This window comes from Podarcis vaucheri (assembly GCF_965113315.1).
Source record: "Podarcis vaucheri genome assembly, chromosome: 4".
Taxonomy (NCBI): domain Eukaryota; kingdom Metazoa; phylum Chordata; class Lepidosauria; order Squamata; family Lacertidae; genus Podarcis; species Podarcis vaucheri.
This window is the reverse complement of record NC_138762.1, coordinates 59,723,132-59,845,917: the sequence shown is the minus strand read 5'-3', so window position 1 is coordinate 59,845,917 and position 122,786 is coordinate 59,723,132. Positions and strand designations below refer to the sequence as shown.

The following is a 122,786-nucleotide window of genomic DNA, read 5'->3' as shown; positions in this document are numbered from 1 at the left end:
AGGAGTAAACATGCATGCTACTTTTAGAGCCAAAATTGAGTTTGAGGTTAAGACTATGATTATTCTCAAAAGTCATAAACCCATTCATTGGTTGATGAAGGGATTACAGGCATTCAGTTTTCTCAAGCCAAAGGAACCTGCTTGTGATTTTGCTATGCTTTATTCTGATCTTCCAGATGTTGTTGGACTACAACTCCCATCTCCTTAACTACTGGCCATTCTCACTAGGGCTGATGGAGCCTCATTTGTTTATTTTTAACAAATCCCATCTAATTTTCCAAGAACATACAAGTCAGCTATCAAATCAATAACAAATGCTATAAAACAGGCAGCAAACCCCAAATTAAGCCTAATTATATAATCAAAATATTAACATTAAAAACAAACTTAATAATTCTAAAGGAACCAGCAAATGGTGCAAAATTGCCCTAGCAAATAAATTAATTAGCCAGCTGAAGGCCTTTAAAAGAGCCACATCTCCACCAACAGTCTAAAGCAGGCATGGCCAAACTTGGCCGTCCAGCTGTTTTGGGACTACAACTCCCACCATCCCTAGCTAACAGGACCTGTGGTCAGGGATGATGGGACTTGTAGTCCCAAAACAGCTGGACGGCCAAGTTTGGCCATGCCTGGTCTAAAGCAGGCATCCTCAACCTCGGCCCTCCGGATGTTTTTCAGACTACAATTCCCAGCATCCCTGACCACTGGTCCTGCTAGCTAGGGATCATGGGAGTTGTAGGCCAAAAAACATATGGAGGCCTGAGGTTGAGGAAGTCTGGTCTAAAGCAACATAATGGTAGCGTCCAACACACCTTGCTTGACAAGGCATTCTATAAGGTGGGTGCTATGGTCTTTAGCTGTAGTTATAAGAGAATACGAGAAAATGGTTATTAACAGGTAAAAACTTAATGTTATAATATTTTAAAATTGAAGATTAAGATGATTGAAGAGGGGAGGGATTTGCTGAATTAAAAATTTGAATTGGAATACAGAAAAGGGAGGCGTGAGGAGGTCCGGGAAATAAGCAAATGAAAATATGTGATGGAAAGACTGAATTGTTTTTAACTATTTTTATTTTGTATTTTTTCTCCCCCCCCCCCCTTTTTATATTTGGTAACTTTTTTGAAAATCTCAATAAATACCTCTATAAGGTGGGTGCTACAATACAGAAAACCCTAACTTTGTTACATACTAGTGTCACCTCACAGGGGCAAGGGAACTGGAACAGAAATTTGGATGATGATTGGCTCAGGTGGGGAGAAACATTTGAAAGAAGGCAGTCCTTAAGGTACCCAGGTTCCTTAAACTGAATAGAGCCTGGAACTAATTGGCAACCAGTGCAGTTTGCATAAATCTGGTTGTAATGGAGCCAAATTTACTGGCACCCCACAGCATTCTGACTGCAATATTCTGCACTAGTTGAATTTTCAATATACCTTTCAAGGGAAACTCCAACCATTTCCAGAGGATCACAGGTTCCCCATCCCTGATGTCAGACTTGCTTTCAGCAGTTGGCCAGATCAGATGCTGGCTGAGGGCCCGAGGGGCTTGGGAAGGGCCCTCAATGGCCTGTCCTCGCCATGCACAGTCCACCCCTTCCTGCCAGATGCCTTTCAGCATCAGACAGTGATGACTCTTTTAAACGGGTACCAAGCTCAGCTCCCAGCCCATATTATAAAAGGACAGATAATGCACTTGTTTTCCAACTCCCTTTATCTCTGCCTCATACCCTATAACTTCTTCTATATTGCTCCATATACCTGGACCACTCCTTCACACATCAAACCATCATCTTGAATAACGCCTTTCTTTATGCATTCACCATCTTCCATTGCCAAGTGACTCTCATTTTTCAAGCCCTTCACCCTATCTCCATCTTCTCCATCTGGGCAAGTACCTCTTGTTATGATCCCATCTCACATTAAATCAATAGTAATCCATTACAGTGGTTGTGATCTTCATCTATCTTTCTAGAAGAGCTGGGGTGTCAGCAAAAGTTCCTTCCCACTCCTGCTGTGAGTGGGCAACCCCTTCAGTTAATGTTCTGTGTCTCTCCACAGAATCCTGGCTCATTTGTCATATGAACAACAAAAAAAAAATGGCTCTGGGTATGAAGATAGAATAAAGAAAGGCAAGATTTCAAGCACATATGATGGAAGAAGGTAAAGCACAGGCAGTTTGCTTGTGGGGCCATGTGTGCCTTTGGCAACTTATACTTTCCCTGCCTTCCCTGACTCAGCCCAGAAGGACAGGGAACGAGGAGCAGAAAGCTTGCAGTTGGAAAGATGGAGCTACCATGGAGAGGGAACAGGGCAGGGATGTCTATGTTGTCCTGAAAGGGACAATTGATTCCATCACCTACAAGTAGTCAGCAAAGTCTGTGCAGCCATAGAGAGCAGCTTCCTAGAAAGAAAGTCACCATTGTAACAATGGCTCGGTTCATCTTTAGCATGCTCTTAAACAACAAGCTTGTGAGATTTGCATTGATCTTGCTGAAGGCATTTGTAAAAGCAAGGTAAACGTGAGACGTTAGATTGTGGTGGTCAATAACAAGGAGCTCGTAGAGGTGCTGTGAACCTTTGAAGAGCAACCCCAACAGGACCACTGAGTTTCATCATGGAATGCTTGCAAAGTGAATGTCTAATGGTGGCAAAATCAGTGTTTCCTGGGTGATTCTATTCTTTTGACTTCAAAGGTAGTAGTAGTAGGTAGATGGCAGCAAGCTTTCCTTTTAGGGTTTATCTCTGTATTTGCAATCAGGATAGCGGTAGGCAAAACGAGGATCACAAGTCTGCAGAGGTTGCAAAATCTCTTCCAGCACTTGAGCTGCCCTGATGACTTCTTGGTCAGTTAGAAAGCTGTCTGCACATCTGCTCAGAGCTCTGTCAATCTTCTCCTGGACAGGAGGCAGAAATTTTTCCTTTAAGAGTTTAGGCAAAAGTTCCTCACAAACCATGATGAGGCTTTGTGTATCCTTGATGGAATTACAGGAGGGAAGCTCAGACTGGCAGTCTGTAACCAGGCAGCTGAATATGTCCTTATGTTCCTCTTGTCCGTCCATCAACTGCTTGCCTAACAGAAAGTAATGAGAAGCTTTGATTATAAACATAAATGAACAAATTCCAGAAGGAGGACCATGTTAGTCTGCATTGCAGCAAAAACAACAAAAGTATTTCAGGGCATCTTAAAGACTAACATTTATTATGGCATAAGCCTCTGATGAAGTGGGCTGTACTTCACGAAGGTTTATGCAGTAATAATTTGTTAATCTTTCAAGTGCCACAATTTTATGTGAGCAAATATTATCTTTATACACCTCAGCATGTTTAAATTTAGATTAGATGGTCAATTGAATTACAAATGGATCAACTTGTCTTGACTGTTCCACAGGGAAAAGGTATGAGCTAGTAGAAGAACAGAAGTTTTATCCTGCCAGGTCCTTGGCACGGTGTGAGACCTCCATCTCTTCCCATCTCCTAAGAACAGGCATAGGCAAACTTGGCCCTCCAGATGTTTTAGGACTACAACTCCCATCATCCTTAGCTAACAAGACCAGTGGTCAGGGATGATGGGAGTTGTAGTCCCAAAACGTCTGGAGGACCAAGTTTGCCTATGCCTGTCTAAGAACAAGGATCTTCCATGATGATGATGATGATGAAGAAGAATTATTTACCCTGCCCATATTACATATTATGTCTGAGAGAATAGTTGTGTCCCAGTCCTCTCCCTAACATGCTATCTTTCCATGTACAGAGACATACTGAGCATTCAGTCATGTGACTCTCCTTGAACTCTGCAATGAGACGGTCCTCTGAAGGACTGTACTGTACATAACGTTTCTCAATTTGGGCTTTGATCTTACATTTTGAAATTAGATCTAAGCTTTGTAGGACTGGGTTTCAGGTAAAAGCTATAAAATGTACAGGAAATGCAAGCATCATCAGTCAAATGGTCTCCCTTTTGTGAAAGCTGCTCAAGGCTGCCTCAGCTGTTTCTAAGAACTTGTGGATGGGGGATCTGTCCTAAGGGGAGCCATCAAGCTGCCCGGCAAACAACAGAGCAGGCATTAACCACAAACCTCTTTTTCTCTCCATATTTCTCCAGAGAAGTTGGGCATACTTTTAATAGATTAAAGTGAATAGCCGGTCCCAGGATCACTTGATGGGCGGGGCAGGTTGCCCATTTTTAAAATGCTGGAACCTGGAGTATCTCTCCTTTAGTTTCCATATTACCCTTGGTAAACTCATGTGCTTTGATTGCTTACTGCCCATATTTATGCTGCTTGTTCTCTCTGATTACCTGTGCTTGTCAGGTGCCCAGGATTGGACCATGTAGAACATTTTCCCCAGTTGCTTTGACTATAGGTTTTTTGTTTTACCATCCATCCTGGCACTTTCCTCAGTTTTTTTCTTCTAGCTGAAAGCTAGCTATTTCTCTTCCTTTTTCCCAAACTTATACGTCTAGTTGTCTTGCTTTGCTTTGGAGCTCTCTGGCTTTGCTTCAGGTGGGTACATGTAGAGTGTGCATGTGCTCATTTTGGTAATCTGACAATTTTCTGCTATGATATGAATGTTCATGTATGTGTGTTTGAGTTATGCTGAATGTGCTAATTTCCAGTTGCCCAGAATCTTATTGGTATACAGATTGTCACCTTTCATTCCTTTTAATTTACTGATCTACCATCAAAAAGCTTGAAGCTAAATATCTATTCCCTCCCGCTCCTGCCTCATCATATCCTCTTGTGACAGATGCTTATTCAAAGATGAAGCTGAGTACCTTCCTGCTTGTCAATGACTCCCAGTGTGCTGGCATCCCGGATAAACAGATGTCCATTGTTGAAAACGCCAAATGTGCCAGCATCGACATGGGTAAAGTAGAATAAATAGTTCAGGTCATTGTTCCTCATGGAATTGATGATAGCAAGGAGCTGAAGAGCTAGGTCTGCTGCCACATCAGAAGATGAGCCATAGAATTCCTTCAAAGGTCTGGTGCTGGTAGTGACTATCAGCCGGCCGCAGGACCCCAAGTATTTTGGAAATGGCCACCCTTCTGCTCCAGGGAAAATCTGTCCAATAGACAAAATGTGTTAGTGCAAATGTGGGACTATTTATGTGATGATGTGAAGGTAAGAATACGCCCCACCTTTTTAAAAGCCCCTTCAATCTTGGCTTAACTTGTGCATTGTTTGGCCCTCCTCACCAGAAGTTCCACCACACCTTTTGAAGAAGTGAGCACTGAAGGATTGCAATGTTTTGTCATATTTTGTTTACTCGAATTCATAACTTCCGAGCAGGTATTTTATGAAGTGTCAAAGCAAACACACTGCAAGAGCATTCACAGCAATTAGGGCTGTCCACAAACAAACCACCCTGTGTCCCTGCTCCAAGGCACCCATATCAGGGCAATATGCTATCCTGGGGGCCACCCATCCCTGATTTGTCCCCGAAACTAAGTCTCCCCATCACCATTTTGTTTAACCCTTAAGACCCTTTTAAACTGTTAGGGCCACAGCACAGCATAAGATTGGATCAGGCATAGGCAAACTTGGCCTTCCAGATGTTTTGGAACTACAACTCCCATCACCCCTGGTCCTGTTAGCTAGGGATGATGGGAGCTGTAGTCCCAAAACATCTGGAAGGCTGAATTTGCCTATGCCTGGATTGGATAGTACAGTTTAACAGCTGTTAAGGAGGAGGATCCAGTCCTATGCAGGATCTATGCCTCAGCTCTACAGCTGTTGATCCTGTAAGTCATCAAGGAGGAAGGAGAGCCACTGCTTGGGCCTACTTTCTTTTGGGAAGGTGCATCCACTGGTCAGTTAAGTTGGCCTATTTCACCTGCTGCCCAGCTCTCCTTTCTGCCTTATGCCCTCCCTCCTTATAGCCACCAGTCACTCTGGGCCAATCCAACCTGACCAGTGGCTATGTGTGCCCAACTCATCTGAGACCCTCCATATATGCCTGATTTGGCTGGGCCCTCAGCCAACCTAGTGCATAGCTCCAATAGCAGTATCCGTCCCACTGCAACAGCAGCATTCATGCAAAAACTGCCAGCCACTTCCAAAATGGTAAAATTTCTTCTCTTGAGGTAGCCAGAATAAAAACCTCCCCTTTCTAGGTCTCCTCTCTTTACTCAGAACAGGCAAACCAATGTCACAGACTCCTCCCAGATATCAAAATGGCTAAGGTGATCAGCCATAAATCAGTGTTCACTGGTAATGGTCAGTAAAAGGAAGATTTTATAAGAAATAAATAGTTGTTCCAATTACCCTGTTAATGAATGCTGATTGATCGCCTCACCCTTTTTGATGGACAGCCACTACCCACCGAAGACTGTGCAACAGGGTTGTCCCTTCTGATACCATGGTTTTGTGTTGACAAAGGTATTCTCAGACACCAACTTAGTGAAGGTACAATGTAAAGTAAAACATAAAGATAAAACATGTATTGTTAAGTTTTGCAATATTCATAAAGGGGGAAAGAAGAAGGAACTATATTAACAGGACTCCCTTCTCCCATATGAACTTGCCGACCTGCTGAAATAAAAAGTTAAGACCAATTTAAGCACACCTTCAACAATCTGGGCTGAAGTTAATGCAAGGGTCAGCTTTAAACTGTTTAATGGCTACTCCAAGGCTTTAGATATACACCCTAAGGAATCATATGAGTCAATAATATGCCCCATTGTATTTAATGGAGTTTTATTATAGGTTAATGCTTGTTTCTACATTTGTAGACATCAAGGAAGAAAAATGTGAATAATCATGATGTGCTTCTTTTGTGAAAACAACAGAGATACACAGCTAGGTGGAAAAGAACCACCACCTCTAGAGTTGTTGCGGCTATGTGCTTTAGCTTGGCAGTAGTGTCCATCTTTTGCATGTGCAAGGCCCCCAGATTCAGTCCTTGACATGACACCCCTACACATGGAGACTCATATCTGCAAAATTCTTCCACTTGGCATCCCAAAGACCTTCATATCATATCAGTCTAGGGTCCATAGTTTTGTGGGATATGAACCATTGGTTTCGTTCACTAGAAGTTGGTCAAATATGCCCATGATTTCCAAAAGTAAAGACTTAATAAAATGGAACATGTTGCCCTCTTAGATTCTTCCAAATATAAAATTGCCAAGTTATGCACCTAATGTTGACTATCAAGATGTTGCATGTAATATATCACTAAGGCCCCACTAAGGCCTCACTAAGGCATCTTAGCAGGATTTCTGATTGCTTAAAAAACACCCTCTCAGCTTAAAATACAGCCCTCTGGTTTTGTATGATGTAGGCTCAAGTTTGATGGACAACACCACTTTGGGACTTCTCTTTTTAGTCTGTGCTGACTTTTTAATTTCTCTTTCTGAATGGCTAGAATGTGCACGTTGGAAACCAGCTGTGTGAATTGGCCTGTGAATTGGCTGGTGTGCATTTTTGTCACTCGGTTCATGTTGCATACTTCAGGGAGTTTAATAATGGCTAATTCAAAGGGTTTGGCTTGCTGTGCCTATATTCAATATGTTGTGTGTATGCACTGAGAGGGTGTGGGTCTGTATGGCTGTTGCTTGAATTGGCCTTCATGATTCTCTTCAGTTCACCAGAACCTGTGTGGTTAAGTACCACACAATTTTGCTCAACAAAATAATACTCCCACCCACTGCCATTTTTCATTTGAGCGCAGCTTCTCAGAGAGGGAGTCACAGTATAGTGTGCATTGATTCCAATTTTACGAGGTTGTTCTTGATCTCTGTCAAGGCAAGTGTCCAGTCCACTTGGCTTGTAAATTTAGGCTCTTGCAGTTCTCTGTGCAGCAGAGTGGCTATGAAACCTACTGATCCCTATTTTCGAACCAAGTTTACTGTAGCTCCAGCTGGTCAAAATGACTTGAACTTAGGTCATGGGGTGGTAATTTACCCCACAGGAAGACAGATGGAGTCGTACCTGTAACATGATGGGATGTGCATTAACTGAGAGTGTGTAGAGGAGGCGCAATTTATCCCGGTCGGTGAAATGGTCCATGTAGACACTACCAGCATCTGCCACTTCAGCATATCGCCGCACTATTCGGTCCAGCAGCCGTTGTGAAGGGCAGCGAAGCATCGGTGTACTCAGACCCTAAAAAGAAGAGAAGGGGAAAGGGTCAGTCTTTTCTCTGCATACTGATTGAATGGGCCTGTGTTTTGTATGTCCCTTTGTATGGTTAGGACCTGACCCTACAAATTACCACTGCTGTATATAATTAAACAGAGCATCTGAAGAAGCAGGTACACATTAAATTCAGTGACCCTGCTTAATTATTTTTTAATTAAAATCATAGCTGAAAAGTGATGTACAAAAGAACCCATATGCACAGGCATGTTTATATAATAGAAATATGAATAAATTGCTTATGATATTTATAATGGATCCATATGAAAATCACATCCCACTGCGCAGTGAAAACTCCCAACAATAGTAGATTTATTTTGAAATAACTAGAGGATATTATTTAGCCATGGGAATTGGGGGCAGATTGGGTACTTGCAGGGGCAGCACACCCCATTTTGCCTCCTGAGGCAAAATGAGAAGGTGCTGTCCTACTGCCACAGCGTCCCTCACTTGGGAAACGGAAAGCAAAAATAGCCTAATAGCTGCAAAGAAGCACTGCCATCGGTTTCATATGTGTTGACATTCGAACGCACAGGTGTCAAAATGCCTCCTGTATCACTTGGATCTGGGGTGCTCCTGACTGGGCAACCCTAGTTCAAAATGTGTCAGCCAAGATACTGTCTGAGACCTACTGCAAAGCTCAAATTAAACCAGCACTAAAAGAACAGCACTAGTTGCCCGTTAGTTTCCAGACAGAATTCAAGGCAGTCGTTCTTAGCTTTAGAATCCTGAATGAACTGGGATCAGGAAATGTCAGGAAAGTGGCATCTGGCATATTCTGAGAACATGAAAATCCCGTAAGGCTTTTGTTGGTGCTACCTGCTGTTTGATACTCTCTTTTGACAAAGACTTGCCAGACTCACGGCCTGTGGTTGTTTCAGTGGCGTAGCGTGGGTTGTCAGCACCCGGGGCAAGGTAAGTAATTTGCGCCCCCTAACCCGTGGATTTGCGCCCCCTAACCCTAACCCCCAGATGTTGCGCCCGGTGCGGCCGGGCCCCCCCTGCACCCCCCACACTATGCCACTGGGTTGTTTAGATGGCTGGTGCAAATGTTTGTTTCAGAGAACCTTTTTATACTGTCACTGATGGCGATTCAGTGTGTATAGATTTGTAATGTTTTTTTGTTTAGATCTGTCATTCCTAAAATTTGATGGCAACACTTAAATATATTTTCATGGTTTTGCAGTTGCTTTTACAACTTGTAGCCTGAGCCAATTAACTGTTTGCTTAGTTGCTAGGGCAGCCCTGGCTTCCTGATCCCCTGGTCTCTGGAATGCACTAGCCGTGGCAAATAGGACTGTTATTGCTGTGGCACTGCCCACCTGGGGACACTCCTAACTATTTAGCTGGAAACTAAGGCCTGGCACCAGAGCTGAGTGCCAAAGGGCAGCATAAGACAGCTGCCCTTTGGTGTAGCTATTTGGAATGACTCAAAGGGATCTACAGGTTAAAGGGGGAGGTTTTCCTATTTGTTAACATTGAAGTTGATGTTGCTTTTTATAACATTTATTGGCCTAGGCCTCCTTCTCATTTTTAGAGAGAATTTTGCTGTGTATGAATGTATTATTGATTTTCCCCTTTTTCTTCTGCAACTGAGCATTAGATGATCGGGTTTTCTTTTCAGTAATTAGCAGCTTAAATCAAATGTCAAAGTTTGTGTAACCAAAACAATTGGCCAGTTGACTGAATAGTTGATATATATTGATTCACTGTAGCAGAACAATAAACTTAATTGATTGAATTTATTGATTTGTTTTGACTTGGTACACACACCTGCTTTATAGTGGAGGGGTGTGTGAAGAAAGGTAGCTACACTTTTCAGTTCAGATCAAATGGCAATTCACTCCCACAGCAGATCTAATTCTAAAAACACTTCTATCATAATATTGCGGGTGGGGGGCTATTTTAAAAGAAAATTTAAATGGTAGCCATTGTCCATCTGCAACACAACTCCTCCCCCCCATTAATATTAGGAAAAAAGACTTAAGATAGTAGGATTGAATTCAATATTAGTCATACTCCAAGTAGGCTCCCTACAATTAATGGACAGGACTAACTTGAGTCCATTGGATATAACTCAAAATGCTAAAAAAGAAAAGCATCCCTCCAAACAAAGAGTCAAAAGAAAAAACTCACATTTTTGATAATTCCAGGCATTAAACACACACGTTTATTTGGAACTGAAATGCAAGTAACATAACCTGGAACTTACTCCTGTATAGGCTGCTGTGTTCCATTCAGAGCTGCATATAAGCACAAAGTTAAATCGAGGTTGTCTCTGGGGCAGGGAAGGCTTTTCAGCAAAGGAGCATTTGTAGTTTGCAATAAAGATTTTCATTGTGACAGACGAAATAATCATTGTGGCAGGCCACTCAATTGATAGCTGGGTCAGACAGGGCAGGCGGTGTAAAGTGAAAAACATTATTTCATGGTCTGTCATTTTGATTCAAGTATGTTAAGGCTTGTCATAATTCTTTGCACTATAAAAGAAAATTACTTGAGCCCAATAACTTCTGTCAAGTCTCCTCTGTATCCAAAACTACATACGGGAAGACACAGCCGTCAAGGGAGTACAACTGCCTTGATGCAGCAGTGGGAGTAAGTGTACTTTAGAGATGCTTTTCTTTGAAATGTGCTATTTGCAGTTGCTTAGCCTGTCAATGAAAGAGGATTACTGGGTTAGGCAAGGGTATCAATGCCTATTTTCTGCTGTGGGTTAAAAAAAACAAAAAACCAACCCATGGGAACAGCCATTCACAGTGCAATCCTAAGAGTACTCCAGACCTTTGAATCAGAATCACAGATTCTGTAGAGTTGGGAGAGATCCAAGGGGTTGTCTCGTCCAGCCCCCTGCAATGCAGGAATTGTTGTTTGAATGGCAGTAGATATCCTTTTTATTTAGAATGAAAGAAAAGGGAAAGAAACACAGTATTCCTAAATGGAGTAACACTGTGTTTGGATTCTCTGATGCAGTTTCCTGGTGCATTCTGGAATACTCTCTCTAGGGAGGTGCACCTGGAGCCATCATTATATATCTTCAGGTGCTGGGCAAAAACCTTCCTTTTTAACCAGGCCTTTGACTCGTAACAATCTATGACCTTTTAGACTGGGTCGTATGTATTAACACCCCCCCCCGGGGTTTTAGTGTACTGGGGGGGGGGTAAGGACTCAGCTAGATTGGTAAAGAAAAAGTGTCATACAGTCAAACCTCGGTTCCCAAATGCTCCCGTTTTGGAACGTTTCAGCTCCTGAATGCCACAAACCCGGAAGTAAGTGTTCTGGTTTTCGAACGTTTTCTGGAAGCCAAACGTCCGATGCGGCTTCCGCTGGAGTGCAGGAAGCTCCTGCAACCAATTGGTTGTCGAACATTTTGGAAGCTGAACAGGCTTCCGGAATGGATTATGTTCAACAACCAAGGTTTGACTGTATATGCATTATAATACTGTGACACCAGGTGGTGGTGTGGAGTTCCGCTTTTGCCAATGTGATTTGTCATACAAAGTTTAAAATGTGTTTAACTGAAACGGTTATTTGATGTGTCCAGATGCAGCCTATGTCTAGTTACCACCTAGCCAGGACTTGTGGCAATGAAGAGACAGGCAGTAGAAGTCACTGCCCAGCCAAATACTCCATGGTTGGCACCCAGCCCAAGTCTTGAGAGACTTCATGAAGTTCCCACAGAACTTCGTCAAGCCTGAAGTAAACAGTATTTCTCGCAGCTTGTATTGAATTTGAATACTTATTCCCACCTGTATCCTTATTGGATTTGAAATTGTTTTTACAAATTATTATTTTTCTTTTGTTTTAATATATGGATTTTTTTTAAAAAAAGGTTTTTACACACACACACACACACACACACACGCATGCACACACAAACACACACACTGTAATTGGTTTTTTTATTGTTGATAGGTTTCTTGTTTTTTGTTTACTGTGAAATTGCTTCAGCATATTTCATGGGAAATGATCCATAAATGGAATTGAATCAATCAAACAAACAAACAAATAATCCCTCTGAGATTACCTGCACTGAGCCTCTGGAACAGAATGGGTTATAAATATAAATAAACATTGGAATAATTTTATTTGGAAGACTGAACTTCAAAATGTGCAATTCCTTTCCCCAGAACATTGACTACACAGCAGTATATTTTGCCAATATTTCGCAAAGGTCTGCTAATATATCCAGTGTTTCAGTACTCATGGTAGTCAAGTAAAATGGTAGCCAAAGCCAGGAAAGAAAAATGAGTGTTGGTAAAAAAAACTGGTCTTCTTCCAACTGGGTATGTAGCATTATTTAGCTGAAATCTAGTGCATATAAATAACTGGGGCAAGTGGAGAAAAAGCTATTGTGCCCACTAAAATGTTATACCAAAATAAAAAAAACCCAAACTTTATCTAGTGTGTGGCTGTCCCCAGTTCTGACTGATTTTTCCGTCTGGCACCATGAGTTTGACTTCCCAGCAAATGTCGAGCCTACTTAGAAGTTCGGCAGACGCCTTCAGCACAGAGAGGAAACTTTAGCCTGTGAGAGAAATTGGCTCAACTCCAACGCTCTAGGGAGTGCTCAAATGGAAAGTACAGTATGCATAAAAGATTTTGCACTCTGGGAGATATTTGTGTGGCACAAGGCAGCCAGCAGAGATTGGGTTTCATCCAAACTGAACAAGGGGAGAGAAGGGAGTAGAGAGAGGGGAGGCACCTCGCTGTGGGAAACTTCTGTCAGAAGCTACTCGGAGCAATGTGAAGCTTGCCCTAGCGTAGAAGGAGGCGGCGAATATATGCCATGCCAGTTTTTGTACTTAAACATTCCTACATTTTCTGAATAAAAAGTTGGCTGTGATCCTCGCGTTAAAGCAATGGAACTTTACTGTTGTGAACCTACATGCTCATAATAGGAAATATTGCTTGCTTGCTAGAGGGGATTCCCCATACTTCTTGCACAGCTGCAGTTCTGTTTTGCCAACAAAGCTCTGGTGACATGTTTCATGCTGCCATCTTGTGGAGTAAGGGAGAGGACCTGTGGGGGCTGGAAATCGAACCGTTTTAAATCTTGGAGTAGCACAGGGGATTTTGAGGGGAAAGGGAAATGTGAGATTCTCGATTAAAGCACTTCTCTGCTCAAGTAGGCAGGTCCTTTTCTTCACAGTGATGCTCTCCTTGATTTACAAGCTGGAAAGATAGAGCTGGCAGTGCAAGCCTACGTTTGCCTGCTCAGAAGTTAGCTCTACTGAGTTGCAGAGGACTACTTCCAGGTAAATGTGTAAAGTGTCAAAGCCTCAGTGTCCATGCTTTTGTTTTGTTCTTCATCTATCTTGTCTTATTTTAATTTGTTGTAGGTGATGAGGCCTCCCTTGTGGGAAATTTGGTTATATTGATATCTCTGTTAGAGCCACTTATCTTTCATTTTAAAAGTTATTTGGCTTGTACATTATATCAGTTGTCTACTTTTCTGATAATAGTAGCACAAATATGGGCTTGCTTATACTTAAGCGTCTTTATGTGGGTCAGACACAGAAGGAGAAAGGGTCAATAAATGACTAAGCTGGCTCAAAAAGTAAAAATAATTTAAAACCCTCTCAGTGGATGTGACATGTATTCGCTGGGTGTCTGGCATACCTCCCTGAGAAGTTTCTCCATACTGCTGCCTATGTCTAGAATGCCCTCCCTCCTGACATCTGGAAGGTAACAGCTGTGTGTGATTCCAGATTTTCTTGGAAATGCACCTGTTTGCTCAAGCTTTCCCTACTACTACTACTACTACTACTTATATACCACCCTATACTCAGAGGTCTCAGGGCAGTTCACAGAACAAAACCAAAATATAAAACCAAAATATATACTAATAAAAATAAAAACAACAACACAATACCCCCCCAAAAAGCCACATTTTAAAAGGGCATAGGATGTCAATCAGATAAACCAAAGGCCTGGTTAAAAAAGGACATTTTTGCCTTGCGCCTAAAGGTGTATAATGAAGGTGCCAGGCAAACTTCCTGGGGGAGGGCATTCCACAGATGAGGAGCCAGCCACTGCCACCCTCTGGACCTCGAGGAGAAGGCACATAAAGAAGGGCCTCAGAAGATTCTGCATTTAATTTTGGTTTTAATCTTTGTAAATCCTTTTCAGTTTGCTTTGTCAATGATAAGTAGTATGCAAATATTATTATTATATTATTAAAATGTCATTTGGAATTTCCCTTGAAAAATTGCTCAGATATTAGAAAGTGAGCTATTTTTTTCTGATCTGGCAAGAGATATTTCTTTTAAATCATGAGAATGTTTGATGGGTGAGGGAGGTTGTAACTTTTCAAAGTCTCATATCAATTTTGTGAGTGGTAAGGTAGGAAGCCATGCCAGTGCCTTTCTTTAACACCTTTGTTTGTACTCTGAGCATCTCCATCACATGATAGAAAACCAGCCTCTGTTTCTTTGAATCTGCCATTGGGCACGCAGGTGGGTGCTGTGGAGCTTGCTCTGTCCTAAGGACTGGAATGTTATTCCTGCCCAAGAACATGCCTAACTGTAGCAGCTCTGCGGGATGAAGAAGGAAAGAACAAAATGGGCCAGCATTTGTGTGACGGAATCAAGTAAGAGACACAAAGTCTCTAAAGAGCCCATCCTATAACCCCCTTTTGGCAAAACATCTCAGTTATTTAAATAGACATTTCCTGCTTTTGAGAATTAGGTGAACCAAAAGCTGTAACACCAGCACCATTTATCTGCTGACCCAATGTGAGAAGGCTCTCTGGTGCAACTAGTGGTCAGCATCTTTCTTTCTCTACAATTCAACAACAACAACAACAAAAACCAGCATCCTGTGTTTGAGGGCAAGATGGCCACTGCTGTATATACACTATATATTTAAAGCATTCACAGTACATTTCCCCCAACAAAGAGTTCTAGGGATCCAATGCCCGATTGCCCAGTGCTGTTGCTTCCATTTTCCTTCCTTCCTTCTTTTTCTCTTCAATGCTGCTGGTATGCTTTGCTGCTGTTTTGTTGTTTGCCTCCCCCCAATTCTTGGCCTTTTGCTCCTGTTCCTTGGAGACAGCAACTGCCCAGCAACTGTCCCCAAACAGCAGGAACTACGGCCAGAAGATGAGATTTATCTCTTCACTCAACCTACGTGACTCAGAAGGAATTCAGTAAAAAGGCCAACAGGCTTCCTCTCGCATGACATGCATCACTATAGTTGGGTGAGAGAGATGAAAGATACTTCAGAGTGCTGGGCTGGTGCCTGCCTCTGGGCATGAGGCCACCAGAGAGTGTCTGATACTCTAGGAGGATAGCAAGTTTCTTCTGTAGGGTAGCTGTGTCTGCAAGAATCTGGGGGGGGGGGGAGAGGACGACCCAACACTGCCCTACCTTGACACGACGCACCCACAGACATTGGCATCAGCTGAGCAGCAGGTGATGCTTTGGTTGCCCTTTAAGAAACTCACTGGCACCAACACCTAGCAGGGATGGGTCTAAAGAGTAAAGATCAGGTTGCTACTTTTGCTGAAGCTTCTTATGCAATAGGCGTTTTCTCCCAGATTGGAAGAGACCAGTCACCAGCTTGTTCCAACATGCCTGGTCCAAATTCATAACCCTGTCACCCCACATTAGCTTATGCAGTTTAGGAGGTAAGCACTGAACAATGGCTAGCCTTCAAAGATGGAAGTTGGTGGGAACGTTAAGAGGAAGTAACAAAAACAAAAGCAAATCCATGGCATATTGCAGTCCATGGGAACTTATGTCATAATAAATTTGTTCATCTCTAAGGGACTGCCAAACTCTTGCTTGATTTTCCATACCATACAGATTCAAGAGGCTAAGGTGAATAATTATTTTCTGACGTGTTTGCAGTTTGCGTGCAGATAACATGTTCGGACAGTGTGTGTGCGTGAAGAGAATCTTTTCTTGATTTGGTTACTGATCAGGTACAGAGGTGTGGCAAGATTTTCTTCACTTCTTTGCACAATATTATGGATGGCTTTTACTGAGTGGTGGCATGCACCCCATCCATATGTTAACTTTAGTTTCAGGTGTGGCTGTGGTGTGCATATGGCTTCCTTCTGTATCCAAGTAGTGAAGAAAACTAGTAGAAACTGAGCCAGATCCAGCAAATTACAAGTGATTTCTTTGTGATGTGTGGTGTGTGTGTGTTGGGGTGGGGTGTATATGAGAGAACCAGATCCCATAAAAATAAAACACTTTACTCCTGTTAAACACTCTGTTGTGTAAATTCCATATCTCAGGGCCCTGTATACCAACCTGGACCAGGTTAGGGGTGAGACGTTTTGTTTTTAGCCATTTCTGGAATCTCTCTGTTTTCCACAAGACTCGCTCGATGCTGCAGCTTTTTGTGTGGGTAAGAAAAGTGCAAATCCTCTTGTCTGCTTGGTCGTGCTGGTATTTTGTGGTTAATCTGGAGAGATCCACTGGCCGCCAACTTATGGTGTCATCTGAGTAGTTCCCAGAGTAGTAGGAGAGGTAGTTGGGAGGGAGTTTTAAACTGGAAGAAAGCCAGCTGTCAAACCTGCCATCAAATCAAGACATGCAATGTTGTTAATCTACCTTAGCACAGCTAAGCACCAGCAGACCGCAGTGCCTGCCAAATTCTCACATTTCCAGGTAGGATTCCAAAACAAATCTATAAGGTGGCTAAGTAGTATCCACTCTTTATTAGGGCACAAAGCCTTTATCAAGCAGGCTCTATTCTTTGAAAATGGATAAAGCTATCACTTATTCCCCCTCCACTCCAATTCCACACAATAATATCCAGGAGTGAAGTTAAATTGGAAAGCAGCCACAGAAGGGGTGCTTATAAAACAAACCGAAGAAATAACTATAACATCTAAATGTCTGTTGTTGTAATAATAATATATTTACATACCCCTTGATATGAAAAACTCCTAGTTTACATAAAGCACAATAAGATTCTTTTTTTTAAAAAAATCTATATACTGCATATAACCAAAATGCATCGGTAAAAGCAGAGACATCATCAATAAAACATTCAGTTATATATCAACAACAAAACAGAGCAGTGTGGTGAATCTTATAGGCCAGGGAGGAACCTGCTTAAATTGATGGGTCTTCCAGAGGTGTTTAAAGCTTGCTACATGGCGCTGTGAGTTAAACCACAGAACCTAGGGCTTGCCGATCAGAAGGTCGGCAGTTTGAATCCCCATGATGGGTGAGCTCCCGTTGTTCGGTCCCTGCTCCTGCCAACCTAGCAGTTTGAAAGCACGAAGTGCAAGTAGATAAATAGGTACCGCTCCGGCAGGAAGGTAAACGGCGTTTCTGGCATTACTCTGGTTCTCCAGAAGCGGCTTAGTCATGCTGGTCACATGACCCGGAAGCTGTCTGCGAACAAACGGCGGCTCCCTCGGCCAGTAAAGCGAGATGAGCGCCGCAACCCCAGAGTCATCCGCGACTGGACTTAACGGTCAGGGTTCCCTTTACCTTTACTATTTCTGCCTCAAAAACAATACTAGGAGGGCTGTTTCTGAGCGTAGATGGAAGACTAACCATTGGCCTTGACTGGGGCCAGTGGTCAAGATAAAGGCATTCAGTCAGTAACACTTCCTAATACAAATCTGACAATGATGATAATAATTGGGCACAAGAAACAGACACTAAGTTCCTTTGTGCAATTGAAAAGGGAGAACCGCCTATGTCTTCATAGAATCATAAATCATAGAATTGTAGAGTTGGAAGAGGGACCCCAAGGGTCATAGAATCATAGAATCATAGAATCATAGAGTTGGAAGAGACCACAAGGGCCATCGAGTCCAACCCCCTGCCAAGCAGGAATCTCAGCTAAAGCATCCATGACAGATGGCCACCCAACCTCTGCTTAAATACTTCCAAAGAAGGAGAGTCCACAACCTCCTGAGGGAGACTGCAAAATACCTAGACAACTGGAAACAGTCAAATGCTCAGCTAATATTTGTGACATTCACTCAGATGTAGTTCACAACAACACACTTTTTGGCCTTATACACATGTTATTTCTGAGGCTTTCCTCTCTCATTTGCTATTGTTTATGAGAGGGAGCCTTCTCCTTTTTTTCTACTTTTCCTGAGGAAGTAAATGGAGCCAATTCAGGGTTCTCTTGTTTCATTATGCCCCTCAATCAGTTGTGTGCATGTACACAAACACTTTCTTCTCTCTCCTACAAGAATATAAGAATTATTCTTTGTTATTACAATTTATCCCATTTTTATCGCACCCTGCCTCCCAAAGGAGCCCGGGGCAGCAGATGCATAGATAAAACATTCAAATAATGTTGACTCCTCATGAACTTCTTCTTTATTTAGTCTAATGGCAGGCATTCAAGAAAATTTCCCAATTGTTCCAATTTTCCATGTGAATGTAGAAAAAATATCCTTATCTAACCCCATCATGAATTTAATGTTAATCATTGAGAGCTGAAGACAGTCTGGCAAGATTGTTTGGGTTACAGCTGGGTTAGAATGCAAGCTCATGCAGATCCATCAACAAAACAAAACTGGATTCCATGCTTTAAAACTTGCCTCCCTCCCCCTTGCATAAATTTAATTTTTAGAATGCACATGCATATCTTCCTTTGGATCTTGAGAAACTGGATCTTGAGAGATGTATACAGTTTAGGCACAGAATCCCTTGCTTTAAAAACAATTCTAGCAGAATCCCTTCGGAGTGTGTGGTTTGAGCATGAGTATCTTAAAATTGATTTCATTTCTCCTTTACAAAACTGACTGAAATCTAAACCTTTATCTCCTCTGAGTTTAGGAGTATGTTGAATTGGCAAGTTAGATTTGTGGATGATCACAGAGACAGTGTAATCCTCTGCATGTTTGCTCAGAAGTAAGTCCCATTGGAGCCTACTCGTGGAACACAGGGAATCATTGTGGTGTAGGAGGTAGACGACTTACCTTCAACTATGAAGACCTGTATTCACATCCCAAATTAGCTATGTAACTGACTGAGTGCCCTTGGGCTAGTCACTATCGCTCAGCCTAGAATACCCCACATGCAAGATGACAGGATAAAATGGGGAGGAACCATTTATGCCACCTTCAGCACCTTACATGGCCTGACTTGCAAGGAATCTACCACAGCCTTAAACAGAAATAATGACTGCTCCCCACATCAAATGAGGGGCGTTTTTTGCATGGTCGCACGTAGCACCCCCCCCCCGATCCTACGTGGCTCCATAAAATACAACCTGGCTTTGCCCCCTCCTACGCTGGATACCTGGAGGTTCCTGCCTAACCTCAGTTAACCAATCCCAGTGGTGGTGGGGGCGTTTCCAGGAGAGTTGGCCAGGTAGGGTGGGACCACCCTGCCCACACAATAGAGGGTGGAACTTACCTGGGAGTCCTCAGTCGGCTCCAGAGCTTCTCCCACCCTGCCCTCTCTCAGTTATGCCTTCTTTTGCAGGTTAACCTCTTCTCCACAGGTATGCGGACGCTGCTACCTCATTGGTTGCTGTTAAAGGACCCAGAAGGAATTTCCCTGCATTGACAGGTTTTGCCTTCCCCGTAGCAAAACGTCACAACTTTGGCGGTTTCAGGCCTTGGGCGGAATCCTTTAGTCTATCTTCCCTAAATGGGGGGGGGGGGATGAAGCGGCGACCCATGCCACCCCTGTGGCAGCGATCCCAGGGCTCCTCGTTAAAGGGGTTGCATGAAATTAGAATGCAGAACTCCCACAATTTTCTGGATTAATGGGGTTGCCACTTGATCCCCCCCCCCCCGGAGCCAAATAATCCAGAAATGAGTGCTAGACTTCCACTAGCTTTTCAGCAGTGGCTTTTTCATATCATGTGAAAGATCACATAAAATGTGGAAGTTAACAGGTAGCTTCATGAAAGCAAAATAAAGTGCTGTCTGAATGCAACCTGTTAAATGAGGAGTAATTCTTAGATATTCAGCACTGACTCTGCTCCTTTCACTTTGACAGCAACCTGACATGGAGAATTTTTGAAAAGTGATGCTTTGCCTAACTTGGTGTGGAGTTACAAAGATGGGAAGAGCTTTGCCTGCTACATTTGTGCACCTCAGGAACAAGCGCAGGAGGGAGCAAAAACAATCTGGGCAGCAGTCTTAATGTCAGTTTTGAGAATTCAAAGTTGTGTTTCATTTCAGGACCCAGGAAATCTGAGAGGCATTTTTACTTTATTTTAATATCTGATTGTTGCTCATGCAAGGGAGACAGAGGAGACATTTGCAATGCCAATGGACATTATGGTTAATACAGGATTCACATTTTCATGTCTAAACCTAATGAAGCAATAGCGTCTTTAAGCATATGTAAAAATGCCTATAGGTATATATTGGGAGGCGGGGGCGGACTTTTAAGTGGCCCTTAAATAAGAGTCAATGTGGTCTACAGCAACAGCAGGCACTGTAACTCTCCAATAGTTAGACTTAAGCCCTAAAGGCACACCTTCCATTGTCTCCTCAGACAGATAAATGCCAACAGGGACAGGTCCAAGGGGCTAATTTGGTATTGAGAGAGTGGTGCTGAGGTGAAGTCCCCTGTTCTGCCATGAAACAAGATGCAGCCTCCTTCTTGGCCTAAGTTCTCCAACTATGAAATGGGAATTTCCAAGGCAAGCCTAACAGAGTTCCTTTGAGGACAAACTTTATGAAGGTTTTGAAGTGGTTTGTATGCAAGTGATTCATAATTGCCATTGTTCATTGCAATCAATTAAAACTGCTGCATCCTATCATTAACACTCAGTACCAACAAGAACATAAATTAACCCAAACGGATGTCTTCATCCGGAAACCTGCAGGGCAAAGGTAAAAATCTCTGGGAACATGACTCTATCTGCATTTAACCAGTTCACCAATGACCTGACATGCTTTGTAAATGCTTATCATGGGTGTTGCCAGAATAGCAGCTCACTCTTACATCAAGTTATTTAATCTCAGGCTTTAAAAGCAATATTACCACATAGACCAGAACTCATTACTCAACAGGGTGGGGAGCTAGTAATTCCATTTTGCTAATGAGAGTTAATCCAGACAAAGATAAGAAAAGAGGAGTAGCGTGAAGTTGCATGATAGCAGAACAGGTATGAATTACCACTTCTTAGAATGAATGATACGTTTCATTCAGAATGGTTTTGATATACTCAGAATCAGCAGAATCTACTACAGCCTGAAGTGAAATAAATAAAGCATACCTATGGTCCACCCATGATGGATTTCTCCTTTGGGGGGGGGGATTCAGCATCTCCCTTCCCCACCCCTGCACCTGTCACGGTAGCTGTTTGCTATTAAACCCTTCCATCCAGTGAAGAAGCTGTAGCAAAGGGCTAATCAGAATGAGCAAATTAAGACCATGAGCTGCAAAAAACTGCATAACAGGGACCATCAATGTGGCACCCTTCAGATGTTGCAGACTACAACTCCCAGCATCCCTAGCCATTGAGCATGCTGGCTGTGTTGAAGGGAGTTAGAATCCAGCATACCATGGGCACACTCATTTTATGTGGAGTACAGTGGTGCCTCGCAAGACAAAATTAATTCGTTCCGCGAGTTTTTTCGTCTAGCGAATTTTTCGTCTTGCGAAGCACGGTGTCGGAAAAGTTTTGGAAAAGCTTCAAAAATCATCAAAAACCTCAAAAAAGGCTACCACACAGCGTTCTATGAGTTGCTCCTCAAAGTCAAGTCGCAACTGTATTAACAGTGTTAAGAAAAAGGAAACACGTTTTTGACGTTTTTGTCTTGCGAAGCAAGCCCATAGGGAAATTCGTCTTGCGAAGCAGCTCAAAAACCGCAAAACCCTTTCGTCTAGCGAGTTTTTTGTCTTGCAAGGCATTCGTCTTGCGGGGCACCACTGTACTGGCTACACTTATTAGGTTGACTGGCAGTGCAAGCAGGCAAGTTGTCTTTCAGGAAAGCTTATTTATCATTAGGAGAGCATTAATAAATCCCTGCTAAGTTGTTTCTGAGGTAATTCAGTGTGAATGATGACTATTTTAAAAACTACTGGTCTGCACTTTAATTAACAGGGTCCCATAAGTATCCTCTTAGTGACAAATAATATATCAGCTCTCCAGTTTCTCCTCTTCATCCAAATACTCCCTTGGGTCTGCCTAACTGCTAGTCAACGCTGCCAGGAAAGGTGCCCACCTTCCTCAGCCATAAAGAGAAACAGGATGGGGTGGGGTGGGTGATGTGGCGATGGAGAGATTTAGGTTAGCTTGTGCCCAAGACACTGATTCTGTTGTTGTTCTTCTTCTTCTTCTTTTGAATCTGCTCTTCTGTATATTTTCCTTTATGTGGAGCACTTACTCTCCAGACATTATACATATTATGCAGAGCCAAACCATAATATAGAAAACTTTGCCCTTTAAGGTTTGTTTGCCCACCTCCTTGGCAACTGTCCACCAGCTGGTGAAAACCTTTCAGGAGATAACGTTGTATATGATGAACGTTGTTTGTGGTTTATGTCTGCTGGGTCTGCTTTCATTCATAGATAGATATTGTTTTGTATTGTGTTTTATTATGGGGATGATGTATTTTAGTTGTTGTAAGCTACTCTGCAAAAGCACTAGAAGGGGTGGGTTATGTGTCACTAAATCAACAAATAAGTCCAGTTTGTCTCCAAATTCACACCAGACCAAGAGTGGACGAAGACCTAGCCTTGACTCCTGAGTGGTTCTTAATGAACTCTTTACTTTCTCTCCCATGTATATATTAGCAAAAATATGCAGGCTGTAGATATTCTGTACATTGCCAGGGTTCTTGCAATCTATAGGTCTGTCCTCTAGAGTCATGACCCACCTGTCATAATGATAGGCATTTTAGTGGTTTAAATATAAATGTAAAACGCGAAATGAGTCTTTTATAGCAACTCCACCAATGCTTTTTATTACTTTAGTGAAGTATATTTTATATAGAAGCAGATACCCAAAAATGTAATTTGACTCTGTTTGGTGTAATAGTAATAATATAGCTAGTGGTGCATTAAAACTATAATTTATTAATATAGCAATTTTTTCACCACCATGCTGCCAATTCCTTAAAAGCACCTTTCCGTATATAAATCATATTAGAAGAGAGTGAACTCATCCCTTTTAAAACTCTTTACCTGCTGTCATCTACCTTAATAACTTTTATCTTGGCTATCTCTGCTTTGTGAATCTGAAATAGATCTAATGATTATGATAATGGTTTGTGTAGATGTTTTACTCTCACTAGAAGAATATTTATGTTTGACAATTGTCCTGACATGCTTAACAAAATCCTGGCAAGATGAAAATGCTTGAGCCTCGTTCATGCTTCAGTCAATTTTGATAATGTAAAGAAAAATAAATCCTTCGGCACAGCCCACCTAAAGTAGAGCTCTTATTATGAGCTGGGTTTGACATTTTGAAGGGCTATGCAGCCTGAACCCTGCTTACTCCTCCTCCTCCTGCTGTATATTCTGAGGTGAGGCCCTGTTTTGCATGCCACCACCATCAGAGGGTCAGCAGTTGGCTGAAAGAACCCAAGCCTTCTCTGCAGCTGGTGTCCTCCTGACTTTTAGAAGGTTAGAAACTATTTATTCAGGAAAGGCATTTGCATCTGGTAGGTAAATATACAAGGACACAGGTGGCGCTGTGGTCTAAACCACAGAGCCTAGGGCTTGCCGATCGGAAGGTCGGTGGTTCGAATCCCTGTGATGGGGTGAGCTCCTGTTGCTTGGTTCCTGCTCCTGCCCACCTAGTAGTTTGAAAGCACATCAAAGTGCAAGTAGATAAATAGGCGGGAAGGTGCACTGCTCTGGTTTTGCCAGAAGCAGCTTAGTCATGCTGTCCACATGACCCGGAAAAACTGTCTGCGGACAAACGTTGGCTCCCTCGGCCAGTAAAGCGAGATGAGCACCGCAACCCCAGAGTCGTCCACGACGGACTTAACGGTCAGGGGTCCCTTTACCTTTAGGCAAATATAATGAATTTATTTAGCAGCTCTGGTGCTACTTGGGGTTTCTGGTGATGGTATACTGGAATTCTAATATTTTGGCCTATATTGTGTTTTTTTTAAAAAAACAAAACAAAACCCAAGACCAGAATGAAGCTGTGAGCTCCTCTAGAGCCTATGTGGAGCTAACAAGAATAAAAATGAATTTAACGTTGCTACAACCGGTCACATGAATTCTATTTTTAACACCTTTCCTGGTGTGAATGAAGTGCAGCAGATTCACTCTACACAGCAAAGATGTATTTATGCACATTCTAGGTGGTGGTTGCACTCATATTTTAAAATGTAGCAGTTAAAATTTATTCCTTGCTTACTTCTTTACCTGACATTTGGCACCTGAGATGTGTTTGTTAGGATCTTATTCTCTCGATTGCAATCTGTTTTAACTGTATTTAAAACAGCATTTGTTTTCAATAATTTATATGTAATTGTTGTAACCCACCCTGGGACGTCGTGGTGAAGGGAGGGGGTAAGAAATATATTATTATTATTATTATTATTATTATTATTATTATTATTATTATTATTTCAGAAGCAACTTTTAAAGAGCTGCCTATAAGCAAAGAGCTCCTGAAAATGGTATTGGTGCAAAATGATTCTGAGACAGGCTAGTCATTTGACAACTTACAACTTAACAGTGGAGATTTCAAGGGGTCAAAAAATGTACTGTGCTATATTAGATGTACTATGCTATATTAGAAGTAAAAAAACTTGTTTTGATGAATTGGAAGAGCTGCAAAAAGATTCCATTGAGCACATGGATTGATAATATGGACAGATTAACTACATATGAACGAACTGCATGTTGACGCAAAATAAGAATGGATAAATATGAAGAAATCTGGAACGAATATTTAAGAGATAAGGCGGATAGTGGTGGGAGGTAGAGGGAGGAGAGAGAGGTGGGAAGATACTGTATAAAAACGTGTAGTCATAGGTATATCAGTGTATCCAAATCAGAATTGTCAAATTGTGTTATTACTGTTATCATGGTTTTTGTTGTATGTGTCTTTTGCAGTTGATGTTTGTATTGAAAAATTGATTAAATAAATTTTAAAAAAAGAGAGAATGCATGCATTGAGTTCAGTGAGATTTACTTCCAAGTAAGTGGGCATAGGATTGCACTACAAATTACGCAGGGTGACGATGTGGGGATTTACTATGATGGCTGTAAAGGTAATATTCACTACTGACAAGTACACATACAGCAGATATGAACTAGTGACAAATTACATGCTTCAGCTCATCCTCCCAGTGCCCACCACCCCAAGCAGTTGGCAATATTAATAGAGCTAGACTTCCACTTCCCTTCGTCCCCACCCCAAACATGGTACGGAGAGTCTGACCTTATTTCTTCTTTAAAGAACTTCTTGCAAATGGATGTTCCAATGCAGGCATTGCATTTATCAAGTCCCAAAAAAGTTCGGCCAAAACTGTAGCTGAGTTTGACCCGGGGACCTGCAGATGGGGAAACGGTTGCTGCTAAGAAAGTGCTGCAGTTCAGACTCAAGCACAGAAGAGGCAACAGCTTGACCACACATTTAGAGCAAAGGCGATGCAGCCAAGGCCTCATTGCTAGCATCTGCCACTCCTAACTAGCTTCTGATGGTCTCCGATTTCGACTGAACAACATTTTATTCAAGTGGAGAGTTTTGGCCCAAGAGACTTTGAGCTCTCTTATCTTGCCAGCTGGTTGGTGGCTTCAGAGGATCGGTGGGAAGGAGCATGGACTGGGGTGGGCACAAGGAAATACATGAGGATGCAGATAACTTTTGTTGCTATAGTTACCTTTCCTCTGCTAGGAGCAGCTGTTGACCCACCCATCGCCAAACACAGAATGCAATGAAAGCTTTGCTCATCATAGTGTTGATGGGGGACAAACGAAGGATATCCTGTTGAAGGAGCACAAAGTATTCATCGTGAAATCCAACAGGAACTGCTTCTGATAACATGATAACAGACAACAATTATGCTTAGGGCATGTGTAGAATGAAAAATTAATCTTTAGCACTATTTATATTAAAATGCAGACCATCAGATTGCTAAGTTGTTTGTAAGTCCATTTCATTCATATTTGTTTCTCTAATAACTGAATTTATGTCTTTTTTGCCAATGGTAAACACTTTCCTTTAAAACACTGGTGTGGCTTGGTCAGTCATGTACCTTCCAGTTGCTGGCCCACATGCTTTCCAATTTTATTGCTAAAAATATTGTCATTCCTTCTCTTCCTTCTTTCCAAAGCTGAGTATAAGTTCTAGAAAAACTTTGGGAACAAATTATGTAGTTTCCTACCAAATACATGGGAAGGCATAAAAAGTAAGGAGGTATATTTAAGAAGAGCTGTACAACTAAAGTATATAGGCCATGTTCAGCACCTAAGGTCTATGTTAAAGAAATATACTTTAAAAAGAGAGAGATTGAAGTTCATTGTGTCTTTTATTGTATCTGTTATGGGGAAATAACCACGCAGAGTCAGTTCACTGGAGCTCTCCTTGGGGTGATAGGGAAAATGCATGGGCCACCAGCTTGCTGCTGCCACCATGCATTTGCTTCAGGGAGTCAAGTACATTATGCTCCTTTCATATTTGTTTAGACTTTATTGCTTGCACAGTCAGCCTAGATAGGGACCCAGTCAATTTGCATGGATTACAGTCAGTTGTGGCTTTGGGATGCTGATGGGAGAAACTTTACAGCTTTTATAACAGTCATCTCAAATCTGACGTAATAGCTGGTGACTGTCAGCTCCCTGGCTTAAAATGTTGTTGTGAGTCGAGACCCCGCTTTGTGATGAAATAAGACACATGGACACAAGTATTTTAGGTTAATGGGCTAAAAAAGGCCACAACTTTATTGGTTACAGAATGTGAGTGGTATTGGCTTAGGCACTGGATCTGAACAGACGATACTTGACTCCTGCCCGCCCTGCAGGGAGTCACACAAGGGTTAACAACCTGTAGGGGGAACTTGTTGATGTGAATCAACTGGAAACTTTCCCCTAGAGTCACCGGAGGGTCGTGCCATGGCCCTAGCCACCACCAGGGCATCGGACAGGAACCACAATCGTCGGATTCCTTTAACCCTTCAAGGGGAGGGGTAGGTGATGGCCACAACCTCCCCTCCAACACACATTTGCAATGCCTAACTGCCAAACCTTACAAAGTTGTGACAATTTGCTACGAGGTAGGCGAAAAACCAAGTGGCTGGAGCCAATCTGCCAAGTGGAAAAAAATCCTACCAGGCCCCTTGGACAACCAAGGTGACCAACCGAGGTCCATAGCAAGGTTCACCATAAAATTAAGATTAAAATGCTGCTGTCCAAATATATTATGTTTCTCTGCTCCACTTTCTTGTTGTCTTAGATGTTGTCCATCACGTTGATTTTATTACAAAGAAAGGTTAAACATGCAACATTGTCAAATATATTTCAGTGACTGACAGCAACTCCACCTACTAGTCTAACAGAAACAACAGCTCCACACATAGTTATTAAATCCCTGAGGCTGCAACCCTAAGGCCACTTACACAAGGAGTAAGTCCCAATGAAATCTGTGAGGCTTCTATGTAGACATATATTAAATAGTGCACTGGAGTGGGGTAGTTCTATTGGGGAGGGAGGGCAACTCACACTTTCCATTGCAAGCAGCAGCAAAAGATGACATTGAGAGACACATCCCATAAGTGAAGATAGGCATGAGTTTCTGCCCAGATTGCAAAAAGCAGGTTTCTGTTGCATGTGAATTCTGTCCTGTCAGCATCAAGGATGGCATGCCATTGCATGTAAATTTCTGGTCTCTACGATCTTTAGAGGCTCATTTACCATGCCACACTGAGGTGCAGCGTGATATAGGGTCTTTTTGGTGGTTGCACCTCCCCAGAAAGAAGTCCTCCCTAAAAGGCTTGTCTGGACCTTTCTTTTATGTTTTTCTTGGCGCCTTTCAATCTTATTAGACCTTTTAGCTGCTACTACTACTATTTATTATTATTATTATTATTATTATTATTATTATTATTATTATTAATTCTGCAAAATGTTGTGTTACCTCTATATCTAGATCTGAAGCTGCTTTTATATTTTTTAATGATTTTTATTTTACTTTCTGTGTTTGTTGTCTTTGATTGTTAGCCACCCGGAGGACTTTGTTTAAGGGCAGGATATAAATATTTTAAATAAATATGTGCCGTCAAAGCAGCTAACAAATAGGACCCTGCAAACAAACAAGAGCAAAAGGAAGCAAAATAGCAGAGGGTCATATTTCTAGGAACACAAAGCATTTTTGTTTTTTAAAAATGCAAGGTACATGATTCCAGAGGAAAAGATGCTTCCTCGGTGTTTTTCTTGGCACTATAGGCTCAGCTGTGGGCCAGCAGTTGTTCAAAAGATTTCCACATGCTTACAGTTTTTCCTCCATGGCTTAACTATGGGCATATAACACTGGCAGACTGAGGTGTTCTTTAGGTATTTAGCTGCTTTTCCATGGGTTCCTCTCACAGCACTAATTAATATTTTATTGTGTTGTTGTTGTTGCTGCTGCTTTAAAAGACTCTGAACAAATAGCACTACAACCTGGAAAGGGAAGGAATTCATTGAAAATGAAGGCCATTACAAAAAGGTGGTGGCAAGTTAAAAAATAAAAGTGGAAGGGAAAGAAAAGGTAAGAGAGGTAGGTGCAATGGAAACCAGAAATAATAATAATAAAAAATTAGTGGTATTTAAGGCCACAGCTCACAACAAGACATAAAGCTATTTAAAATCCAGTAACAGTTTTAAAAAGAATAAAACAGCATTAAAACAGTTGCAAGGAGTAAAAACAGCTTGAAGCAGCATTATTTTGATTTTTGGGCTTGGTAGGGGAAGCTTCTTATTGCTTGATGCTGCAATCCTGTGCATGCTTCTTTCCGAATACATGCCACTTCATACAGTGGGACTTGGCTTCTGAGTAAGCATTCGTAATGTTGCACCATTATTATTTTTTTATAGGTTGTGTAAATAATCACCTGTGATGATGAAGCTTATATAAACATTTCTTCATACTTGGCCTTGATAAGTTTCTGATTTCACACTATGATTGTATGCTATTCTCGCCTCTGTTTGTTTGTTTGTTTGCAGTTAAAAGGTTTCTATGCAAGCAAAGCTTATGAAGCAATGTTCTGCATACTGCATTTTCACTGGAAAATTAAAAATCACACGAAAACACAGTGGACCCTTCATTTCCACAGGCTCTCATACACAGCATCTTCAGGGCCTTGCTATTTCACAGGACTAGAAAAGTGGAAGGAAGAAACAGCTACTTCTAAAATGTTGTCTGTATGAACCTTTACCTTCTCTCCTCTCTCTCCACCCCATTTTGCATCAGTTTCCATGGAAATGGAAGTTGAACAAGCCACCAGCAGCACAATCCATGTCATCTGCTGGTTCCAGTTTGTTCTTCAGTTTCCACGGAAATAGAGGCCAAATGCGAAAAAACAAGACACATCTAAAACTTTTTGGTTCAGCTTTATGAACTTGTTTTTCTTTGGCTTCTGCTAGGGCAGCATTAGTAGGTAGGAACTTAGCAAGCAAAGGCTGTGGATTTCAAGTGTCGATTGTCTGCTGGAAACTCCAGCAAGCATGTTGGGATAGTGTCATTATTGGCACTGTGCAAAGGGACTTGCAACACAATGTGGCACTGTATTCTCCCACATAAAACTGGGGGGGGGGGGGCTCCTGTTCAGGATTCCAGCCTTCCTCTCGCCCACCCGGTGTTATTTTCTCCCTTTCCCAACCTTCACTCTACATCGGGTGTGGAACCATTTTCAGATCCAGGACCACTTTGTCTACATGCCAATCTTCAGGGGTCCACATGCCAGGAATGGGCAGCACCAGAGGCCAAAGCAGGCAGAGCAACGAATGTGAATTTTGCCTTTGCACAGTTGGCTTTCCCCACTACATATTCACATAGCTCCCTCTTTCCAGACAAGCAGTAAGCGTCATCAGAGTTCAAGGATATATTCCAGTCGGGCAAAAACACTCAAGGAAGGTGAAAAACAGAGCCAGTGACTTGTGCAGAAGGCGGTGGGGCTGGGAAGTGTTGCAGCTTGGGGTGAGTACTGAGGACAGTATGGAATTTGTTTATTTATATTATCAAACTTATATTCCCCCCCTTCCTCCCAAAGGAGCCCACGGTGGCAAATGACAAGTGATGAAACAATGGAAATGTATTTAAAGCACTCAGAATGGTCTGGAGAGCTGCATTCAGCTCTGCTCTACATTCTGTGCTTGTTGAGTACAGTGGTACCTCAGTTACACACGCTTCAGGTTACAGACTCCACTAACCCAGAAATATTACCTCAGGTTAAGAACTTTACCTCAGGATGAGAACAGAAATCACACGGTGGCGATGCGGCGGCAGCGGGAGGCCCCATAAGCTAAAGTGGTACCTCAGGTTAAGAACGGACCTCCAGAACGAATTAAGTTCTTAACCTGAGGTACCACTATATGCTCATTCCACATTCAGCTGCTTTGGGGAGGAGGGTTGCCCTTTTAGATTTTGGTGGTTTGTTGTTGTTATTTTTAAAAAGAGGGGTGGCTTTTTAAAGACTTTGTGGTACCCATAAGCATACTGATACTCCCCTCTTGTTTCTCAGTGGCTCCATTTTGGCTACAGTTTTGTTAGCACTCAACTCCTGGGTTTAACTATTAAAGGTGACTGGAATACACACACACAGCAGTTAAATCTCTCTCTTTTTATAGAGAGTTAAAGTTGCTCTAGTCTTCTTTCGCTTCCAAGCTGAATGCCTCATTGAGCACCCAGGCTTTGCTGTAGTGATCCTTATTGAGGTTGACAGAGGTTGGGCCTTGTTAGGTATGCTGTTCATTCATTAGTGAACTGAAAAGAGCAGTTTTTTTAAAAAGTTTTTTTTTAAAATGGGGGGAGGGGCTAGAGCCCATAATTTGTATGCAGAAGACCCCAGGTTCAAACCTCCCCCCCCCCCAGCATCTCCAGGCAGGGCTAGAAAAGACCCCTGAGGTGCAGCCAGTCAATATAGGCAATTCTGAGCTAGGGTAAATTGGCAATTTGACTCCATATAAGGCAAGCTGTCTATGCCTTCAGGTGGACTAGTAACCCTAATTACTGGTCTTGGCATTTATGTCCATCTCTACCCGGAAGCCCCATGGAGTAAGTGTATGTCTGCAGCCTTAGTTTGTCTCCAGCAACATTTAATAATACGGAATAATAATAATAATAATAATAATAATAATAATAATAATAATAATAATAATACGTGACTCTGCCTTATTCTGAATTAGACCATAGCCCTTCTCACTTGTTCAGTCACATCCAGCCACACCAACACAATGTGCTCATCTTGCTTTACTGGCTGAGGGAGCCAGTGTTTGTCGGCAGACAGTTTTTCCAGGTCATGTGGCCAGCATGACTAAGCCGCTTATGGCGAAACCAGAGCAGAGCATGGAAACGCTGTTTACCTTCCCACCAGAGCGGTACCTATTTATCTACTTGCACTTTGATGTGCTTTCGAACTGCTAGGTTGGCAGGAGCAGGGACCATGCAATGGGAGTTCACCCCATCGCGGGGATTCGAACCACTGACTCTCCGATCGGCAAGCCCTAGGCTCAGTGGTTTAGATCACAGCGCCACTACTTTGATTGTAGTAATTATTTCAAAATTTCTGTCAGATTTTGAGGCAAAAGTGGACAGAGCAATGGATGTGGCTCTTACCTTTGTCCAGTAGGCTACATTTGAGTCAAAAGGTTTCTTCACACACCAGGCCTGTGCACCAGGGTAAATTCAAACAAATAAGAAGGTCTCTGTCCCCGCACCAGCTGGCATTGCCTTCCAGGGTCCAGAGCGTGTACCTGACTGTACACACACACTCCACATGGTCCTGGAACACACTGCTCACTATTATTCATCTAGGAAGTAAAATGACTTTTTACAATTCAAGGACACATTCCAACTTGGCAAGAGCACCTGAGCAAGTGTTAAACAGACGTGACCTGAGGTGGGCATGGCCTAGGGAGAGGCACAAGGGCCAGAGAGAGAGAGATGCCTAGAAGGGCACACAGGAACACCAGGCTGGCAGTCCCAACATGAGCATTTTATAGCAATATAGTGGGTGCTGCAGAATTCCATAGAGTGGGAAATTGGGGAACGGGAAGATTTTGCTGCTCATGCTCAGTAAAGTTTTTTTTTCCCCTGAGGCATTTGGATGCCAAGATGGTGGAGGAGGAATCTCCCCCCTCCTCCTTCTGAGGTAGTTATATTGCTGAAATTCAGCAGCAGCTATTTATTTGGGATAATTAGGCCCCTAACAGCTCGGCTCAGCTTGGTAAACAAAGCAAAGGGTGGGTTCAAAGAAGCTTTTATCTTATATGCTTTTTTGGTGTGCTCTGTTCTATCTTTGTTTTACAGAGTTCAACTGGAAACCTAGCAGGTTTGGATTTGAATTTTTCACTTCTCTGTAAAGGGAACTTTAATGTAAAATCTCCCATGATTTGGAGCAGGATTTGAAAGGTGGTTGCTATGGTGTGTCTTTTCTACTCTCTAGTTCTCTTTCCTATAGTTGTGGGGTGAAATCCAGTATTAACCATGCTCAGAGTCGACCCACTGATATAAATTCATTGATTTCACTGGGTCTGCCCTGACTATGACTAACCTCAGATATCACCCTTCGATTAGGGAAGTTGTGAGCCAAGTGCTACATTGTTATACATTGGTTTGAAAATACAAAATATCCTGTTAAAATGTTGTGTATGTCTATATACATTTGTTGAAGGAAGTCCCCGAAGTTCCCTTAGTTGTATCACAATAGCAGTGCATTATACCCTCTTGACTGTGTACACAGATCTGTGGTTAGTGGAAGGGCTTGCCTTGTTGCAGGGGTGGTGCCTTTGAGCACTATGATTCCCTGACTGTACTTGGCAGAATTGTCTATATTTTAAAGGCCCCGTCTCGGACAAGCGCTTGGAGGGGCATTTTGTGGCCAGTTCCTAAGTGGGAAGCTGCCTCTTGCAAGATCTAGCAGAGGCAAGCCGAGCTGTGTCAAAGGAGAGAAGGCAGCAAGCTCCCGTCCTGGAAGTGGAGAGCTGCTGAACTCTCGCTTTGGCTGGCTTCTCTGCCAGCTCCAGAAGGAGAAGGCAGAAAGCAGGGGGAGTTACCTAGCAACCAACTCTGATGCTTTCCAACTATTTACAGGGGAGACCGAGGGCTGTGACCTACAAAGTAAATTTCCCATCAATGGGATTGCATGTGAAACATGCGGAAGGCAAGCTGGGCGCCAAACTGGCCAGGGGTGATCCTAATTGCTTCTGCATGGTGAGTTTTTAGCTATAATTGAAGTATTCCTGCTTTAAATTGGAATCCTAACTTTTCTGATGGAGTCACTAGGATAGCTGTATGATGTCTTATTTTTTTTGTTAGACATGAGGCTTAATCTCTGCTGGAGCAGTAGTGTAAAGAGAGAGAGAGAGAGAGAGAGAGAGAGAGATATTTTGAGGAAGTGATTAAATGCAAAAAAAAAAAAAAAATAGACCAAGTGGTCAACCTCTTTGCAAAGTATGTTAGTAATTAAAACACCCGTTAAACCCTTCTCCCTCCATTGTGCAACATGTCAGAATAGTAAGAGCTTGTGGCGGTTCTTTCTGGTTCTTCTAATTTACAGAAGACACTGACTGCATTCAGATGAAATGTGAAACCAAGGGTGAGGTTTTGGGCAGCCTATGGCTTGTGAAAATAATAGTCATAAACTTTGGTTTCCAGCTTGGCTGCTTTCCACTAACGAGCTGGGGTGAATTTAAAATGGAAGCCTTCCAAACTCCTAATGGTTCAGGGAAAGGCTGGGCTCATTTTTGTAACACTAAACTATGGTTTCAATACATTTCTGATAAGTATTCAATGGATGTACTGGCCAAATATTTCTGCAAGCAAACCATAGTACCATGACTCAATGGATTATGAGAACAATGAGGGATGTTAATGTTTTGAGGCAAGGTATAGTCCCTGTGGATAAATTGCAAACCCACACTTAAATAATGTTTGCAAAAAACACCAGTGTCAATGCTTTGCTTCTTCAATCAAATCATTTGAAGTTCTTGCTATTACTGTTGTTTCTGGATTCATTATACTCTATGTTTATGTTATGCCTTTGTGGCATCAGTAACAGAAGCCCAAAATCACACTGTGAAGGTAACAAAAGCAAACATTAAAGGTGTTACAAGCAGGGAAAATATTATTACTTTCCATTAACTAACCTTTAAAACTTTGACTAATCCAAGAACCCTTTGGGGGTCCAAGGCATTGCCCCTTTTCTCTGAATGCAAAGGAAGTCAGTGTGGGAAAGTGACTGGACAAGAACTGTGGTGTCCTGAATTCAAATCCCTGCTCCTCACTCAACCATAAAACTTTATGGGTGAAAATGTGTCAGCCACACACAATGCCATGCCTTCTATTTACTTTTTGCCTCAGTGGCATCACACTGGAGAGGTGGGTAGATATTTTGTGACAGAAAGGTAGCAATGAATAAACATGAGTTTCAGTCATAAGTGGGCCAAACTCATCCACACAATAAAGACAGTGATTGTGTGATGTGGTTTAGCGGAGAGGGGAGCTGTAAATTCTGTGGCTTTTCTCCATTATGGATGAGTGCATAGTCCTGCTCACAACTTTTGTAGTCCGGCACTACTTTGAACAAGGAGGAAATAACTCTGCTGGAAGATGAGTAAACAGATAATAGCTTTATAACTAGTTCTGTTAAAACTTTGAACATCAGCTTCATTTTGCAGCTCTGAGATTCTTGTGCATTTTCTGTGTTGTGATTCATCTGGTGGATGCTTTCAGATCAGCCATGTCAGACCACTTTAAATATAGTTGCTATTGTAAATAAGACCAGTCTTTCAACCCCCACCTCACAATTGTTTTAGTTCCCTCTTTCAGATCTGCCTCTTTTACCTTCACTTTTCCGACTATGTTGGCTCTATCCAAGCTGTTAGAAATATTGCTGCTTTTTAACAAGATACATTGCTTCTGTTTTGAGTGAATTATTATTATTATTATTATTATTATTATTATTATTATTATTATTATTATTGCAGGAAGATGTTATGCTTATTATTTAACATTTATTGGAAAATACAATAAGGAGTACAGTAAGTAATCTCTTGGATTACAATGTTGAAATGTTGGTGGACTGAAAAAATGTGAATTTTATTATCATAAATCAATATTAATAAGGAAATGAACTTTTGTGTTCCTGCTTTAAAAGAAAGCCAATGAAACAGTAACTGGCATTTTAACACCACCTAAGGAGTATACAGGGACGCGGGTGGCGCTGTGGGTAAAAGCCTCAGCGCCTAGGGCTTGCCGATCGAAAGGTCGGCGGTTTGAATCCCCGCGGCGGGGTGCACTCCCGTTGCTCAGTCCCAGCGCCTGCCAACCTAGCAGTTCGAAAGCACCTCCGGGTGCAAGTAGATAAATAGGGACTGCTTACCAGCGGGAAGATAAACGGCGTTCCGTGTACTGCGTTGGCTCACCAGATGCAGCTTGTCACCCTGGCCACGTGACCCGGAAGTGTCTCCGGACAGCGCTGGCCCCCGGCCTCTAGAGTGAGATGGGCGCACAACCCTAGAGTCTGTCAAGACTGGCCCGTACGGGCAGGGGTACCTTTACCTTTACCTTTACCTTTTTAAGGAGTATTCACGGTCTTCCTAGTAAACCCCTTGAAATTAAGAAAAATAGTTATTCAGTTTCACCAAGATCCACAAGCAAATCCTTACATGCAGCAGCTAAGCGGCAATTGTTATTCATAGCCAAGGCCTGCAAAGCAGTAAGCTGTCAGAAAGAGGGAAGGCATACAGGCTTGTGCAAGGCTTTGGGCCAGAAGGAAGCGAGGCCCCAGAGTCCAGCAGCAATCATGGCACAGGGCTGGGGGCTGCATTTCAAAGTGATTACACAATACCAAAAAAATAAAAACCCCATACAAGGTTACTGTATATGTTTAAATAGCTGCCTATACAAAAAAAGTAAAAACAATTACTGTATATTAAAACAGTGTATCTGAATGTATATCTGACCTTGGTGAAAATGAAGAGAAGCAATTTCTTGTGAGGCTAACATAAAATCTAAACTTCCCCTGAAATGTAACCTTCTTCTCACGGGGTATCATAACCCTTCCAGGACAATTTCCCAGATCTCTGTCAAATATTTTACACATTTTTTTTCTGAAAGTTTTGATGTGCCAATCAACATTGTATCCCAACATGTTCCACAGAATTTTATTTATTTATTTACTGTAAGCCAACCAAGGCAGTTGTCTGTAGCCTCCAACCACAAGGTAACCCCACTGTTGCCCTGCTCCTGGAAACTACAGTACTTGGAAATCTGCAAAAGCAGTGATGCTGGTGAAAGTAGCCTTCCCCAGGGAGCCTGGGCTGCCTTTCCCCTTGCTTAAAGGTAAGTAGCTACATGTAGTAAGCACTGACTTGTTAATAAGTGGTTGTGTCCCCCCCCCCCATTTTTTGCACTCCAGCAGTTCAAGAACAGCCTTTCTGTATACCTGTTTCCAAATACAGGTTCTTGTTTTTATTTATTAAATCAGTGGCTTATGTGGCTGTGCATGTTCACAGCCTCCAAAAGCAAATTATTGTTTTCGCATTAAGTGTTTGCCTTTTTTTAAAAAAATTACTGCTAAGTAGATAACATGTTCTCTGATGTTGGTTGATTGATGCTACTATACAAGCCTTTTGGGAAACAGCTGTTGCTAATAAGAAGCATTATAACAAAATAATTGGGTTTCTTTCTTGAAGAAACATTTTGTACAAATGCTAATGATGTTGTTTATTTTCCTTCATAAACATTTTCAGAGACTGTTCTTTTATCTGCTACAGCAAATTATAATAGTGATGGTTTAAATAGAGAAAGACAAATTGTTCTTAGGTTTACAGCAGGAAAATTCTCCTTTGATATATATTTGGCTGTGTGTTCCCTTCTGCAGTTGGGAATACTCTACTCTGCTTTTTTTAAAAAAATAAAGAAATCCTTAGCCCACAAAGACTTCTTTTTTATATTACTATTGGCTCTATTAATGTGTTTGTACTGCATTGTCCTTGTGCAGTGATGCTTTGCCCTGAACAGGGTGTGCATCAGGGAAAAGTGGGGTGGGGATGTAGCGAGAGCCCCCCAGGATACAAGTGTCAGTCAAGGGCAGGGATAATGTGGTGGTACAAGAGAGGTGGGGAAAACAGTGGCCATTGAGACAGGATGATGCTGCTTGCACAAGAGATGGAGCCTTAGGCAAATAAGAAAGAGACAGCATGTATCAGGGATGTGGGGGGAGGGATTGTCTCTTGACCCACTGATAGGCAAGGTGTGGGAAGAACAAGGGAGACTGTGTCCCTTGGCGCGTACCAGTCAAATCACCGTCTGCAGGGCTTTAGTGAAGCTGTAATAAGGGAAGCATTTACACAAATGTCTCTTAATGAGTCAGATTTCAGTTTTTTGAAAATCCAAGAGCAGGTAAATATATGCTTTCGTGTGCATGCACATTTCTTGTATCTGAAGAAGTGTGCATGCACACGAAAGCTTATACCCAGAACAAACTTAGTTGGTCTCTAAGGTGCTACTGGACAATTTTTATTTTTTCCCTAACTGCGTCAGACCAACACAGCTACCTACCTGAATCAGGTAAAGATAGATTCCCTGGCTTGGATCCTAAGATACAATAGGGGAGTTTACAGATGGAAAGTTTTCCCTTCGCTTCCCTGCAGCCTTCTGCACATACACCCTCCAGGCAGTTGGACAGATTCAGGGGAGGCATGAGGCCTGCCATCTTGTCAGGGAACAACCTGTTATTCCTTTTTTTAAAAAAAGAACTCTGCCAGTAAGGGGGGTGGGAACCCTCCCCACCTGCTACAGATTCATCATAGGCCATGTTCCTGGCCAGCCCTTCTCAAGATTTTGTACTGACTTGCCTCACACCAACATACAGTGGTACCTCGGGTTACATACACTTCAGGTTACATACGCTTCAGGTTACAGACTCCACTAACCCAGAAATAGTACCTCGGGTTAAGAACTTTGCTTCAGGATGAGAACAGAAATCGTGCAGCGGCAGCGCAGGGCAGCAGGAGGCCCCATTAGCTAAAGTGGTACCTCAGGTTAAGAACAGTTTCAGGTTAAGAACAGACCTCTGGAATGAATTAAGTTCTTAACCCGAGATACCACTGTACAAACCTGAGGTGTAGATCCTATGTAGGGCTATACTAGAGCTGAGACTGGGTCCAGATAGTCATTTGGTGGCTAGGCCTTACTGCATGAATATTTATTTGTGTGCTGGTTCCCAGTAGTCAGCCTCAACCAGTGCTGACTCCATGTATTGCCAGGGTTGGGTTTTTTTTGGGGGGGGGAATACATGGAGTGCTTCTTGTTACCATTGCAGTTGTTCGTTAGACCCAAGAAAGAGTGAACAAAAAGGTTGAAACGGTAGAAGAAAAGCGCACAAGGCTGTTGTGACTGAGCAATCTGCCTGGGCCTGGTAGGTGCTTGACCATGCTGATTGTTGATGCCCTGCTGACCCTTAATCAGCAAAATGTCCATTAACATCTCTTGTGACTCTCTTTACTCCGCTATTTGTTTATTAGGATATTATATTTCCACCAGGTGTTTGGAATATATTTGAGTTGCTCTTATCCAAATGGCATCCTTCTCTCTCTCTCCCCACCCCCACTCCAATCCAAGCACTTGGGGTGGTGATTACACGAGGGCATCTTGTGCACTACAAATGTAGAAAATAAGGTGGGGTCCTTGATTCACATTACAGTGCTTCCAAACACCCAGCAAGAATGTTCAAAGAAATAATGTTTCTTGCTATTCGGAAGTGAAGTGAGTTAAACCTGTGCATTTGTTTGTTTATTCTTAATTCGCCATTTAAGGAGCTGGCAAACATTCCTCCAGCCTTACAAAGACTGCCAGTCATTGCTCATTCATTCAGCATATTGCACCTCAAGATGGCACTCTTGAACTACTCAGCTTTTGAGGGATATACTGATTAAGAATTACTCACAGCAGGAAACTTTCAGAAAACAGGATATCTTAGGGAGGTCCAACTTAAGCAGGAACAACTGCCGCAATGTTCAAACAGAACAACCACATCAGACGCTGACAGCACGACTTACTGATATTTATATACCGAGGATTATACTTCTTCCAAACGCTAGCTGAAACTATTCATTACAATTGAAATTACTGTTGTTATAAGCTAAAGGCAGTTTTAACTAACCACTGCAAAAAGGGAAATGCTTTCATCTTGCTTCTGAACTCTGTAGCCCCAAATTTTAATGATATAATTCTTTATATGATGTGAAAGTCGCCTACAATATGTCTTTATTATTATTTTCTTTCAGAATTTTGTTGCATTTTTAATAAATAAATAAATAAATCTGGATTAGAATTACAGATCTAGTTGTGACCAGGTTGCTGAACTGCATATATAGAACTGAGGAGAACAGTTGGAATGGCATGAGAATACCTTCTTATTTCTTCCAAATTTTATCCTTCATTCTTTCCCTTCATTGCAGTGTCCAGGGAAGTGCTATTCTGACTTCCTGGAAGAGGGAAGCAGGGCTTCTGAATTCAAAGTGTGATTTTCCCATCCTCTCAATATTCCGTTTGCTTGGGCCAGCATTTGGACTGAGGGGACAATATATAGTAGGGATCACCACATTTTTGGTCCAGTGGACATATTTGGAATTTTGGGAAAGTGCCATGGACACCAGTCACAAATTAATGGCAGTGGGGCATGACACAGCACAAAATGGCTGCCATGGGTGCATGGCATAACACAACATGGCTGTCAGAAAGGAGAAATGGAACACAAAATTGTGGGTGCCATGTAGGATAACCTCTGATATATGGTATCATCTGGTCTCATTTGGTAGAAGCTCCATGAGAAACTTCTCAGTGTATTTAATGTAGAGTCAGAATTATGCACCTTGATTACAACTTTCCATGCATTTTGGCGTATGTGATTTTGTAAGCACCTTAACAATTGCCTTAAACCAGAGGCACGTGCACATACATGCGCACGCACACGCACACACACTGAAAATATATTATTGAAAACCAATCTATCATACCTATAGCAAGAAATAGAATGCCTTCCTTAGTAGTCGGTTTATAAATTAATCAACAATAATACCTATACATTGATATAAACTGATTGCTTCTACAATTCCTCCAGGTGTCATTGGACTCCAGCTCCCATCATCCCTGGACCCTGACCATTGGCCATGCTGCCTGGAGCTGATGGGAGTTGTAGTGCCAACAACTTCTGGAGGACCTCAGGTTCACTATCGTGCTCTGTAAAATGCAAAAATGTGCTAGCATTAGTATTAAGGAGGCAGCAGTATGCATTGCCACTTGACCTGATTTCCAGATGAAAAGATATGCAGCGGGTGGGTTGTGTCCAATTTTCTAATGATTTGTAAAACTTTTATGAACTTTAGCTGATGAGTAAGCTTTTCAGCCCTAGCAGGGTCCCATAAGTTTCCACACCACAGATTTAAACGTGGATCCTTCAAAGTCTTCCATTGCTTTGCTACATAAATCCATGCTACAGTCACTGTGAATGTCAGCAGTTCATTAGATTTTGTGGCCTCATTAGGGGAAACAATATCCATTTTAGCTTTCACAAGGGCCACCTTCAACCTTGTTGCTAAAATGAAACCTTATCTTGACTCAGCTTCACATGTACCCACAGCTTTAAGGATTTCGTGCTGTTTTATGCAGGGACTAATGTTGCGTTGTTTTATAGAAAGGCTAATGGTAGTAGCAATTGTGGTTTCCCTGGGCAGCATTAAAATGCCCTGTTAATGACTGCTTGTTGCTGCTTTTCACTGACAGCTGTAAACAAACATACCAAGGACAGAAGTATTAAAAAGGCTGAAAGGAAAGGAAACGAAGTGCAAAGACCTTGGCATTTGCAGACCTTGTTTTGCACATGCAGGTAAAGTGCTCCAATTCAGTGCCTGAATATTAGAACGTATCTTAGCTCTGATGGCAATTATTGGACAGAAGAATCAGTTTCCTGCTTCAAAATGTGAATATTTTAATGGATTTCAATTTAGCAATTTGAAGACTGAATACATCCCAAGAAAAATAAAGGGTTGCAAATCATAAACATTTCATTTCACTCATCTCCTTTCCAACAAAATACTAGAAATGTTTGAACTTCTCTACATATATCTCTATCTTTTTTTTGTCCAGATGAAACCACCAAAGAAAACTTCAGCCACAATCTCATTAAAGTCAGAATAACTATTGAGGAACCATTTCCAAAACCATGAATGTGCCTGAAACTAGGCCCAGAAACCACAAGACTATAGAAAATAAATGTTGTTCTTCATTTGGTGAGTTTGCAGCACATCCTTTAATCTGTTTCCTGCCTTTAATTACGGAGATAAGTATTTCTTAAGCTCAGGTTGAGATATTTGAAAAAGCAAAAGATTTGAAAAGATTTCAGTGAAAATAACAATACTGATAGTAGGCTCACAGCTTTTTACTGATGTGGAAATCATGGTTATTGCTTGATTACTGAATGTGTAAATAATATATTATGTGATCTGCAACCATGGGACCTTCATTCTCATCACATATTTTTCTTTACTTGAGAGGAAACAAGCTAGAAAAAGATGAAATGACAATGGGATTGGCTATCAGCTATCATGTGGTGGCTATACTTAAACTGTGACCTCATAACAGCACAAAGAAAATTGGTAGCATGGCAGGGTCACAAGGGTGAAACAAGAGGAGGAAAGACCTTTATTCCAGAAATGAAAAGTGAAGTTGTGCAGTAGTTCTATAACAGATCTGCTTAAGAGCATTAATTAATGAGTCAGAAGGCTACCTATTGCATTATGCAATAGGTTTTTCAGCTGACTGGCATTAAACCAGTTCCAGTAAAGATCATTTTTGCTCCTTCGAAACTTTCTCATGAAAGAAAATCATTTGAAACCTTTGATTACTGGGATGCTGTTTGCTTATCAAAGAAAGAACAAGAGGGACGTTGCCTTTTTATCTTTAATGGGAAACCTCAGAAAAATGAGGGTGGGCAGTAGGGAACAAAGGGGTAGGAGAGAAAGTTTAATATCCAACACATTTTGGACATCTCATACTGTATATATAAATGTGATGTATGCAGAGCTTTTAGGATTTCTATACATGATTTTGTATAGTAGTAGTAGTAATAATAATAAATACTATACTATACTATACTATACTATACTATACTATACTATACTATACTATACTATACTATACTATACTATACTATACTATACTTTGTCCCAACTGTTTCATTGCCCTTAATTCACTGGTATACCAAGGTACAAATGGCGGAAACTCTCAGGGCAACCCTGTCAAGCCCCACACCGGGGCAAGAGCTTGAACAGGGCTACCTGCTCTATCTTCCAGGGCATTCAGGAATCCATTGGATTCCTTTAGTCTCTGGGAACATACCATCTTCTCTCCACCACCCCCTACAAGGGGAAGACTGGAGCCGTAAGTCCAAACTTCACCAGGAAGTGATCTGACTATGACAACAAGGTAACACCCACGCAGCCCTTCCTCTACCTGGAGCAAAAACTGAATCAAGGGTGTGGTCTGCCCTTATGTGTCAATTTGCCAGCTTAGTCAGAGAACCTGCTCAGCAGCAGGGTAGGTGATTGGCATATATCCATTTCAGTTGTCATGTTTAGTGAAGCTTTCTGCTGAAGTAAAGCAATTTATCTGGATGGCTTTTACTATGTACTGTACATAGTTCTTGGGAGAAAAAAATGATTTATGTGACACCCTTCTTGGTCGTATATATTATCACTATGCTAGAGTTGCTGATTGTTCTTATGTTTCACTCTATCTATGAAGATTTATTCTTTCCCAAAACTTTTCAGCAGGAGGTATAAATATATTGTGCAAATGACCTGCTGTCCTTAGCGCTGAACTGCATAGCTATGGGTAAAATATAGAATTTTGTACGTGCTTTTGCTTTAATTATTGCAATGCAAACTATAGTGAACAGTCTGTCCCAAGGGAAAATGCTTCTGGTACTTTAAAAGGAGGCAGAAATAATTTAGATCATAACAAGTGTTGTCCTGCAAAAAAAAAAAAAATTATAATAATGTGAAGTGCTCCTGCTCAGGGTTCAAATCCCTACATTCCGTTCATCTGTTTGGCTTGCTCAGCCCTCATTGGGCTATTGGGGTTTTTTATCTCCACAATTTTGGTTGGTTTTTTCCCTTCAAGTTTGGATTTTTAAAAGGTGTATGGTTGAGGCACTTGTACCCTGTCATAGCTACATTAAAATAATTGTTTTTTCTATCCATGTCTTTGGGGAGATCTCACTTCTGTTCTTAGTGACATTTTAAATTTGTTTCTCCAGTGCAAAACAGGAAGTTATCTATCCAATCAGGGAGATGCTTTTTCCTGCTAACATATATTTTTCTGTCCTCATGTTCCAGGCAGTCCATTCTAGTCTCCCTTCCACTCAGTTGTCAGATCCACACACCCTGGTCTTACTCTGTGGGGGCGAGAGCTCTACAACTGTTTTTTGTACTTTATGTGTACCTTGGGGTTGCCTCGAGTCTGCTGGCACTTCTTTTTTGCGTGATAATGGTGTCTACATGAGCGTGGAGCAACTTGGAATTGACATTACTATATAGACAGGTCAGATCCTGCAATATAATGTCGCATTATATCTCTGTTATGTCTGTGTGTATGACCTGAAGGAGCTGAAAAGTGAATGTTAACATGAAATTCAGGAGTGCCTGCTCCAACTTAGGTCTGACTTCATGTCCATTTGTTTTGTATAGCGTTTGAGCATTTGAAAGTGCAACCCGTCAACATGCAAGTCAATGGACCATGAGGCTTCCTCAGGCAGAATTATGCTGAATTGCATCAGTGCTGTCTCAGCCATTACTTAAGCGATGATGGCTTCCACACTAGTCCCTCACACTGGAATTGCCAAATTTTGTTCACTCACTTTTTATGGGAATCAAGTGCACTGATTGACTGTTTGAGGCAGAGAGGGAGGGGTTAGACCCCCCTCCCCTTCAAGGAGCAGATTGGCAGGGTTTTGCAGCTTTTTCAAAGAAGCTGCACTTATGCAGCCCCAGCTGCTACACCCACACCCTGTTGCTTGCAACTATATATATTTTTAAAGATAGAAATGAAAGAAAAAGGTACATCACTCCACGTTTTAACTTCACGCTTAGCAGGCCTTGCATATTTTTTTCAAGTTTTTTTCCAAGATAATAGTAGTACAAAAAGTTCCACTTTTTATTCCATTTTCTGCTTATCTATATTTGTCACCTGAAGTTTTCCAGTCCACATAACTGCTAGGTGCTTGTTAACAAAAGAGGATAAAAGATGCAGCTTCTTATCCAACAAGGAATAATAGCACACGGAAGCAGCCATTCATGCTCAGATTTTCCTGGTAAATCAGGAACTAATAAGGTGGGTATGTACATCCAGTTAAGACTGACTTTTTCATTATAATTCACATCTGAATGACAGACACCTAATGCCCATGGAATGGTGTGAAGGAGGAAGTGCCTTATCATCTAGTTGGGCATATACGGTGCCGGATTTATGCATAATCTAAACAAGCTATAGCTTAGGGCCCCACTCTCTTGGCCTCCCCCCAAAAAAAATTAAAGGGGAAAAAACCTGGATGTACATTTCCAAAAATAAGATAAAAAACAAATAAAATAAAACCTACACACAGCAACAGTGTTTTGTGTTGTGTATGGACCTATTAGGTCCATAAATTAGCATACAGCATAAATTCAACACAAAAAAACAGCGACAATTTGTTGTTGACAAAGGACAAGTGGACATATAAAGGGCCCCATTACCTTCAGTAGCTTAGGGCCTCATCAACCCGAATCTGGCCCTGGGTACTTCTCCCAGCCACAGTGTCCACACAAATCACCACTAGTCACACAAATCACCTCTGGATCAGGGTCAAAATGTCCACACAGCTCAAATTCCAACTTTTAACAGCCGCATGTCCTGCCAGGAACTGTGAAGTATACAGAGACATTGATTGGTTAAATCAAGCATTGCATAAACTTTTCATCTCAGGAGATCAACAAGGGTAAGGTTTCCTTATGGCAACTTTTTTTTGGTGAAGAAGATATCACTTACTTCTGAGTAGCCATAGCCAGGTTTGTGCTGCTAGGCTTCTAATGTCAGTGTCGTATCCCACCGATACTGTCATAGAGTGTATAAAAACACACCTGCATTACAAAACTCTTTGGACATTTTAGAAGAAATGAGCTAAGCAGAGGCGTTCCAAAAGCTATAATAAATGTAGAAAGCAAGGATTCAAAAGCTTTAGGAAGGAACAGATGACCTGTTGTAGGCTGAAATCCTAATCCCATTACCTGGTAGTAAGCAGAACTTACTTCTGAGTAGAAATGGTTAGGTTTGTGTTGCTAGACCTCTAATGCCAGTGTGGGATACTTTCCCAATCCACATATCCTAGCAAGGAAGTGGCAACAGAATGTTTGAAGATAAAACTGTGTGCAAAGATCTTTGCACATTTTAGAAGAGATGTGGGATGGAGGGGTGAATTCAAAGGTTTAAAGAAACTCCAAATTAGGGTGAGGAGCTGTCTCTTTAAGAAACCACTGAGGCACTGGAGAAAGGCAGAGGAGAAGCCCTCACCTGCAGCTGCAGCCAATCATAAGCTACAGCTTATTTTATTTGGGAATAGTGTTACATGCATAAGATTTGGTAGAACATGTCAGAACACTGGCATTATTAAGATAGCAATGCTATCTTTCCTTAAATTATCTTTATAACAAACTGATATAAAAAGATAAGTGAAATTATTATGATACCACAAAGATAAGTGATGATAAACTCTACTTAAAAGTCATTCCAATATCTCCCTGATGGTGGTAAACAGATTCCTAGCACCTATCATAGAATCATGTTTCTTCTATTTTGTGCTTGCTGACAAATGCACCTAATAAATGTCAGTCAAGAAAAAGATCTGAAATACACTTGTTCAGAGATTGCCTTGAGCTTTTCACACAAGGTTAAAGCAAATAGAAAAGTTGTATCTATTCTCTTTAATGTTGCTTTCCTTTTAACTTTTGACCTTCCTAGTGAGCTGTATTTTTCTTACTGGATTGAAAGAAGTATTGGGTTGCCACTGCATGGCCAGTGATCCTTCCTGTAATTTTCAGAAAGCAATTTCTGGAGGTTCAGCTTCACAGTAACCAGGTTACTGGAAAGAGCATCAGGAAGATAATAAAATAAGTATCAAAGCTGATATTTGAGTAAGGTGATATGTCTTTCAACTATCTGTGCATTCATGTGTGGTGCTTCTGCCAGTACCAGCCAGTGCTGCTTTGAGAACAGGTTCACCAAAGCTCAGTTAAGGGTGATGAGTATCCTCAAAATCAGTGCACACCCTTAAAAAACCTAGATCCTGGACAATAGAATTGTCCTATGTTGACATCTTATCCCAGTTCAGGCATGCTTGGGAGGAGAGTGCAGACACCCTAGCTAGCTCTACCCCCTCCATGTTGTCTCTTCAGCCTCTGCATAGAGTCACAGAATTGTAGAGTTGGAAGGGACCATGAGGACCACCTAGTCCAATGCCCTGCAATGCAGGAATCTTTTGCCCATAATCTTTTGGTTATAAAGCAGGTGAGGAGACTCCATGAGTACACTGGACTCTCTGCTGCAGACACCTGCCCTCCAGTATGTGGAAGGTGGTGAGGCTGGCAGCAGAGAGGGCAGACCTAGCTATTATGTTCCCATTCTCCCCTTTATTGTATGAGGGGAAGAACTTTTGAATAGGGCCCTTGTCTTCTTGGGTATCCCATTTTAAAAGTAAGATTGCAGCTGCTACATGGATAGCTAAAACTCAAGAGTGGTGCTAAAGCTTAGAAGTCTCATTGGACAAATATTTTTGTGGCTAGGAGTTGGATGAAGACACCCGGTAGCAGTAGCTTTCGAAGGCCAGAATTTTGTTAAACAAGGATGTGCAAAGAGCATTAGATGTCTGATATTCTCCACTCCCTGTGGGGATTCTGCAACTTAAGAAGAAATGGAAAGGGCCAGAGCTCAATGGAGCATCTGGTCTCCATGCAGAAGATCCCAAGTTCAATCAGAAAATGGGTCATGCATCAGAAACGTTGAGCTTTTTGTTCATCAGAACTTCAAAAACCCTGGTCTTAATAAAGCAGGCCAATCTCCTCTTGCCCTTTCATTTAAGTTTCATCTGCGTAATTATAATGGGACAGGAAAATATCCAGAAATGGATCTATATACATATATTGGATTGAAGGATAAGAGTGATTTATGATTCTCACAACCAGCAGCTTCTTAGTTTGAGAACTTGAAAGTTCTTATTAGACCAGAGAGCGGTCACATGTCAACCCAGTTAACTATTTTATCAATTGGTCTAAAGCATCTAGTGATACTTCCTTTGGATAATTTGATCGTCCAAGGAGACAAAAGATTGTGCTGCAATTGGAGCGGTGCAAGAAGCAATAAACTCATTTTTAATGTTCCCTAGGATGTTATTTCTATAAGAACAATTTTTGACTTACTCAAACCCCCTGGAAATCTTTGGCACAAAAGCACATGAAATTAAGCCCTTTGTGATTATCTCTAAAGGTGCCTATCCAGTTAAATAAATTAAACAAGCTTGGTTTAATGAGCATGTGCTGCTCAGAAGCACACTTTAGCAACAGCAGCAATAAGGAAATTGAGGCAGGAGGATAATTTAGAAAATATCAGCTGCAGTACAGTGGTGCCCCGCAAGACGAATGCCTCGCAAGATGAAAAACCCGCTAGACGAAAGGGTTTTCCGTTTTTCAATGTGCTTCGCAAGACGAATTTCCCTATGGGCTTGCTTCGCAAGACGAAAACGTCTTGCAAGTCTTGCGATTTTTTTCGCTTTCCCCCCTTTTTCTAAGCCACTAAGCCGCTAATAGCCTTTTAGCCGCTAAGCCGCTAAGCCTTTAATAGCCGCTAAACCGCTAATAGTGCTAATCCACTAAGCCGCTAATAGGGTTGCTTTGCAAGACGAAAAAACCGCTAGACGAAGAGACTCGCAGAACGGATTATTTTCGACTTGCGAGGCACCACTGTATAGATTTGTGTGGAGAGTATAAAATGCATTGCAACCTAAAAAAGATGAGCACACATGGCAGTCATGGATGGAGGTAGGCTTAGCACCCCTGGAAAAAGCTCAGTTACATTTTGGGCTTTGATGACAGGGATAAGAGGGTGTAAGAATGTTATTGACAATAAAATTACTTCATTGCATTGGCATGCTTACTTCCCTTCCCTTTTTAGACAGTCTGCTACCAGGATCATCCCATGGGAAAACACCTAAAGGTAAAGAGGTAAAGGGACCCCTGACTATTAGGTCCAATCGTGGCTGACTCTGGGGTTGTGGCACTCATCTCGCTTTATTGGCCAAGGGAGCCGGCGTACAGCTTCCAGGTCATGTGGCAAGCATGACTAAGCCACTTCTGGCGAACCAGAGCAGCGCATGGAAACGCCGTTTACCTTCCCGCCGGAGCGGGATCTACTTGCACTTTGACGTGCTTTCAAACTGCTAGGTTGGCAGGAGCAGGGACCGAACAACTGGAGCCTATTCACAAGAGGTTCTAAGACAGATCCAAATAATTTTAGACCAATTAGGTTGCTTAGTGTTGTTTTTAAATTGTATTCTAAAAGTTGAGTTAAAGCTGAAGAACACATGGAGTTTATAAAACTACAATAGAGCTGTTTTTCCCCTCCACCAATTGATTAAAAATACAGCATTTTACTGTGAATTTCTTCTAATAAACATATTTTACATGCACTTTTTACTAATATACAAATTTTTGAAAGCAGCCTTTGCTGATATAATATATATATATATATTTACATGGCTGAAGAACTGCATTGCAAAATTCAGAGAAGTGCAAATTTCAAAGGATGGCTATATTTCGGTTTGTCTCTTGTTTCAGAAAGTGGCAGGAATGCCAGTGATTGGACCCAAGACCATCTGCATGCAAAGCATTGGTGGCAGTGCTTGGTGGATTCATTTCTAAGAAAGAGTTACTAATGTTGCTTGTGAGACCCATATGATCCAGATGGTGCTTAAGAATACAAACAGGTCCTCCAGATAATGCAGGTAGGTCACTGACAACTTTCCTGACTTTCCACAGACAGGGCGACTTTGGAATAAACAGGAGGCAGGGACATGGGCTGCCATTTTGATGCTGGTGGCAATGTGTGGATGCTGCAATAAACATTCATGTATGAAAAGTGCCCATCCACAATAAACATGCATCCGAAAGCACTCACAGTGGATACAGCTGTTTGTCTTTGGTAACAGAAAAAGAGAAGTGCTCTGTACAAATCTCAGGCATCTCAAGTCATGGAGAGTACCATCAGAAATAGATGGTAAAGACAGCCCTATGTGGAAACTCAGCATCTTGGAACTGATTTTGCATCTCCAAATGGACAGACCTGTTGAACTCCCTAGAGAGCCAAAGCCACATCTCTAAAGGGATAACCAGACTGGCAGTTTTTCTCCTCTGTTCCTGATATTGGTCCTAGGTGGAGGATGCAACCAGCACTCTCTTTTATGATCCATCGGTGTTTGCTCTCCACATTCTGGTTGCTCCTCCCCTTCTGCTTCATTTTAGAGAAACAGTGTTTTGATTGGCTGGCCTGGACACATTTGATGCTCCTTCAGCTCCTGGCTATTTTCTCTCTTTCCAAAAACAATAATCTGAGCCTTCTCTTTTTAAGAAAAGGATTTTAAAACAATGAATTGGTGCCTATTCAGATCCACACATAGGCAAAGTCACGAGGGTGCTGATGATGCCATCAGTCAATCTGAACTTCAGAAGCTGAACAATTTTGTTTTTCTGTGGAAGATGTTTTGTAACCATCCCTATTGTCCTTGTATTTCTTGCCTCTTGATAACTATTTGCTTTCCAGTTTAAAATAATGTCTGGAAAGTGTTTACCTGCTTTCTTCAATATTCTGTTCTCAGACACAGTGAACATTAGTGGTGTTGGCTGAGAAATCTTTGTCAGGAATCTTGTTTTCTAAAGCATTATTTGTGTCCTGCAAGAAGCGCTATTCTTCTATATAAATATATATTCTTGGCTGACACTTTCAGTGTAGCAAATTGTTGTATCTTCCCAAAGGATAAAATTCACAAGAAGTGTCTGCAAAATCAAAAGGAGGATAATACTACATAGCCCCTGAGTTTCCTCATTGCTCTTTGTGGGCATATTCCTATAGGCACTGCACTGCTTGTTGAAAATCATGCATTTGTGTTGTGCATGAGAGAGCCAGGAAGGGAGGACAAGACCGTAACTCAGTGGCATGCAGAAGGCCCTGGGTTCAATTTCTGGCATCTCTGTGTGCAGCTAAGGAAGATTCTGGTCTGAAACCCTTGGAAAGCCACTGCCCATCACTGCAGACTATTAGCTGATGGGTTGGGACCCATTACTAGGTTGCAACCTGATCTAAGGTGAATCACAACAACAGTGCTGCCTCCATACAATATATGGTAAAATCAATGAAGAAATGGTCCCCAAATGCATGTTTGGGTTAAAGATGGGTTCTGAGCATCCCAGGCTTTGTGATATGCATTGATGGAATCCACCTCGGATAGAGTGAGAGGAGAAGAATGGGGTGGGTGAAGCTCTGGGTATTAGTGTACGCTGTATGGCCATGGCTACTGTGCTTTATGCATTTCTGCCTGTAAACTGCACTGTGGTTTAAAATCATTTACTAGTATTTTCAATTATTACTCTTTTTTTTTTTTTACTTTTTGTAAATACTGCTATTGGGATTCATTTAAAATGGGTTAAGTGTTAGTCAGTGATATCAGCCCTATTAATATTTGTATTGTGTTTGAGCTCTACATGCGTGGGGCGTGGGGATGAGTCTGTTAGCTCCACTCCTCCATCGCTGCTCCTGTTGCCATCCAGAAGCATGACTAACTGCAAAGAGGAGTCCAGGAGTAAGGAGGAGGAGCTCATGCCTTCATCTTCACACTCCCACTTCATGTGTAGAGTTCACACACAACGCAAACACTTGAACGGGGCCATTGTGTGTTTCACAATGAATCTGTAATGCTGCAATGAGTCTTAGGTTAAATTTTCGGAGGGTTAGCTATGTTAGTTTGTTGCAGGCACCAAAACAAATCAAAGAGTTTTGTGGTACTTTAAAGACTAACCAATTTCATTATGGCATAAGCTTTTTTTTGGCTAGAGCTCACTTTGTCAGCAACATTGAAGTATGATCATCAGTTGTTGTCATGTGTGTGCGCGTGTGTGCGTGTGTATTACACACACATGGGTGTAAATGGAGAAAAACATATAAATGTTGGAGTCAAATAGGACTTTAAAGTACCACCTGTGGCATATCATTAGAGGCAAAATAAATAAATAAAACCGTACTAAAATGTAGTATAGTTTAGTGATTGATATTGCTTTTATTACAGTTAATTTGCAATGATATCACAATGCTATTTCCTATAGGGGGGAAAAGAAAGAGTATCATGACTAAATGGATTTTCTTAACATGGGGATGGGTGTCCTAGGCAAGTCTTCCCCGGAGGTGGAGACTGATGGGAGTTGTAGTCCAAAATTTATGGAGGGCACTAATTTGGTGAAAGCTGCCCTTGACCATTATCAGTTCTCCATATGTTCTCTAGTGGGATCATGGACTGATGAGTCCTTTACAGATTAACCTAAGTAATCTAGACTACAGTATGCCAAAATAAGAATATAAAGTTCACCATGAGTAGCACTATGCCAGAGTAGATATTGAGCCATGCATATTAGATACTCAGTTATGTGTACTATAATCAGCCATTTATTCAAGATAGTGGGTTGCTAGCTGCATATTACAAGGGAAGGCTGGCTAGATAAATAAGTAGACAGACGATAGATACACACATGCACACATCAGAGTAAGAATCCAGTTTCACTTCAGCAGGGTTGAGGTGTGCGTGTAATCCCTGGCAGCTGATATTGTGAACTGTTGAACTCCATGCATGAAATTGAGTGTGTCCACCAATACTTCTCCACAAGTTTAGTTTACTGCGGCAAAGCTTCATTCCATTCAAAGTATTTGTATAGTTGTTTTGGTGAATTGCTATCTCCTAACTTGCTATACCTGAGATGATTGTGTAAGTTGATTACATAATACATAGCATGTAAAAGGAAACTGAGCAGCTGAGCAAAGGTATTTGCTGTTCTTCATCCAAGCGAGAAGGAAAGGTTTTTCCTTTCAATGAATAGCAACTGAAGAAAGAGAAGGGTATCTGTCAAGGTCTAAGCAAAAATTGAAAACACGCACCTTTGGTCCTTGTTTTGCTGTAGTTCTTTATAGAACAGGAGATAATGGTCTTTTTTAAAAAAAGCCAACAAGATTGTTGCTGTTACACAGCTTAAGTGTGCAATGTTTTGCTCGCAGTCTGTCTTCGCTGTCATCAAAATGTAATTTCTCTAGACTCACTGTGGGCTGCAACAGATTTCTTGGAAATGAAGGTTGTGTTGACACCCACAGGCTAGTAATGTTTTCACAAGAAAGAACATGACTTTATATTTGACTCTTTTGAAAGGAGATTAGCAGTAGTAAGATGTGTAAGAACTGCCAGGTTCTCCCTACTCTCCTCTTGCCCCACCAATTCTTCTTTCTTTCTGAGCCCATCCTCTAGGTAGGTGCAACTAAGTGAAGTATTTTAGGCTTGATTCACATGGTGGGGGAGGGAGGGAGTAAAGCTGACACTATCAAAGATGGGGAGGCCAACAGAGCTGGCATGCAAAGCTGTTTTGATTCTCCCTCCTTCTGCCTCTTTCTACCCATAAAGACTCAACCAACACAAATTGAGAAAATGCAGTGCCAACTTTTCATGGATTTGTAATAAACCTATGCCTTGCATTGGGGTTAATCTATTAGCTCCACCTAGTGGAGCCATCTAGTAGCTGCATAGGAGTTCATAGAATCATAGAATTGTAGAGTGGGAAGGGACCCCAAGGATCATCTAGCCCAACCCCCTGCAATGCAGGAATCACAGCTAAAGCATCCATGAGAGATAGCCAACCAACCTCTGCTTAGAAACCACCAAGGAAGGAGAGTCAACCACCTCCCGAGGGACTCCATTCTACTGTTGAACAGCTCTTACTGTCAGAAAGTTCTTCCTGATGTTGAGTTGGAATCTCCTTTCTTGTTACTTGAATCCATTGGTTTGGGTCCTGCCCTCTGGAGCAGGAGAAAACAAGCCTTCTCCATTATATAGCTATTGTATTTCCTCTCAGTCTCCTCTTTTCCAGGCTAAATGTACCAAATTCCCTCAACCGTCCCTCATAAGGCTTGGCTTCCAGACCCTTGATCAACTTGGTTGCCCTCCTCCACACACATTCCAGCTTGTCAACATCCTCCTTAAATTGTTGCACCCAGAACTGGATACAGTACTTCAGATGTGATGTGACCAAATCAGAATAGAGCGATACTATTACTTCCCTTGATCACTGCATTAGCAAAATGTATATAATGCCTGCTGGCCCTGCCATTGACCTTCACATATTTAGCAAAACCTGTGCAGAACCTAAGTGTTTACAAACTGTACATGCATAGTCCATATTCAGTCTATGCAATCTGCACTTATGCATGTACAGCTTGTGAACACCTGAGCTCTAGGCACTTGGCAGCACGTAGTTAATTGATAACCTTTGTACACAATCCTTTGTACACAAGTTGATGTTACTTAGGCACAGCTGGGACTTTAAATTACTGATAGAAGTTGATACATCCCAGAGAAAATCTGCTGTATCAAATACAGCTAGTGGAAAGATTTGTAATCTAATGTGGACTGAAGTCTATCAGAGTGGTGGGTAGTGTGGACATATACGATGATTTAAAAGTCTGTATACAGAGAGAGAGAGAATATTAATAATATCTTGTAAGCACAAGTGAAAAGGAAGAATTTGGTGTGAGATTTCTAACAAGGAAGTGACTCACTGCCTCTGCAGGAAAATATTCCAGATAGGTGGGGCTGGAAACATTGCAGAACTTCTTGTCACACTGTGACCCATTGAGGGCTGCACAGAGGGTTATAGTGAATCCTGGAACTCTGCAAGCTTCCTGAGAACCAGACAGTACAGCTTATGGCCACAACACCTCAAGCTGTTGGTTGTTGCTTCCTAGAGTAGGGTCAGCCTGATTCATTACAAGGGTGGGAGACTGCCAAGGAAAACATAGGTGGAAGGAGAAGGAAGAGGGCTTGTGATTCAGTAGGTGATGCTCCTCTTAGTGAGTCACAAGTGAACCACCAAATCTTGAACTTTATGCTTCCGCTGGTGGACTCTGCTGCACCATTTCCGCTCTTTCAATCTTGCCATCACACAACATCTCTACCCTTTATCTGTTTATTTTCCATTTAGATGACTTAGGCACACAGTGGTGGGGTTTAATGGAGCAGCATTGCTGCCACCACCACTTCCACAACCCTTCTGTGTGCATTGGCCAAAGTGGAAGATAGGGAGGGGGGGAATACATCTTACCTACTCTAGCTCTCAGCCTGGCACAATGAAGAGGCCTGGATTGGGCCCTTTGCTGCCATGTGGTGGCAGATCCTGCACTGTCCCAGCTTCATCTCTTCCCCATCTCCAAAACAACCTGTTCAGAGGGTTTCCACAGGGCACCACTGGTGGGGACATCACCAATGGTAACTGCTGCAATTGGGCAATTGGATCGCTCTTTTTTTGTTTATCCACCAAGGTGAAAGCATTATTGCGCTCATGTCCTTTGTGAGAGCTTCTGATAGGCATCTGGTTGGCTACTGTGAGAACAAACAAGACCAGCCCCTGGAAGCAAAACACTCTAACAAAGCATCCAAATCTACTCTTGTCAGTTTTCTGGTGCCAACTGAAGACTGTTCTCTTCTTCCAGGCCTTTATTAACTTCTTGAGCATTTGGGAGAGAGATGACAGATGGATGTGTTAATGATATTTTATTGCCATATTGGCTTTTACATTGTGATCTGCCCCAATATCACTTGTGATGAGGGGTGGAATATAAATTCTATAAATAAATGCATAAACAAAACAGGATGCTGTCCTAGATGGGCTTTTGGCCTGATCAACAGGGCCGTTCTTCATGGCTTGTGTGGAGTTCAGCATAAAAGCCTACTGTGACTTCACTTTGGCCCTCCACAAAGCAAACCAGCCACAGGCCACTAGGTCAGGTGGTTGCAAAGTACTTGCAGATCCTTAAATGTCAATGCACTTGAAGCTATGAAGTCTGCCCACGTTGAGCAGCTTCAAGGCTAAGCTCAACAATAGCACTGAATTTCTGAACACACACAAATGAACACCCTCAGTTTGGAAAGTTACAAGCTGAGCACCAAACTCCAACCTAAGGTTTGTCCCTAGCTTTTTCCCCTTCTGGTTTCCTATTCCCCTTCTCAGACCTTCCTGTGGCAGCAGGCGGGACGCCAGTGCCAAGAAAGACTGAAAATAGGGCCCACCTTTAACTTGGCATGTTTCCAGCACCTCAGAATGGAGGGTTCTGAGCATACTTGACTCAAATACCTTTGTTGAGTAAACCAGAACACAGGAATCGATGCTTTCTAATTCCTCCTGCCTCAACCTATTCATCTATGAGGAATTAAGTATAGGTCCCAGGATGTGTCACAGTAATAGAGCTTTTGAAGTCTGTTTTGTCACCAGGATATTACAAATGTAAGAACAACCCCCCACTGCTCCCCCAGCTCCCCCTGCTGCTTGTTTCTGTTTTAAACTGTTACATTTGGGGAAAGTGGGTGGCAAGGAAGGCAGAAGAGAGGGGGCAAAGCTACCCTCGGCTGATCCTTCTGAGTTCCAAAAGATCTAGTGGGAGAAGATTGAGGTTTTTTTTATAATAAGTATTCTTTGGAATAACTCAGATGGTCTAAGTCTGTTCTGAATCAAGGTTGCAGTGGGGGGTTGCCTGCCTTTGGCTGAATATTCTTGCCTCCTAGTACCTACTGATTTATGGTTACTTGGCAATGAGTGGCTTCAACCCCACCTGCCCCTAGTTGTGGCAGTTGTCTACTGGAATGCAAGCAGAAGGTGAAGCTCCTAATCCCAGTGTACTTTATTGTCTTTCCTCCATTTTAGGCACTGGGTAAAAACGCTTCCTCTTCACCCAGACCTTAGTTTGAATGGTTTTTAATATAGCTCAGTAGGTAGAGCATGAGACTCTTAATTTCAGGGCTGTAGGTTTGAGCCTCAAGTTGGGCAAAGGATTCCTATGTTGGGGGGGGGGGTTGAACTAGATGATCCTCATGGTCTCTTCTAACTCTACAATTCTAAGTATTTGTGGCCTCTTTTAGTGGGGCAGGATCTGCTGGACTTATCTTTTATTTGTATAGAAGTGCTTCTTTGTTTTAAGTATTTATTGATCGTGTTTATTGCAGTTGGCTTTAGTGTTTCTATTGTAAGTTGCTTTGAGTTAGTTTTATGAGAAAAGTGACTTAATGATAATAGTAATAATTAATATCAATATTTGGATTTGCATTAACTCTTGCCTCGATGCCTGGTTTCCAGAACAGAATGCAGCCTGAATTGGTCTGCTCATTCTTTCCAGGAGTTTGTGGGAACGCTTTCTGGCTGCGCAGGAATATTGGGCCTGTGGAACACTCAATGCCTGGGAACACCACCGTGTACTTGAGGAATGCCCAAGCCCCCTTCTTCCTCTGAAGCAGTTGCTTAGGAGCTGAAGTCACAGAAGTGGGGAATTCTTGCTTCTCACCGTGAGAAAACAAAAAGACACAGGAGGCCTGACAGTGCAGAAATGCTATGGTGGCCAGAGCCTGCCAATGCCATTCCATCAGTTTCACTGCACTGCTATCTCAGTCAGGCAGCAGGAGGGTCATGTGTGTTTGTGTTTCCATAGCTCTGTTTATGCCCAGATGTACAGAAAATGAGCATTGAGACCCCTGTAGAAGTGCACGTTCTTCACACACACAATCTCCTACTATAGACAAAGTGAAAGGAAACTCAGTCTACCTGTTTACTGCCAAATCTAGCTGTGTCTAGCACTGAATGGCTGGCTCCCTGTGATACCATGAAGCCACTTCCATCCAGTGGTGGCTGGTGCCCATTGAAACTGATAGGAAAGCAGGCAAAGAGGCCAACACCACTCAGATAACAGATATGTATTCTTCTCTAGTTTCTAGAGGTTGTATATACCTAGATATACAGAGATAAAGGCATTATATCTACAAAGTTGGGACGCGGGTGGCGCTGTGGGTAAAACCTCAGCGCCTAGGACTTGCCGATCGCATGGTCGGCGGTTTGAATCCCCGCGGCGGGGTGAGCTCCCGTCTTTCGGTCCCAGCTCCTGCCCACCTAGCAGTTCGAAAGCACACCTAAGTGCAAGTAGATAAATAGGTACCGTTTTATAGCGGGAAGGTAAACGCCGTTTCCGTGTGCTGCGCTGGTGCAGGCTCGCCAGAGCAGCTTCGTCACGCTAGCCACATGACCTGGAAGTGTCTTCGGACAGCGCTGGCTCCCGGCCTCTTAAGTGAGATGAGCGCACAACCCTAGAGTCGGTCACGACTGGCCCGTATGGGCAGGGGTACCTTTACCTTTATCTACAAAGTTATCAGTCTGATTCACACATGAAGTCACAACCAACATCTAATGAACTACAGATAGTTGTACAGATAGAGTTTATTGAGGAACATATGTTTTTGGAATAACATAAGGTGATATGAAAATTCTGGTTGGTACTGTTTGATCTGCAACAAGGGTAGTCAACATTGTGCCTTCCAGATGTTGCACTCCAACACCCATCAGCCCCAGCCAGAATATTGGGAGTTTTAGCCCTTCTGGAGAGCACCGTATTGACTAGCCCTGATCTACCATGTCCCATTTACAAACACGTCACCCCTTGATGCTGCGGTCAACCTGTGTGGAAAATCCATATATGAACCAGTATCGACAATGTGGAGAATGCTAAAGAACAACGTTTGTCACTGGATTTATTTATTTTTTAAATTTATTTGGTTTTTCAAATTGCAGTTTTACATTACAATCACATATCCAACATACAACATAAAGACAAGATTCCATAGAATCTCCTGGACTTCCCTCCTCCCCTTTGAGGGTCCTATTGTCAATCATTTCCTCCTGCATCTTTTATAATAATCCTAATCTTTTACATCTCCATTACAGTGGTACCTCGGGTTACATACGCTTCAAGTTACATACGCTTCATGTTACAGACTCCGCTAACCCAGAAATATTACCTCAGGTTAAGAACTTTGCTTCAGGATGAGAACAGAAATCGTGCAGCGGCGGTGCAGCAGCAGCAGGAGGCCTCATTAGCTAAAGTGGTGCTTCAGGTTAAGAACAGTTTCAGGTTAAGAACAGACCTCCAGAATGAATTAAGTTCTTAACCCGAGGTACCACTGTATATCCAAAAGTCACCATTAAACTACAAGTGTTATTCCGATCCTGCTAACAATTTTAACTGTTTACAGGTGGTAATCTCAGCTTTCATTTTCTGGAAACTAACAGCCAAAGAGACTACAGACTTAAACCCAGTTTACTGGGAATTATTCCCAATGAACTCAATAGGACTTCTGAGGACATTTGGTGTCTACATTTGTGCAGATGTGCGAAGGGTTGGGCTGTTAGGTGCTAGGGCCCAGATGCAGCTCACCCCCTGCACATCCTAGAATACACCCCCTTGGATGTTCAGGATGCTCATGAAATGTTATTGCAAGAATCTATTCAATGTAGCAGGGGAGATGAGTGGGTACAGAAATATTTTAAATGCTTCCCTTGGTGGCTTCTTTATAGCTGAAGCCATAAGAGGAGGAAGGGATTGGGGGGGGGGAGCAGAGGAAGATGGAAGGAAGAATGTGAAGGGGAAGCAACAAAGCAGATTTTTTGAAAACATGTTTTTGAGCTGCCTATGTTAAAACACACACACACACACACACACACACAACTCTCAGCTGAAAAAAGTCTTCTAAATTGGTGGACTTTGCCAAGAATATACATCTGGACTATGGTGATAAAAGGCTTTCCCTCCGTGGAACAAATCACTTATCAGACTGATACAAAGTAAAGGAAACATTTTGGTGCAAAAAAATTTCAGTTGTATAATAGCTGCAATAAAAAAACCTGTTAATTTCTGAGGAACTGTACTTGGATAGCCCTGTTCAAAACTAGAGTTACCCTTTACTTCAATGCTAATGTGACTTTTAACCCTTTATGTACAACTCTGCTCATTTGTTTATATTTTTAGAAACCCCATAAGTATTTGTGTTTTTGGTGTTCCTTGAGATTGGTATTTTCCTCACAAATGTTTTTAGCAACTGTTTTTACTCACCAACCATTTCCCCTTCTAAATCCTTCTTTCATTGTCATTTCTTAGACATAATTTTAATTGTCTTTCCATTTAAAAGTTATTTGGGACCAATTTTTACCATCTTATCCAGTGAATAACAATGAAAGCGTGGGTTTTCTTTCAACGCAGAGTTTAAATTTTTGATGTTCTTGTTGGGAAGAGAGGTTTGGAAGGGAGATTTTTACTCTCCAGTAGCAAAGTTAAGCACAATGGTGATTGCTCTGAGCACATTTGCCCTCATTTGTCTTTAAACAAGTGAAAATACTTAGGCTAGAATATATCACAGACACTTGACTTTGCAAAGAAGTGTATGTTTTACGCAGAGAATTTCCAGAAGCTACAGCAAGCAAGTCTCTATATGCTGGCAGTAAAGTGAAGATGAAAAAAGGTCCCAAATAACTTAAAAAGAAAAGTATTTGGTTTCCTTACAAAAACAATCACACAATTTTCAGGTTAGCAAAGATGCAGGCTTTAAAACCCCCCTCCTGGGGAGATTCAGTTCACTTGCAGCATGTGCTGAGTTGGGAGCCAAGCCGCATGGCTCCTTTGTCAAGGAAAGAAGCAGGAAGAGAAAAAGAGAAAGGGGGGAGGAGAGGCCACTGCAAACCTGCCAAGCCACACCCACTCTGGTAATTTGAGTTCAGGGCTCAGGTTAACTTTTTCATGCACACAAGTGTGAGACAGTAACTGTATATTTTTATATTTTTATTTATTAAATTTGTATACTGACCTATATCTGCAGGTCTCAGGGTGGTTCCCAAGATAACAACAGTACCTGAAGACACATGGAGAGAAGACAATATACACCAGCCTTCTCCTGGTGCCCTACAGATGTTTTGGACTTCAACCCCCATCAGCCCCAGTCAGCATGATCCAACAGTCATAGAGGATGGAAATTGGACTCCAACAACACCTAGAGGGCCACAGCTTCCCCATTCCTGGCTTGAGCATGTTTTTTCCAGAGGTGATGGACAAGAAAATAGGGAAGGCAGACCTACTACACTAGATGGTTTTTAAAGCACTGATTTTCTTAGTTGCCCTATTATAAGTGTGCCAGAGATGTATAAAAGGCATGTTTGAAAAACCTAGGTATACTTACTTAGACTCAGGTCACACATCTCACTAACCAATCCCCCCCCCCATTTATTAACAAAGGTTTGTGATGTCCTGGCTCCCCGGCAACATATACAGGCAGAGAATATCACTTGGAAGGAAGGAAGATATCTTTATTCAGGTAAGTAATGGCACAGGCTCCGCAGCAGACGCAGTGCTCAGGAGTCATTATTTAGGAGCAGGGCAAGAAATTCAGAACTGAACAGAAGTGACAAAGATGTCCCAACATTCCACCGAGCTTTTATAGATGAGGCACTACTTGTAAGGCTCTCTTGCCTTGTGAGAATACCTGGAATATAAGCACAGGCTCTGTCAAGGCATATAGGTCTGTTCCCATCTGCAAAGGCATTATAGTGGAACTTCGGGTTACGTAGCATCCTCCGTACAAATGCTTCCGGTAATGAGCTCCGCTAACCTGGAAGTAGGTGCTCCTGGTAGCAAACTTTGCCCTGGGATGTGAGTGAAATTTGCATGGCAGTGGTGTGATGGCGGCAGGCCCCCTAAGCAAAAGTGCACCTCAGGTTAAGAACAGTTTCGGGTTAAGAACAGACCTCGGGAATGAATTAAGTTCGTAACTGGAGGTACCATTGTATCTGGTCCTAGGTGACAACACTGCAACCTAATGCCTCTGTTCAATCGCTGCCACTTCAGCTGATTAAAGTCCTGCCAAGCGTCCACTGAGGCTTCCTGTTCTACAGGAAGGTCAGAGGGGACAGTCAGCATTCCTGTTCCCCTTTCCAAAGTGACTGAAGTTGGGATGGAAATGGGAGGTTCCACCCCTCCTTCAACCCTGGTTCCCACAATTCTGCCCCTTTCCTCTGTTTCTTCCTGTTCTGTTGGAGCCTGATCCCAGCAGCACTGCAGGGCACATGACAGAGGGCAGGAATGCCAGCTGGAGTCTTCCATGTCTTTCAAAAAGCACTTCCTCCCTTTTTTCCCTTTGACCTGCCATTACAGGTGCTGACTCCTTGTATACAAAGCAGAACACTCTTAATCTCACGCTATTAGATGCACACTCATTAACGTGTTATAAAAGAAATACTTGAGGAATGACTGGATTGTTGTGTAAGCTAGTACAAGTGTATACAAGGGAAGGTTTTTGCTACAGATATAAAAGGTGGTCCTCCAGGCTGCTTGGCTGTGCCACAAGATCTGGGCACTCAGATAGTCTGGATATCTTCCAATCTACTTGCCAAGTTTGAGGCACACTGGGGAAATCTTGTGACTGAGTTCAATTCTTACGTTAAGATTTCTATTAAACCTGATACTACACACCTTTCTTCCCCCCATTTCCGGGTTGCCATAGAACATGTTGGATGCTCCTATTGTGTAACAAGAACCAGCAACTACAATTTGCACTGCCATACTTGTATCCAAGTATTATGTAAAGTCTTACGGCTTATCCACAATTCTTCTTGCAGGACCAGGCATTGGACTTCCCATACCCCAACCTGTATAATGAGAGACCACAGAGACTGGTTTGGGGTCAAAACAGGCCACAACTTTATTGAATACAGATGAAAGAGGCTTGGCTTGGGCATGGGGCAATCTAAATACTTCTGGCCCGCCCGCCGGAAGTGACGCATGGTCAATCCAGGCAGAGGTTCCTAAGACTTACATCCAATAGGGTGACCCCCACAAGGACCACTGTCTGGGGGAGTGCCTTTGGTCCTGGGCCAGGCCACTCCCCCCAAATCCCTTTAACGGGATACCCCAACGTTTGGAGGGTCAGGCGGAGACTACAACCTCCCCTCCATCCAAAACAAAGGATTGCCCCAATGCCCACCAAGCAAATGCTCACTGCCAAACCACTCATATCTGCATCCATGCCCTATTGCCTTCAATCTTATATCTCAACCAAATATTGTTTCCTGCTAAGGAAAGATACATGCCATCAGGCCGAAACAATGCCTCATTTGAGAATGTGATATTGTGGTGGCAAACTACCCAACCACCACTGGAGTATGTGCCACCTCACTGCACGATTAGGCTTTTTTCCGAGCTTGGTTAATACCCGCTGGGTCCGGGTTGTGCCATTGTCATCTCTCAAGCATCTTGGACCACCCCAGGCTTATGGAGGGGTACAAGTTGTGCAACTTCTGCAAGTCCTCAATTATGGCTCACGTTAAACAATGCTCTTTCATTGGCCCAAATCGTTTCCCCCCAACTGGATGAGCAAGGCATCTGGTGTGTGTGTGTGTGTGTGTGTGTGTGTGAGAGAGAGAGAGAGAGAGAGAGAGAGAGAGAGAGAGAGAGAGAGAGAGATTCAATTCTTGACAGGATTAATGGCATAAATGCAGGCCACTTCATGCCCTGGCGACCAAACTAGTAAATCAAGATGTTAGACGGGAGCCCAAGCACAGCTCCAAGGCCAGTGGTGATGGCGTGCATCCGAGCCCAATGCAGAATACTGTGACCGCTAATCTAGATATGCTTGTTAGAAGAACCTGCAAAGAAATTGTGATAAAGTAGTTTGTGAGTTATTGATGCTGGCCGCGTATATACTTCCTGTAGGTCTCCGACCGCCACCTGCCCATGGCCTTGACAGAAGCACCCCAGCTTCAAGCTGTGCTGGCTGCCCCAGTTCTGAATGAATGTGTGGCATACTGCTGAGCTTGCTGGTAATTGCCTTACACAGGGCCCTAGAGAATTGATTCCTGGCCAGGGGGGACCCATCCTTGTGAATGAAGAGGGGACCATCAACATTGGGGTACAACTGAAGAAAACGCCCAACATCCTTCACCGGGCATGGGCCCACACTCCCGAATGTGGGAAGGTGAACTGAAGCACCTTTGGCTAGTTACTCTGTTTTTGAAGCCCAGATATTGATGTAAACAGAGGATGGGGAAAGAGAGATATTGCTAATGAGAAGCCCTACCCCCAACCAGCCCCACCTGTTCTATTCAGCACAGGCACACATTCACCCACTCTAAGTGCCCCAAAGAAGGCCATGGAATATGCTGCTCTGAAGAGCCTAAACTCAAAGCAGAACCAGTAAATCAATGGCAATGATATCCAAATTTACTTTAATATGTCGAAGGTCATGGGTCTGCACTTATATGGAGCTGGGGGATTCAATCTATGCCATCCTTCCATTGCCTTCTTAACTAAGAATCCCATACAAGGGCCGATGGAGAATAAGCATTTGGAAAAAGAAGTAATACCAGCCGCTTGGACCGTTAAGGTCTTGGCTGCGTTGCCCATGGACCTACGATGGGCAAGGTATTGCAGAACCTGCCCTTACATTGGTGCTGAGGGGGTGGACCTGGCACACACAGTGCCAAACTGTAGCACAGGACCCTTGTTTGAAGCAGTGGGTGTGAGGCTGGAAGTGAAGGTTTCAAATTCCTACCATGCCTTTTTATAAGATCGAAAAGCAGATGATGAAGTAGTAGTTGTCCTACTGCTTTTCCCTGGGGGAAACCACTCTTTAGTGCTCAATCAGAATAAATAGCAATTCGGGTTTTCTCTGGATTGACATTGATTCCCTTGGAAAAGAGTGGGGCAAGGGGAAAACCACAAGGTACGGCACAAGCAGAAGCGTGGATGAGCCCAAAGTTGGTACAAGAGCTTGGATCCCTTAACCTTAAAGGAACCTTCAGTGGGAGGGGAAACTGTATTAAGGCTGTTGTGTGAAGTTCTGAAAACAAGCAATGCTGAAACGTAGTGTGAGAAACAATGTGCAAAGGAAGAAGGCTGTAGCATATAAACTCTAATGGGTCCTGAAGAGGTCTGCAAAAGAACTTGTATACAATCTTACACAAGAGCTTGAACAAATGGAAAAATTTCTCTGAATGTGGGGCCACTTTTCTTATGCAGTGCATTTCGACGAAGCTTTCTGATGGTGGAAGCCATGATGTTCTTATAGAAGCCCTATTATGGCAGAGCCCAGGAACAAAGTCAATGCTGCCGTGGCTGTCCTTGGCATCTTCTGCTCTCCCCTTCCCTTGTGCACACCTTCCAATGCTCCAGCCCCAAATAAACTCCCTGCCATAGAGCAGCTTTCCCTCCTGCTACAACTGGGTGCCCGTCAACTGCTGTATCTCCATTTCTGTTTCCATCTCCCATAATAGTAGAATCATAATGGCTAGCTGTTTGCACGGATTACTCTGACAGTGTGCATGAAGTACATGTACATGTGTAAATATTAAGTAGTATTAGTTTCTTCCTCTTTAAATTGGCAGGTGACCCAACATGGGGGCGTATGTCCGCCTTTCCCTGTGGCATGTTGCCATATGGCACCATTCCTTTGCTGGAGCCATCTGGATTTGATTGAGTACACATGTTCTCTCCTCCCCCCCCTTTTTTTTTTTACTGGCATCGAGCCTCTTGATTGGTTGTGCACTCTGCTTGTGGAATAATCCGCAATAATCCAAGGATGTGGGATAAAGTAATTGGTGGATGTGGGCTAATAAGTCTGGGTGCAAAGGACTCTGCCTTAGTGCAGAGAATTGGACTGGATGTCCTAGTACTAGAATTCTGTGGTTTCATACAAATATAGCTTGTTTTCTTTAAACCGCAAAAGAAGTCAGCCTTATTCCCTTTGGGGTTGTCTTTAAAGTCTGTGGCCAGCAGAGGTCAGACCTGCACTACAGAACATACCATTGAAAAGAGAATGTATTGACTTTTAGAGAAGGAGCACCCTGAAGGGAGCACACCTAGCTCCTTCCAAAATCGGAAGTCTCCACAGAGTGTGCGTTACTTTGTCACAGTCAGAATAACTTTTTCATGGATTGAATAAAACAGGTTCCACTTAGGAGGCTGATGTTCGCAATCTCTGCCGTCAAAACCGAGATGGTGCTTTTAAAACTGCATTTCAAATAAGATGTTTTTCAATGCTTTGCATAAATTCAAACTTTTCCATTAGCGAAAGCTTGAAGAGTGTTATCAGCAAGGTTACAAAATGTGTTTACTTACAGATCTGGAAAAAGCAGCAGTGTTGAGGCATCAGATTTGTCATCTGCTCATGACTAGCAGATGGTCCTCCTCCTTTACAAGTGAGCTCCATGACTCACATGCCGTTTGCAAATCCAAGCTTGTACTCGACTGCAAAGGAGAGGTGGACATCCATGCTGCCAGCCCGTTTGATGCATTTGGTGTTTACTGATAATTTTTTCCTTAGATTTTCTGAAAGGTTGTATGTTACATTTATCCTCTGCTTTCTTTCTGGGAAGCTCAGGAAAATCCATGTGGTTCCTGCAGCTCTGCCATCCAGACAGCAACCAGATCTGCTTAGCTTCAGCAAGGATCCTCTTCTTGTAGATGCCTCCAGAGACTGTGCACTTTCCAGTTTGAGAGATACTGACTCCATCAAATAGCTTATTATTTTCAATCCAAGGACTGTGTCCCATTCCAGAACATCTCCACTCCATGAAATGTAGCATATATGCTTATTTCTATTTGTGCTCTACATAACAAATATCAAAGCATTTGAAGAAAGAAGAACACTTGGAATGTGGTAAGGGCCAATAGATAAGCATGATTTGTTATAATTTGGGAAATATAAGCAGATGTAGACACCTGGTATAGAATAGATAGGATAGAAGTTGTTAAGTTAAAGTGAGATAGTCATTCAATTTTTTAAAATGAAAAAGATCCCAATTTAATAAAGACCAGCTCATTTTTGAACCTGCTCCTGAGCATTCAAAATACTTGCAACATCCCTATGCTCAAGAGAGAATGGAGAGCACACTTAATAAACAATCATCTGGAAATAACTGTCAAATTAGAACAGAAGCCAAATGCAACAGTTTGAGATCAATAACTTCTGGATTAATATAAAAAAGCCTTGGTAAAGTTCAGTTCCAATAGGCTAGAAGCCTGCAGTTTTCTTTGTGTTTCATTGGCTTGTTACACGGAAAGATTTTAAACATTCGTAGTTTGTAACTGTTATAAAATGTGTATTTTTAATTTAATTCCTAGCGTAGTTCTATCAGGGGTAAAATCACTATATCAATATACTCCCCAGCAGCAGTGTTCAGCATTGCAGCTGTTAGCTGTAGATATTGCGGATGCCATGCATAACTGATTACAGTACCTCCAGCGGTGGCGGCGGTATTACATTAAATACAACAATAGTGTCTTTGGGTGTCAAGAACCACCACTTTCTGAAGCTGTTATCTGGTAGCCTCACTAGCAGAATCACACATAATCACTATTACAGATTTATTTAATCACAAGGGAGTGCTTGGCAAGGTACAGAGCCATCTTCAATATTTTATTTTGATTCCTTATTACAGTAACACAGCCTTTACCTGAGCAATCTGATCAAGGGGGGCAGCCCTATTTTAAATATGTCCCACTGATTAATTCATTCAAGTTACTGCTCCCGGTTTCAGCACCACTTTTGAGCAACTGTACTCAGGATTCAGCTGTGCTCTCTTAATGTAATTTGGCACCCAAGTTCCATGCATTTATATCAGTGTTACCCTGTGACATTGTGATAGCATCTATTCAGCACTGAGGGAACATTTTTGACTTGGGATGCCGAGCTTGTGTACATGCACACCAGTCTAAGCACTTAACAGCTGGGCCCAGAAATCTTAATATCCAAGCACATTGCCTCTGGTGGAATGTTATAAAGGGTGGCATTAAACTAAGTTTTATTCACAGCTGACCCCCTGAATTCAGTGGATCTAACTTAATCATGTTCATTGATTTCAATGGGTCTATGCTGAGTAAAGCATAGTTGAATAACACTCAAAGAAAACTGCAGTGGGTTGAGTCAAGAGTGAGCTATTGCACTTAGTCCCAATAGAAATTAATGGGTCTTACTTTTCAAATTGATTTCAGTGGGGCCTTAGTTTAACTTGGTGAGACTGGATCCAGCCCAATATTATTATTAGCAGAACTGTTTTTTAAAGCCCTCCCCCCCCCTTTTGTGCCTGAAGCTTTATTAGGATAATTTAAAAATAGAAATCTTCAAAATAAACAACCCCCTATAAACCCTACTCAGTTCCAAATTCCTCCTGGATACACAACAACATCAAAGGCGATGCCAATCACACTTTGCCAAAAATGAAAATGTCTAAAGCGGTATCATATCTTTTCGAATTCTTATGAGAGGCATTGGTTTTTTACATTTGCACAGAACAAATTTGCTCTATAAACATTTGTTTCTGTTGCCTGATCATATTAAGTTTGATATCACTGCATGGTGTTTTTATTTGCCATGCTTCAGTACCACTGTGGAGGCTGCAGAAGAAAGATGGTTTTCTAGCTATGGAAGGTGAACCCAAGATAACTTCTTTGCTCTTCTATAAACTACCCTGGATATATGATCATCTTTTCTGTATAGGATCTTCTTAGTGACGCGAACCAAACCTCATAGATTACTCCAAGATGTGTGAATTCAGTTAGCTTCAGACACACAATTTAGTTCACCTTTAGCATAACTAAAAACACTGTGAACATTTGAAAGTAGAATATCCCCTGCATCTAATATTATATTAATTTTACTTTAACCTGTTGGGCCTATTAGGGTCCAGGAACCACCTGGCCTTTCCCTGGCCCAACAATTGTCTTTCCCTGTTGAGTAAGGATAAGTTTTTGTGAAAATAAAAAATTGCATTTTTAATGCAGTCTTCACCAATGTTTACTCTTTTTCAGCTATTTTGTTGTGTTATTTAGGGATTTCTGTAAATTCTAATAAAAACTAACCTGATCCACAACTTCCTAATAGGCAGAACAAAGTATAATCATCCTTTGGATTTTGCAGTCATCCACATGTTGAGATACAGTTCTTGCCTTTAAAATATAGCAAAATGCATGAAAAATATGTGCTTTAGGCTAAAATACATTTAGAAACATGACATTTGAGAGAGATATATTTTAATCATGCATCATTCTTTTTTAAAAAAACAAGTCTTTAAAGATGCATTTAAATACAATTTTTTATGCAGATTTTTTATTATTATAAAAAAGCAGATTAATGTGGACAGGGGAGAAAACACATGTGAAATTTGCATGAACCAGAAAGAGCATGATCTATCCATCTCTGGTAGAGGATACTAGATGCTAATGGAGTTATTGCTTTGTTTATGCCCATTTGAAAGGTGAGTTAGGAAAAGGGACCTGTTGACAAAAAGTCACACAAAGTTGTTTCAATTTTTTTGTATATGGAATGCGGCTACACAGACTCTCATCCAGTTGCATAGCGATAAGATGATATAAATGCAAAAAAAGGGAAGGAAATAAAATACAGCTATATTCATTTATACATATCTTTCAAAACCACCCTCCATCCCAAGCAGAGCCTAAGGCACAAAAGAGCAGGTAATAAATACAATTACAAAACATAGATATCGTTCAGAAAACAGGAAGCCATATATGTTACATTTATAATGAAGGAAGGGTTCCAAACATGCTAATATGTTTGGAGCTCCCTTTAGCACTTTTGAAAAGTGAAATATTTGTTCCAAAGCACTTCAGAAGCTTGACTCAAGTGCCGAATCCAAATCACAGTTCTTCCCCCATTCACTATTATTGGGCTATTTAAAAATACTAAGTAGTTTTTCTTTTTGGAAGAATTTGATGAAAGGTGCAGACATAGTACTCTGTCCAAAGTGGAAGCCTGCCAAATTACAAATGGTTCCAGGGGTTGTGTGTGTGTGTGTGTGTGTGTGTGTGTGTGTGTCTATGTCTATGTCTATGTCTATGTGCTGGGCACCTTTAAAAAAATCCTCCAAAATGAAAACACAATCTGTAACTTTTTAAAAAATGTTAGAGTTGGATGTAATATGCAGCAACGATAGCACCTTCTGATTGGATGAATCTGGCAATTTACAAAAAAATATCTTCAAGGATTTTGGAGCTAGACAACCTTTAAGATTTATTTGGGGGATTTATCTCTCTCCCTTTGGTTTTCTGGGCAACAATTTTATTATGAAAATAGCAAACAGTTGCCCCTAGGAGATTAATCTGCAAAAAAAGTATCTGTTTCCACATTTTAGCATTTTTCATATATGACAAGCTTGTAGAGAAACGTTTCAATTTTTGCACTTCCTGGTTTTTTAAAAAAGTCCAAATCCCCAAAGTGCCCCAAAGAAGTTAGAAGGTCCCTGCTGTGGTTTGGGGTGCCAACAACAGTGAATTTTTCCTCAATATGAAAAAATTCACTTTCCACAAAGAAAATAAAATCCAAGGTACTTGATAAGATCACAAAAGGTAATAATGTTTTTGTGAGTATTTTCGTTATCTTCCAAATAACAACAATTTGCAACCAAAAATTCAAACGTCACAGAAAACAAACCAAAGCAGCTGTGAACACAGTATGTGGTGTAAAAAAAAATGTGTTGTAATATAAAACTGAACTGCGTCCATGACAGTCAGCTGCAATGCAATACAAAGGAGCAAATCTCACTGGCATTATGATTTAAGCTATATGTTGGTAAAATGCCCTCCAAACGTTGACCAGACTCTGGTGCCCATCACCAGCAACATCTGGAAGGCTACAGTTTCCCTACTTCAGCAAATAATAGATCTGAAAATAGATCCAAGTGAAAGCTGTGAGAGATAAGAAGCTGTACACTGAGTGCTACCAAAGATGATTCTGTATTGTATAATAGTTTTGATGGTGAAACCAGGGTTCGGTTGCCTTCAGATGTTATTTCCACTGCTAACAACTGCCAGGCAGGATAAGTCTATCAGCAGCTAAAGACTACAGTGGCTATGTTCTACCTCCACCATCAGAGCCAGTATGTCTTTGAATACCAGTTGCTGGGAATGGTTTGCAGGATTCCCATGGGCATCTGGTTGGCAACTGTGAGAACAGTTGCTGGACTAGAAGGGCCATTGGCCTGATCCAGCAAGTTCTTCTTACGTTTTTATGCTCTAGTGTTTGAGCATGTAAATGTTTCTTTAATAAAGAGCAAGAGCAAAAATTATCCTCCCAATCCCATTTCTGCACAGCATTTACAGAGGTGTATATATTCCAAACTAGCTTGGAGTTTCCAGTCCTCTTTTACGTGCCAGCAGTAATTGCTATGCTGCACAAGCTTTTACTCACGCTATCAGATAATGGCAAATATTTGTACAAGTAACATTTGAATCTTGTTTACTAGGGTACTTTCTCCAGGCTAGGATAACTTGCCCCTTTTTATAGCTGAAAGGGCCCTTTCACAAGCCCACTTGATCCCATGAATATCGGAGAGAAAAGTCACTAACCTGATGACTCTTTCACTACAAAATGTTCCCATGGACTGGTCTCAACCGAAGCATCAGATAGATTTTGTCTGTCGGGACTTGCTGTAAGAGTTACTCAGCACTACAAAGTGTTTGCTATGTAAATAGGTTTATGACACTTCCTCAGAAGAAGCCCAGTGGGGAAATGTGCCATGTCAATGCAAGTCAACACAGCATATGAAATACTCCTGAACACATTTGATCAAACGATTTCCGTGTGCAACTCAAAACACTTTTGCATATGGGAGCAAAAATGCCAACTTTTCCACCTCCAGCTTTAATACCACAGGGCTGGGGGTTGAGTGGGAGAGTTCAGGACTGCTTGCTTTACACTGACAATGGAAAAATTTAACCACGGAGGAGATAAATGAGTTTCCAGCAGCTTTTTTTCCTCACTTATGTGCTGGTTTGACTTTGAAGCAAGAAAAAGGCAGTTTGCTTGCTTAAGAAAAGACACTACAAAGCACAACCTCCACTTCTAGGATTTACAATCATGAATTTGATAGCCAAAATGTAATTCATGACAGAACAACAACAACAAAAAGGATTGTTGTCTCAAAATAGCACTCATTTTTTAAATGAAACTATACATGTTAGAAATTTTAAATATTTTAAATTTACGCTTTACATACTATACAAGACAGTTGTTAAGTATATGGTAATTATTTTGATGATATCTAATTTGGAGTTTGTATTTTCTGAGATATCTTCTTTCAGTATATACAGGATCCAAAGCCCCAGATCCTTAGTCCATGAAGCTTCCATTTTAGCTATCATTATTAGCAGCCAGTAAGAGAAATTGAAGCTTAGTAGACAGGTGGCAAATGCTAGGAAATACCAACGCAATGCAATCCATGATCAGTCCAACATAGCTTCAGAAGAATTTGCAAATTATTAACTTTGAGCAGGTTCTGTCCATCTGTGTCTCTAGGTCATTGGAGTTGACTCAGAATTCCACTTTCAGTTAAAACATATCTTTTGAATTTTTTATTAAAACAATTGTTGCTTTCCGCCACGATTATATGTATTATGTGCTGAAAATATCCAAATTTTGCACCAGGAATCTCCAGAAATCTATGTGTACATTCCATACATTTAAAGCATATTTACACCCAGAGGATACTGGAAACTGCAGTTGGTTCTGGGAATTATAGCTCTGTGAGTGGTTAAAGTTTTCAGGGTTATCACGGAAATTCATGCTTTTTAAATGGGTGTCAAATGTAGTGTGTAAACTCCATACCACAACATTTGGTTGCAGGTCCCAATTGTTCAATTTATATATAGAAGGTGCCTAAAAGGGTGGCGGGGGGAGAGAAACTGAGCAAAGAAACAGAAAAGATGCCCTCTTTTCTTTTTGGCTATTGTTTTTAAAAACAGTATTAACAGCATTACAAAAATGACCAGCAGTCATGGAGTCTGCACTTGCTCTTGTTGCAAGATGTATCTCTATTAAACTTTTATTCTGTTGTACACACCTAAAAACATTCACTATTCACTCTAATGATTTAACTGATGGAATGTTAGACACATTAACTATTGATCCCAATTTTCCTGTTCTTGTCAGGAAGAGGTCTTGCATTGCCTCTGATATTTGTATAAGAAATAAAAGCTGACCATGTTGCATTAAAGGAGTCCTGTTTTATTTTTCCACACATTAAGAGAAGCTGGTGGGTTAATTTTTCTGCCACTATAGTGTGTGTGTGTGTGTGTGTGTGTGTGTGTGTGTGTGTGTAAAAACTAGCTTGGTTTTTTCCAGTATTGTGATACCATCAAATATGCCACAAATGTTAATAATTTTTAAAACACTGTCCCCTACAAAAATACATCAGTAATTTAGGATGTTTGCATATGTTTTTACCTGTTACTTTAGTCATTTCTTTTACCAACAACACCTGCCTCTGAAAAGAGGGATAAAATTTCTGCTTTGCTTGAAAGTCCACTGGCATTCCTGCTACACAGTCATCCAGTCTGTAGTGCCATCTATGCAACATTTATGTGAGTTCCCTCTCACTAGGAGCACCCAGAGAGGTTTGGTTTGGTTTATATTTCTGCAGAAGAGCTGATAGTATCTGGTATCAGGTGAGAGCAGCTGACTAGGGTGAGATTCTGACCGGTGGTTAGAGAGAGTTGGCTGTCACATATTAAAAGGGTGGGAGGAGAGAATTGAGATTGTTTGGGTGGAGAGATTCTTTTGGTGCCTGGCATTTTGTGAGGAATATTATCTTCCTGTTGGTGAAGCTGTGTTCTAATGAGTGATTAAAGTATTATAGGAGGTCAGTGGTACAGTATTTCGGAGTCAGTGGTGTGTGGAGTAAGGGTGGGTTGTCAGGGCATGTGGGTGTAGGGAATTTGTTGCATGGTGGGGTCTGAATAGTGTGGCTGAATGTGTAAATGGGGAGTGGTTGGGTGAGTATTGTGTTGGTTGGGTGCTCAGGAGTCAGGACACAGAGCAGGATGGCAGGAAGGCCACATAAGAGGGATTGCGGGATGGAGTGGGTTTCCCTTGCCATATTAAATTCCATTGCTGCATATTTTTAGTGCCTCCTTTAGATGATTCTCCCCACCCCCAATTCTTTTAAGCCTAAATATGGTGCCTGTAGAACATTCAAATAGTATAATAGTTTTTTTTAATTGCCCTTCATAGCCATTTTCAGCTTGCAATACTAATTTTGCAATGCGCATCAAAAGTCTGTTAATATTTTCTCTCATTGTTGGGTTAGAGATAGAATAGTGTGCCAGCTGAATGCATAGCCATCTTATTCCCACATGCCTCAGATTGTGTTTTATTCAGCGCTCAAATAGTGTTTTGCTGGTAGATAAACATCTTTAAGTCTATAGCCCTCTGTTTTGCCATTCTTAGAATAGATGGGTTTTATCTCTACTAAAAAAGAGAGAGAGATAGGGATGATAGAGAAAAGATTTCTGGTCTTATGGACTGCTCAGCAAACATGTCATCTTGCACTCTCACTTCAAAACTGAAGTTGGAATCACTCACCAGAGCCTCAGTAGAATGCCTCACACGCTCACCTCCAGCATCCCTGGTTTCTGTGACTATGCCCTACGCCAATGCAAATATTCTTATTCCCATGCTTATCTCTCAGGCTGTGGTGTGTGATTTGGGCTTATTGTCCGTGGCTGACGTGTGAAGGGAGTCCTGGTACAAAGGACTTTGATAGTAAATATTTAGTTTGCCTGTGAATGTTAAGAAACTTTGTGAAAATAATATTATCTTAAAACCCTAATAGTACAGTTACAAGTAATAGATGGTTAGTATTCTGTGCCTTTGCTGTACATAGCTGGGACAAAACAGCACGTACCTTGTTTCAGCATAGTATGGAACGTAAGGCACAATGTTTAACAAGATATCACAAGGCTATCTACAGCACTGACTGCATGTACTATAATTTATGAGTTCAACTATAGGGGAACACCCCCACCCAAGAACCCAACATCTACTGAAAGTCTTGACAGAGACAAGACATTCAGATAGATCATTTATTGTTATGGCCAGTACAGGGTTGAATTTGGTAGGCCCTGATTTCCCAAGGGATACTCTTAACTGTCTCCCCTGCTAGTATTAATTTGAGAGATTACATCAGTGATCCACAAATGCACTTGCCAGCTCATCGACAGTACTTACATTTTTCATCCTGCAGAGTGATAGAGGAGCCAAATGACCATGTGTTGTCAGGCTGAAAACCTCTGCTCTGCTCAGGATTGGGATGTCAGCATGGCAACAGGAGGAGGAGCTGGCGAGGGACCCTGAAAATGGAAATGCTTGCAGCACATACGCTAGTAGCCTCTATCTATCTATCATTATCTATCATCTATCTATCTATCTATCTATCTATCTATCTATCTATCTATCTATATCTATCTATCTATCTATCTATCTATCTATCTGGCATTCCTTTCACCGCTTTAGTTCTGATTATAAGTCTAGAAATTATCTTACTCTTGCAGGCATTATTGCAATAAGATTAGACTTAACAAACAGCTGGCTACTAGAAAAGACTGGTTGGCTACTAAACTCAGCCACAGTTTGTGGGACCCTGGTGACCATCTTATACTCTTGTGACCGTCTCCAGGCACAGATTCCATTCCTCTCATTCTATTCTGCATTTCAACCTCTAGCTGACATTTCTGTGGTATGCATTTGCATGACTTAGCAGGAATCTGAGCTCCTAAAAAGTCTGCAAGGTAAGCTGTGTAAGTTTTAAACTGGCGATAACTTGATACTGATATCTGGCAGTGAAATCAGATGTAACACTTCCAGAGCAGCAAGGCCAATATGAAAGCTCTCTCATTGCATTCAATGCAAACATGTCATTCATCTTCTGGGGTAAACACCACACGAAAGAGGGCTTTGCAAGTTTACATCAGCAGTTGGCTCTGGATGGTCCTGATTGGCTGCAATCTGTGATGTCACCAATCTGTAATGTCAGGAAAAGACTCCTCTCTCCAAATATATAGAATATTTTTGTATCTTTTACGTAATCTTTATTTATAGATATAGATTTTTAAAAATACAGGCAGAGACCATTTTGCACGTGTTCAATTGATGGTTGACAGCCAGTGCATGGGTCGTTTGGACCCAGAAGAGGGCAGAACAGGGGCATAACAAGGCGTAATATGGGTGGGGTGGGCTTAAGCTCACTCCACCGACATGCGTGTGACCCAGGAATGCAACCCCTGTGCAAATTGGGGGTTGCTTTTAGTCACAACTATGCCATTAGCTTATAGGAATCGGCATCAGATATTCAATAAATTTCCATTTCTTCAGTGATAGCCAACTAAGTTGTGTCATAGGAGACCCAATGATTTCAATGAGTTTACTGTCTGACTAATATTGACTGTCATCCACAGTCTCCAACTTTAGAAAGAAAAATCCCAACAAAATCCTTTGCTCACTATAACCCCTAGCCATTTCCAACGGAACTATTCAGATAGTAGTCCCAATGTCTAACTGATACAGTAATGTTCTTCTACCATTTGGTATATGACCAAATATGGCTTTTGTTTGATTTAAACTATGTACAGTAGTACCTCGGGTTAAGTACTTAATTCGTTCCGGAGGTCCGTTCTTAACCTGAAACTGTTCTTAACCTGAAGCAAAGCACCACTTTAGCTAATGGGGCCTCCTGCTGCCGCTGCTGCTGCTGCTGCTGCACAATTTCTGTTCTCATCCAGAAGCAAAGTACTTAACCCAAGGTACTATTTCTGGGTTAGCGGAGTCTGTAACCTGAAGCGTATGTAACCTGAAGCGTATGTAACCCGAGGTACCACTGTACATATAAAATCTATCAATACAAAGAAGCTAAAAATGTAACATCTTTGTTTTTTTCAATGTGACAGTTCAATTTTGTACTTTCTAAAAAGTTTATTTTTAAAATTAGTAAGGGAGTAGAAGTCCAACTATGTTTACAGTAAACTATGTCTGGTTGCTTACACCTGGTTTATGTAGTAAGTGGAATATGCTGTGTCAAAGAGTGAAAAATGGCTTGTATCGTTGTAGACTAAAACGAGGTCTACTATTTGAGAAATGCAGAGAGCATGCTGTTTATTTAGAAACAAGCATATGTGCTTCTATTTCTGATAATGAAGACAAGAAATTTGCCTGGAGGCAACTGCTTTTATTGGTTGATTTTCTTACAGTGAATGAGAGCTGGTTACCTTTTGCAAAATACTCTGCCAAGGCGGGACATGGCTTTGTATTGGAAAAGACAAGCTGAGAAAAGTATCCACAGACATAAATAGAACAGCACTCACAGTGCATTTTTAAAGTGTTGCACCCTCCGTGCAACATCCACTTTTCCATGGCATTTTATAGGATCAGCCTTTTAATGAGTCTGGCTGTATATTTGTTCCATAAGTTTAAAGGAATAAAAAGAGATGCAAGTGTAGGATTCTTTGTAGAGGATATGTTCAAGTCAGCTGGTTTGAAAGCACATGCCCCATTGTTCTGCTGAGGGCTAGTTTTGGGTGAAATGTGATTGGCTCCCTTACAAATTCAGCATGGAAGAAAGTTCCATTGTCAGTAAAAGCCTTATATAGTAATACTTCAGAATCAACATCTGTGTCTTTCTGCCAATACACTATTTCTCAAGTCTTCCTTTCCCTTCCACACCCATATGAATTCATTGGAATGCAGGGAGGGGAAAAACCTTCCACTGACTCATTAGAGTCTGCCATGTAATTATTTGCAATTAAAAAAAGGTACTGTCCCAAACCACCATGTGCAATTTGGCATGTTCCTAAAAATGATAAACTGAGCCCTTGGAGCAAGACAGTAATACAAATTTCCAAAAATTTCTCTGCAATACATCAGGTCTTTTTTCTTTCTTTTAAAAAGCCAGTGTTCTCCCAATGAATGGGGGAATCATATTGGCAGAGGGACACCCCAAATTCTGGACTATGAGAAGTAATGCACAGCTAATAAAATCAATAGGAATTTCAAAGAGTGTTGTAAGCAGTCTTTTTGATGGGGAAAGTGAGGAGACACAGGTTTCTGTTGTCATAACATGTTCAGTTTTACATGTAATACTAGTGAACAGTAAAATGAAATATAGATGAATTCACAGCCAATGGTACATCAGGGCTAGATATAGGACTGTTTTTGAACTGATTCCACTGCTCCACAATACAGGGAGTTCTGTTCTTTCTTACTTTTCACAGTTTTCAGCCAATGATCTTGTAATAACAGTATCCCATGGCAAGCAATGTTTTGAAGTTGGGGTTAAAGGATGTGGGGAAGGGGGGTGTAGGATAACAAGCTCCAGTGGGGCTCAACAGCATCGGTTACCCCAAAAAAGTAATGAAGTGCTGGCACTGTAGTCAGGTTATTGGGGCCCTGAATATGGTCCACCAACTGGGAGATGGCCACTCCTCCTTTGTCACTTTGAGAAATATTGACATCACCTAATCCATAATTATTGCTCAGGAGGAGGCAATTTCCATGCCGTTGCAGAGTGTATGCAAACAGATTATGAACTCTTTGTGCCAAGTGAAGAAAAACATTTTTTGTTTTTTGTTCTGTTTTTGACATTTCATTCCAATCTCTCTCCCAAATGATGAATAAGATCACATTTTACACTGGCGGCAGGGAATACTGTAATAACTGTCTGAACTCAACCCACCAGTATGTATGTTTTAAAAAGGGAGAGGCTTCATCAGTCAACACAAGCTCTTTGGAAACAACCTAGTTAACTGTCTGGGCTCTTCTGAGTCTCCATACCTTAGTCAGTACCTGCCTCCATCAGGGTTGGGTACACCTTTGAAGCTCTGGAAATGAGATAGGCTTGGTTCCTTCCAGCACTGCAAAGTTATTCATTAACCACAGAACCTGGTTCTGCATCAGAACTACATTAATGCTGCATGCTGTAATGACACTGAATTAATACAATTCCTACATGTTATGCTTCCTTTTGAATCTGAAGTACTGCCACAATTCCTTCCTTAGTAACAGAACTCAAGTGCAAATAGAAATTGGCTTTCCAAGGAGAAGCTGCTGCCTGTTTGCATTTGGGCATAATTGGGCATGTGCATTTCCCTTCTATTCCAGGCAATGTGCATCAACTGGGAGTTCATATTTTCCTAGTAAAAAAAATTTTTTTTAAAATTGTGGTGTTGCAGCCTAGCAAAATGGCTCCCACTGGTATAACTTCAGTCTGTGGTGGAGCATTCTACTATCCTTCCCTGTTCTGGTGTCTTCCAAACATTTTGGACATGGCTGTTCTGGCTGGGACTGGCAGGACCTGTAGTCCAAAACATTTGGAGAACACCAGATTGGAAAAGCTGCGCATATATATATATATATATATATTTGCTTTCGTAGATTTTCACGGGTACAGGAATGCAGGTTTTGGTGTCTTCGGGTGTCTTCCCGTGTAAGAGTCGGGGTGTCTGGCCCAGACACCCCGACTCTTACACGGGAAGACACCCGAAGACACCAAAACCTGCATATATATATATATATATATATATATATATATATATATATATATATTGCTGTGAGTGGTTCTAGCAGGGAATTGCATGAACCTCCTGCATACTGCCTGCATACTGCAGCTCTGAGTCATCTGAGGAGGGGCAGTCCCTCCCTCAGTGACTCATCACAGCAGAATGCAGGTAGCTGTGCAGAGCAGAACTCTTTTTAATTGAATCACAGTGTGGCACTTTGATTGTCTGGAGTCCAACCGACTTGAGTTACTGTTTTATTAATAAAACTTGTTTGTGTAAGGCACAATGCATTTACATGTGCCATTTGAATTGGGGGGGCAGGCGAAGGGAGAGGAAGGCCAGCAGATTCCTTTTGGGGTTGGAGGGAAAGCAATTTATGGGGAGCGGGCTGCATCAAGGGAAAAGGGCAGTTCATTCCATGGTGGGGCAATAAGGGGAAAACAATTACTTCAAAGCTGGAAGGAATTGGGGGGAAAGAACAATTAAATCTGAGGATGGCAAGAGAAGGAGAAATCTGTTACTCAGAGAGGGTGAAAAGGAGCAACAGAGTGATAGAGAAGAGACCAGAAGAGGAATGACCGCTGGGAGGAGCCCAGAGAGAAGAAATGCCATGGTGTACCTGCAGGATTTAGAAGAGGCAGAGGAACCAGAGACCAAATTGCAAACATGCGCTGGATTATGGAGAAAGCTAGAGAGTTCCAGAAAGACATCTACTTCTGTTTCATTGACTATGCAAAAGCCTTTGACTGTGTTGACCACAGCAAACTATGGCAAGTTCTTAAAGAAATGGGAGTGCCTGATCACCTCATCTGTCTCCTGCGAAATCTCTATGTGGGACAAGAAGCTACAGTTAGAACTGGTTATGGAACAACTGATTGGTTCCAAATTGGGAAAGGAGTACGGCAAGGCTGTATATTGTCTCCCTGCTTATTTAACTTATATGCAGAATTCATCATGCGAAAGGCTGGGCTGGATGAATCCCAAGCCGGAATTAAGATTGCCGGAAGAAATATCAACAACCTCAGATATGCAGATGACACAACCTTGATGGCAGAAAGTGAAGAGGAATTAAAGAACCTTTTAATGAGGGTGAAAGAGGAGAGCGCAAAATATGGTCTGAAGCTCAACATCAAAAAAAACCCGAAGATCATGGCCACTGGGCCCATCACCTCCTGGCAAATAGATGGGGAAGAAATGGAGGCAGTGAGAGATTTTACTTTCTTGGGCTCCATGATCAGTGCAGATGGTGACAGCAGTCATGAAATTAAAAGACGCCTGCTCCTTGGGAGAAAGGCAATGGCAAACCTAGACAACATCTTAAAAAGCAGAGACATCACCTTGCCAACAAAGGTCCGTATAGTAAAAGCCATGGTTTTCCCAGTAGTGATGTATGGAAGTGAGAGCTGGACCATAAAGATGGCTGATCGCCGAAGAATTGATGCTTTTGAATTATGGTGCTGGAGGAGACTCTTGAGAGTCCCATGGACTGCAAGAAGATCAAACCTCTCCATTCTGAAGGAAATCAGCCCTGAGTGCTCACTGGAAGGACAGATCGTGAAGCTGAGGCTCCAATACTTTGGCCACCTCATGAGAAGAGAAGACTCCCTGGAAAAGACCCTGATGTTGGGAAAGATGGAGGGCACAAGGAGAAGGGGACGACAGAGAATGAGATGGTTGGATGGTGTTCTTGAAGCTACTAGCATGAGTTTGATCAAACTGCGGGAGGCAGTGGAGGACAGAAGTGCCTGGCGTGCTCTGGTCCATGGGGTCACGAAGAGTTGGACACGACTAAACGACTAAACAACAACAACAACAACAACCTGCAGCAGCAGCACCAGACATTTTCATCTGCCCCACCTGCAACAAAACATGGCTCTCCCATATCAATCTTGTTATGTACTGAGTTTAATACAGCCACAAGAAGCACTCTAACCTTCCAACAGTTTAATTTTGACCCCCAAAGCCTCACTCCTCCATTGTCTCCCAAGACAGATGGATGTCAACAACAGTAGCTATGCACACTCACATCCACATACTCTTCTCTGTCATCCATCCATCCAAGCAACCAAGAGTCATTATTAGAGTTCAGGGATATGTTCCAGCAAGGAAAAAATAACCAAGGAGGATATGATGTTTATATATGTTGGAAGCTGCATTATATATGTTGGAAGGAGCAGGATTCAGATGACTTGGAGCATTTTCTTGTTCATATTCATTAATGTAGTTGCCTACATTAACAACTTCATGTAAATTGAAGGTTTTTTTTCAAGGAGAAGAAAAACTAATCTCACACTTAAGGAACATTACTTTTAAAAATAGCTTGTTAAAATGTAGGGAAGATATTCAAATGAGACCACTTTCACAGCTTCCATTTAGATGTGTGTGTGGTCATACATTAGCGCTGTTCATATAGAGAACGTTCCCATATAGCTCTATAGCAGCTTTTATTATTAACTTTTGAGAACAATAGACTAGGACACTGTTGGGTAACCTGACACACACACACACACACACACACACACACACACACACACACACCACATTGGGCTACAGCTTGCCTTTGGCTATGCTGGCTTGGGCTGATGGGAATTGAAGTATAATGGCGTATGGTGATCCATAGGTCCCCCTGTCCCTGGAACAGTGTTAACTATCACATTTGTATTGCTTAGCCCATGATAGCTTGGCCATCTAATCACTGTATATATCAAAGCTGATTCTTTATTGCCTAGAAAATGTGCACTGTGTGAATCTGGAAGGAGTTATGGCATATGAATAGGGCACCCTTGGAAAGTGGGAATAGATTGGTGGGGAGGGGGAGATGGAGAAAGCTAGATGCTGCACGCAGCATTGTTGGAATGGTTCCTATCCCTTTGTCCCTCTGCTCCCAAAGCCTTTCTGGAGGTTTGTGGGCCCTCCTGAACAATGCATGGAAGGCTGCTGAGGAAGAAGGAAATCATGGACAGATCCCCTTCTCACTTGGGTCAGTTACAGGTAGGTAGCTGTGTTGGTCTGCCATAGTCGAAACAAAATTTAAAAATTCCTTCCAGTAGCACCTTAGAGAACAACTAAGTTTGTTATTGGTATGAGCTTTCATGTGCATCTGAAGAAGTGTGCATGCACATGAAAGCTCATACCAATAACAAACGTAGTTGGTCTTTAAGATGCTACTGGAAGGAATTTTTTAAAAATTTTGTTTCATTTGGGCCAGTTATCCACCCTCCCAATAGCCCCCTGAGCCCCGCCCCACATTCCTCAGGAGGATCTCTTGACTTGCTGGAGATTCTTTTCAGTGGCCACAGGGGCTGCAAGAGGGAGGGGTGGATGAGAAACTTTCCTTCTATGAACCTCCTTAAATTAGGATCCAAGCCATCAATATTGCTTATGCACTTTACACTTTGGACATTTCATATTAGAAAGCAGGTATGAAGAAACTCAAAATGAAAACTATGATATAACAATTGCCCACATTTTCCAGCCAAACCTCTGCTCCCTCTTCTTTTTCAGACTCCTTTTTGAAACCCTGGCGAGCCTCTTGAGGTCCAATGGACCAATGAAAGGTCTGATCTAAGGCCACATCTTAAGATTCGAGCTTGTTGGTAGAGCAAGTAACTGTATTTCAGTCATTAGTATTGTTGCAATCTGACAACAGTAGTGTGCAAAGTAGAATTGCCCTGTGTTTCAATTATGTCACTTTTCATTGTGTTTATTTCTCACTGGGAGCAGGTTTATGTTGAAACACTGCCTGAACTTGCTGTTAGAATTGGGAACAGCTGCCAGATCATTCCAAAACAGAAGTGATTTTGAGCAAGGCAATTCAAGGATTATAAAGTAAGATAATTAATGAGGGAAATCTTTCACCAAGTATGGTTCTTACATAAACAAAAGGAGGAAACTGTCATGTATTTCTGTGCAAAGGGATCTTTAATCCAAACAGAAAAAAAATGTTTTAAGATATACAGTTCTAACTAGTTGCAGAATTCCTTCAAATTAAAAACAAACATGCACAGGTGCCTTGGGGAAAGATGAGGTAGGGGGTAAATATTCAATGAGATACTAACAACAGTCCAGAAAAGCATACTGCTCTGAACAAGATTGCTATAACTGGAAAATGTTCAATAAAATTCTGGGATTCCCCCCCCCTCCAAGCACAGGTGCAGTTACCTAGAGGCTTGGCCTCAGCTATTTGACTCTAGAAATCTCCATTTCATCTGGGAAGGTGAACTAAGGTAATCCTTAGATAACTGGAACAAGAATTCCTTACCACAACAAGCATGAACAGCTTCATTAACTATGAACCCCAAAATTGGGTATCCCCTCCAAGGAGCTTCACCTTCAAGTCATTCATTGCTCTTTCTTTCTTTCCCTCCATTTCTGGCTTTCTGTCTTCCTTCCAATTGGCCCTCTGTTGTTTTTCATACCCAATCTGCCAAGCACATGACTAGGTCCTATCCCTGCAGGTTAATTGTCCATTCACAGGGAGATCCACACCCATTAAGAAACATTCTTTTGTCAAATCCCACACTCTATTCAAGCATCATCATGGCAACCATTCACAGTTACCAGACAACAAACTCACAATAGCTGTTTTACTTAACAGCAAAAGAACCAGAGAAGGAGGAATGATGTCAGCACTTTCTCTTGGGGCTGTTGATGTTTTATGGGAACAGGCCATTGACTGGTCATATAATCAAAAAGCAGGAATAGTTAGGGGTGATTTGAAGGGGTGCTCACTGATGGCAAACACAGATGCACCACTATTGACTAGCTAGTCCTCTTTTAAAGCCATCCAAGCTGGTGGCCATCACTACCTCTTGTGGGACTGAACTCCATAGTTTAGCTATGCACTGTGGGAAGATGTCCTTTGTTTTGTCTGTCCTGGATTTTCCAGCATTCCATTCCATTGGATGTATATCAGTTATAGTATTATAGGAGAGGTTTTCTCCCAATCCACTTCCTCCAACACTATCCATAATTGTAAACACCTCTAGCATGTCTAATCTTACTCACCTTCTCTCGCCTTTCCTCATAGTTGCTCCATCTGCTTCATTACACAGTGTCATCCTCACAGAGTAACTCAATGGAAAGAGTAGGTGGCTCGGGTTGCTATGTTGTGGCCTCACAATGACTACGGCAAGGAGCCTCTTCAACATGTGATTTCCAGATTCCAGCTTCACTGGCTAGCCATCAAATTAAGATGCTGCCTTATACCAAATGAAATCATTGGTCCATCTAGCTCAGCAGTAGCCCTCCAGGGTTTTAGGCAGTGGTCTCTCCCAGCCCTACCCAGATATGCCAGTTTCCAGGCGTAATTCCAAGTGCTGCTTCTGACCTATAAATTCCTACAGGACCAGGTTAGCATCCAGTGATAAAACACTATACAGAGATGCTGTGGCTTCAGTAATATGGCTTGCTGTTAGGGTTGATAGTCATAGGAAGGATGTCTTATTAAAAAATAAATAAATAAGCAGATACAACAATAGTACAATGCGCTTCAGAGTAACATACTGCATGAAGAAGAGAAAGTTCCATAGAGATTTTGCAACCATTCCATTCTTTCACATAACTTTTTTTTAAGGATCTAGTAGGAGAATGGAAACCAAACCACATCCTTGTTTGCCAAGGGACACCCTGTTTGCCACAGAATAACTCAGCCTGTGTGAACATAGGCTGCAGATGCAAACCTGCTGCAAGGAATGCAAGCCGACCTGCAATGTCAATGAGATTTCAATAACCTTAGCAGTTAGGTTGCTCAATATTTGGCATCCCCAGTTATGAAGATCTAAATAAATATTGATCTTGTCTTCATTAGGAATATGTTTTGATGATGATATACCTGCCACTAGTGCTATCTTTAATGGCTGCTTCCTACCAAGTGTATATCGAACAGGCATGCTATCAAGCCATTAGCAAGCACTTAAGACCAAAGCTTGGCACCAACCTGAAGCCACTTTCACAAGCAACTCTTAAATTCATTTTTGCATTTCCTGCAATTGGTTGGTGTGTGTGTGTGTCCCAACAACATACTCAAGTGCTGTGACACCCAATGGGCATGCAGAATCGCCAAAGCAAAACTCTATCAATCCCTTCAAATTCCTCAGATGCCCAAGGAATTTATACATTCACTTCAAGTTTCATTTCTAACAAAATTGAATGGCAACTTGCTCTGCTGCTGCTTGCCTGTAGTGTCAGTATATTTTATATTTGCAGCCATGATGAGCCACTGGAAGCAAAGGACAGTAAAATAAAGATACACAAATCTCTTTTTTATCTGAAACATTAGAAAATATCTGGGTAGGCAAAGAACAGCAGAGCCTTTTGTACTGTAGTTATGTCCTATAATCCCATGAACAGTTTGAAGTGGCAGGTGGTGAGATAAGATCACACTGGATGAAAAGCATTAATTCTAGTCCTCTTGGAGCGAGATGCTATCCCAAATGGTCCAAGATTCATTCTGGGATCCATGTGTTTTGTCCTGAGGTGGAACAGATAGTCCAGGAGGCAGGCTAGCTAACAAGTAGTCTGGGGTGATAACAAGAACAAGGGTCAACCAGCAGGACAGTCCAGAGGCAGGAAGTTGATACAGGTCCAGAGTTTACAAGAAACAAGTGGCGAGGATACAAGGCTTGCAGGACCATGGACAGATCACTAGGTGCAAGGAACTTTCTCTAACAGGTCCCAACTCCATACCTCTTATATCCTTCATGGCCCAGTCTTATACCTTTTCCGGGCTGGGATGTGGAGATCCTTAAAGGAACAGTCTTCAGGGCTGAAGCATAGAACTTTGCACCTTTTCTTTTCTTTACCTGGTGCAGTCTCTGCGCCAGTGAACAGCAGGCATTGGAAAGCAAAGTGTCCAGAGTGGTGGGACTTGGTTTCTCATAGAGGTCAGTCGCACAAAGAACTGTCTCTGGGAGTGGTTTGGTATCATAGGTTTCAGTCCATTAGTCTCATACTTGAGACCAGGGACTGAGTCTTATTCCAATGTGGGGTTTATGGGAAAGAAGGACTCAGTTCCACCTCTTCTAGGACAACTACCACCTTCTGTTCAGAGTCAAAGCCATGGAACCACGATGCCTTCAAAACCTCATTAGGAAGTTCTCTGGTGGGTGGGTGCGTGAATGCCATTTCAGTGTGAGGAAGGGAACCCCCCCCCCCCCCCAGATCTGCAAAGCCAGCCAACAGCCTCTGGAAATTTATTGTCCCAACAAAATCTGGGTCTGAATAATACCCACAACTGTATCGTGTGGCTACCAATACAATATATTAAAGATAGTAGAAAGGCAAATATGGAGACCAACTAATTCAGGAGATGCAGGTCTCTGTTCTTTGTGCGGCACAAGTCTCCCCCAAACTTGCCCCCCCCCCTTGGCTTCAAGGGAGCAGTGGAACATAGTGGTGAGTAACCCTACCTTGCAAGGCAGCACAATCCAAGTCCTAACATTATTTTAAGGAACAAACTGCAGATTGCAATGACCAAATCCATCACAGCATGCTTTACTCCCAACTGGATTGCTGGCCTGTCCTCATTCTTTGCCCAAGGCAACTACAAACTAGCACACATGTGCACACACACACCCTACGTATGGGAGATACAGTTTTCACATTCCATTATTATAATCTATCCTGACTCCCATGCATTAATTACCTTTCCTGACAAGAATTTTTCTCATGACACATAACTACCCCTGAAGGCAAGTTGCATAACACTTCACTGTGCTCGCTACTTGATGTTTATACAGTCTTAAACCTTAAACCCTGTTGAGCTCACACAGTTAGTAAGCCACTTTTGGCCTCCGCCACTACCAAACTAAGCTAAGCTAAACTAAAATAAAATAAAAGCACAAGTGCCACTAATCTGGAATCATGTTCAAACAACCTCTTCTCTGTGTCTGGGGAAACTGAGGGAAGGAACGTTTTCTGTCCTGCTGCACTGGGTGGCAACATGCGCTGGCTCAAAGCTGAAGCAAGGCAAAATGTAAATGAGAAGCATGGCATAGCTGCTCATTTTCAACAGGTTTACAGCCTAGACCTTTCAGAAACCTGACATCTACAATAGCCAGCAGTGTCAAAGCAATGGCTTTAAACACAGTTCATTTTAAACAGATATAACAAATCTACATTGGCATTAAATTTAATAAACCAAAGATGTTGAAATTATCTTGTTCTGACAAGGTGGTTATGGAGTAATTCTATGTCTCTGAAAGGGAAAGTCTTTGCTAAGAGACTTGTTTCAGCTGCAGCTCTGCCATAATGTACCTAGGTGATCAGGTGAGGCCTAATATGAATATATTAGAATTCTTCAGAAGATAAGAGGAGCAGGTAAATGCAAACATGAGCTGCAGGTAGATTTTCTGGATTTAGGCCGAAATCACATGAACATTTCAAATCACTTTAATTATTACTTGGGAATGTTCCTTATTTCTATTAATGTACATTACAACCATTCACAAGTTATGCTTTTCCTGGTTTAAACCTTATTCCTTACACCCCTCCAGCTAATGTAGGAGGACACTGTGCTACTCAGAGCCAGGTGCTGGCTGATAGTGTTCTGCAAACTAGTCTCAGGTACAATCCCTTAAAATATTGTGCCTGCCTTTCTGTATTACCTGCTTTTCTGCCCCAAGCAGTGCAAAGCTATTGTGTTGTATACAAAGTCAGCATTGTTGTCAATTTCACATCTTGTCAGCATATTAACAAAAAGTACAAGTTTTTTAAAAATAAAAAGGTGTACACTAGTGTGACCACAATGCCTTATAAAATAAAAGAAAAAACATTGAAATGCTTAAGGACTGGGAATGTGGAGGCAGAAGGACACAAACAACTGAAGAGTAGATTTTCAGCTGTATGACAGAAAGCATGTTGCTCTAGTTACCCCCCACACACACACACACACGCACACACACACTATTAAGGGCAGTGCTATATTTCTAAAAAATAATGATGCTGGAACTTACCACGAACACCTCCCTTGTTCTCTTATAACGGCAATGGCACTTGCCTGAGAGGTGCCGGAACAGAGTTCCAGTGACTTCTGGCTGGAAAAAAAACACCCCTGATTAAAGGGGAGACACTATCAAAGTGTGAAATATTGTCACTTAGGTTTGGCCTATGGAGTCAAAGCAAAGTCCCAAACTGACCTGAAAATCTTTATATTCCTTCTAAGCCAGTTAGATAAGCCAATGCAGCCACCTATACAGTTGGAGTCATCCTGGAACCAGAGAACACCTCACAGTCCAGGGAACTGGCTCCCTGTGTGCAGCAGCAACACAAAGGTGTGAAGGTGCCTTGTGCCAGCCCTTAACAGCTCCTAGCAGAGTACAGGGCACCAAAGCTATGGATAATCCATAGTGCCATTGATACATTTGACATTATGTTCCACCTAGAACCAAGGTGAGATGACTGATACTTCATTTGAACTGAGATGGTTGAAGAGACCTTAGCAAGATTTCAGATAGCTCAGTCTGTAGAGCACGAGACTCTTTCAGGGTCGTGGGTTTGAGCCCCACATTAGATGGCCCTCCTGGTCCCTTCCAACTCCACAGTTTCTATGATTCTATGATTCTAAGAGCAAGAGATTTAGGACAAACAAAATGAAAAGCTAAAAAAAGAGAAAGATTTCATATTAATGGAAAAACTGCCAGCAGGAAACACACATCCCTTCGTTGCCACATCAGTGGGCAGAAATGTTCTTATTGTCATTATCATGAAGGCAAAGGAAGACGAGTGCCCGGAACTCTGCCTTTATGTGGTTAGAATCAGAGACAGAAGCTATTTTAAGTTAAGGGAACAGAAGTTACTACGAATATTTTTGTGGGACTAAACTAAGACCACGGTTTCTTTTCCCCTAAATTTACATTTCTTTAAAAAGCTACTTACATAAAAAACAACAACCCATCCACACTTTATTAGCCAGTATGAAAACAATGACTTATTTTTTCTATGTTTTGATCTTATATTTGAGCAGCCTGTGCAACCAGCATATGATGGGGTAATTCACACAACTATCATTACTGAACTAGTCAAAACAAGCTCAGTTTTTAAATGGATTTCCATAGGGGGAGGTAGACTCATAAGTTAGGGAAATGTTCTGAAAAGTCTTTGAAAAGTGGGTTAAATGCATATGGGATTTCTGTCTTGCCATTCACCTGCTGTTCTACTATTTATAAAACTCACTGAATGTGTTCAAATTTCTATAGAGAGGAGGTGATTGGTTTTGATTCAAATTAAAAAACGACCAAACAGATTTTTATCCAAGACAAGGGCATTCTTCTTTGAAGTTAAGTAAACACAGGGGAAGGGAGCAACAGAAACAAGTATGATAGCCCTGTTACAGTTCCATTTACCCTCCATGGGCTGGAGAATGAACACCTGAATCTGAGAGCCTCCTTCAATAGTTCCCCATGCATTTTAGACTATAAATTTAGTTGACTTATCTAACATTTAAATCAAATTAAGCCTGATTTTCTTGAATCCAAAAAACATGCAGGAAGCACTCGCAAGTACAGGTCTCTCCCAATTCAGAGGTTTCCCCTTCAACAGATCAGGGCAACTGGAATAGTGAGGCAGGTGGAACAAGCACTATAATCTCCACTGCCACCTGAATCCAACCCTCTCAAATGTTTACTGAACTCCAAAGAAGAATGTCCAAAGAGGGCTTGCGTGAACTGTGAAAGTCTTGAACTCAGATACCAGAACACACAGACAGACAGACAGACAGACAGACAGACACACACACACACACACACACACACACACACACCTCTGCAAAGATTTAAAGGCAATTGTTTCACCTACTAAAATATGTGAAATGCTCTGTGGCAAGAGGCTGTTTTACTTTGCTGCCCCAAACTTTTCCAGACCTCCGATGCAACTGGACACCAAGGCCCCAGCCATTACAGCTGACATCAGGGACTTCTAGGATGACACTGCAGGCAGCACTTAGGCCTTTGTGCTCATAGCCCACAGTGTCTGTGGGGAACAGGTATCGTTTTCAACTGAATTTAACTTTGGAACAGTTTACAGGAACAAACAGGGAAGCTGAGAGTACGGTTTGAGTGGATCTGTGCAGGCAGAGTCCTTGTGGAAATACTTTACTGATTGCCCAGCTTGCAGTCTGAACAGTTTATTGTGCCAGCACTCAATCCGCTTTCAGCATGGAGACAACAGTTCCTAGAAGAGGAGTTTAGGAGCCCATCATGGCTGCAAAGGCACAAGGGTCAGGCCAGCCATACTTCTGGTACACGGTATCCTCATGGGATTTAAATGCTGAAGAACTACAGTCTTCCCTTGCTACTGTTCTCATAAAGGTGTGAAACAGCTGGAATAATAGGAAACAGGGCAGAGCTCAAAAAGTTTGATTAACTTTGACCAACTCTGCTTTCGGGGAATGGGCAGGGTATAAATAATAAAATCATCATTCTGCACACTAAAAACTTTAGCTTTCAAGGTTTCCACCTGAAACATTTTTCAAACTTTTAAAAGAGTATTTAGTTTATTAAAGCATCTCACCTAAATGATTGATTTATTAAATATATTTGCATATTGCCACAGGTGCATATTACCACAGGACAAGTGCCTTTCTCAGATGCTGAAGGAAAAGTCAGAATTCACAATTCAGGAAACAAATGCTGCAGTTCATTGTCAGGAAGAAAAGCCATCGTTGGTTTTTCCATCTGCTATTCCAGTAACAACAGAATTTAAAAACAACAACACAGAAAATAAACAAGCCAGACCTTTATGTTTCAGCTGCACCTATTAAAATTGCCCCAATTTATCAACTACAAATTGGTTTATTACTCTAGCAATTAACCTAAATAAAGCTTGCAGTTCTGGTTAGAATGCTTTTATTCATACAGTTAAGTACAAGCTTAATTGACTAAGGAAAGCCTCATCTCCTGCACAGCGAAATTATAACAATATTTCTGTCCTTGACACCCTCTTTACCTCCAATAAAGCTTTTATAGAGGTTTTCTGTGCCAAACCTCAGTTACCTTTTAAAACCAGGATTTGAGACCAAATAGAATCTTGATATCCTCTGAATGATGAAGAAATTGCCCTTGCATTTTTATGGTCAAAGAGTCAAGAAAAGAATTTTTGTTATCTCAGCACCTGGCCTGCACAACCACCACGATTCTGTAATATACCAGCTTATACAGACACTGAGCTTGCCAGACTCTTTCTCCTGATCATGCCAATTATGAGTCTTTTCTGCAGAAACACAGATATGCCCGACATTAGGCAAAAAGTAGAACTAAATCTGCAAACATGTTATGCCACTCATTGACTTGTTTGGTGTGAGGCTGAAAGGGGAGCCTCAGAGTCGTGACGCAGCTTAAATTGGCCCCAGCCACACCCCCAAGCAACCTGATTGGCCGCCTGGCAGCTTGACGTGGCCGGGGTCTCTCCCAGAGGGACACGGGACACCGTCCCACCCCCATAATGAGGAGGGAAGAGGCTAGGTGGCCCGACCGCAACCCGGCCCCACCCAGAAGTGGACCCAATTTCTATGATCTTGCATATGACTTGCAATGTGTCCTTTTAGGGTTCTGTTAACTCAGTTATATCATGTGTAGTTTGTCATGACCTGATATGATTGCTCTTATTATATACCCTCTTTAATTTTCCTCAACAGTCCCAGCTTTATTATTATTATTTACCCTCACCCAGGCTGCCCTTCATGGGAAAATGTTTCTGTGTCGTGTTGTTTACATCACAGACACCTGTGTCTAATTGTCTGGTGGTATTGCATTTCAGCAGTCATTACAATAAGGCATTTTATGGAGGTGTTTCCTTCATTTTTACTGTTGATCTTTGTGTTGTCAGACTAGGAGCAAATGGCTCTAAATCTCTCCTATACTTTGGGGGTTTTTTAGGAATACATTGATGCTGAAAAGTGTATAAGGGAAGAGAGGAACAAATTTAGTCCTCCTCTCAGGGAAGAGTGAAAAATAATCAGTACAGCTTCAATAATCCATTTGTGAACATCTGAAGTCTTCCCATGGAACTCAGCCAGATGGGTGGGGTATAAATAATAAGTTGTTGTTGTTGTATTTCAGTGGGCATTATGAACATTTTTCAATTGAATTAAACTTAAATTCTTAAAAGACAATATATGTATATAGGAAACTCAGAAATCAGATTGCAAAACGTGGTGCACTGCATGACATTTGTGTTAGCATGGAATTTCTGGTTTCCCATGACTCACTTAAGTTAATAGGTGTTCAAGCTGAAATCATGTCCTGTGCATCCCCCCCCCCAAAAAAAATAAGCCTCCTTTTGTTCCAAACAGGTTCGTCCAAGATAGGCAGCAAACCTACACCCACACACCTGGGAGTAATTTACTGCTCAGTAGACATGTATAAGATCGTGCAGCTAATTCTTTGTCCATGTTATACAGCATGAAGGACAAAATAAACTGAGCAGCAGTCCCCTAATATCACCCTGCCAGTAGGAGCAGAACTGAATCACCATGCCTCTGACTCCCAATCCTCAGAGTTGGTTCAGTAGGATACCATGGTTGATAGTATCAAATACCACTGATAGATTGAGGAGAAGCAACAGGGTCACACTCCTCTGTTCCTCTCTCAAGAAAGGTCATCCATGAGGGCAACCAAGGTTCAGTCTGAAACCCAGACTGAACCCAGACTGAAATGGGTCAATATAATTTACCGTATTTTTTGCACCATAACACTCACTTTTTTCCTCCTAGAAAGTAAGGGGAAATGTCTGTGCGTGTTATGGAGGGAATGCCTATGGGTGGCATGCCTACGGATTTTCCTCCTCTAAAAACTACGTGCGTGTTATGGTCAGGTGCGTGTTATAGAGCAAAAAATACGGTATATCCTGCAAGAGCATCTGAATTTGAATGGATATTTTTCTCTCAAGCACTTCCCCGAGAAATGGATATTTCAGCCAGGTGGTATTTGTCATAGACCTCTGGGTCCAGAGACAACTTCTCAAGGAATGAGTCTGCACTACCGCTTCTTCAAGGATGGCAGTCTCCACTCACTCAAGCAAAGTGGAGGTTTTTACCCCAGTCTGTGTCTGCCTTGGATCTGCAATTGATTTCATATATGAAATGGTTTTAATTGTTTTACATATGAACCTGATGTAATTTTGTATTGTTGATGTTTTTATTGTTAAATCACTTTGTGATGTTTTATGGGAAGTGATTCATAAGTGGAATGGAATGAATGAATGAATAAATAAAGCTTCATTTACCGTATGCTGGGCCCACTCAGTTAACCCTTTCCAGCTAGACTATATCAGCCGTGAAGAGGAAGGAACATGATTCAAGCACGGTGTCTGCAACCAAGTTTGCCCAAGCTGAAACTAGGCCAACAATTTCTAGCCAGATGGTACACAGGACATCTCCCTAGGAACTGTATCAAGAGTGGTTCAAATGCAAGCAACTTTACCCTCAAAGTGCCCTGCAAACCTGTCACAGCAGGTGTCTAAGGGGGTCTAGAAAGGAAGAATTACCAGATGCTTCCCTCTGCCTATGACAACCTCCAAGCCACATTCTCTCTCTCTCTCTCTCTCTCACACACACACACACACTCACACACACACACACACACACACACACACACACACCTCCAAAACAACAAGAAGAGTTTGGATTTGATATCCCGCTTTATCACTACCCGAAGGAGTCTCAAAGCGGCTAACATTCTCCTTTCCCTTCTGTGAGGTGAGTGGGGCTGAGAGACTTCAAAGAAGTGTGACTAGCCCAAGGTCACCCAGCAGCTGCATGTGGAGGAGTGGAGACGCAAACCCGGTTCCCCAGATTACGAGTCTAGCGCTCTTAACCACTACACCACACTGGACTGGAGTAAGAGTGAGAGGGCCCACAAGGGCCAAACTATTTCCTCCACCATTTACTTTCACATTTTTGTTGTTGATTTCACCAGAAGCAGCCTTCACAAAGGTGGTTATCTGACAGGAGGAAAGGCAGGGGGATTGCTTAATGCTCTTCCTTCTGGTCAAGTATCTGCTCAAACAGCAGTTTTTTTTCCCTTTTGTGGGTGAAGGAAAGTACAGGGATCCATTTCCCTACCTCTTTATCCCACCCCCACATACATCGAAGAGAAAGCAATTTTGAGTAGCCAGGCAATCCCCTTCCTCTTTCTGTTCTCAGCTTCAGTAGCAAACAAACTATATCACCATATTTTCCTTCACACCAACCAGCAAAATGTCAACAGAATTCCATGTTTTCCACAAGAAGTGGTGGAGTGGCTATTATACAGGGCTTAAAAAGAGGCTGTCTCAGCCTTGCTAAAAGTTGGTTCTGGATGTGATGTAATAAACACTTCCCATTGGAAATCTATTCTGTGCAATGATCAAGTAATCTACCACTCCAACACCAACTCCCTTCTGTTGCCAGGTACGACCATATATACACATGGAATCACATATACATCATTCCTTTAAATCTTGACCCCAGTACAGAACAAAAAAGCAAACTATAGTTGCACACTAGGGGCCTTGTGGAACTAACAGATATAGATAACTTGTTAGGAAACATAAAGGATAGTGAGGAACAAATTTGTTTTTACTTGCAAAGAGAGTGTAGACATTGTAATGTTGCTACAGGAACTATTTAATATAGAATGTTCTACTTTAAAAGCTTCAGCAGATATCCAGTACAAAAAGGCTTCCAAAGAAATAATATAATATGGTGGGAAAACAAACTCCCCTCCAAAAATGGATTATTCAATATCCTAATGCTTATGACATGGGTGCTTCAGAAAATTAGCTTGGAAGTCATACCCAGCCACCAACAACTACTACTAGACAACAAAAACTGAGTTGCATAAAATCCAAGCATCTGAAGCGATATTTTGAAGTTGCTGGATTGTTTCTTTGAATGAAGCTATAGTCTATGGCTTTATTGCTGGAGCTGATACAGAAATGAACCAGGGAATATTACACATGGCAATCTGCAGGAGGATGCATTTCCAAACAGTTTTGAAGTTGCATGCTATTTCGCAATATGCTTTGGATTTGCATTGCTATTTTTAAAGATATGTGCTATGTCCAAACCTCTTTCCCACTACTTTCTGCATTTATTGTGGTTGGCTTCTTGTCTCAGGCAAGAGATCAATCAGGAAGTTAACCAGGGGCCCAGATGCTGCTGTTGGAAAAACACATTCCATAGCTTGGCTTCTGCATTTCAGCCCTGCCAAGTTTCCCACACAAATGGCCACAGATTTTGGCTCCCTCCTGACAAAGTCGATTGGAAGGAAAGACTAGAAGAACATGCTCTGCTCCACAGCTATCAAAAATAAGCAGTGCCAAGACAGTGCCCTGTCCTACGCTTGCATTCATTCTGTTATTTCATTTTAAAACCTTTTTTCCTCTACAAAAAAGTAGTATGTTCACCTGGCCAATATTGCTTGTACTGGAGGACAATTGAGGGGATGCTCATCACGTTTGCAGACTGGGAGGGGTAGCTAATGCCGCAGAAGGCAGAATCAGAATTCAAAATGACCTTAATAAATTGGAGAACTGGGCCCAAGCTAACAAACTGAATTTCAGTAGGGACAAATATAACGTTCCGCACTTAGGCAATAAAAACCAGATGCACAAATATAAGATAGGGGACACCTGGCTTACATGTGAAAAGGATCTAGGGGTCTTGGTGGACCACAAACTTAACATGAGTCAACAGTGTGATGCAACGGCAAAAAGCTAATGCTATTCTAGGCTGCATTAACAGGCATATAGTGTCCAGATCAAGGGAAATAATAGTACCACACTTTTCTGCCTTGGTCAGATCATACTAGAAGACTGTGTCCAATTCTGGGAGCCACATTTTAAGGAGGATGTTGACAAGCTAGAACGTGTGCAGAGGAGAGCAACCAATATGATGAAGGAGCTAGGTATGTTTAGCCTGGAAAAGAGGAGACAGAGAGAAGAAATGATAGCCATCTTCAAATATGTCAAGGGCTATCACATGGAAAAGGGAGCAAGCTCTGGAGGGCAGGACTCAAACCAATGGCTTCAAGTTACAAGAAAGGAGATTCGGACTAAACATACGGGGAAACTTTCTGACAGTAAGAGCTGTTTGACAGTGGAACAGGTCTCCCTTAGGAAGTTGTGGACTCTCCTTCCTTGGATGCTTTTAAGCAGAGGTTGGGTGGCCATCTGTCACGGATGCTTTAGCTAAGATTCCTGCATTGCAGGGGGCTGGGTGACCTTTGGGGTCCCTTCCAGTTCTACGATTCTACGATTCTAATCATCTTTCTCTTCATTTTAAAGGACTTACATTGCATTAGTAACATTTTATGACATTAATATTAATTGAAAATATCTGAAACAGACCAAAGTTGCTGAACCAACTACAGAACCTTTTTTTAAAAAAGTTGGTGTTTAAAAAATATAATAGCAATGAACGTGAACAAGAGCTGAAAGCAGATTTTTAATGCTTGAACTCCCATATCCACGGAGATATTTATTTATTCAAAGTTTTATATCCCATCCTTCTAGTGCATTTATATTAATCAACATGGTTTATAAACGATCAAAATACTGCAACCCCTAATAAAACGACAATATAAAACCTGAACATATTTTAAAAAGACAGTCCTATACTGGGCTCACCATGTAAAATCTTTCTGCCTGACACAACTAAAGCTTGCCAGAACAGGAATGTTTTTCTATAACTAATGGAAAGTGGCATAATCTGAGTGTAGTCCCAGAACGCTTTTTCTTTTAGCCTTGCCGGTTTAATTTTTCCAATCTTAAATTCAGTTCTTCACATTTCTACAGCAATTTGCAATTCAAAAAAAATCATGAAAATTCACCAGCATTTTAGAGTGAACGCATTTTTGTTACTAATGTACACATTTATGCAAGCAATTTCCACTAATATGGTGCTTGTTTGTATGCTGTTTTCACTAATATATTTATTTGCATGCCCAACTTGCATTTTTGAAAATATTGGTTGCAGAACTGCATCACAATATTTGGGTTGATGTGAATTCCAAATGATAGCTGTATTTCTGTTCATATATTGTTTCAGAAGGGGACAATTTCTTAGATTTAAATGCAAATTGAATTGAATATCTCCTCGTCCCTACTAATGAGTAAGCAGCCATGCCTGAAGCATCTGAACCTGAGCTCAATTTGCCTCTTTCCCCTTTTTATCTGCAACTCCCTTGGGCTGCAGCAATGAATGAGAGAGAAGATCTTGTCTGAAATGCTCCTTAGTTTCCTTGGCAGCAACTTAACTACCCTTATTTAGCCCATCCTCTGTAAAATATGCAAACTAATAATGTAGTGTTAATTGAGCTTCTACAGGGCTAGATAGCTAAACTCTGAGAGCTGGAGCTATTCAAACAATAAATAAATGAAAACGACTTTGCTTTGCCCTTAGTAGTCACACTAGTCTAAATTCAGTACCAGGGGTATCTGGGGCAGGTGGGCAGCATAGCTTATATGCAGTTTCTTATGGGAAAAGGTGGTGTATAAATATTAAGAGGAATTTAAGTAAGTTGGTTTTAAGATGCAATCTTTTGGCTAGACAGCATCATGGGTGGACATAGAGAAAGATTGTCTGAGAAAGATTTTGTCATGATCATCCCCCTGTCCCCCAGACTACCTTGAAGTTAAATGCTGCATCAAACCCAGAAGAAAAAAAAAACCTGAAGGAAATTAATCTTATTGCCAGCATTTAAGACCTTAGTTATTTTTGTGGGTATCAGACCTCTAGTTGTTGACATATTACAGCTTGGGAGATTTACTACTGAATGTCAGGTAAATCGATGTAACATGAAAGTTCACGTTCATCAAATGCAAGGTTTGTAGCTCAGTGGCTATATACCAATCAACATCTTAAAAAAAGCTTAGTAGACACCCTTAACTCAGAGAATATAGTTCATACTTGGGCATTCACAGTTTTTTTCTGGACATAGCACACGAGTAAGTTCTTCCATGCTATCCTATTTGAAAGGAGCTTGCATAAGACAATATCCTGCTTATTTGTGCCCTCTCTGTATAGAAGACGTGATAGTTTATCCTTGAAAAAAAATACAGCGGGTTACAGACGCTTCAGGTTACAGACTCTGCTAACCCAGAAATAGTACCTCGGGTTAAGAACTTAGCTTCAGGATGAGAACAGAAATCGTGTTCTGGCGGTGCGGCAGCAGCAGGAGGCCCCATTAGCTAAAGTGGTGCTTCAGGTTAAGAACAGTTTCAGGTTAAGAACGGACCTCCGGAACGAATTAAGTACTTACCCGAGGTACCACTGTATATACATCAGTGTATAAGGACCAATTCACATGGTTATGTATTTTGCTCATGAAGGGCTCAAGGACATGTGTGTGTATGTGTGTAATGAGTCTACTTTACCAGGGTCTAGTCATCAAGCCCATTACCACGAGGAGAACAATTCGGTGAAATTGTAGATCATGCGTATGTATTTTGTGAAAAATTCCTATGCCTATATGGGAAATCCTGACCTTGTAAAATCTTGTGATGTTTGCTGGAGCCAATCAGAACAGTGAGCTGCTGGCCCAGGCTATCGTCCCTTTGTGACCGCTCTCTCTCAAGGCCTGTAAGCCTCAGAGTTCCATAGTGCCTACTAGCATTTCTTGTGCATAAGCAGGAAGAATGAACAGAGAGAGGTAGCTGACTGGAAGCACAAAGAAGGAACAAGCACCACAGTAATCAGGGAGGCAGAATTTGATGGCCAAAAAGAAGACGGCCCAGTGCTCATGTCACAAGCCCAAACTCTGCCACAGTAATCTACAGCTCTTAAATGTTTTGCAGCTAAAAATAAAAATAAGTTAGGACAGAATGAAGAAAGCTATGCAGTACGCCATACATTTGATTACCCATTCAGAAGGTCTTCACTGTCTAGTCCAGGGGTTGTCACCCTGGTCCCTACAGCCCACTAGTGGGCGTTTCAGGATTCTAGGTGGGCGGTAGGGGATTCTATGGCAGAAGCTGTATCATCCTTCCATCAAACACTGGTGGGCGGTAAGGAAATCTTACCATCAAGAAAGATGCACTAGTGGGCGGTAGGTATAAAATGGTTGACCACCCCTGGTCTAGTATATTGCCTTTTGGAGTCCGTGCTGTAGAGCTATTTAGCAATTTACTTAGCATTTATTTCAGGATCACATCATTTTAAAGTAATAGCCTTTCTAATTCACCTCCTGACTTTATGTTTCAGACTTATGGAGCATGTTTTCCCCTGGTCTATTTGTATAGCAAAAATGAGTGATAAACTGTTTTTCAACAGTTAATGTTAGCACTGCTTAATCTGAAGCGTTTCTGTCCCATCCTCCAATTCTTCACCCTGTCTTGTAATCTGATCTTCTGCTGGTTACAGAAGGAAGTCATGAATGCTTGCTGGAGAAGTCACACTTAACCCTAAGCCATGTGATGTTTCAGGCTAAGCTGTCCAAGAACTCACTTCCTCGACAGCTCTGATTCAGGCTCCCAAAAATGTCCTGCATAGTGAATCACACTTCCTTTTGGAAATGACAGGACTTCCTCATCAAGTTGTTCTAACTTGCTTCTCATCTTTGGTAGCTATCATGAAAAAGAATGAATTGCATGTTACATTTTTTCCATGGTCAGCTGGGAGATACATCCTTTTCAGAGAGGAAAGAGCTCCTGTGAGTCAAAGGATGACAAGCTGAAAATTAGTACCAGGCGCAGAGCTAAATGACAAACAACAATTACCTAAAGCCCTCTTGAGGTGGAAAGTAAGTGTGTATATTGGATAAATGCCTCATTGGTCAGCTCCGAGGAGAGAGAGAGAGAGAGAGAGAGAGAGAGAGAGAGAGCTGTTCCAGAGAGCATTTTCTGAGCTAAAAATAGTGGCATTGGTGACCATTTAGTTATTTCATTTACAACTAACCCTATAGGCGGCCTTCGCAACAGTGGCATCCTTCCTGTGGATGTCAAGGAGATAAAGAACTACACAACTTTTAGAAGACATCTGAAGGCAGACATATCAGGAATTTTTGATGTTTTATTATGTTTTTATATGTGCTGGAAGCTGCCCAGAGTGACTGGAGAAACCCAGTCAGGTGGGGGAGGTGTAAATAATAAAATTATTATTGTTGTTGTTGTTGTTATTGTTATTCCTCCAGGAAGTTCAAGCTAATGCACACAGTTCACCATTTTATTTTTACAACACCTTTGTGAGGTAGATTAGGCTGAGGGATCGTGATTAGTCCAAGCAAGGGTGGAATTTGAACAGGACAGTGCAATCTTTTATATGTCTAATCAGAAGCCCAACAGAATTCAGTAGGACTAACTCCCAGGCAAATGTGTGTGTGTAAGCCTAGTCTGACACTCTAGCCACTGCACCACACTGCTTCTCAGTGCATATATTCTTTTGCCTGTTACTATTGTGTCACTGAATTACCAAAGCAGTTGCAGTGTACAAAATAGATGATGAAAAAAATGTTTCAGGTTTCTTATCTCTTATGGAACCAGATTGTCTCTAGATAAATGGTCCAAACAGAACGAAGGTTCAAATACTTTTTTTAAAAAAATGAAGGCACATAGGTGAGTTGTCAGTTTCTTACTGTATATTAGTTATAAGAATGAGAAATGGTTTTAAGGAGAGAGACCAGCATCTGTTATTTTTCTACAGAAATATTATATTTATTAGGGGACAGCAGTGCAAAAAAGAAAATTATACAAAGTGTTCCATACTAATTTGCGACAGCAGCAATGCATGGACATATTTTGCTATTTGCGACACGTTTTCCTTTGTTAATTGCCATGCCATTTACTGAACATCAGGTATTTGGGATAAATATCTAACCATATGGGAAATAATCATTTACATCATATGGGAATTTCAAGTAGCTTTGTGTGTGTGTAAGTGTGCAGAATTTTTTAACTCTTTCAGTGCTGTAGCAATGGACTCCCACTTCTCCAATACACAGAGAGATTCTATGTGTTTCACGCTAGAGATTTAAATACACATAAATCATGAAATGCCCTTCTCTGAAGATTTTGTCTTTTAATCCTTCTGGAAGGAAGGAAGCATAAATGTAAACAAGTTTTTACTGAATCACTGATGTGAAATTGCTCTGCCGCTATTATGGTCTGGAACTCTTTATTCTCCTAGACCCTACGAACCATTCTAACTTCACCTCATTACCTTCATTGTTCACAAACACTCTGTCAAATTATTCTAATTTTTATCATCAATATGCTACTAGAGACTCTGTAAGTACAAAGGTAAGACATACAGTACGAGCAATTTAAATATAAAAAGGCAAGAAAATGCAAATAAAAACTGTATTGTCCTTGGCAACCATCACCGTCATGATAGATTTAGAACATCTGAACTGGTTCAGCAGTAAAGTCTCACTAGCAGAAGCAGTATAGAAAGATGGAATTGCAAAGCACAGTCTGGACATTATTTTTCTGATTTCTCTCAATGAGGATCTGCATCCTTTTGTAATTTAAAGTTTACTACTTTTATTTTCTGTTCACAATACTACAAAACAGCTTCTGAGCAGTATCCAAACCCTAGGGTTCCCATATTTCAAAAAATAAAAACCAGGAAACCCTGGAAGTTCTTGAGAACCCACAGTTGTTGAGGGCTTTCTAGGACATTTGCCTGATTTCCAGAAAATAATCCAGGGAGGAAAATAAATCAGGATGTATGGCAGCGCTATCCAAACCACAGTCACTACCTGGAACCCAACTAATAAGAAGGATTTTTTTAAAAAGAAAAGGCAAAGGGGCACAGCAGCACTCTTAGCCCTATAGTTGTGGTGGCTCTGAGGTTAATAATTAGCCACAGCAGTTACTTTCAGTCAGTTCTTTTACGTACCTTGGAAAGCTGAATTAGATGGTTTCCTTTAAGGACAAAGGATGGTAAAATAAAGTTCGTAGTAAGCTGTTAGCTAACCTACAGCATGATTAGACTACTCTAGAAACAATATGGCATCTCACTGCCACCTGAAATTAAAGCATTGCCCCAAGACCTGTGCTGAACTGCAGTTCATTTGTATTTAAGGCAGCTAACAGTCTCATGAAAAAGACTCCTCCTTTAATTTTTATCAGCCATCATTGTGAATCATAGGTGTTGAAATATCATCATCCTTTAGCTGCACTCATAAATGCAAACTGAAGAACACACGTATGGGAGATGAACCTTTTTATTAGACACAATCACCACAAGATTCAGAATAGGCTTCATTGGCTGCTGTCAGCTTCCAGGTACACCTTGATGGGATTGTACTGCTCTTCTACTGTGTAAAACAAAAAAAGAGTAAGATCAAATTAGCTCCCCAAAGGGGGGGGGGGGAATACAGGAAAAGTTGGGGGAACCGAACAAACCAGTTTGCTGATGTGGGGTGCCTATAAATCTCTAGATGGGGGTTTAATATGCAAATGGATCTTTGAGAGATGGCAAATGGGTCATGGACAGTGGGTTGTGTTGTGTTGGGTGTTTTTTTTAACTTATTCAATTTTCCCTAGAAAGGGTAAATCCAGATTAAACTGAGGTGGGGAATGTGGGTTCACATTTTTATGCCAATTATGTAGTGTAATACTGGGGGGACGGGACTTGCATGCATGGAGAACACCAACCCCACAATAAACACCCATCTGCAAGCACCTGTCGTATGGCTGCTCCATAAGAAGTGAACAAACAAAGAATGGTAATTCTGGGCTAAACAGCTACCATAGGAACAGCCTAAGGATACTATCTGATATACCCACCATCCTGGGGTAAGCCCCATTGAGCTCAGCTCACCCCACTTCTGAGTAGATGTTACAAGACTGCAATTTGGCATGTAAAGTCTCAGTTTGGTAGCTCACAACCAGACTACTACTGATCTCATCCACCGCAGAAAAACAGAAAAATAATTGGGTGTTTCTGTTGCATGCATAGGATCTGGCAATGCTTCACAAATGCATTGACCTGTGTATTGTTGTGAAGCAAGTGTTGCTTCCTAAACTGACAGGTTATACTGTCTGAATCAGACTTTATCAGAGAGCTAAATATGAGCAAGAAAGAAGAAGCAAAAGCAATGGCACAGTCTTAACACTTTCTCAGGGTTGCTCACATTATCCCTTTTAGGCTATGTGGTAGCATATTTCTGTGATGCACTGCAGATTCTACTCCTCTTTAACCTTTAACGATTTCATCCTGTATCAGCTTCACAAAGGCAAACTTGGGACCAGATTCAGATGCCCATTTTTAGCAAAATCAGAATGCTTGTGACCATGAACACAGAACATCTACACAGTTCACACAATGCAACATGTTACACAATTTGGATCTATTAGCAATCACTATGGAAACAAGGTTTAGCAACAGACATACTGCTAGTCTCTTCTTTTAAATAGGAAGCTAGATTTGTTTTCCTTATTGGCCTGCTAGCTCATAAAGGTAAAGGTACCCCTTACGGGCCAGTCTTGACAGACTCTAGGGTTGTACGTTCATCTCACTCTAGAGGCCGGGAGCCAGTGCTGTCCGCAGACACTTCCGGGTCACGTGGCCAGCATGACGAAGCTGCTCCAGCGAACCGGCACCAGAGCAGCACATGGAAATGCCGTTTACCTTCCCGCTATACAACAGTACCTATTTATCTACTTGTACTTAAGGGTGCTTTCGAACTGCTAGGTGGGCAGGAGCTGGGACCGAACGACGGGAGCTCACCCCGCCGCGGGGATTCGAACCGCCGACCATGCGATCGGCAAGTCCTAGGCGCTGAGGTTTTACCCACAGCGCCACCCGCGTCCCTCTCTTCTTTTAAATAGGAAGCTGGATTTGTTTTCCTTATTGGCCTGCTAGCTCATAGGACTTGCTAAACACTAGAGTTTGGGAGGGTAGGCTGTATGCCTGTAAAGGTAAAGGTAAAGGTACCCCTGCCCGAACGGGCCAGTCTTGACAGACTGTGGGGTTTGTGCGCCCATCTCACTCAAGAGGCCGGGGGCCAGCGCTGTCCGGGGACACTTCCGGGTCACGTAGCCAGCGTGACATCGCTGCTCTGGCGAGCCAGAGCCGCACACGGAACGCCGTTTACCTTCCCGCTGGTAAGCGGTACCTATTTATCTACTTGCACCCGGAGGTGCTTTCGAACTGCTAGGTGGGCAGGCGCTGGGACCGAGCAGCGGGAGCGCACCCCGCCGCAGGGATTCGAACCGCCGACCTTTCGATCGGCAAGCCCTAGGCGTTGAGGCTTTAGCCCACAGCGCCACCCGCGACCCTCATAGGACTTGCTAAACACTAGAGTTTGGGAGGGTAGGCTGTATGCCTGAGTCCCTTCTAATTCCAGGATTCAGCAAGGATTCGGTTGCTTGTATAGCCAGGCAAGTTTCTTGGTAATGGCCCTGAAGCATGGGTCCTTAAGGTAACAAAGGAAGTGACTCTTGTGGCAAAAAACAAATGGGTAGGTCCCTCTCCTCACTGGGCTATTAGTGTGAAGGACAAAAGACAAAGGTCAGAGTTGTGTGTATGAGATAGAAGCAGGTAGCTGGCTGGGCAGTTGAGAGACAGAGCCATGCTTGATGTCTACTGGAATCCAAGGCTGTGGACATGAGAGAAGCAAGAACTTATTGGGGGGTTAATGCTGTGAGCACCTCCACTGCAAGCTCAGGTTGTACATGTAAATAAACCATATACGGTATCCTAAAGACACCACAGTCTCTGCTGTCCCTCATTCCAAGAAAACTGAACCCTGAGTAAGGGCCTGAAATCCCTAGAACCTTACACTGCTGGGAGACTGAGGTAGCACACAACAATATATTGATTTCCCCCCCTTTACCAAAGAGCCCATAGCAAATACATGCTAAAATGACTACAGTGGTACCTCGGGTTACAGATGCTTCAGGTTGCACACTCCACTAACCCAGAAATAATACCTCGGGTTAAGAACTTTGTTTCAGGATGAGAACAGAAATCATGCAGTGGCGGTGCAGTGGCAGCAAGAGGCCCCATTAGCTAAAGTGGTGCCTCAGGTTAAGAACAGTTTCAGATTAAGAACGGACCTCCAGAACGAATTAAGTTCTTAACCCGAGGTACCACTGTATTAACGAAACATAGGGATCAGTGCAGCTTTAATTTATTTGTCAGAATCTGCTACTAATAATTACTGAATTAGATTTTCTTTTTTGATTAGGATGAAAATGCAAGCTGACAAATTTATCTTAAAATTACTTCAAGGCAAAAAAGGAAAGAAAATTTTCTTCAAGGCCTCAAATAAATTTACATGAGAAAAAAGTTGACAAATGTTGAATTGGGCCCTCCATCTGTGCCTTTAACAGCCACTTGTCCTGCAGCAATTATTGCTAGGCCTGATAAGCTTCACCCATGGAGTTCTGCATATCAACCAGCTTTTAAAAGCTCTAGAGTAAGTTAGGCCAGGTATTGCCTGACTACTTAGCAGCCATAATAGAAAATGATGGAGGGAGGGAATCTGTTCAAGGTTTCCTCCAAAATGACCACTCTCATCTTTCAGTCTATGCTCTCGTAGGATTCAGGAAAGCTATACACCAGCTCTAACTTATTTGCCAGAGAAATAAAATTTGCATGCAATAGAAAACAGAAATATAAAAATCTATGACCATTGTGTGAATCCAGACGGTCGTTATCCTACGAGCAGATTTAACTTCTGTATGTCTTTAAAGTATGGTTGCAATTATTTCTCAGTCTTATTGTTTTATCTTTTTTAAAACTGCTTTGAGGGTTTTCGTTTTACAATCAAGTGGTGTATAATTTTTAAGAAATAAATGAATCGTCATGGTGGATACATAAGCATTGGTGGGCTGTTTTCACCCCATTCTCCCCTTTTTTTGTCTCTTTCATTTTTTTAAAAAAGTGTTCTTTCTTTCTTTTTGTTTTGTTTCAGCACTCACCATCTGAGTTCAATGTTAGAAGAGGTGATTATTGTCCCTAAGCACCTGCCTGATCTTGTCATGTGCTGGCACCAACCATGTTGAGCCTTGGGAAACTGTTCATTTCTCCACATCTCAACCAGGGGTGGGGGGAGATTATGTGACTGCGACATTTTGCTTGGGCTTCGATTTATGTCTGTCAGTCTATTCAGAGAAGTGTAGATGGGTGAATGCAGAGAGAGAGAAGGAGAGAGAGAGAGAGAGACAGAGATTACAACTAGACAGATCTTAAGAATATTGAAGGTAACTGATGTAAAGAGTCTTAAATATTTTGCTTCTGGCAACTATAAGTACATGTGTGCAATGCTGAGGCAGTCTGTTCCCCACAAAAAATATTTAGTTTTGATTCAGTGTCAAGGATTCCAAACCTTTCCTTTCCTCTTTCTTGGCCATCTTCCTTCAGTACCTTGGTTAATTCTGGCAAAGACACCTATTGCCCCAGGTATTACACAGGCTTCATGTCTAGACATGTTCCTTCTGCTCCATCATGTGGTGGAGGGAGTGTATTTTCTGGTGATGAGCTCAGCTTCATAAACCCAAACACACACTTGTTTGTTTTCTTTTCATTTGAGGCAAAAAATAAAATAAAGTACTTTTAACAGAAGCAGCTTGCTGCAGTGAACATAACTTCTCCTTGTCTAATTCCAGAGTCTTTTGGCCTATTCTGCAAAGGAAATGCATTAAGAGACCCTTTCTTACTGTTAAATGTGCCTTAGCTAATATGAAAATCAGACTGGAAGTAGCTTTTTCTGCGATGCTCTTACTTAATAGCTTCTCTCAATGCCGGAACTGGAATGTTCCAAGTTCATAAGGACTACAGCCCTTTTACTAAGTATCTCCTTATAAATTTCTAGGAAATACAAACTGAAAATGTTGGGTTCTGCTTTCTAAGAGAACCCTATCGTTTTAGGTTTCTTTCAAACTGAAACAGGCATTTCTTTTATACTCACTTTTCACTCAAAATATACACTCCTTGTAGTAGAGTTTGTTCAAATTCAGGGCTTTTCTCTTCAGGGTGGGGTTGAAATGTAACAGTTTCCACATACACAAAATACTCAACTAGTTTTCTTTTACAGCAAGCATCCATCTACATTACATGTAAGCAAAATGAGTCACAGCTGATAACTTCCTGGGTATATTTGACCCTTTGACAGGTGTCATATGCCCTATCAATGTTGAATTCAAGTAACTCTCTTACATTACCTGAAGAGTGTGGGAACTAGTTCTGTGTGGCTGGATCTCATACCAGTCAGGTTAATATAAATTATTCTTTAAATAGGCAAGAAGAGGAGTGATGTTCACCACATCTCAGTTCTTGTTTCAAGAAGCAGCTGGGAAAATGTAAGTGCTTAAGAGATATCCATGGGCTGGGTGAGGGAGGAGGGTGGAGGAGGGAAGAAAGTGCCAAAATGAGTAGGTAGGTGAATGTGTGTTCAAACCATTTCCAACACACTTAAAATGTTGCACGTCTTTTACCATTTTTGGCAAGCAAGGACAGAAGTAGAACTCCAGAAATGTGGGACTGTTGCTGGGCAACAGCCTTTCGCTCGCATTATCTTACTGCATCCCAAACTATATGGAATAAGGAGGGGAATATGCAGGGATGGTGAGGAGGGAGGGATTTTTCCATTAGGGTACTATGAAAAATGTGCAGGTGTGTGATGGAATTAGGTTTTAGCCAGTTTCCCACCCCCTCTTCCAAATGGCCCATCAAATATAATTGTTGGCCACTCACACACACATATACCGGTATATGGAATCTGTTGGAAATAAATTCTGGAATAATGAAAGAGTAAGCCTGTAGCAGAAGTGGGTTTACTCTAGTGTGAGTTTGTTTTTGTAGGCAGCAAACTTCTTCATAAGATACAGCTGAGTGACAGTGAGAAATGACAATTTTTTAAAAAGCAGTAGGCTTTTCCATTGTTCAATGGAAATCACAAAACAATCCCCTCTACACTTTTTTCACCTGTTTCCAAATTTCACACAATGCTATTACCCATTACTGCCTGGTGCAAATTAAGATAAAAACTCTCAAATGGCCGAGAGAATATATTTCTTGAGGATACATTTCTGTAAGGACAATTAGCATTTCCCTGCCCCCTGAAATTTGTATCCCCTCTCCAATAATGGCTTCCTGGGGTCTTGTGGGTTTCAGAACCACATGCTTCTGCCCCAAGAGCTTCTGTACTTTGAGTCTTTAGCACTCATAGTCTGCGGATTTGTGTACCAGCTATGAAACACTGTGGGTGCTCGTTAAAAAAGGAAACTATATAGTGCCAACTTGAGAAGGGATGACAATTACTAATATAACATGAGCACTTTCTGTTTATATGACTAAGGCTTAGTCACATACCTGGGCTGTGGCTCTGCATTGGACTGAAAATGCCTGTGGAGGACACATCCCTGCATTTTGGCAGCGGCTGAAGTTCAGTGCATTTTTCAAAGATGAAATTCTCAAGAACAGAGGGGACAGTTTAACCTTGTGGTTATGGTTACGAGTGAGCAAGGAAGTCTTAATTACACTGGAGGAAAAATCCCTTAGTCACAGGGACTCTAGCATATTCTAGATCTTCTACAAATAAATAAAATCATTTGGGGTTTTGTGGTAATAAGCAAGCTGTTAAATATAAGCATTCAGTCTCTCTCCCCCCCCCTTTTGAAATAATTTCCTGAAGCTAAAGTTCCCTATTGATCATTTCACACAAGATACAGATGAGAGTCTGGAAGCAGAGATGCTGCATTTCGTCAATGTATTGAATGTGGTGGTTGAGTTTCTTGTAAAAAGATGCCACTTTGATTTGTTTGTTTTTTAAAATAACAGGAACATCATATTTTTAAAAAAAAAACTAATGGGATTATTGTATTCAGTCACCCTGAGACAGCTCATTCCAAGTTGGCATACTCTCCTGACTGCTAAATGCAAACAATATTAACCAATTTGTGCTATGAAAACCCATGGGCTTACTAGGATGGATTCCCCACCCCCACCCCTGATGTGTGATTAAATGTTTTTCCCTACTTACCCATATTCACTGGTGGAGGTTAAGCACTCAAATGTCCCAGTTTGGTTCATTATGTGGTCCCTTCCTGTCACTTCTCCCCTTTTCTTTAAATAGGGTAAGTACCAGACACTTTGTTCCCTGAGGTGGTGCAGCAAATAATGCATTCCACCCGCAGTGTCCACAGATCATGATGTAACACGTATAAGGCTGGTCAAGTTATTTTATTTCTGAGACGGAACACAGGATGCTGCCTTACAATTTTGCTCAGTACCATCTGCACTGACTGGCAGTGGCTCATCAAGGTTTCAGACAGAGGACAGTCCTACCTGGAGATGCCAGGGACTGAGCCTAAATCTTCTGCATGCAAAACAGATGCTCTGCCACAGAGCTACATTTCTTCCCTAAACCCCACAGGCACCTGTTTCTGGCAATAAAAACACAACAGAATTAGATCATGAAGAAGAGGAGGAGGAGTTTGGATTTAATATCCCGCTTTATCACTACCCGAAGGAGTCTCAAAGCGGCTAACATTCTCCTTTCCCTTCCTCCCCCACAACAAACACTCTGTGAGGTGAGTGGGGCTGAGAGAATTCAGAGAAGTGTGACTAGCCCAAGGTCACCCAGCAGCTGCATGTGGAGGAGCGGAGATGTGAACCCGGTTCACCAGATTACGAGTCTACCGCTCTTAAGCACTACACCACAAGTTGCTGCCCTTTTGTGATACCCGAACTCTGCTCTGCTCAAGGTGGCTGCTTCACCCTGGCTAACAACAGGGCCTTCCAGCTTGATTTTCAGAATATGGTTTGAAAAGATCATCATTAAAGCAAGGAGGCCTGCACCATGTACAGCTTTATTTGGATTTGTTAATCTCTGAAGCAAAGTGCACAAACCTAACAATTTAGAACTACACATCTTGATCAGGTAAGCCAGGAGCATCACTAGTCTTGGATATAGTCAGATCTTTCATCATGCAATGATCGCCCTTGGCTAACAATGTTTAGCTGTTCTCTTAAGGTGTGGCATGTGAATTTAGAGAAAGTATTCTGACCAACACTAGTCAAATGAGTTCAGATGCTACTCTTTGAGATGGCGACACTCAATATTAAGTCAGTGACCTGATTCAGCAAGAGGCCCAGCTCAGGAATGCGTTTGTGCTTTATGACAGCTCACATGATACAGTGTTTATAAATAACTGTAAACACACACAGTTTAAGTGAGGTTTATAGGTTAAACAGAGACACAGTATGTTCTGAACTTAAGAGGCATATACTGTATACAGAAAATCATTACCAGGAAAATAATTTCCAGGTTTCAGTGTGAGATCTATAAGTTCTAATGCTAAACCTCAATCAAACACAACAATTCATCAATATCAGTCTAATGCAGCTAGGAAAAGGAGCCAAACCCTCAATCCAATTGAGCAGCAACCATCTTTGCTGCAACTACAGTGTAGTTTTCTGTTAAATGCATGAACTTTGAAAGGGATCTATGCATCTCCAAGCTTTAGAGAACATGTTCTGGGCAGCCATGATTGGCTATGTATTTCTGGCCCATGTATACTGTGCTTGGAGACAATTATCTTCTGTTCAATGCATGTTGTGTGAAGTTTCCCCATCTTTCCATTTAGAATACATGTTTGCCAGCATCTCTGATCTCCATATCATAAAACCGTGTAATGTTTTATTTGTAATGTATCCAGAGCCCCTCTTCTGGTCTGCTGTTGTGGGATTAATTTCTGTTATTACCCCCAGGCAAAATGCTTGAAGCAGAGGCAGATTTAGGGGAGTGTGACTGGTTCGGTTGTACTGGTTGTGGAACATTGAGGGTGCCACAACTACTACTTAGAATGGAGTGCAAGAGGTGGGGGGAGTACCAATTTTTGGTGTTGCACAGGGCACTACTGTACTGAAATTTGAAACCGCAAGGTCTACCACTGCTTGAAGTGTTTGGCTTTATCAAATCTGCTATATTTTTGCTTCTTAAAATTTTAATTAGTTGTACAGATGATACCTCTTTACAGAAAGTCTTCCAAAAACTGTAACAGCTATTTTTCAACAGTTCTTTGTTTTTTACCCAACATCCCAATATAAATGCTAGTTTTTATCTTGTACTCCTCTGCTCCAGTGCATCTTCCTAACTTGCAGAGAAAGCTCAGACACTGGAATCACCCATGCAGTCATAACAACAGTGGTGAATATGCTTCCTGTTAATTTCACACTTTTCTGGTCAATACAGAAATACCATTTTAATCTCAGAGTTTAAAGACATGAAAGTTAGGGTATGGGTGCTTCCAGATAGGGCCTTAATTTGTAAATAGGTAGTTGAGATATCAGAAAGAGGTAGATGGCATTTTTAGTTACTATTTACTGGATTTCCCCCTGAAAGTATAAATGGGGAATAAATGGGGGAAATAAATAGAGGCTGGCATTTTGATGTCGACCATGTCATGTGGCTGCAGCAAAACATTTGCATGCATGAGGAGCAGCAATCCCATAATAAGCACTTATCTGGAAGAACCCTGGGACACGACACAATTTGGTCCAGACTGTGAGTTTAGTGGATAAGCAGAGATTTGAACCTGAATCTTACATGTGAAAATCAGACCATGGAATGCTGGTCTCAAGGATTTCACTTTTAGAGGCTCTTGAAATTGTTTATATATGTGGCTTGTTCAAAATGCTATGAATACAACTCTTGGCTACTTTGTTTTGCTTATTAAGCAGCATTTACGACACAACTGGTCTTTAATGAGCAAGTGGATACTAATGGTTCCTGCTTCAGTTCTTACAGGCAACATGTAGCTCTAATTGCTCCATACTATTGTTTTGATGTTAACTCCAGCTTGTTAAATAATTGATTTTATAATGCCAGTCTAACTTTGTGTGTGCAAACAATACATACTGCAGTACAGGCAGACTCTGTTGGAGCCACCCCTGTCTACTTTTTATCTATTTTTACCATATGAAGCAAGCTTTATGTCAAAAGTAAGTAAGATGTAAAAATAGATCACATATAGCAACTTGTATGCAGTTTATGAGTGCACGGTAGCACAACAACTTGTACAACTGTTGTTAGTGATGTAATTGCCATTTGTGCAACCACGTTATTGAAGCCGTTTGATTCTGGCTACAGCCCAGTTATTCTTACTCATGCCAGCTTTGTCCCTTCCCATGGCCTTCTCTTCACACCTAGACAGCTTTCTTCAGAGCAGCAGCTTGGTTGTGGAAGAGGGGAAATTGCAGGTAGGGCAAAGGGCATTCAGAAAAGAATTGAAGGAAGCTAGGAGGAGGGAACGGGTGTTAATAGGCAAGTATTTATCATAAGGAAAGCTGCAGAACATTAACAGATGGAAGAGAACAGATATGCAGGATGAGACAGGCTGTAAATTAAGTGGTGCCAGTACTAAAGCATGAAGCCTGCTTCATGAAGTTGCCAGATCATCTTATTTAATAAGCAGAATTAGACTTTTATGCTAAAATAGCTGCTTACATTTTTAGCTGCCTCTTTTGGTCACAATCCACCACAAAGTTAAAATGCTCCTGGTATTTATTTTAAGCTTTTTTATTTTCCTGGCTTGTTAAAAGTATAAAACTCATATATTGTTGTATTAAAAAATACATTGAAATTCTACTCTTACATTCTTCACCTCCCCCCCCCATGGGTCTCCAGCTAAATCACCCCTGACCATCAGCCATGCACATTGAAACCAATGGGGGTTGAAGTCTAACAACTTCTGGAGGCACAAAGGTTCCCCAAGCAGTCCTGCTTTAAGTCTGCTTTGAGATGCACAAAAGTAAAGAGGCTTCTTAATTCATTCCTTCTTTTTGGGTAGGCACACCATATTTTATGTAGGGGCACAGAATGAAATTATTGTTTCCAGCACCCTCCTCCAATTCATCTTGGAAAATTACAGCTTTCACAAGTATACACAAAATGCATCTCCTCCCCCTCCAAATGATTTGCTTAGAACAGGAATAATGCAGAAACTGGTGAAAACCTTCCACCTGCTCTTGTTTACAGAGTATCCAGTTGAGAACTCTGTGTACTTAACAAGAACATCCAAACATTTCAGGTGCAGCAGGTGCTCTACAAGGAAGTCCTGTGATACGCTCTCCTCAACTCTTAAGTTTTCACATCACAGGGTATGTAGTTTCTGTGGATCCATCTCCATAAATCAAAATAACAGATGATGAGCTAAAGTAGAAGGAAGACATGCATTCCAGTTTTGCATCTGAACATCACCATCACCATCATGATATTCTTATACACTTAGATGCGTTAGCATCAGCTTCTCTAACAACGCCAATAGCTCATATTTGAGGGCACATCCATTTTCAAATACATTAAGAGGCAAGGCTGCAGAGGAAAAGGGAATGTAGGTAAAGGAAGTGACAGAGCTGTGTTTGCACCAGATCTGCAAATCAGGCAGCTTAATATTTGATGGAAAAGAATAAAGCAGGTTGACTATGAGGTCCTTGAATTGCATAGGCATTATATCTGTTGTAAAGGAGGAAAAGGAAAAGGAAAGGAATGGTGTTGGGTATTAGAAAGACCTATGAGGACTTCAGATGGGGAGGGCAAGACGTATGGGAGAGAGAGAAGTGAAATTAATTTTCCTCAACTTTGAGGTGGGGTAGAAAGGGATTTTGGAGATGCTGCTGGTATCTGCATCAGCAGAAATTGAACTGTGCACTGGAATACCTGCTTGGAGGAGCATGCTTTACTTTTTATGCAATCACACTGAGACTTTTGAGTATGGGAAATAAGAAATCTAAGTTGATAATAGGAAATACATATTGAATATATCCTACATCTAGGTAACTAAGGTGGAGATGCAAAGAGCCATGCTTGGTCTTTCATCTCTGCAGGAGAGAGACAAAGGAAAGATATAGCCTCTGAGGGATGAAGAAGAGAAGGAAGCAGGAAGACCAGGAATAAGAGTGTTTCTCCTCTCTCTCTACTCCCTTCTCCCATACTTCAATACAAGTTTGTGGCATCCCAACACTTCCAACACATGCCACATAGAGGGCTCATCTAGACTTCCTTTTGTGTTGTGTTTCTAGGCACAGGTCTGGGCTTTAAAACTCTGTGTCAGAGCATTTTTCTTTCTCCAGCACTTTCCCTGGGAAAACCCATGTTTTACCACTGAAGTGAACAAATGGCATTCAAATTTTTGCCACTCGGACACAGAGCTTTAAAGCATGGATCTGTGCCTAAAAGTAAGTCTGGATGAACCCATAGAGACAGCTCTTGAAGTTAGTCCCTGTGGCTCAGTTGCTGCCCAATGGCTCCTCAGGTTGAGCTGTGCTGTCAACCAAAGCAATCCCTTCCACCTTTCAGCATTTTTGGCAAAGGTAGGAAACCTCTTTTAATGGAAACAGCCATCTCCTACTTCTCTCCCCGCCCCCCATTTATCACTTCTGAACCTGTTCACATAGTCAAGAGAGTGTTGAATGTTTATATGGTGGTGAGCAGAATTGGGAAGATAATAAAACAAAGTATTGTGTATGCTTCTTTTGTGTTGGGGTAGGCCAAGACTCAAAACAGAACAGAGTGGTACCTTGGTCCTCAAATAACTTAGTTGCCAAACAAATCAGCTCCTGAATGCCACAAACAGTTTTTCAGAAGCCAAACGTCCGACTCAGCTTCCGCTTGAGTGCAGGAAGCTCCTGCAGCCGATCAGAAGCCGTGCCTTGGTTTTCGAACCATTTCAGGAGTCAAATGGACTCCTGGAACAGATTAAGTCCGAGAACCAAGATACCACTGTACCAGTAATCTGCCCATGTGGAAACACTGAGTTGGAAGGAACCTCAAGGTCATTTAACCCAACCCTTGGCAATGCAGGAAACCGTAAAGTTGGTGAGTCCAGGCAGGTGGCCCTTCAGTGAAAATGCAGGAGGACTTAATTATCTCATGAATGTTAATTGTGCCAAAGAGCAGCATGATCGTACCAATATAAAGATGACTTGACTTTAAAAACACAACCAAAATCCAATAGCTAATTTTTAAAAAAGAAAAGCAAGCAAGCAAGGAGTTAAGTAAAGTGTTCAATTTCTTAAAACAGGGTTGTAATTGCTAGCCCTCCCCTGGGGGGGGGGCAATTAGTTAAGCTTATTAGTGAGAAGTTTACTTAAAGTACTTGGTCCTTTTTTCTAGCCATGCTCAACCCCAGCAAGAAATCATTTCACTTTGATCTTTGCCTATAGGTTGTAGATAAAGCTGCTTATGGTTCAATAAGAATTTTACAACTGGAGAGTTAGATCACAGGGTTTCCACTGGCTAGTCATTTTGGTAAAACTAGTGATGCTGTGGGCAGTTTAAATCATTTTAGTGTCATTTGCCTTTTGGCCTAGCTGTGTTCAGTATTCACGCCCTTACAAAATGAAACTGGCTTCTTAGCATCTGACAACTATTGGCAAGTAGAGTCACTATGTCTATGTAAACAAGCCATAATTCAGAGGACACTTGGCAAAATCACAACGAAGACTGTGATCCACTAGACAACTGAACTGGTGTTCTTGTATTTAAACTAATGGGACTAAAAATCGGCTATAAGCTATGTGCACAGGGTTACATTTGTGAGTGTGGATCATGCTGTAAATAGAGTTGTCTTCCTATATGATTCAAGAAGAAAACCAAACCAAAAGAAGGAGTCAAACACAGATTGCTTAAGAGAATTTCAGGCAACAGAGAAGGTGCACTTAAGGGAACAGCAGCTCATATTTCCTGGTCTCAGCACAGACGATACCCTTTACAGCTGCTGATGCTGCATTGGTAACAGTTATAGCTGAGCAGGCTGGACTATGGAAACGTAGGAGGAAAATGTGCATATGGTTAGTTTTCCTATTTAAAGGAACTTTTTTTTTTTTAAGCTATAGCAATCTCTGCTATATGAAGCAAATGATCCATTAAGTCCAGTGCATGATTAAATGTGGAATCCATAAATAAAGAACAGCAAAAACAAACAAACAAAATTTGTTATTCCATGTGGGAACGCATAGTCGTCATATGCAAAGTGATTGATCTGAAAACTAGCAACATTACCTTGACAGACCTTAATTCTAGAACAGTATTTTCAATTGATGACTGGAGCTAACAGCCAAACTCCTTTTTGCCTTGACTGAGAAGAGCCTGGCATTTGCAAGTGTTACTAAGCAACAGAAAGAACAAAGGATACATGATTCTACATAAAACTTTCTATTTAGTGAAGATAAAATACTTGTTCTAATTGTATTACTCATGCATGTGCTTCTCTTTCCCCAAGTGAGAGAAATTGCCTTCACTATGACTTTATATGTAAACTCACAAGCTAAAACTGGTAAATCAAGACGCCCTGCCTAGCTTTTGATAAAATAGGCTATGAAACATAGTGATTTTTTTAAAAAAATCAATGCTAAGTCATCCTATAGGACTCGAGTGGCACAGTGGTCTAAACCACTGAGCTTAGGGCTTGCCAACTGGAAGGTCGGCAGTTCGAATCCTCAAGACGGGGTGAGCTCCCATTGTTCGGTCCCTGCTCCTGCCCACCTAGCAGTTCGAAAGCATGTCAAAGTGCAAGTAGATAAATAGGTACCGCTCTGGCAGGAAGGTAAACGGTGTTTCTGTGCACTGCTCTGGTTTCGCCAGAAGCAGCTTAGTCATGCTGGCCACATGTCTGTGGACAAATGCCGGATCCCTCGGGCTACAGAGTAAGATGAGCGTACAACCATTAGTTCTGGGCAAGTCAGTGAAGCAACTATACACATATATCTTAGCCACCTTTGAAGGAAACTCAAACACCATGTGATCTGGTAGATGAAATGTTTGGGAGTGAGCTGTGGTTTCTCACTTCTTCAAATGTTTGTGTGGTAATGTCTGAAGCAGGGATGGACCTAATGGTCAGGGGTACCTTTACCTTTACCTTAAGTCATCCTATAGTCTTAAAGTACTCTAATTCAATGGAGCATGATATCAGACACCTAACCAAGGTAGATAAAAAAAGATATTATAAATTAACCCTTTTAACAGTTTATTTTCAGTCATATATTCTAATTTGAAAATGTAAATTAAAAAACCCAATTCCATCATAAGCATTTCTTTAAAAATGATCCGATTTAAAAAGAAACCCATATTTGATATAAATTAAAATCTTTATTTCTGTATTAAAACTGAATCATGACGATGCAACTATTGGCAAATGGTTTTATAAGCAGCGATATGCATGAACCTTTTGCCCACTTACTGTGTCCTTCTCTTCCCTTTGTGGCATGCATCAATGAAATACAGAAATCTGTCTGAGGAAAGCTGGTGGGAAGTATTGTTCAAGATTTTTTTAAAAGGCCAAGTCTTCCTGAAGCAGAACCAGCAAATACAAGCCCTGCTGCACTAACCCACTAAAATTCTTTACAAGTGTCAGCAAGCATATACAGTGGTACCTCAGGTTAAGAACTTAATTCGTTCTGGAGGTCCATTCTTAACCTGAAACTGTTCTTAACCTGAGGTACCACTTTAGCTAATGGGGCCTCCCGCTGCCGGCGCTGCGCCACCACCACGCAATTTCTGTTCTCATCCTGAAGCAAAGTTCTTAACCTGAGGTACTATTTCTGGGTTAACGGAGTCTGTAACCTGAAGCGTCTGTAACCCGAGGTACCACTGTAGATACAAGATGATCTGGTTGGCATTGTGTACTTGAACTTTAAAAGTGTGCATGCACATGAAAGCTCATACCAATAACAATCTTAGCTGGTCTCTAAGGTGCTACTGGAAGGAATTTTTTTATTTTTTATTTTGTTTCGACTACGGCAGACCAACACAGCTACCTACCTGTAACTACCTCACCAGAGTCATGAGTAAATTTAGCAGTTATGAGATAAGAAGAGAGGTCCTCTTGTGGATCAGGAGCTGGTTATGTAACAGAAAGCAGAGGATGGGAGTGTGGTGTGGTTAAGAGCAGTAGTCTCGTAACCTGGGGAACCAGGTTCGCGTCTCTGCTCCTCCACATGCAGCTGCTGGGTGACCTTGGGCTAGTCACACTTCTCTGAAGTCTCTCAGCCCCACTCACCTCACAGAGTGTTTGTTGTGGGGGAGGAAGGGAAAGGAGAATGTTAGCCGCTTTGAGACTCCTGAAGGGGAGTGAAAGGCAGGATATCAAATCCAAACTCTTCTTCTTCTAAAGGGACAGTTCTCCTAATGGACAGATGTAGAAAGTGAAGACACCCAAGGATCAGAATTGGCGCGCAGTGTCTTGTAACTTGTTTATAAATGATCTGGAGCTAGAGGTGAGCAGTGATGAGGCCAAGTTTGCTGATGATACTAAATTGCTTAGAATCATTGAAACAAAGAGAGATTGTGAAGAGCTCCAAAAGGACCTCTCCAAACTGAGTGAATGGGCAGTAAAATGCCAGATGATACACTTCCTTCACATATATGCTCATGGGGTCTGAATTGGTGGTAACTGACCAGGAACAAGACCTTGAGGTCATAGTGGATAGCTGAAATAATATGCCAACCCAATGTGTGGGAGCTGTGAGAAAGGCAAATGATCCCTGTGCTAGGGATAATTTGGAAAGGAGTTGAAAATAAAACTACCAATATCATAGTGCCATCACACTAAGCTACAGTGACACAGCATTTGGAATACTTTTTTTAGAGTTTTGGTAGCCTCACTTCAAAAGGGATATTGTAGAGTTGGAAAGGGTTCAGAAAAGGGCAAAGGGAATACTAATTAAGGAGCAATTCCTCTGTGAGGAAAGGTTGCAGCATTTGGAACTTTTGGGGTTCAGAGAAAAGGTGAGTAAAAGGTGACGTGATAGAAGTGTATAAAATTGTGCATAACACTAGAACTCATTGACGTCCAATGAAGCTGAACGTCAGAGGATTCAGGATGAGCAAAATAAAGGACTTCTTCATGCAATGCATAATTAAACTATGGAATTGGCTCCACAGTGATTGCCACAAACTTGGGTGGCTTTAAAAGAATTAGTCTTTGGATCCATGAATTTGTCTATCAATGGCTACTAGCCACAATGGCTATGCTCTGCCTTTACGGTTGGATGCAGCATGCTTTTGAATACCAGTTGCTGAAAACTACAGGAGGGAGAGAGTGCTCTTGCACTTTGGTCCTGTGTGCAGGTTGCTTGTAAGCATTTGGTTGCCTACTGTGAGAACAGGATACTGGACAAGGTGGACCATTGGCCTGCACTGTATTCAATTGTGACAAGCCAGTTGCCCTAGAAAGACCGCCAGCAGGGCACGACAGTGTGTTGTGTATAATAAATTAAATGGTGACTTCCCATCACCCAGGAATCTCTTTGCCACTGGCTGACAAAACCTATCACCTGAAGAACAATTAGCAGTAGCAACTCTTATAGCATTCTTCTTGACAAACGCAAGCAGCATGATTTAAGGACAATTCAGGAACCTGAACCGCATGCCAACAATGGATATTTCAACACCATTTGTGCAACTGAAATGTGGTGGGGAAGTGAAACTGCTGAGGGAGGTGACTCATTGCTAACAGTAGCACTGACATGAGTTTATGTAGTGTTCATCACTATGAATGGGGCAAAGTAGGGTTGCTGGACAGCAGCTGCTCCCAAGGGCCCATGATCACCAACCCTCTCTAATCTCAGCTGTTAGTCTAATTGTCTTTGCTCTATCTATGGCTAACCACTCACAGGAGAGCATTTTTGGCAGAGAAGGCACAAGAGGGAGCACTTCCCCCCAGCTCTCTTGGAGACAACTTTCCCCTGAAACTCTTGTAGCCACCTTTCCTGAAACAGGGTTCTAGATCTGCTAAATACACAAATCTCCAGAACACTGGTAGGAGGATTGCAGCTAGGGAAGCTTCTGTTAGAAAGTAGCCACTACAGAAAGAAATGTAGCAGCCTTTCTTCACTGCTTTTGGGCACTTTGCAACAGTGAAGGGTGGTTGCAGGAATGTTACACATGGCTATAGTATAACGCAAAAATTAGGGATGGAGAGATTTGTTTAGTTCATATGTTAATCAATACACAGACTGAAACACAATCCTCCTTCAAACCCTGTGCTTCTCTGAATTTTGCAATGCAGTTTTCCAATGACAACAAAATGAATAAATAATAACCACCTAAATATGTTTACACCTAGATTCTATCAACATGGCCTGCTAAGATGGCATGCTGTATGGCTTCCACCCAGGTAACTACTGCAACATTTTGTGCTTGGCCAATTGAGAATGTTTTGCTGACATGTTGCTTATTCATTATTCTTTTATTAACAGGCTACTATGAATATGGGACATATGAAGTTATGTGATGGTAAGTCAATTCTGTGGCATGTTAGATGCCACTCTGCAATCTCCATGAGATTACCCAAGTTTCACCACCCCTACCATGATCATCTGGGTGATCATATGGCACAACTGCACAGCATCATCAAACTATTGTGTCTATCATCAGCCTAACAACAATTCATGTTTCTGTGACTGTTTGCCTTCCACACTTCTTGAGATCCCCACTTGGAGCACATTTTCCATGGCAGTGTGGCTCACAGGATCAAGCTATTGCTAGTCATATAATTGTGGGTTTTTAGCTTACACTTTCTGAAGGGGAAGAAGCAAAATGTCAAAACAGAAATCCACTCCACACAATGATATACTGTTAGAATCTAGGTCTTGGGAACACAGTGGAGCACAAGAGTTTTATATTGATTCTGAAATTTGATTCCAAGAGCAGACCTACACATTCATAAGAATCATGAGGTGTAGCCCTAGACAGACCGCACCACTTCAGAATGCAGGTGGGGGAAACGACTTAGTTGAGTATTTCTCCATGTCAAAGACTCCCTTTCTTAAGAAATGTAGCCTTGCATTCTAACTTTGCCTCCTCGCTGATGCGTTAGTTCTGATGCAGAAAAGCATTCAGTTATGAAGCTGTTCCACTCTAAAACAATAAAAGAAATCATGGAAGACTGTGCTGTAACAGTGTCCTACATGTGTAGAGTTAAAGGCCATTTTGATATGTTCTCAGTATAAAAAAACTGATCTCACTGGACTAAGTATGTTAAATGCCCCTTTATAGTTTGCTCTTCTTTTTATCCAGAAAATGTAACAACACTAACTCAAAAAAGTTATCTTTTAAAATATACTACATAGCTTGAAAAGTTCAATTTATTCTTCAAAAGAGAAAGTTACTAAGATTAAAAGAACACCAATGAATGAAAGAAAGGCTTTAAACCATTTCACAGGAGAAGTAATCGCAACATGACATTTTTCACATACAACTCAAATTTATTTCACAATGAAAAATAGGCAGAAGGATGCAGAATGAAGGTGTCAGGTACAAATTTGCTTTGCAATTTCCAAGCAGCCTGAAACCCAGCAGACAATGTAGCTGTTGATTAACAAACACAGAATTCTACATTGTATGCCAGGTTCAGGCCCCAAGACTGGCTGCTCTTCTTTGATATGTTACTAAATCAATACTAAAATTGATGGTGCCCACCCAAATAGCATATGGAGGGGATCAGTGAACTACTACTAAAAATAGTGGAGATCACTATGCTCACAATCCAGTCTACTGTGGCTTCCCCTTCAATGCCCCCCGGCTTTCCATTAAACAGAGCCCTGCTGGGAACCCCCAGAAGCTGCTGTGCACAGGTTCAAATGCCATATTTTAGCAAGTGTGCCCAATATAAGTGTGAGCCAGATTACATTATTACATGTCTCAAACAGATATACATTTTGCTTCTGAACTGAATAAAAACAACACAGTTGCAAAGTCTTATCGAAGTTCATTTGGGGAAACATATTGTTACAAAGAATTCCTGCTTGACTGTATGAGATTTGAACAACAGACAGCGATTATTGTTAGAGACAGCAGCTGGTTGCTGTGCATTTTGCCTAGAATTAGCTACTGTTTATTGTAAATCGTGATCGTTTCTATAATAAAATTATAGGCCTCTACATGAAAGGCCTCCTTAAATTCAATCAGAAACATAAAAGTGTTTCACTGGAAAGTGGGATCATTTTATTGAAAACCATTTCTAGACATAGCTCTGGACATTACTGAATAATTTTATTTTGTATCATGGAAAAGTAACAGCAGTTCAAGGTATCCAAATAGTCATCAGTGAAGAGATGCCACAAGATGTCTTCAGAGACCCAGTAGCCAGATGTAGCTGCTGATTGAGAAAACAGAATCTACACTGACTACTGAGCGACTGATGAGCAACTAAAATTTCTGGACCAACAGCACCTCCACCATTACGCCAAACCTGTGGAAAAAGAATAAGTAGTAATTATCTAGATTTTATATCTTGGTAAAAGAAACAAAAACTAAACACAAACCTCAAACCCACCACTCCACACGTTTTTAAAGAATTACACATTCCCTCACACTCAGGCATTGCAATAAGGCTTGCTAAGTTAGGTAACTTTGACTAGATCCTTTAGGAAGCACATTTGGATGTCTTCACATCTCCTCCATATAAGGAAATCCTTAACACGTCATAGTAAGAAATAGTTCTTATACCAAATTATCATGTTTCAGTGATGTATAGAAAGGAAATGTCACCAGAAACCCACCAGCCAGATATATATATATAACTGTTACCTGCTTCGCAAGATACAAATCCTAGTACTTGTTCTTACAATTGTTCAAGGGTAATCTCAACATGGCACCATATTAGACCAAAATATCAATATAATATAAACAAGGCAGTGGAAAGGGAAGGGGTGAAAGAGGGGCAACTACTTTAAGATTAAGCTACATTTCTTTTTAAACAAACCGCTCATTGAATATACTGCATAGTAATCAATTGTGTACACATCACCTGAAGTAATTTCCAAGCACTTGCTAAGGCAGATCGTACTTAGTTTTTAAAAGATATTCAATAAAGTTATGCAATTTATCACTTGCAATTACTTGTGTTGTAGAAAGCTTTCAAAATCAGTAATAATTTTAAGAGATTTGAAATATTATCTACATCCTACAATTATTCGCCCAAGGGGATTCCCTACACAAACTAACAAATTCTAATCTTCCAGATTTCTTTCCTATCATTTGCCGGTTCCACATTTTCAGATTCAGAAATATAAGATTGAATGGGGCAGTATTTGTTTTTATAATGGATGTTGCTACTGTTCTAACTT

The 122,786-nt window shown here is 41.6% G+C and overlaps 1 protein-coding gene and 1 long non-coding RNA gene across 7 annotated transcripts; one reads left to right on the top strand and one right to left on the bottom strand.

Annotated features, from left to right (window-relative positions):
* Positions 1–1,695: 1,695 nt before the first annotated feature.
* On the bottom strand, positions 1,696–25,785 carry DIPK2B (divergent protein kinase domain 2B). The gene is made up of 5 exons (XM_082219887.1): positions 25,445–25,785; positions 16,405–16,669; positions 7,937–8,110; positions 4,777–5,065; positions 1,696–3,072 (listed from the first exon to the last, which is right to left on the bottom strand). Exons 1-5 carry the CDS (start codon positions 25,678–25,680, stop codon positions 2,732–2,734), a joined length of 1,305 nt encoding a protein of 434 aa, XP_082076013.1. The 5' UTR covers positions 25,681–25,785; the 3' UTR covers positions 1,696–2,731.
* Positions 25,786–32,979: 7,194 nt separating this feature from the next.
* On the top strand, positions 32,980–68,222 carry LOC309530785. 6 transcript variants are annotated; one of them, XR_014218884.1, is made up of 6 exons: positions 32,980–33,412; positions 36,462–36,544; positions 40,991–41,093; positions 41,354–41,496; positions 49,126–49,292; positions 60,276–62,596. It is a non-coding gene; the product is annotated as an uncharacterized lncRNA (long non-coding RNA). The 6 variants fall into 6 exon arrangements; XR_014218886.1 differs by lacking the exon at positions 60,276–62,596 and adding an exon at positions 56,759–57,512; XR_014218883.1 differs by lacking the exons at positions 36,462–36,544; positions 49,126–49,292; positions 60,276–62,596 and adding exons at positions 35,188–35,241; positions 65,821–68,222.
* The last annotated feature ends 54,564 nt before the right edge of the window (positions 68,223–122,786 follow it).

Excerpts from the sequence above, each read along its gene's own strand:
- DIPK2B (XM_082219887.1), bottom strand. The coding sequence starts at position 25,680 with ATGCTAGCAATGAGGCCTTGGCTGCATCGCCTTTGCTCTAAATGTGTG. Across the intron at positions 5,066-7,936 it reads CACATCCCATCATGTTACAG|ATTTTCCCTGGAGCAGAAGG; the intron begins GTACGACTCCAT and ends TCTATTGGACAG. Across the intron at positions 3,073-4,776 it reads AGTCATTGACAAGCAGGAAG|GCAAGCAGTTGATGGACGGA; the intron begins GTACTCAGCTTC and ends ACTTTCTGTTAG.